Here is a 123,502-nt window from a genome sequence, read left to right on the forward strand (position 1 = left end):
CAGTAAGGAAATGGCGCGTTCTGGGCTGACAGATCAGGAACATCCATGGGAGATGAGGTTTCTTGTCTCTTTGCGCATCAGAGGATTTAGCAGGCTCTCGTCAGGACTGCACATCCCAGGCTGGTTGCTTCTGAAACAAGAAACCAGCATAGTGCTTATACTGGTGTTTGTAAGCTCACTTGTACTTCCACTGTGCTGTGTCTGTTGCTCTGGCTCTTCACAGTGTCTGTATGTCCTGGCTGCCAGGCTGCTACATGCTGGATAAGGGGGAAATTGCTATTGATCTCTCGAAGCTGGTACGTACTGCCTGCTCGTTGGCTCTTGCACTTCTTAACTCTCCCTTTCCTCTCTGTTGTTCGCAGGAAAGTCGGGATGGTCGTGTGGACAGCTGGAGAAATTTCCAGGCAAATACAAAGGGGAAGAAAGAAAAGAAAAACAGGACCTTCCTGAGACCTCCCAAAGTAAAAATGGAGCAGCGTGAATGATCCTGGCAGCACTGCCCAAGTGCAGCTCCTCAGTCCCCTCCCTGCTTTTAAGGACTCATTGGCACCTAGAGTAAGAATTGCTTTTTAGTAGACTGTTTGTTTCCAGTACAATTAATTATTGGTCAAAGTATTTTTTGTACTCTGTCCATTTGAACTAGGGCCATAGTATGAACTCGGCCAGGAACCCGCTACATGTAGAACACTTGGCTTAGGAGGGTCCCCGCCATTATTGCTGTCCTGTTTGTCTGCTGCCTTGTAACTCGATGTTTTGTACTTCACAGAGGTTGTGCTGTTTCACCACTTCCATTTCTAGTTTGAGAGCTGAACAAAATATTGGAAATGCATCCGTACCTTTCCAGGCATCATCTTTCTCAGCCAGTTCAGCTTTGGAAAGGTCCGAGCTGACTCTGGGAATCTGCTTCCAGCACTGTGCGGCGCAGCTGACCTGCAGCTGAAGTCCTGCAGCTCCTCGCTGAACTGAGTGGTGCTTGGAAGGACCCTCCCCGCAAGATCTGATTTCCAAATTAAAATCCCAGCTCTCAGGCTTAGAATTCTGTTAATCTCAGACCAGCTGGTCACTTCCTGGAAAGGAAAAATAACTTCTCTTGATTAATAGTTAAGTTGCAATGGTCTGTATGTAAAATAAATTTTTACCCAAGTTACCACGTTTTTTTTTTTCTTGGAATTATTCAAAAATACAATTGCAAGGGTGTGAATTGAGTGCTGGCCACTGAAGCGTTGCTGCTTTTCAGTGTGAACACTTTCCCTGGTCAGGGTCTGCTGTCATCCCAAAGCCTGTTCTGACCTGAATTTCGAAGTGACGGTCCTGCAGAGCGGCCCCCAGCGGGGCGGCGAGCGGGTATCTCCCCGGGTGCTGCCTGGGTGGATGCGGGTGTGTCAGTCTGTGCTGAACACGGAGCTTGTGGCCGTGCCTTTGGGGAGCGTGGATGGGTTGGGGGGACTTGGGCACCTGGTGGGAGTGTAACTCCTCAGAGCTGCAGGATGAGCTCAAACTCACAAGTTTTGATTTTTAAAATCCTACTTTGTGTGTGTATTGTAAGTTTTTGAGAGATTCTTAACTGTTTAGAGGCGTTCAAAATGGAGCATACTACAGATTCACACGTGCCTGGCAGACTTCTCTGGAGACCTTTCCACAAACTCTTCCCATCTGACCTTATGGCCAGCTCCATACTTGGGTCCTGTGCGTGGCTGCCTCTGCGATGACACTGCTTTTCTTCCTCCTCCCTGCATTAGCCAGCTCCTTTCACTTGGCCTCGCTGTCTTATGTGCCCTCATCTTCAAATGAGCGCAAGCCTTTTTGCTGCTCTTCGTGTCTCAGCGAGGTCTCTCTTCAGAAAGATCGGTTCTGCTGCCCCTGAAGAGATGCCTCCATCTTCTTGTGTCTCAACTCTTTAAGTTTTGATTAAGTGCCTTCTATTTCTGCCTGCTAGGGAGGAGCGACATGACCAAGTTGTGTTAACAAAGAGATTTCTGCGGGAGAGGCGGCTCCTGAGGAAGGCAGTGCTTTCTGACAGGGCCTAGGACTTAGAGGAACCTGCTGAAAGGTGGCTGGTGCTCTCCTCTTGCCTTTGTTTCTTCTTTTCCTCTCATGCACTGGTCTGTGTGACCAGACATAAAATGAAACATCCTTCCCTAATAAAACTCAGGTATTTTGGTGTTTTATACGTTAACTAGCTCTTAGAACAGTAGAATACGGATCCTATTTTGTGTGTAAACACAGGAATACAGTTTCTTTATCTTAATTGTCCTGCTAGGTATAACCTGCCATTTAGAAAGCTTGAGCTGAACCTCAAGGGGCAAAACATAGCTTAAAAAATAACATTGGTGATGTCTGGGTTGCACACAAGAGCCAAACGATAACTAGCAGCAGACTAAGGTGGGCTGACAGGCCTGGGAGACGCTGAACTGTGCAGCATTGCTCTGTTCAGGCACTGAAATTCCTTTTTGTTGGCAGAGCCTGATCCTCCATTAGCTGGGAACGCGTTGGTAGGACACAGCTTCCTTGTCAAGGCAACGATTTGCCTCATTTGTTCTGGGGAAAATGTCGGTGGTGCTGTCTCTCGTGCAATCTCTTCTGCTTCCCGGGTGCAAGAAAGGAGCAGCGCTGGGCAGTAGCTCAGACGAGGAGTGTTTCTAAGTGCAGTCTCTCGCCAGAGGACATGCCGTCCCTCTAACTTGTCTGCCTCTTGTTCCCCTGTCAAAGTATTTCTAGCTTAGAGATCTGTCCCAGTTGCTCCTGTCCCAGGGTCCTTCCTTTTGATGCTGGAATACTGGTCTGTCTAGTAGCATTTCCTTTCCGATGGCGTAACGTCTTTGCTGACCGATGGTACTGACCTTTCAGATCTTTTCCTTACGTTTTTTCCCAGCAGCTCAGGATGAGTCCTGTGAGAACTTGAAGTGCATATAAGACCCACGTTATGCTTCTGCTTCTCAGAGACATGGACGTTTATGAGAATTTGACCAGTGGAGTGGCTTACCACTGGGTCTTGGGAAGTCCAGCCTGTGGCCAAAGTCACCGAATTACTAGCCCTGCGTCCTTCTGCAGTTAGTGTCATTTTTTCCACTGGGTATGACTTGGTTGGGACAGCAAAATACGTAGCTTGTGACAGCGCCGTTTCATTATCAATTTAGCTGTTCCTGTTTCCTTTTTTTGCTGTCCTGCCTATAATATGCTTCTGTGTCTGAATATGCAGTATTTCTCCTATCTTATCTACTCAGCCAAGTCCTGTGAAGCTTCCCATCTGCCTGGTCCTTTGCTAGATATTTCTCTGCTCCCCTGGAGGGAGCAGGGGATGTTCATTTTGATCCTTGTGTTCAGGCTTTGTAAAAGCAAACTGTTTTGAATCGCCTGGGTGGAAATAAGTGAATGCACAATGTGGACCCCCACGGCTGCAGTCTGGGCTGTTGCCTGGCCTCTGCAACGCAAGCCAAGGCCATGGGATGGACTGAATGAAATGTTTGATTTCAAGAGGTAGAGATGTTGTAGAGGGAGAGATCGCTAGGCCTCCTTCCTCCTTGGAGCTCATTTTGGGTCAGTGGTCCTCATAGACTAAACTATTTGTCCTTGGTATGCAGGACAAGAAAATACATCAGTGGGAATAAGGAGCAATTTTTTTTCTTTTGGAAGCAGAAAAGGTACCAGATAGCTACAGAAGCACTTTTCAGTAGGGTCTTGGCTTTGGTTTTCTGTGGAAATAACTTGTCCTCCGTGTCCAGTTCCCACAGAATGTACACGGGGTCTGCCAGCGTCCGGCTCGTTGCTGCTTTCTGGGAGTCCAGGGATCACTCCTGAAGCTCTTGGTTCCCTTCTGAGGCAGGCAGGTTGCCCTTCATAGGCAATTTGCAAGGGTTCAGCAACACTGGGGTGGCAAAGGACCTTTGCAAGTTACTTGGGGAAACTGCAGCAGGAACCGACTCGTTTCTGGATAAACGGGACAGGGTGCAGGACCTTCATGTCTGGTGCTACTTTGTAGTCTAGGGATGAGAGCGGAGGATCCCCCTGAGCACGTAGACAGGCCTAGGTCTAGATTTTACCAGCTTGGCTAGATTTCACCAGGTAGAAAAACTGTTCAGTAAAGGCTAGACCAAGCTATGGCAGCTAGGAAAAGCTTGGGTGATAGCCAGAGATGAGATCTGTTCTTGATAAGACATAAACCAGTGTGTTACTTAATGTTTATCTTAGTTTGGCGAACACCGTGATGTGCTCTAAATTAGCTACTGCTGCTCAGGAACCATTTCTCAGTCACTCAGCCACGGGGATTGTTTAAAACAGAGTACTGTCCACAAAGACAGAGTGGAATGGAAAATACCGTCTTCCTTGCTACGAAGCCACACTGTGGCCAAGCCGTACAGTTTATGTGGATGCCCATTTATATACGTGCTTTACTGCACAGCCTTTCAAAAGGGAACAAGCAACGGTCCAGAGGAGAACCGGGGCATCAAAAGCTGCTCTTTTCCTGAACCTGAGAGCAAGAGGTTATGGAGGGAAATCAGCAAGAAATGGGTTGAAAAGACACAGAAATGCTTTTCCTGCAGTGGACTGTAGAACTCAACGTAAACTCTTGTTGAGGTCAGAAGTTTCTGATTTTCATCCGTGTATGTGTGCAGACAAATACGTGCCATCAAGCTATGTAAAGATCCCGGTGTAACGGTGAGGGAGTCCGCCCCGTCTTGGCAGATGCTGGCAGCGTACGATGAGGAATGCATTGCACTGTGTTCGCTTTCGTTGTTGAGCATCATCTGCTGGCTGCTGTTGGACATGAAGTACTGAACAAGATGGCCTGGCTGCAGCGCCAAACATGGCACCACCGTTCTTGTGCTGTCTGTGTGGCTGGGTCTTCATCCAGCCCTCCTCTTCCTCAAAGAGATGCCATCTTTGTAAATGCATGGAAAAACCCTCTTTCTTCCACCCCTCCTTGGGCAGTAACAACTCTTTTGCTGTACGCGGTTTGTACTTCAGGAGCGTAACTGTAGTTCTGGGGGATTACCTACAGCCAGCGTAGTGTTGGATAGAGGGACCCAGGTGGGAGACATCAAGGGCTTGTGCTCTCCTTTTCTTCCAGATGAGAGTTTCTTTGGCTAGTCTTTTCTCTGTGCTCTTAAAACAACTGAAACTGGAGAGAAACTGTGAGAGGTTGGCCTTAATACAGGAAGTCTCCCTCAGAAAGAATTGGGCCCCTGCAGTGTGTTATCTAGGGCAAATGGGCTGTCTTGGCTTCCCTTTCCTCTTGCAAGCTGCAGTGTGAGCAAGACCTCCCTCCTCAGGCAGCTGAGCCCTACAATTCGCAAGCAGAAAAGGGGCATCGTCCCTCGTCTGGTGCACCAGCACAACGTGCCCGGGCCCGACGGTGTGTGGGGCTGCGCCGGCTGGGTTCAAAACCTCCTCATTTTTGTTTTCCAGAACGCCTGCTGGCAGCGGACCTCCTGCTGCCGGGGGCTCCCCTGCCTTCAGCTCCGGGGGTGATTGCTTTTGCTCCTTGACAGGTAAAGCTCTCACAGCCCTGGCTTCATGTTGTGCTCAAAATGGGCAGATGTTTGGGAGTGCTGCTCCTCTAGGCTGGGCTCCTGACTTTCCCGCTCTGATCTCAGTGCTGCCTTGAGCACTGTGCACACTTCACGTAGATCCAGGACGTAGCTGATCTGCCTGACTCACTACTGAGGCTCAGCAGCCCTCCTACGAGGAAGCCTCCCTGTCGCAGCAGCCAGAGGGCTTCAGACTTCCAGGGCAGGAACGGACACGTACTTCGGGGCAATTTGGTCTTTCCTTTGTAGCAGGAGATCTCCGCCTCAGCCTATTCAGTGCCATTAAAATGGACTGTCCTGCATTATTGGCCTCCCCGGCCACCTGCTTCAGTCCTGTTCCCTTTCTGGGCTATTCAGTTGTTCCGCAGCAGCAGGGAAGTTCAGATGTAGCATTAATATTAACGTTAAGGTGCGAAGTTCCCTGCTTCATAGCCGCTACTGGATTCTCACTGGAGCAAATGAGGTTGTAACCTGAAAATAATCAACGGGATTTGTGTTACTCATCTCATGTCTGGTTAAATTGCTTCCTTTTCAAATGCCGGCAGGACCCGTCTGGGCACTTTTGTAACAGTTTTTCTGGGTGGAATGGGGTTTGCAGGAGTGCGTTTTGATGACATGGAGAACACCTGCAAAGGAAAATAACGCAATTGTTGCAGTTCAAGTCACAGAACTGAAATGTTTTGGGGAAAGACCTCTGTAGGTCTTTAATTCGACCTTGTGTTTGAAGTGGGGCTGTCACTAACGGCAGGTGAGGTCAGCTGTGGCTTTATCTAGCCAAGGGGGAAGGATGAGACCCTCGGCCTCTGGGGGTTCCTGCCCCAGGGATGCACAGCCCTTCTAGCAAAATTATTTCACCGATGTCCATCCTGACTGTCCTGCACCCCAGCTGGTGGCTGTTGCCCCTTGTCACACCATTTGCCGCTGCTGAGAAGAGTTTGCCGCCGTCCTCTTTGCAGCTTCCCTTCCAACAGCTGCAGGTAGCGATCAGGTCGTCAAGGCCATAACTTACCTGCACCATAAACTGGTGCAGCTTTTCTGTTTGATTGGGAAAGTGGGGTATTTGCTGCAGCTCTGCGTGCTGCAGCTGGGTGTCTGGCAGGCCCAGATGGGGGGACCGCAGGACATGCAAACGGCCGGTTCCTTCTGAGAGCGGTGCAGGTTGCGTGCCTGCTCCGACGTGCTTTCAACGTGCTTTCGTGCACTGACCAGTTGCGATTGTCTGGCCCTCCAGGGCTGTCTCAGAAACCTCACGCCTCCTTCCTTGCAGAAACCAGTGCTGGTTCTTAACAGCAAAGAAAACCCAACAACATTTCCTTGTTAAACAACCCATGGTGAATAAAGTGAGGAGACAGAAACACGTGTGATTTCTTGTTATAACACAGTCACTCACTGGATGTTACGCCCATGACCTAAGTGCTGCCAGTGCCACAGTACACGGGGAAATCCCATGTGAAACCTGAGCAGAGCAATGCCAGAGCTGCGTCCGTCCACCCGTTCTTCCCAGGCTGAAGGGGCACAAGAACCGAGGGTGGTTTATAATGCTGCAGAGAGGGCAAGGGAACTCGCTGCCACAGCCTGAAATATTTTTTTGGTTAATGTTTCCTATATGGGGACTCACAGCAGAGCAGTCTCATTCTGATGCTTTGCCCTGCTGCAGCAACTCTCCACCTCCAATGGAAGCATTTGAACAAGCACTCGCCGCTGTGCTGCCTCCTGGTCCCAGTGTCTGGAAGGAAATGAGAAGCCCAGAGGATGGATCTGCTGAGGGCACTGGACCCCTCACCAAGCCCGGACCACCTCTGCGGCCCTGGCCGGGCTGGGGAGTGCCCCTGCCCTGGAGCTGCTGCAGGGCAGGGCTACCCCGTCTCAGGGCTGCGAGGCAGCGGGTGACACGGGAGTGTGACAAGGCCCTGGCCAGCACGGAGCCTCCACCGCTGCTTCCCCACTGCCGCCCGCTCAAGGAAGGGTCGCAGGAGTCAGCGTCGAGCTCCAGGGCGCAGCCAGGGCACGTCTGAGCCAAGACTTGTCGCAAGTGCCAAGAGGGAAGTGAGTCACTCACCTGCGAGCGCGCCCTCCTTCCCGTCACAGTCCCAGCCTCTTCCTAGGCTGGAGCACGCTGACGGCTCGGCACTTGCGGCAGGGACCTGGCAGGCTGGGTCTGCTGGGCCGGGTGCTCCGCGGCCCTGAGGTAAGAGGCTCCTTTCCCTTCTGCTTGCTCTCCCAGGGTGCTGGCCTCCCTCCCCAAGCTCCACAGGCTCCTTCTGCGTCCGGGTGCCTCAGGACACGAGCTGGCTGCGCGTCCCCCCTGGGTCTCTGAGCCGTGGCATCTCAGCTCTGGGGGCTTCAGGGCCGCCCTCGTCCTCCCCATCCAGGCGCGCTGGGAAGACGCATGTTTGCTCTCTGTACCCAGCGAGCAGGGACAAGCTGCGTCGTGATGGCACGAGTCAGGCTAGTGCTGCCGTTGCCTTCGGGGCTGTGGGGACGGGAACTGCACTCATCTGGGTCCCGTCCCACCCCTGGGTGGCAAGAACGACCCCGTCTTTGCTTGGACGCTGCAGAGCAAGGCGAGGAGTCCTACCATGGACCCTCCTCCTGTGAGGAAGAGGAGGCAATGCTCAGAGCCTCTCAAGGAGCCCAGGTCCCTCATCCTGCTGGTGCATGGCCCCTGCCCTTGCCCCTGCCAGGCTGGGGCAGGGGGACAGGGCAGAGCCTGCCCAGGGCAGAGGGCAGGCAGCCGCTGTCGGGAGGTAACCTGCTGCAGCGTGGAGCAGCGGGAGCAGTGACCCGGCTGTGGACAGCTCAGTGAAGGCACGGATTTCCCCTCTGGCAGAGCTACGACAGGCTGGGGCTGCAGCACACAAATCCTGACGCGGTGGCCCAGGGAGATCACCCCTCTGCCTGGCGCGGCAGGGCTGGACTTGGGCTCCACCTGCCAAAACGAGCCAGAGTCTGCCCTGCTCCCTGCGTCACCCGCTGCCGACGAGGCAGCCCAGCTCCCAGCAGAGACGTTTCCTGCCAGGCCGGGTCACCCCAGCAGCACCGCAGCGAGCGGCAGACGCTGTGCCCGGCTTTTGCAGCTGTCAAATGGCTACCAGGAAGAGTCGCTGCCCGCTGCCCCAGGAGGGGCATTTCCCTGCTGAGCAACCCAAGCTCCGGGGCACATTCCTGCAGAGTTGGTAATAAGGTGGGGACATGTGCTGGGCTTGGAAATGCTCGCAGGGGAAAGCTACAGAGTTTATTTACTATTTCTTTCCTGCAACAAGCAAAAGGAAATTGTGCAGAGGGTGTGAGATGAGTAGTGGAAACTCACAGAGAGTAACGCTTAGCATCAGATCATCAGCTGCGCTGGCTCGAAAGGAACTTCACGTCCTTTCAAAGACCTGTCCTGGCACTTGGGGATGCATCCTGGTCACCAGGACCGGCAGGGATCACGCTCACCTGTGTGCTGGTCCTGCACGCTGCATGCATTGCACAGCTCTAAGCCTGCTGGCAGTGGCTGGTGCTTTCACAAGCTCCGTGTTGGTGTTTCGTCTTGTCCTCGTTCACTGCTCTTGTCACTGAACAGGGCAGTCGACAGTGCACACCCGGCCTGTCAGCTAAAATGCTGCTCCTCTGTTTGCACTCCATGGAGAGCTCTTCTCCACTAATACAGTGTGGTTTTGCTCTTGGAAAGAGATCGCTGGGTATTTGCTTATAATACTATATTTTCAAATACAAGAGAGTTTCTGATACCTGCAAAATTTATATATGGTCATCAAAAACGAGTATGTTGCTGACAGGCTCCATCTCAGAAGGAAACAACCTGAAGGAAACACGCCAGAGGCAGACAGTGCATACAAGCAGGCAGTGTCCATCTTTCACGGCAACGTGCGCTTGCCACGAGAGTGCTGATACGGTGCCAGAACCGCGGGGAACGGCCCGCTGCATACCAACCAGCTTGCATGAAGCTATCCCCAGAAAACGCCATTTGGACGAGCTGCTCCAGGATCCAGCATCCTGATAGAACAGCCTGAAGTACCATTAGTGCTACCTGACAGCATGGCATGGGGACCAGTTCTAGTAAAAGCAGCTTATTAATTTTTTTATTAGACTGCAAGTTTACTTGATAAAAGCAAAGGCATATTCAAGATTTTTTTTTTGTTAACTTGGCCTTGCATGGCATTCAGTGCTGTCAGACTTTGTGTGCATCCCCTGGGCCGGACGAGTGGTAAATAATGCTGAGAACAGGGCAGTCAAAAACTGCCAGGACCACTTCATAAGCCAGGCCACCGCAAACAAAATGCATCTTAATACCGGATTCAAAGTTACGCACTCGGAAACAGGCAGCAGTTCCAGGAGAGCAGGGGAAAAGAGTTCCCGGGCTGGAAGGGATGCGAGAGGGAGGAGCGCTGGCTGCGGGTGCTCCACGGGGGGACTATTCTCACTCTTTCTCTATTGCCTTGGTACCGAATCTGAGTCCCCTTCTACTTTTCACACTTTAAATGTAACAGCTGAAAATGGAGATGATGAGGAAGGGAACTCCCCAACTAATTAAGAGGTGGACAAGTGCAAGCCCAGCAAGAGGCCAAGCTGCATGACCAAGAGGTTGTTCTGGGCATTTCTGTGAATCTCAATAGCTTGAGAGCTAACCTGAGCATTTGAGGCAAAGCTAAAAAAATGAATAAATCTGGAAAGGGACGAGGAGGGACTGGCCGGCACGGACATGGTCAGGTCCCAGCTCAGGGCAGTTAGAGGTGGCCTGACTCCAGTGGGAGTGCTTAAATCAGAAAGCAAAGCTTGTGCCACTCCTAGAGCTTCCACCCATCAGGTCTCTTTGTGTCTTTTACCACTGAGCTTGGTATGTTGCTGTTGTTTGGTTCCCTGCGTTTTAGGAAAGATCTTTTCTGCTGAACTTTGGTGACGTGCGTGTGCTCCATCAGTGGCAGAGCCAACGCAGGGCTGAACAGAGGAAGGATGAAGATTTCTGATGAGAGCTCCTCCCCAGCTGAAAACCTCCTGGGCTTTCATTTCCTCTAAGAACTTGGCTGCGGCAGGTCAGCAAGCTTTGTTTGGCCGTTGCTACAGCCTTTGCAAGTGCTCCCTTTCCCTCTGTCACCAGATGTCCTCACTGGCTGCTCTTCCCAAAGGCATGGACTGGCTGCCAGCCAAGCTCATGAGCATGCTTTTATTTTGTTTTTAATTTAAGCTCCCAGAAGCAGTCTTGCAGGCCTAACTGGGGCTCTGTCTGGCCCAGGAAGGGTCAAGTTCCTCAGTCCATCTTTACAGTGGCTGATGGGGAAGGGGGAAGGAAGGTGGGTGGGGGTGGTGGAGGGAAGGAGACTGCTGCAGCCTCCACCCCAGCACAGATCTGTAGGAGCCTCACCTCCCCCTTCAGGTCACCCTGGCATGGCCTGACAGGAGACAGAGCCTGGCTGTGCCCTGGTGCCCTGCTCCACACAGCCAGCCCCCCGGTGCGGCCCACCCTGCCGAGGCAGGGCAGGGCAAAGCAGGGTCTCCCACCCCGCGCAGTGCTGTCGCTGCGGGGCTCCCTCGCACTGGGGAGTTTGGGTCCCACTCAGCTCGGGTGGCTTCCGAGGTCCTTGGACACCCCGTGCTGCTGCTGTGGGGGACAAGGGTGATCCCACAGCAGCTCAGGGTGTGTCCAGCTGTGGTGCCAGTTGTGGTCTCCATGCAGCTCTGGGTGTTTTGGAGCTTCCCCCGTGCAGGGCCCGGAGCAGCAGGACATTCTCCTTTGCACAGCAGTTTGCTGAGCACTTCCACAACACCCTGCCAGGCTGGGAGCTCGTCTGGGGCTCCTTGTAGCTGCCAGGCACCCGGGTGTGCAGCCTGCCTCTGCTCACATCGGGGCACCATGCTGAAGTGCACCCCAGGTGCCTCCCTCTATAATGGCCCTGGGGAAGGCCATCTGCACTCCCTGGAGAAGAGCCAAGGAAGAGCTGACCCAGGCAAAGAAGCCTGGATGAGCGCTGGGGCTTTGCCTGCCCCTGGTTGGGGACATCCAGCCACCGGCATGGACAGAGGGTGGGTTCTGGCACCGTGTTGGCTGCCCTGATGCTGCACAGCCCATTGCCTCGAGATGCCTGAGGCCAGGCAAGCCAAAAGTCAGCGTCTTGGCAGAGCAGTGTTGCTGCCGTCCACCTTGCCCCCTCTGTCAGTGCCCCATCTCCCCGGCTGATGAGGAGGTTGCTGTGTCCCAGCTCAGGGCCCGGGCTCACCAGCCCAACAGCAAAAGCATGACTTGAAGGTGTCCCAGGATCTGTGCTAGCTCCTGGCTCTCGGCGAAGTTTGGCTGGTGCCCTCAACTGGTGTGGCCCAGGGGACACAACCCTCAGCCTGTCCCTGGTGGCTCTCCCAAGACACGACACCACACCATGGGGGTCTCTGGTGCTCCTCACAGCATGGACGTGGCCAGGGCCTACCATGGGCTGTTTGCTGTAGGTGGCATTTCATGAGAAGAGCCAGGAGAGCCAGCCTTCCCAGGGGAGCACCAATGTGGGCTGGCCTCTTCTGCTTCTGCTTGGGCCCATGTTGTTCCTCAGCAGCCTTGTTGCAGGCTCAGGCACCTCTTTGTGCTGGTGATGGACTTTATGGCTCTGTTCCTGTGTTTCGCACTGAACTCAGGCACCAGACTCAGTGTTTTAGTTTCTGTAGGTTTGTGCAGGACATGGTGCAGATGCTGCAAGCTCACATCTGCACTGTGTGCAGGTGTAAGAGCAGTGTCTGCATGGAGGGCAGGTTAACCATCAGCATGGGAGCTACAACTTGGGATTTACAGCTTAGCTGGGACCATGTCTGCAGCTTTGCTTGTCACTGGTGTCTCCCTGAGCACCCCACCAATTTGCATCATTGTGATGAGCGGTCTTCAGGCTGCCACAAATAATGGTGGGCATGATGTGAAGGTGGATGGGCCAGGTGAAGACCTGCCACGCTGTGGTGTCTTAGTCTCCACTGAAGGTCCCCGAGATAAAAGGAGACTTGGGATGGCTGTATTCCTGGGTCTGTTTAGACCCAACACAAGTGTGAAGGAGACCCTGCTAGGGACCGAGTCTGTCCATGGGATATATGAGTTTCCTGGCACTTCCTTTCCTCGAAGTTACTAAATGACAGCTCTTCTGGCTTCTGCCATTCATCTGTTTGGAAGAAGGATGCTCAAATGCTGTCTAATCCCAGCTCTAACCAGGGACACGGAGTGGATCACTATTCTGCCTTTAGAGGAAAATCCCAACTTGGCCCTCTTTCAGGATCATCAGAAGCAGAGATACTTTGAGGAAACAGTTTTAAGGACTTTCCAGATCTTTGCTGTGGTTAATTGCCTTTCCTCTACAGCTTATTTTATTTCTCATTTCCTTTGAGCTGATGTCACACATTTCCTCTTCTCTAGTGACTCTGCAGTCATGCTGCAGTTGCTCCCATTCTGGTGTCCTGTTCTTAAGAGCTGCCTGCGTGGACACCTTCCAGCCCCAGGTCAGAGAAAATAACACTTGGAAGAAGACTGAGCATCCTCAGTAAAATACCCGTCACTGCTCTACTAAAGCTGAAGATGGACATATCGTACTGAATCCTTTTGACTGTGGTAAGGTACTTTATTAGTACTGTTACTCTTGGACTATATTTTTTCTGATGGCATAGCTTGTGATAGCATGGTCTTTGCACCTTGAAGCTTTGAGCCAATAAATCCTTATTGGGAGGGCATGTCCCACAGGAGAGAGTGTAGACTGGGAGCAGAGTCTGCAGTTGCGCCGGCCATGCTCTGCTGCGCAGCCAGTTACTTCCACCTCTACTTCTGCATACAATGGAGTTGATGATATAAACCACCTGGGATTATTGGCTGGTGTACAAGGTAGTGGCTTGGGCTCGAGTTGTCAGGGATTTTGGTAATGCAGCGCAGCCTGTTGCAGCAGAGCACGAGACCCACACCCGCCAGCCCGCACCCTGACCACTGCGCCTGTTCTCCCTTCTGCTGGCACGGAGAATATTTACGTGTTTTATACAAAGGGGAACCGCTTCAACAGGAGAGGCTGAGTGACATCTCCCATATGGTACTCCAGAGTCTAGGGCATCTCGCAAGTATACGGGAGACGTGAGCTCAAGCTCCTCAGGCTGAAGAGGAAAGTGGGTATGGAGTAAATTTACTGGGGAATGGTGCCATGCTCTCTTCTAGCTGTATTTTGGCTTGACAAGCGAGAAGGGAAAAACAACTCTCTTGTGATTCCCTGAGGGACCTTGGCATTGGCGCTGCACAGCCTACTAATGCAAAGACAGATGAGCTCTACCAAGTGCTGTTGGGGCCAGGAGACAGCACTGCCATCTCCCACAGCCCACCTTTGCCAGAGATCTCTAGCAGACTTAACAACGTAGAGCACATCTTTGCATTCATCTCTCCAGGTCAGAGCGCAGCCCCTTAGCTCAAACCCATCTTCTGTGCAGGGCTTTGCAGTGGAGGGGGATGTGCAGGTTCGCTCTCCCTTCCAACCCACTGCTAAATCTGGCAGCTGATGGGCAGGCCTGGAGACCCTACCAGTGAAGTTCACCAGAGCTCCTGGGCAAAGTTTGGAGGCTGCCATGCCCATGTGCAGGACCAGAAATGGAGGGGTAGATGGACAGTGCTCTGTGGCACGGTCTAAAGGGACGTTGTGAATAACAGTTGTGCCTATGTATTGGGTGTGGGCACTTCTTTCCTCCTCGTGAATTCTGCTAGTGGGATGCATCAGCTTTTTTTTTTTCCCCACTCTTGGTATATTCGGGTCTGGTGCTACAGTGATAAGAGCACCTTTCATTGCAAAGATTCCAGCCCCAAGCACCAGAACTATTTGCTGAAGTTGGCAGATAGTCAGAACAGTGGGTTTACGATACAGATTTGAAAAAAACTTAAGTTCTCTAATGATCTTAGGTAATTAGGACTTTTTTTTTCTTATTCTAACATCAGAATAGTGTATCAAAGACAAAGCTCCCCACTAGTTTCTCTTGCCCCTGCACAGCCTCAGCCCTTCCCTGAATGTCTGCATCTGCTAGGTGCCCTTCCCGAGCTGAGAGATGCAAACCTTTCCAGCTGGCATATGTCCTTACCAGAGCTGGTCCCTCAGTAGGTGGGAGAGCTGGGCTTAGACACGGACATTTATTTAAGGCCGTGTTGTGAAAATTACCACTTTTCATACATAGATGAGGGTGTGGAAACAGATCCATGAGATGACCAGTAGGACTTGCCTTAGGTCCTGCATGAATCAAAGGTAGAACAGGGAACAGAGCATGGGCCCCTGCCTGCTCTGGGACCTCTCTGCAGGACAGCAGGGAGTGACATGTTACTCCTCAGGGATGTGCCAGACCTCTGTGGCCAGACCCCGAGGTGTCATGGCCCAGACCATCCTCACCTCCTGGCTACCACCACCTGAATCAGCTACTACCCTTTAGAGATCAGTGGGTTCTCAGCAGGGTGGCAGAGATCAAGGTGAAAGAGGACAGATAGATGTGTCACCTGGCCAACTACAAGTACTGCCACAGCTACTTGTTTATTCACATGGAACATAGCTGAAAGATTGAGTTTAAAGACATCAAACCCCAGTGGTGCCCAGCACGCAGCAGCCTGTGAAGGTCCAAGGACAAGTTGTGGATATCTGTAGTTGTCACATCCTCAGGGGACCTGTGAGGGGCGAGGAGGGATGGGCTCGGGAAGATGACTATTGCCTTCCTCTCCTAACAACTGAAAAGAAGTAACAAAGGGTTTGCAGTTTTCTGAAGAGAGCTTTCTAGAACTAGAGCCGACTTCCCCATTTGCAGAGGAAAATTGCAAATGTGCAAATGGGTAAATGAGGAACCAACAGCACACAGGCACAAAGAGAGACTCAAGCCAGAGAGGGTGAGACGGGGGTTCATATCTCCTGCTGGGGAAGATCCAGAAAGTTTCAAGGCAGGAAGGTGCCTTCTCAGGAAGCAGCAGTCTTTGGGGGAAAATGCTTGCTGTCCGTGGGCCTGGCAGAGCTGAGGCAAGCACATTACAATGTGCAGCACCCAGCATTCCCATTGTAACTAACAAAAAGTTTAGGCTTCGTGACTGTTGGTACAGTTTACTCACTCTCAAGGGAAACCACCATGTTCTGCAAATTAGGTTAAAACCCCAGCAAGTTTACCATCAGCGAGCAACCTAGTGTTCTTGCCGGTGGCTCTCAAACTGCTTTACCTGCATCCGTCAGTTACCTTCCCACGAAGGAAGAGGGAGAGAAAAACAAGCAGATCTGCAGGATTGTGTCACGGAGAGGTGAGTGCCTGCCCAGCGTCAGACAGGGACTTGGTGCTAGAGCCACGGACAGGAGTGTACAACCTCTGGATGGTAAAAGCAGCAGGTTAAAGCATACAAGGGATTAGACGGAATCCATGTAAATCTGAGACAAGAACGCATACAGTATTGATGATGCAGGGATTTGGTATGTCCAAACTGTAGGCAAGATTTGAAGAAATACAAACTGAGGTGGGGACTGGTAATATTAAAAACCTGAAGGCATCTCTTTAGGGACAGTGTTTGTCAGCAGCCTCACCAGCGACACAGAAAAGTACAGAATTGCTGCTGCTGACACTTGCATTTAATGTAGAAATGGGGGGGCGGGGAGGGAACGAAGGGAGTCATATTGGTTTGATGACAACTTGAATTCAAAATGATGGCACAACAGACAAGAGCCAGAATTTTATGAGAGAGAAACTGTAGTTAACATCAACAATGTACCACAAAACACCACCCTTTAGGATTAGTGACTCATCTTTTACATCATTCACTGAGTAAAAGCACTGAGAGTTGCGGTACCCTATGATGAAGTGAATGTGAGATCCTACGGTGCCTGCAACTGAGAAAACCAATACAATCTTTACAAGTGTAAGAAGGAAAATGTCAGAAAACAGCAAGTAGAGGACGACTCTGAAAATGGCACCAGTGAGACATTTTTACCAGATATTGTTTTACTGCTGGAATTCTAGGTAAAAATAAATGTAGGCAAGTTAGAAAGCATTAGGAACCACAGGGGAAACAGAGACTCAGAAAACCTGTTTGCTTATAGTAAAAGATTAAGAAGCTCGAGACACTACAGACTAACAGATGATTTTACCTACGAACCCTCATGCAGAAAAGACTTTTGAGATTAGAGGTTAGTGATCTCAGATCCGCACTGCAGCAAACAATGCTGGATGAAGACACAAAGGCTAGTACGGTGTGGAAAAGGTATCAAAGAGAGGACCAAGGGGACAGGGCGGGTGTCTGTGGCTGGAACCAAGGCATGGAGCAGAACTCCTGTGGTCACAGACAGCTGAAAATGAAAGGCGGGTTTTGGCTTAGCAATGACACCATACCAATCACCTCAGTTTATGCTTTGTATTTTTAGGTAAGAAGAAAAGCTACGGCCGGAAATTCAGCTTCAGACGTGCCCGCTCAGCACCACGATGTCTGGAAAGGGTAAAAGTGGTGCTGAAGGTAGCACTGATCCCTACATTCCATGCCACATAGACTCCGAGTTTCGCTACAACCTCTTCACTGTTTTCTACAGCATCATTTTCATTCTGGGCTTTGTTGCCAACTGCTATGTGCTCTGGATTTTCACCCGTATTTACCCCACCAAGAAACTCAATGAAATCAAGATATTCATGGTGAACCTGACAGTAGCTGACCTGCTCTTCTTGTTTACGATGCCAATGTGGATTGTTTACTATCACCACCATGGAGACTGGATCATGCCTGAGTTCCTTTGTAGTGTGGCTGGCTGTTTATTTTTCGTTAACACCTACTCTTCTGTCGCCTTTCTGATGGTCATCACGTACAACCGTTACCAAGCCGTGATTAATCCCATTAAAGCTGCTCAGTTTACCACCCAGAGAAGGGGTATCTACTTATCAGCAGCTATCTGGATCATAATAGTGGGCAGCTCTTTGTATTACCTTTTTGACAATAATACTACTCTGGAGGTGACGAATTCAAAGAATTTCACACGGTGCTTTGAGCGCTATAGCTCTTCTAGCAATGTTTCAGCTGTTCTCGCCATTCATGTCATCATCTGCATCCTCTTCTATATCATCTTCCTTTTTATACTAGGCTGGAACATCATCATTATCAGGACCCTGTTCTCCAAATCAGTGCAGCCACGGAAGACTGCTCATGTCAAGCAAAGGGCGCTCTGGATGGTTTGCACAGTGCTGGCTGTGTTCATCATAAGCTTTGTACCTCATCACATAGTGCACCTGCCCTGGACCCTGACTGTTCTGGAGCAGTGGAAGAAGGAAAACTGTCAGTTGCGCCAACAACTCAATGATGCTCACCAGGTGACTTTGTGCCTCTTGAGTACGAACTGTGTATTGGACCCAATCATCTACTGCTTCCTCACCAAGAAGTTCCAAAAGCATCTTTCGGAAAACCTGAAAAGCATGAAAGGGAGTCGCAAGTGCTCCAGGCAAACCACGGACACCGTGATTGAGGGCACCATTCACCAAGAGGATGCCATCAGGATCTAGGTCAGCTCTGTTCTGATTGCAGACTGAGATGCGTGAATTAGTCACTCATCTTTCCTCAAGAAGAGGCACTGCGGAACACAACAGAGGACCAGGGTATTACATTTCTTTTTTCCCATTAGAAAGAAGAACGGACGCTCATTTCTTCTATCCCACGCAACTGGCAGAACTGGAACCTGTAATAATCTGGCAGAAAAGCACCTTCTGTCTGGGCTGATGTTCTCATGGGCACTGAGAACAGCTCAGACGATCTGCTTTTACATGAAAGAAATGTGTCATTGAGTCTCTGCAGAAGCTAAGTGCACTGAAGTTACCCATTGTGTCAGCCCAGAGAGCACCATCCCCAGTCCTTTGCCTGCCCAGCTCCCATGAAGAATCCAGTATTAGAGCTGTAAGAGACTTCTAAAAGACCTGGAACAGACTGAGTTGCTAGCATCACCAAGTGACTTTTCTAAGAAGCTTGCATGGTTCTGTGAAGAGAGCCTAAACTAAAGACGCTGTTGAGTGGCTAGAAGGGACACAGTTCAAGGAGTTCCTCAAATGCCATCAAAGAGATCTGCACCTCTGATCCTTTCTTACCTACTCGTGTGGTTGCTGGGGTCCATACTTGACAGAGGTCTGGCAGTAGCTATCACGAACTTTTGCCTTTGCTCCCAGCTCTTGAATCACTCAAGTAACCGGACTAGTAGGCAAGAAAAGGAAGAGAAATTGGCAGTGCCTCAGCCCCCATCCCCAGACCAGCATTCTGTCCAAAGGGGACTATTGTCTGCCCTGGCTCCTTGTATGACAGCAGGACTGGCAAGCCAGTGGCCTCTTGCACTCAGTTTAGCAATTTTTTGATAACTGCATGCGTCTGTGGAAAGCCAATCTCACTTTGGAGGCTCCAGATAACAGAAGATTATTGTCAGCATGGGCATTACAATAAGAATCAAAAAAGCTTAAAATGCTTTAGTATCTTTGCTCTTATTTATTTAAATTAGGTTTGTAGCAAGCAACTGTACATTATTCCTTCCCCTAGCCTCTCTATTTCTGCTACGAAGAAATGAAGCTGACTAGTTCTTGATATCCTACCACAACTGAAGTATTAGGTCAGGTCACAGCCACTTTCTGAGTAAATCAGTGCTGCACAGTGATACAGTACACTCGACAGACAGGTAATTCACGCACTCCGACACAACTTGAGACTCCTCACTCAGGGCTGGCTGCAGTCAGTTGGGGCCCAGGGCAAAGTGATTTTCCAGGGGTGCTGAGTTCTGTTACCAATCATGAGACACTTGAGGTTCCTTTTCTGACCGAAATTGCTCAATTCAGCACAGGAAATTGGGCAGGGAAGGGAACTTACTTGTTTTTGCAACAGTTTTTGGTTCCCTAAACGATGTAAGAGAGTCTGGTTGATGACAGGGTAAGTGTATCTGACCTGTGACACTGATTATTCATATGCGAGGACAGCAGCTTTCCTACGCCCACCAGAGAACATGAAAGATAAGCTCAAGTCTTTCCAAAGATAGGACCAACGTTTGTATCAGACTTTGCCTATATTCGGTGGAGATACGGGTCCTTCAGAGGTACCTCCTGAAGATCCTCAGGCAGCTCTTATGCTTACTTGTGCGAATGAGCAAAAGAACTCGGACGTTTCTTTTTCTGATGCCATCTGCCAGGGCCAGCCATGCACTCCAGGCCCAGTGCCAGGCAAAGGAAAGAACCTGATCACAACGTGAATGCATTTCCCTCCTGGTCCTGGACTCTGCTCCAGTAACGGCCATCCATAAAAAACACCTGCTGGAACCTCTTAGCAGAGAGGTAATTCCCCATGTCCCTCAGCCATGTTCAAAGCTTTGCCCTGAATCTGCAGTCATCTGAGCCACAGCACACAGCAAAGCGGGTGACTTCTGTAATTTAAAAGCCTAAATCCCACTTGCTGGAGGAATCTGCCTCTATTTCTGCGCTCCCCAGATGGCACGTTCTGGCTGAGGAGCTCTTGCAGCTGGCAGACGGGATGGAGCTTTCCTCTTTTCCCCTTGCCATCCGATGCGATAGCAAAGCTCTCTTGCTTCACAGCCCCTAAAGCACTGAACAGATGGAGTTTGGCAACTCTTAGAGGAAATGGAAAGGGATTTTACATGGAGATCTGGTAAATGTGTGATCTTCTATTGATTCCTGGAAAGCTTGCAACAGAGTTTACAGTTTAGGCTACTTACTGTCAGTAAACAACATGCTTTACTCCACAGAAAACAGCTGTAAGGCCAGTGTGGGCTCAGAACAAATGTAAACTCGCATCTAAGGAAAAGGGTAAGTGGAGGAAAAAGCCCTGAGGACACTTCAGGAGGATATGTTGCAGTAATTAAGTCAGTAACAATGCGTTTCTAAAAACCAGTCTGAGCTTCTACTTCTGCTCCTGGAATTACTTTCTCGGTTTTACCACAATGTTCCATTACTCTGCTTTACTTTGCAATAAAATCTATTCTCAAAAGTTCTTTTAAATAAAGCGTGTTCCCCAAGTGTTTTGCCCTTTAACTTCTCCCACTTTCTCATCTTTCTGTATTTATACTCAAGGGAAAAGCATCGGTACCACGCTGACACAGCTTGTTTCTGGTGCTCTGTTACTTTTTTTAAAATCACCAAGTGAACTCTTGGGAAGAGGTGAAATTAAAGGCTCAGCAAGTTTCGATCTGCTAAAAGGAAGGGGAAAGAAATTTCAGAGAGTAAACCACTTCTGAAAAATCTGCTAGAGCTCTCCAAAACCCAATGAGACAAAACCCTCCAACCTCTCTGACCTGCACACGTGGGAAATTTTCTGTAGACACCCCATCATACAGCTTTGACACTATTTTAAATAACTTGCATTGTAACACCTACAGCAATAAGACAGCAGACCAGAGAGATGACCCTATGACTGTAACAAGAACCAAACCCAAAGGCAAGGCAGCAGCGGGGACTCCTGGCCGAGCCGGGGCCACTGAAGTCCCCTTCACCCGCTCTCACTTGGCACTGGTGGGACTGGTTACCCGTTTCATAGAATCATTAAGGTTGGAAGGGACCTCTGAGATCATCGAGTCCAACCTGTTAACCTAACTGCCTGGTCCACCTCTAAACTGCCTGTCCCTAAGAACCACATCCACACGTTTTTTGAATACTTCCAGGGACTGTGATTGCACCGTTTAACTGGGCAGCCTGTTCCAATGCCTGACCACTCTCTTAGTGAAGAAGTTTTTCCTAATATCCAACCCAAACCTGCCCTGGCGCAGCTTGAGGCCATTTCCTCTCGTCCTATCGCTTGTTACTGGGGAGACCGACCCCCCCGGCTCCAGCCTCCTTTCAGGCAGTTGCAGAGAGCGATGAGGGCTCCCCTCATCCTCCTCTTCTCCAGGCTGAGCCCCCCCAGCTCCCCCAGCCGCTCCTCCCCAGCCTTGGGCTCCAGCCCCTGCCCCAGCCTCGCTGCCCTGCTCTGGCCACGCTCCAGCCCCTCCATGGCCGCCTTGGGGTGAGGGGCCCCAAACTGAACACAGGATTCGAGGTGCAGCCTCACCAGTGCCCAGTACAGGGGCACCATCACCTCCCTGGTCCTGCTGGCCACACTATTCCTGATACAAGCCAGGATGCCACTGGCCCTCTTGGCCACCTGGGCACACTGCTGGCTTGTGTTCAGGCGGCTGTCGACCAGCACCCCCAGGCCCTTTCCCGCCGGGCAGCTCCCAGCCGCTCCTCCCCACGCCTGCAGCGGTGCCTGGGGTTGTTGTGCCCCAAGTGCAGGACCCGGCCCTGAGCCTTGTTGACCCTCACGCAGTGGCCTGGGCCCATGGCTCCAGCCTGGCCAGGTCCCTCTGCAGAGCCTCCCTGCCCTCCAGCAGATCAACGCTCCTGCCCAGCTGGGTGTCACCTGCAAACTGACTGAGGGGCCCCCGATCCCCTCACCAAGACCAACGCGGTGGCGCTCGGCCCTGGGCCCGGCCCCGGGGCGGCCGCGGGGTCGGTCCCTGCGCCGCGATCCCGCCCCGGGCTGAGGCGCCGCCGCCGCCGCCTTGGGGCCGTAGCGTCACTTCCGTCGCCGAGCGCGCTGCTTCCGGGCGGCGCTGTGGCGGGCGGGGCGAGGAGGCGCGGGGCCGCCGCTGCCATGTCCGCTGCGGGACGCGCTCCCGGGCCCGGCTCCGGAGCCGCCTCTCGGTAAGAGCCCGCTGAGGGCGGCCCGGCCGCGCTGCGCGCCCGGCGCCGCTGCGGGGAGGGCGGTGCGCGGCCTCCCCCGCCCCGGGCGCGCTTCTTTCCCTCCCCCTCCGCCGCGGAGCCCCCGGCGCCGCTCCGCCGCCTGGGGCCGGGCCGGGGCCCAGCGGGCCCGAGCTCCTGGGCCGCGGGGGCGCCGGCGGAGGCGGCGGGGAGGACGCGTGTGTAAAGCGTGTGCGCCCGCCCCCTCCCCGAGCCTAGGCCCGGGGTGAGAACCCGGGGCCCGCCGCCCCCGGCGCACGGCGGAGCGGCCCCGGGGTCCTGGTGCCTCCGCCGCCGCTGGTGGTGCTTGGAGGAGCTGGGAAACAGCCGAAAGGTGCAGAACGACGCCGAGTCCCTTAGCTCGGGTGGCGAGGAGCGGCTTGTGCGAGGTACCCGGGAAAAAGAGCTGTGCGGCTGGCGGGGGACGTGCCCCGGGCTCGGTGGCCGGTCGCAGGGCCGGCAGCGGTGGCCTCGGCTCGGGGCGGCCCTGCTGGAGCTGTGCCGGCTGTGCGAGGAGGCACTGAAACCCGTCCGCGCTGCTTCGCTGCTGGATGGGTTTAGTCGCTCACCCTGGAGCTTGTGCAGACAGGTCCAAGAGGATGTGTTGGGGCTTGGCTGGGCCGCGATCAGTTGGGCTTCACAAAGCGGTGTTGGACCCGCGTTGGCTCCGCTGGACGTTCCTGGTTCTGGGAACGTGGCGCAGAGTTGCGGAAGCTTTATGTGGAGCCAGCTCAAGCGCAGCATCCCTTATTGGTTTGGTTTCTGCACTGCATGGTGTGACTAAATTGTTTCCAGACAAGAGCTAGTCCTTGATGCGGCATAGCTGTAGTAACTCAGATGGAGCATCGTACAAAAAAGTCTCGGTGGGCTTTGCTTTCAGTATGGAGCTAGCTCTGCTTCTCCGTCTGTGATGCACTGAATCTGTAGCGCAGTAACTTCCAACTGGTAATTAAAAGTCAACCATACTGATTAAGATAAGATTTTTACAGTTATCGTTATCTGCCTCTGTTGTTTGGTTTCCTTCTATTTTGTCTGTTGTGGGTTATCTTAGATTCATGATACTGAATAAGGTAGGTTTTATTGAGAATCACGGCAATTCACGTGCCTCAAGTCACTGTTTTCATAATCAGCTACTTTTAAAAATGCATGAAGATAGGGGCTTCCTCAACGTGCAAAACTACGGACCTACACGACTGTTCTTATCGTATTTCAGGTTTTTTCTTATCATGGTGCGATACTTCTTGCTTGTGCAGTTCTGCAATCCGATTTTTGCCACGCAAACAATGATATGCAGGTACATTCTCACTGCTCTGTGTCTAAAAGGTAGCTGAGGTCAAGGTCTAGCAGTTTACAAGCCATGAGAATTACTGCACAGCGTCTCTCTGCAGCTTTCGCCTCCCTGTCAGCTCTTCCATGCAGCCTCAGCAGCAGTTATGGCACCTTGGTAACTGGTTATTGTTGGATTGGGTGACAAATTTGATTGAAAAACTGTCATTTCCCCTTCACAGATGTATGCGATAGCTCTAATAATTCCTGAGTAATCGGTGACCTTGGAAGGATTTATAGCTTCTCAAAACTTTACCTTGTAAATACCCAGATGTTGAATGAGTTGTGAATTCAATATGTCAGAGTACACTTTATTGAACGGGTTTCCGTGTTTTCAGTTAATGGATTGGAGTACCTCTACAGCAGATCAATGTACAATTTCCTAGCTTTTTTGTAGCAAAGTGTAGTTATATACGACCAAACGTAAAACTGGGTAAAATACACTGAAATATTTTAATTGAATGAAAAGCCTAGCAAGTAGTGTGTTCCTGTATGCAAGTCATGTTATGCATAAAGGTTCAAGGCTTAAAGCAGATAATATGTCGTTGTGGACGTAAGTAACTCAGTGCCTGTATTCTTAGTTATCAGAAGTAGGATTTTTTTTTTTCCCCCCTCCCTGCAAATCTGTGCTCTTTTTTTTGCTGAAAGGTGCTCCTAGAAAATGGATGCTTGTTAAAACTTGTACTTGGTCTGCAAAACCCCGTGATCGAAAAAGGAGCTGTCAGGATGGCGATGTACAGGAAACTTTTGAGGCCTTAAATGGAATCGTGTCAGGATTTAACAACTGGTATTTTCTGTATGATCTCACACCCAGCAGCATCTACAAACAACCCACCTACAGACAGCATTGTCTCTTGCAGCTCCTGAGTGTTTTTGTCACCTTAACCGTGACCAGCAGCACACACTGATTGGTTATAAGTTGAGGAAAGTCTTTTTCAGCTTTTTCTTGCTTTGTCTTATCCTCAATTTATTCTCTTTCTTTCATCCTAATTTGTCTGGAAGTTTTTCCTTTAATTGGTTAAAAGGCAACAAAACAAGCATCTCTTCAGCAGTGGCCCCCCTCTGGCAGGGATTCAAGGGTAGTTCATGGGGATGCTGTGACTGGAGGCACTCCAGTACCTGAAGGTGTAACTTCAAATCCTTTCCTCCCTTTTGCAGCCTCCTTTAGAGCCTTGGTGAAGGTGGTGCTGCAAGGGGTCAGATCTCCTCCTAATGTGTTACCCAAACCTGACGTTTAGGAGAGCGCTGTGGGCAGAAGACACAGCATGTCATAGCAGGCTCTTCAGTGTACGGTGTCATTTGGATCCACACCAGTCGCTGCTGTCTTGTCTTTTCCAGTTTGTCACCAATCAGTCCCAAACTGGGCAATATAACTAAAAAACAAGCTTCGTATTTAGAAAAATAATTTAGTATTGTGATAAAGCTGATTGGGAACTTTTTCTGTCTCTTAGATAAACTCTTGGGCTTAAAGGTATGGCTGGTCTAATTTCAGAGACGATTGAACAGTTCTTCAGGTCTGCAGAAGATGTGTCTCTCCTGAGTTGAGACCTCTCTACAGAGCTCTTCACACATCCCAAGAGCTTCCTTCTGAGCCTTGAAGTTTGTGGTGTTTGTGTTTGAATACTGACAGTCCTGTTTCTCTGAGAGGCACCACCTAACATAAAGTCCATGGCAGCTTTAAACCTTGGGTGATGGTTCATATTTCTATAAATATCGTACGATCATATGTAATTCCATTTTGAAGATTTTACAAATCAGTCTCATGCTAATATCTTTTCTGTGACAGTTTTTTTGCCCTATTCTATTTGAGGGAGCTTAAGAAATTCTTCCTTAAATATGATTGATTTAAAATGATCAGGGTAGAAAAATGCATATTCGGGACCAGGATCATTTGAAAAAGTAGGTGATTAATTATTCTTCAGAGCAGAAAAGAAAGTGGCAGCTGTTCTCAAAACCACGTGGAAGTGTTCTGAAATAGGCTTGATCACTGGTTTCCAATTAAAATTTCTCCACACTGCTTTTTTGGGAAAGGCAGAGTTGTTCTCATATACATATTGGAGAAAATACTGTCGCAGAAAACAACCCCGTTGGTTCAAGGCTTTGAAGTTTCATGTAGAAGTCTGGTCCGATTTGCAATATGTCTGATGTTTTGTTCAGTACCGTTATAAGAGCTCTTGAAATTTCAGAAGCTGTTGCCTTGATTATTCTGTGTACTTTAAATCCCTATTTCCTGTCCATCCAGAACTTTTGGGGTATAAGGAGGGGAGCTGGCCTTTTCTAGAAGATAAAGGGACTCAAAGATAACGGGGACTATTTTTTTCTTCATTAGCTTGGCTGGTATTCTGAAGAACTACAAAGACACATGAGGTTTAATTCTCCTTTCTCTACTGTATCAGGGTTTTTTTCTATGCAGTAGTTAGCTCTCATGCCAAGCCTGCTGCTATGTTGACCTTTCTGGATATGAGGAAAAATTAATTCTTCTGGCTTAAAAAAAAAAGTTACAAAATGCTCACTCTTGCCTGACCTGAAGAAAGCCAAAACGTCCCCATGAATCAATGATACCACTGCTGTCAGCATTTTGAAGTAAGATAGCAAAAGTAGTTGGGCAGTTCTCTGAGTTATTAATCTGTGTAGGTCCTAAAGAATTTAACTTTATGCTGAAGAAAAAGCAGCACCAAGTTGTTGAGTAAGTTTCTCTAGTCTCTGAATGAAATGACCTTTCTTGTGGATGCTTTTATAAAAAAAATATATAATTGGTCTTTACTGAAAGTGTTAGTTCTCGCTGAACTACTACCAGAATCCAGTGTAGGTCTTGCAGCTGCTTTTTCCAATGAGGGGAGTATAAAGTGGACTAGTTTGGGAGAGTTTTTGGCAGACTCCATTGGTGAAAGATGACAGCCCTTTGTGGAATTTCTTGATGTTGACAGATTTTGGAGCTAAAAAGCAGCAGAAAATACTGTGGACTGTTCTTTCTCAAAGGTTACCTGTTAGATATGGTAAGCAAGACGATGATAATCCCTTGGGCTCTCGTTTAGCCTGAAGGCGTGTGTCATCCTGCTGGTTCTGCCGAAACTTCAGGTGAGTCACTGGCCTGGGCCCCTGGCTTCACTGGGGATGGGCACGCGGTCGCAGGGGACGGAGCTGCCAGGGCTCCCAGAGCTGCGAAAATGAGCTGTGCCTGCATTCCTTGCCCATCCCAGTTGTCACGTAAAACTGATTGTAACTTAACGGAGTGTAGGGTTAAATAGTCTTTGATTACGACTACAGTAGTTTGCATAATGTGATTCACTTTGAAACTGGTGTCAGCTAAAATTAAAATGCACAACGTTATCACTTGCCACAACTCAACTAATTACAAATATTTTAGTACAACAGTGACCTGGTCTTTCGTCTGTCTGCATTCATTTTGCGTTCTAGATTTTCTGCAATCATCAGAAACTTCAGAACATACAGCGCTACTTTTGCTAGGATTGATTTGTTGTCTGGTTAGGGATTAATTTGCAATGACAAGGTCTGAAGAAAAGATATGTATAGCAAGGAAGCAATGTATGTATAGCAATGATCTTGTTTGTTTCCTTCTGGAACCAAGCACATACCAGGTTAGAGGCCCTGGTTTACACGGTGCCCGAAGCAGTGTACTTCGTTGCCTTTTTTGTTTTGTTGTGTTTGTTTTTTAAGTATTGACCAGAGAAAAACACGCACACACTGTGGAAAGGTGCAGACACAAGGTTTGAGTCTCGTCTTGTGAACACAGTTGTGTGACCCCTGAAGTCTCATGCTTTTCTTTATCTCACCTCCTCTTTTTTTTTTTTTTCCCCCCCTCCTTAAAAGCTGTAACTCAGGAAATGCAGTAAGTTTAAAAAAACAAACAGGCAAACAAACACCACCCCCACCCCCCAAAAAAAAAAAAACAACCCAAAACCCAAAAAACAAACCCTTGGTGGCTCTCCGTCAACCCCTGTTGACTGTTTTGTTGCTCTTTGTAATACGTGTAGTTGCCATTTGGCTGAATCTGGTAAAACAGTCCGACTGAGGCACTTGTGGGTCAAGAACAATCTCAGACAACGCTTCTTACGTTACTAAAATGTCAGACTTTTCCCGCTGTGTGTTCTTGGTCCGTACCTTGGGTGTGTGTCATCCTACTCCTGCAGGGCCTTCAAATGATTTTTCTGTGTGTGTAGCAGACGTTGAACATGCATTTGGTGACCTTGTGGTGTTGCTGCTTGTGAATGAACTCAGAGGCTCACTAGTTGCAATAGTGAGTAGGAATCCATGTTGGGTTACTGAATGCGCTGCTTTTCTATGTTTAGAAGAAGACGTGGAAGAATGCAGGGAGCAAAAGCTATGATTCTCTATAGTAAAGAAAAAGTTTTAAGTAGGACAGATCCAAAGACTGAAAGCTTATGTTGCCACAATTTTGTTGTCTAGAAGTATATTTTTGTTTTCTGCAGAAGAGAGCTGTTGATTGGAATGAGTCATTGTTTTTAGAAGTTAATATATTTGAGTACTCCTGAACTGAAAATATTTTGTATGGGCTAAATATAAAAAGTTAGGTAATGGCTAGACTGGCAGTTAGATAATTCAAATAAATAATGGCATGAAAGAGGAAAAAAGGAAATGGGAATAGATGGAAGGACAACTGGGAAGAGAAAAGAAATATGATTCTGTTTTTTACCGTGAAAGTTTTCTTGTCCTGGCTGGAAGATCTTTTGAGGCTTCTGTAGACACTTTGCACTATTTTTGTGCGTTTGAATGTAGCTTTTTTACTGATCGTCCTAGTCTGAAGCATAGGTAAGCTAGAAGCACCCTGAGTAAATAAAATAGCAGCCCCTTCTCTTTTATAAAAAATAATGCACAACATACTCAGGGTGAGTTCAGAGATTCTTAGGTTGCATGTGAGTTGGTCACTGGTAGCACATGTTAATTATGATTCATACTGAAGAGGACCTGTACTAACATGAAAGAAAAAGAGAATTGGGAGAAGTGGGACCTTTAGGGTAGATTTGGAAAAAAAGTCATCAGGCATTTCTTTGCCAAAATTGTACCTAGCAGAGGAGATGCTGCTTCCATTTGTGAGATGTTGATTCTTATTTGAAACTTGACTGACCTGCCAAGAGCAGAGAGGGAGAAGGATTTTGCCAGTGAGCAGTAGCAAGAAGACATGAATCTTTTATTATCTAAGTCTGCATTTATTTGATACCTGTCGATAGTACTGTAATGCCAAATGTAAGTTTTGGGGTTGTTGAATTCCAAATGGAATGTGTTCATTCTTGTTTTGGGCGATTTGTGACACAATAGTATTAACTAGTTGTAGATATTGTATCAAATTTTTTAACTGTGATGAGGGATGTTCTTTTGATGGTGATTGTGGTGGTGCTAGGGTACCAGCTGTACAGAAATGGTGGGGTAGGGTATCTAGTGGGAGATGGGCAATGGGCATGAAGGATTTTTGTAAAGGGTTACAGCATTACAAATATAGGAGAGGAGAAGCACTGCTGGGTCTGTATGGGTGGAAATCCCAGACCTTAAGCGTACTGCTAGGATTATACTGGCAACCCCTGGATCAGAGCAGTGGGAGTGATCAGGAGCTATGAAGTGAGATCAGAAAATCTGAAAATTTGGGAGAGTTACAGTGAGAGACTTCAACTGTCTGGACAGAGACCAGTTCTGTGCCTCATCAGGAGGCGAGGGAGGGAGACCGTTCTTCTAACTCAATAAATGACTGCTTCTTACAGCAACCAAGTTTCAACTGACAAGAGAAGCTGCTTTTCGGAGTATCGTGGTGCACAGGACCTACTTTAAGCTAGTACTGGGATGGCTTATAGCAACCACAGCACAATTAGCTATAACTGAGTAGAAGGGGACAGCAGACAAAATAAATCCAGCACATGGATATTCAATTTCAAGAAATTAAAATACCTGAAGATGAATCAAGTAGTTTAAAAATCCCCCAAACCATAAAAAGATCTGCCCCAAAAATGAGCGGCCTACAGGGAGCTTGGAGTCTGCTTAAAAAATACTGTGTCAGAAACCAAGATACACCATTTGAAAGAGAACAAATTGGTCGTGTCCCCCCCCCCCCCAAAATCCCTGTGTAGCTCAGTGGGAAAGCTAAAAAGCCATCATGGGGAAAAGATGAGCATTTAAAAAATAGAAAGCATGGAGGGTGAGAACAGGAAAATCTGTAGCATGGCAGGTGAAATGTAAAAGGAGAATTAAAAAGGGTGACAAGGAAGTTGAAGAGCACCTTGCACAGGAGGCTCAAACCAGTAGTAATACATTCTCTAAATCCAACAAGAGCAGGAATCCAGGTAGTGATTGTGTGGGACTGCTTGGTGACCAAGGGTGGTGGAACGGGCACCAGGGGATGGTAAGGTGTAACAGAGAAGCTCAGTGAATTCCTTGTTGTCACTGTTACTGCTAAAGATGGGCTGTAGAGGACATCCTGGGAACACCATACAGGTGACTGACTTCCAGCAGCAATAAAGTGATAGAGTTATAAAGGACAAAATCACTGCTTACTGGAAAATACAGTCCATTGGAAAAGAGTCAGCATGGCTTCTGTAAAGGGAAATTCCACCATGTTAATGTACTGGAGTTCTGCAAGTGCATGGGTAGAGGGAAGCAACAAGTATATTCAAATTTTCAGAAAACATTTGACGAAGTTGTATTAAAGTTTCCCCAGGCTTGGAGGCGAGGTTCTCTGTCAGTGGAAAGCTGGTGAAAGCATAGGTTTGGACTGCAGGGGACCTCATGAGGTGGCCTCCTTCAGTCTCCTGCTCACAGGAGGTAGGTTGTCCAGGGTCTTATCCACTGGAGTTTTGAAAATGTGCAAGGGTAGACATTTCGCCACCCGTGTGGGTCACTGTTTCCATGCAGACCGCTCACACGGTCAATAAATTTTTCCTCACGTCGAACTGGAATTTTCCTGGTTGCGATTGATCATTACCTCTTTCTCTAGGCACTTGAGATGAGTCTGGCTGTGTCTTTCTGTCATATCTTTTTAGCTTAGCTTCAGACAAGCCTTCATTGCTGCCAGGACTCACAGCTGGCTCATGCTGAACTTCTTGTCCACCAGGATCTTGTTGTGGTTTAACCCCAGCCAGCAACTATGCGCCACACAGCCGCTCGCTCGCTTGCCCCCCGGTGGGATGGGGGAGAGAATCAGGACAGTAAAAGTGAAATGTCTTTAAAATGTCCATAAACATCCACAAATGTCCACATAATGTCCATTGAGGCCATTTAGTCCATGACTTTGGGCTTCATCTGCAATGGTGGTCACTCAGGACAGGAGCGGTGGTGTGTTGCGTGGAGTTATTGGGCACCAAAGCCAGCTCAGGTCGGGTCACTGCTGCACTGGCACTGCTTCTTGTAAGGCTTGTCCTCCATTGGTTCAGGTGGTTCCTGCTATGGTAATTCCCATAACATGCAACTCAGATCATGGGTTACAACAATTTAAAGGTATTTCCATTACAATCTCCACCCCTGGCCCCTTTGGGCCAGATTATAGGGATTAACATTGCAAGGAACTCCTCCCCTTGCTCCTAGCCTGGCTAGCAACAAGGGGTTCCTGCTATAGTAATTCCCATAACATGCAACTCAAATCCCAGGTTACAACAATTTAAAGGTATTTCCATTACAGTCTCCACCCCTGGCCCCTTTGCACCAGGCCATTGGGTTTAACACTGCAATGGACTCCTCCCCTTGCCCCTGCTCCAGCTTGGACTTACCCACAGACTGCAGTCCCTTAGGGGTGTACCTGCTCCAAGTGGAGCCTTATCTATGAGCCACAGTCTCTCCAGGGGTACACCTGCTGCGGCATGGACTTGTCCACAGCCACAGTCACTTAGAGGTGCACCTGTTCCAGCATGGCCTTCTCCATGGGCCACAATACCGTCAGAAATAGACCTGCTCCAGCGGGGCCTTGCCTGCAGCCACAGTCTCTTCAGAAGTAAACTTGCTCCACCATGGCCTTACCCCTGGCCACACGCTTTGAGGTGCTCCAGCATGACCTCATGCACAGCCGCTGATGCTTCAAGGCGTACCTGCTGCAGCACGGACTTATCCACAGCCACAGATGCTTCGAGGTGTACCTTCTCCAGCGTGGACTTATCCTTGGGCCACAATCCCTCCAAGAGGTATACCTGCTGCGGCACAGACATAACCATGGCCACAGACGCTTTGAGACATACCTGCTCTGGCATGGGCTTATCCACGGCCACAGATGCTTTGGGGTGTCCTGCTCCTGCGTGGACTCATCCACAGGTGACAGTCTCTTCGACTTGAGTTCACACTGGAGCTCCAGCCTGTCCAGTACAGCAGCACAGAAACAGCAGCGATGCCCTGGCTATCTGCCAGCCCAGGCACGTGGCCATTGCTGTTATCAACATGTTCCCAGGCACAGCAGAGTAAGATGATCAGCAGTTCAGCATGACAGCAAGCAGCAAAAGCAAAAAGCAGCCACTAACGAGCACTAGACTCTAATATACAGTAAGGCAAGCAAGCCCCGTGGCAAGCACAGAAGCCTGCCGATTAATAGCTAAACAGCACTAACAGCTATAAATTCAATCAAGCACATTCCAGTTAAATCTGTTGTTATCTCGAACCCTTCATGCCCCATGTTGGGCACCAAAAAGGACTGTTGTGGCTTAACCCCAGCCAGCAACTATGCACTATGCAGCCGCTCGCTCACTCCCCCCCGGTGGGATGGGGGAGAGAATCGGAAGAGTAAAAGTGAGAAAACTCACGGGCTGAGATAAAGACAGTTTAATGGGTAAAGCAAAAGCCACGCGCACAAGCAAAGCAAAGCAAGGAATTCATTCCCTGCTTCCCATGGGCAGGCAGGTGCTCAGCCATCCCCAGGAAAGCAGGGCTCCATCACGTGTAACGGTGACTTGGGAAGGCAAACGCCATCACTCCGAACGTCCCCCCCTTCCTTCTTCTTCCCCCAGTTTCTATAGTGGCCATGACGCCATAGGGTATGGAATAGCCCTTGGGCCAGTCTGGGTCAGCCCCCCTGGCTGTGCCCCCTCCCAGCTCCTTGTGCACCGGGCAGAGCACGAGAAGCTGAAAAGTCCTTGACTGGTGTAAACTCTACTCAGCAAGAACCAAAACATCAGTGTGTTATCACCATTATTCTCATCCTAAATCCAAAACACAGCACTCTACCAGCTACTAAGAAGAAAATTAACTCCATCCCAGCTGAAACCAGGACAATCTCCAATTTCTTTCCTGCAGAACTGTGACCTCTCAGTTTATTCCCAGCCTGTCCTGTTGCATGGGGTTGCTCCATCCCTAGGGCAGCACATAGCACTTGCCCTTGTTGAACTTCACGAGGTTCCTGCCACCCCATTCTTCCAGCATGTCACAGTCCATCTGAATTGCAGTTCTGCTTTTCAGGCTTCTGGGCTGCTCCCCTCCCCCAGTATGGTCTTACCCACAGATTTTTTTTGAGGGGGTGTTCTGTACTGTTGCAGTGGTCATGACGAAGATGTTAATATTGTGTCCACTATCAGCACTTGTAGGTGGCTTTTTGTTACCCGCCACTAGTTAGATTGTAGACCTGTAATCACAGTCCTTTGAACCTGGCAGTCCAGACAATTTTTCATTCGCCATGTAGCCTGTCTGTAGTTTATACCTGCCCAGTGTGGCTGCACGGATGCTAAAGGACGCTGTGTTAATAAAACGAGATACAGAGTATTTATAGCTCTTCTATTCCACAGACCAAGTCATCACATCAGAAGGGGCGGTCAGGTTGGCCAGGCGTCATTTGCCTTTGGTGGGTACATGCTTCTTGTTCCCAATTGCCTTCTTGTCCTTCATGTGCGTGCGAATGGTCTCCGTGTGGATTTGCCCCACAGTCCCCGGAGACACTGAGTCTGACTGGCCTGTATCTTCCTTATTGCCTGTGCTGAAGGTGACATTTGCCCTTTCGCAGTCATCAGTCACCTCCTGGATTGATATGACCTTTCAAAAATTATAGAAAGCAGCTCCTTCTCGATCCTATTTGGTCTTACAGAGTTGTGTATGTCCAGTTTTCTTCAGGTGGTCTCTCACTTCATCTTTCTGTACCATTGCTAGTGTCTGGGAGCAGCAGGGACACGCTGGTCCCTAAGGGAAGGGACGCTAAATGTGGTTGCAAGGCAGGCAGCAGCAGTGGCCTCACCAGCAAGGGTACAGTCCCTCAGCACCCACGGGGTGAGCAGGGCAACCCAGGCTATGGCAGGTCGCTGGGTTAAGGCAAGAGCCTGGGGTGGCAGACGGATCCATGGTGAGGCAGCTTTGAGGTCAAGCTGGGAAGTCAAGTCTGTCGCTCAGGCGAGTGCCAAAGGTGAGAACCACAGCTTGAAAGCAGCTCTCAAGGCAGGGAGTGGAGAGCTTCGCTGAAACCTCCAGTAGAGCTTTCTGGAAAAGCTGTCCCCAGGGTCACCAGCTGTACTCTCCTGGCCCTGAGCCCAGGTAACTAAACCCCCGGAGGGGGGATGTTTGCTGGGGCCCTGACAGGTGGCACGTTCTTCCTCCAAGCTCTGCCGTGAGGCACAAGGACTTGGGAGGCCTGAGAGCAGACCTTGACGGTAAAGCCTGAAGCGAGGAAGACATTGAATACGTCAGCCCTTGCTGTGTCCTTGGTCGGTTGATCGCCTGCCCTGCTCAGCGTCTGACCAACGGTTTTCTTTCTTTTGCTGCTGGGGTGCTCACAGGAGCCCTGGAAGCCCTCCTTGTTGCCCTTTGCTTCCCCCGCCAGATTTGAGCCAGCCAAGCTTCTGATCTCTGCCTGCTTCATCAGTACTGGTGAATTCCTCACGTGTGTCTGGTCTTTGCTTGACCTCCCACATGCTTCCTTTTTGAGCTTAGTCAGAAGTTCACTGTCCAGCCAAACTGTCCTCCTCCTGCATCTGCTCGTTTTTCTGTGTGTTGGGATGGACTGTTCTTGGGGGGAAGCTGTTCTTGAGGATCGGCCATCTCTGCTGGGCTGCATTGCTCCTTCAGGCCCTCCCGTAGTACCGTACGTATCAAATCAGTCTCCTGAACAAACTGTAATCTGGCTGTTTATTCTGTTACTTGTCACCTTCACTTCTCCTGGGATCTGGAACTCTTACCACGTCACATCACCACATAAAATAATTATCTTTGATGCATTGAGAAACCTGACTTCTGTTCACCCCACCACATTGCCCTCACAGCAGATATTGGGGTGGTAAAGTCCCTCTTGCAAACTGTGGTCTGCGATCACTAGGTTTCTTCCAGTTGTTTAAAGAAGCCTTCATTCACTTCCTAACAGAGGATCTGTAGTGGACATCTACCACAATATTCCCGTTTTTTGGCTACCCTTCTTACTCTGAGTGTGCAAGATCGTTAGAGGTCTATCCCGTCCTGTAGCAGAGCTGGTTCGTCTGAGCATTTTCATCACCCTGCCTTACCTGTGCTCTCCCTTACTTGGTGGGTCTCCCCTGGCAAACCTCGTTAAAAGCCCTCTTCTCAATCAGCAAGCCCGGGGAGCAGGGGACAGGGCTTAGGGGTCACTTCAAAGGCTGGAGAAGACAGCACTGTAGTACCCTTAATGTTGGTGCTTGGACTGGTTTTGTCCAGCGTTTTCACCAGCGATCCGGAGGAAGGAATGACTGGTGGAATCCCCACGTTTACTGATGTTACTGAACTTTTGAATCATAAAAAGCCACACCAAAGGCAGAAGGACATCGCCAGACAGAGTAATCAGAAAGGTGGCAGAAGAGTTCAGTGTAGATGAATTTACAAGAACTTAACTAACATAAATATGGTTTAGATTGCCTTTCCCTAGGTGAATTACCCTTAATTTAGGGAAGGCAGTCTAAGCCGTACCTACGTATGGCTGAACTCAGAGCAGGCAGTTCTGACTCCTGGAGGAGAACCTGAGGACAGTGACGGTTCACTGAGACGATTACTTGGTGTAAATGGCAGCCAAACAAAAAGCCAGCAGTGTTCACTGTCCTTAGGAAGGGTGTTGAAAACAACAGACAGAGACATCGTTTTACTGCTCTGTAGTAAAGCTGCGGCTGCAGCCACATCTCGTATGCTATGTGCAGCTCTGGTCGCTGCATCTCAAGAGGGAGCAGGGAGGGGAGCAGTGATCGTAGGGGATGGAGCAGATGCCTTACGGAGAGAAGCTGAAGCCTGGGACTGGTTTGGAGAAAGAATGTAATCAAGGTGTAGAAAATCCTAAAGGCAGGGGACGTGCTGAAAGCGGAGCTGCTCGCCCAGTCCTGCCGTACTAGGACTGAAGGCACTCAGAAACTTGTTCATGTAAACCAGCCGAGAAGCTCTTTACGCAGCAGGTTGTGAGCCGCCCCGGGCGGCTGTGGGAGCTGCCGACCGCAGCCGGTTCAGACAGGGACCGGACAAATTGGTGGGAAACAGGTCTGTGAGTGCGTGCTGGGGGACGAGGCGGGGATGTCCCCTCTGCGGTCCCAGGCTTGTGGCTGCTGGAGGGGCGTGTGGGGGGTGGTGGAGGTGGCCGGGCTCATGCCCTCCTTGCCGGTGGCATCTGCTGCGGGATGGGCTGGGCTGGGCTGGGCTGGGCTAGACGGACCATTTCTGTGCTCCCACCTGCCTCTGCCAGCAGGACTGATGCTGTGTGAAGCAAATTGTTTAATAAATCTGCTTAATTAAAAGCAGTGGCTCTTGCTGAGCAGCTGAGCATTGAACACCATCATTTAAACCGTTTTCTTCCCCGGTAAAAAATCTCAAACACCCAGTACTTTATTCTTTCTTTAATTTTTTTGAGCAGGTTACTCTAGCAACTGTTGTTGCTAAGACACAAATAGCTACAGATGTTCTCAGAACTGATTGCACCGTGATAAATACCATGGCTGCCTCGAATGCAAAATAACAAAAGAAATAAGTAAATTTACTGGAGTCACAACCTTTTTAATAAAATCTTGGTAAAAGCTGAGTACTGAAACAGTTTCTCTAATAGAACTATAGATTAATTTCTTGGTAGCTTCTGGTGGTAGCTATATGACTTTTTCATAAGTATTAGTGAAATCTTTTATTGAAAATAAAGTTTAGAGCTGCATAATGTAAATAATTCCTTTTTTGTGGTTAATATGGTGCAGATTTGCTGTCTGACGGATAGAGGATTAAAATTTCAGTCTTTTGTTCAGGAAATTTCCTCATCTGTTTGAATGCATCTGAAGTGGATTCTGGAAATGAAAGGTGGTATGCTCTGCTGGTGGAAAGTTTGTTTTAAAAAGCTTTTAAGACAAACAGCGTTTTTTTTTTTTTCCTCCAGAGCTGCAGCTCTAGAGATTTGCCACCCGTTTATCTGTTATCTAAAACGCAAAAACATTTATCAGTTATCTAAAACACAAAAACGTATGCGAGCTGCAAGATAACGCGGTACCTTATCATTTGTGGTCTTTGGAAAAAATCCGTCAAGTCTCAATGCAAGCTGGATCCTCATGAACAGAGGAGGTAGTCAACTTTTCTACTTTTCTTACGTTTACATAAATGACTGTGCTTTGTTTTGTAACTAAAAGGTTAATAGCAGTTTTGTGTTCTCGTGCCATGTGATCTATCTAGATCTGCCTTGAGCACGTTAGATCTATCTAGAAGAAATTGCCGACTTGTTTCTGGGCTCAGTGGGAGTTGTTTTTCTCGAGGATGAAGTTGTTATTTCCAAAGTTTCCTTTTGTGACAACAGTTCTTTTCCCCATTAAAAATTTCCCTGCTGTGTTTCAAAATCGAATTTAACAGAATTGCGTAAGAACTGGGAAGCCAAGCTGCCTGTGTGTCATTGTTCGAGCGAAGTGCACTGCAGACAGCCGTAACGTCAGTAGCCCTTCAAGCACTTAAAAATAACATGAAAATTCCTATTAATGAAACCTGCATTGCTTAGGGTAAAACTATATATATATTACCACATTTAATTTCAGTAACTCTCTCACTTTATAAATATTGCACAGTTTTTTTTCCAGTTTAAGATTATGAAATTTTAATCAAACCATGATTTTCCAACCCTACAGGACTGTGTTTACAGGCTTGTCATGGCCAGTCATACCTTCAAAAATAGGGCATACAATCTGCCTGCCCCGTAACTTCTACAGTGTTTTAATTCTGTCTTCCCCGGTTCATAAAGAAGGGTAGAGAGAGCACGGAGAGGGAGCAGTAAACAAGCCAGCAGATCTCACGGCAAAGGTTTCTTCTTTGGTATTCTTCACGGTATTTTGCAAATATCCGTGTGTGTTGCGTGTGCGTATCTGGGTGTGGGAGAGTGAGAAAAAGCGGAGAATAGCAGAGTCTGAATCTTTGCCGTGAGATCCACCGGATTTGGTAAAGATACGAAATCAGCAGGCTGGTGTGTAGCACAGCTTTCATTCATTAACTCCAGTCCTTTTTTAAAATTTTTTTTAAAAGCTCTCTGCTGCTGAAAAAGGAAAACAGTAGAGAACTGGACTTACAAAAGGGGTGGATTTAACAAAACAAAGCTTGAGATACGGTGCCTTGAAGATGGATTTTAGAGGGAATTTTTAAGAATTGTTTTGGAGAGCAAGACTGCTGTCTGAGGAGTTGATTGTTGATAGCGTTAGAAGGTAGGATTTGGGGGTATCACAATTTGGCGTTAGAAACCCGAGTTCCTTTTTCCTCTTCACCTCATCCGTATTTTCAAACACCGGAGTAACGCACCTATTCTCATCTGCTTGGCAGTCATGGGATGGTTATCAGATACTGAATGCGGAGCCTTAATATGATCTTTATAAATTAACTTGTGAGCACCATGGGACGGAGATCATTCATTGTGTTACTTGCAGGTCTGCTTGTGAAAGCAAATGGTTTGTATTAAGTATTTCATCCCGTAGTGGAGGAGGAAAGCTAGATGGGCCCCTCCTCTTCTGCTCGCCCCTTTCTCTGCATGCCACTGGAGTCGCATTAGCATATTAAATACTGCAACTCCCTTTTCTTTAAAGTATCTTTGACGTTTTTTGAGTTTGCTACACAGACTCACCAGATAGAACATTTTACACACCCGGGCATCTATTTACTCATTCATTTTGTTTGCATCATTGTGATGGTACAACTTCATGAAGAATTTTCATTATCTTGTTTTTGCCTGAAGGGAGGAAAAATGAAGCTTAGTACACAAAATTGTTCAGTGCCTCTCAGCTCCTTAAGGGGCTGCTTTAGGACACAGACCAGGCTGGGAACCAGGCTGATGCTGTCATTTCCTGTGATCTTTAATCAAGCTGTTTAAAAACAAAATGGGAGATTCTTCAAAACTTTAGAGAATGCCTGTTTTTGCCAAATCCTCCTGAGGGATCCCTCAGGAGCGGGCAGCGGGCTGGGTTTGCTTGCTTGGTGTCGGCAGAACGCTAGTTTGGCTGTGTTGAACACAGAGTTGGAAATATTTCAGCAGCTTGGCTGATGAAATATCATCACAGTTGGATATGGGAATGCTGAGATACGGGAAAGAATAAAAACGTAAAGAAACTTTCCTGTGGAACAAGAAGGTTATATCTATACTCCCGCTCACACCCTGATGTGGAGGGGCATGGGTCGCTGCCGGCGGGGGGGATGACGGATAGCGTATTTTGCCTGAAGATTAAAACTTAAGTCATAAACTTTCAGAATAAAAATCATTTGGTAGTTGTGCAGTGCGTAGTAGTGTCAGTATGTGTCTCTTCTCTCTTCACTTCTTGTATTTATTTCTTTGGGTGTTTTTAATTAAAAAAAAAAAAAAAAAGACGAGGGAGGATCCACCACATCCCACCGTGCCAAGCTCTGCTCTTCTCCCAAAGAAGCGCTTTGTCGCGTGGTGAGTGGCACGGAGGAAAAGCACGTTGCAAGGAAAAACCCTGCTCCCCTCCGGCGATGGCTTAAATCGCTTGGGCTGCGCTCTCCGATCCCGTGTGCGCGTAGTGTAGCAGCACGGGACAGATGAAACGCTCCACCGCAGAACAGGGGAAGCTTAGACACTGCTGCTGCTGCTTAGTTCATATAGTCATTGCTGGTCATGGTAAGGTGCTGGCCCTTGAGCAAATAAGGAATGGAAATAACTGCATAGATTACATTATTATGCATACAAAACATTTTATTTTAACCTTCTGTTTAATAGATATAATTTCATTACCCTAACAAAAGCTTTGTTCTTAGGGAAATAGTGGCTATTTTAAAGTAATATAAAACCATATTCAAACATCTTTTTTTATAATCGGTATAATTACTGCTTGTTGGTTTTATCACAGTATCCTTGACTTTAATTATTCACAGCTTGAGAGAAGAACTGTTCCTCAGCCAAAATTTTATATTCAAAGCCAAGGCAGATGGGCTTGAAAAGAACAGAATGGAAGTAAATAGCAATCTAGCCCGATGCTAATAGTGGGTAGCTTCCAGAAATTATACCCAGAGTATCTAGTTCGAGAGAGTCTAACCAAGCTATTCTTTGCCTTTTAGGATTTTTAAAACAGGATTTAGTGCAAGAAACTGTACATAGCTTGCCAGGGCTTTTAATTGGGAATTACTGGCATAGTGATGTTGTGCAGAACAGAAGGCAGGCAACTGATCTGTCTGGTTCTGCAGTCCGTTCCTCTGCTTTGACGCCTTCGGTTTTGAAGTTTAGATAATGCATCTCCACAAATTGAGCAAGCAAAATAAAATGACCTGCAAAACACCTATCCTTGATATTTGACATTGTTGGTGTTCTGTGCAAGTTGGAATTAAACCGGGATGGCTATTCAAAATAAGTCTAGATTAAATAAAAAATGTTGTTTAATTCAGATATTACAAAATCATTTTCATCAGATAAATAATTAAAACCACCCCATAAAGGGAAAAAAGCGTGGTATTTTGCTGGGTTTCAGAAGCGTAACACTTGACTCATTTTTCTGAACGTTTCTCTCATTGCTGCAACTCATTTGATGGCTTGTTGCACACTCAGTTACGTTTTGTACGGGTTTGCTCATTCACAGGCCCAGTGGCCCACAGAAGTATTCTCACCACCAGAAATCTGCTTTTCAGACCTCCCTCACACACACAAATATAAATAGACACATAGATGGAAAAAGTGACCAAACCTAAGCTGTCCCCAAAGCTGTTAATCACCAGTTTCTTCTCTTCCGAGGTTAGCAAGCTTCAGTCACCTTGGGGAAGCTGCGGCTTTGCGTGGGACGGGGAGCGGGACCGCCGGCGGTCGCTGTTCGGTGCAGCGCTGCCTGGCGGCTGCGTTGGCACCCCCGTCACGGGTGCACCTGTAGCAATTTGAACTCTCTATGGAACTGAAGATATCGAAGATCCACTTTGATATCTCTTCTGTTGCGGTCACTCGTGGTTTTAAAATGTTCTGTAATAGAAACTGTGCGATAACCTTATCTGAAGTACAGTTGCCTTGAATTTTATATAAGTTAAAAATCTGATTTTGACATTTGAGATGCCACAAAAAAAATCAGTAGCGTTTATCTTCAGTTTTTAAAAATCAACTTTGTTCATGGCAAGCTGCTTGCTGAGTAAGAGAATACACGGAGGTGGCTCACGCTGAGCAGGTGCAAGGCGCTGGGTTTGTTTTTTGGAAACCCAAGCCCTGGGCGGTGCATGGGTGCGTGCCTCTCCTCCTGGGCGAGGAGGCGGCTTACAGCACCCGGAGGGCTCGGGGCTGGCCGGAGGGCTCGGGGCACCCGGAGGGCAGGGTCTGCTGCCCTGGGCCATACGCCTGCCTGAGGGCTGGAGCCAGCTGATGGGCAGTGGGGGATTAGCCATGGTGGCGGGTGCTGTTAGGGAAACGAGTGCGGCTGGAGCAGCTGCTCCCCGGATCCTCCTCCCCGGGGCTTCGGCGCTGAAGCTGTCAGCAGCTTCGCTCAGCCTCTCCCTGCGGGAGGAGAGCGGCAGGCAGCTCCCCTCCCCGGCTCCGCGCTTGCAGAGGTAATGGCAGGGAGAGGCTCTGGCCTTGCTCGTGGTCCAAGTGCTTTCCGTGCCCGGCCGTGAGAGGTCGTGTCGCTGCTCTACAGGAGAACTCGGTGGTGGGGTGGGTGATACAGGTTGAAAGGCTGAGGAGCCGTATGTATATCACTGTGACTTTATGTCCTCTGTTTTGCCAAAGCGAAACATAAATAAGATGGTAACATTATGGTTTCATTTACTATGGCTGGCACTGAAAAGCGGCATCCTGCTGCCCCGCTTGCATGCTCTGCCCATTCCCCATCCTGCTGGCTCCCCCCAGCACGGGGCCACGCGAGACCAGAGCTGATCCCACTTAAAGCAGCTTGGCAGACAGGTTGTGCGGGGGTGCCTCTTTTCTTTTTTTTTTTCTTTTTTCTTTCTTTTTCCTTAGAAGAAGGTCAGATCCCAGATCCAGACTGCTGTCCAGCCACACAAGCGCTTTGGTGGCCCCAAAGAAGGGGTGGCAAGTGAGCAAGAGTGGGTTGCTGGAGGTAAGGAGGGGCGGGAGCTCTTCCTTCGGCAGCAGCTTGAACCATTTGTGGTGTAGGAGGCCTTTGCCGGAGAGAGACCCCGTCACTCCCAGCTGGTCAGGGGTACCGGTCAAGTACATCCCTTTCCCCCAGAAATGCGTGCTGCTCCTTGTTCTGTGTAACAACAGCTACGAGCACTAGGTCTCTGCGAGATGTCTTCTGCCCAAGCTGCTGTTTCTGGAGGGATGGAATATTCTCTAGAAGAAAGCGTGATGCCGCCAGAGGTCAAGTTTTCACTTGCCATCTAGTCAAGTGCTTACTGCTCATCTGCTTTGGTTCATTCATTTGCTTCCAGGTGCTACAAGATGCCCTGCTCATTTGGGAAGGGAGTTTTGTTCACAAGCGTAGCTAACGTATTCTGACGTGGCTCCGGGAATCTTTTTGTCTTTCTAATTATTTAGATCCTTCTCAAAAACAAAATTAAAGAACTGCTCATGGCTTTTAAACGAAGCATGGAATGGGAAGTTAGTGCTGTGTGGATCGGTGTGATGTGAAATCTTTTCCCAGGCTGCAGAGTTTGGTTTGGGATTTTTCTAAAAAATTACGCAGGGAAACAGTGTCAGATAACACAAATGAAGGACAAGGGACAGGACGGGACCTGTCGGTGTAGATTTCAAGTATTCTTGCTGTTGGCCATTGTATTCTACGCTCCTATTCATAATCTTTGAATGCCACAGTTTCTCTTAAGTCTTGATTTTTCTCTGTTGTTCCTACAAAAAATAAAAAGGAAATAAGCTTTTATATTTAAAATGAAACTGATTTAAATTGATGGAGGAAAAACCGGAATGGTGACGGTAGTACTTTGTATCGTGTGCTTTCTTGTGTGTGGTGTTAATAGGGTAATTTCAAAAGAACCTGAGTTATTGAAGAGACTTACTGTAAATTCAGTTGATTAACAGTTGCGGCAATAAAGGTAAGTAGCTTTGGTGAGGGGAGGCAGCCTTGGAAAGTACTCAGACCCTCAATGAACTTTTACCCTGGCACATACAATGCCAGGTTGTACCTCAGCACAGAAAGTCGCTGTATTTAATTTCTTCCAAACCACTACATGTTTTTCAGCATTTTTTCTAATTTCTGTAATCCACTTAGGTTCTGCTCTGTGTGCAGTAATGCACACGGGGGCGTATGGAAGAGAGAGCTCTGCTGGGATGGGAGAGCAGGCACCCACTTGCTTTTGGTGCAGTTGAGATGGAGGTTGTCTGAAGAGGTTAGGGTTTGTTTTTAATAAACTGGCTCTGAGACGAGAGGGTGAAAGAGGAGCAATCGAATGCATAGGTCATGCTGTTCGTCAGCACTGGTCGGGCAGAGGGGGAAGCCGGGGAGGACGCGCGCCTTTATCTTTTGCCCAGCAAATTGCAAAAATTAATCAGGTTGTGAAAGTAATCTGTAAAATTTCCTTTTCGTGGTTTTAAAACCCTGGGGGATAGCAGCTCTTTGGTATAGTATACAAGATCTTTATGCTAAATGCTACTGGGTTACTTAGCTTCCAAAATAAAAATTATTTTGTAAATTTTCATCAAACTTCTCTTTTTGAAAGGTGCAAATGAAATAATAAACTTGCTTTGTGAATTTGGCAATAAAGAGTACTGTGTGTAAATACATTTAGGTGTACAGTCTTGTCCTGATTTTTTGTTTGTTATATAAATGTTCTAAATTAAAACAGGTTAGATTGAATCATGTTGTTTACTGACCTAGTAGACCAGACTTGATCATTTAAAGTGTCTTTAAAATCACGATGCACATGTCTGATTGGTACCTTAGCTCCTGTGGTCAGTATGGTACGAGTAAATGATGTAGAAATGTGCCACATGCGTAAAAAGTCTGTATCTTGAAGCTTAAAGCTAAATCCCTTGTTTATGAAATCTTTCCATATATGAATTTCGTCTTTTAATTGGGAGATGGCAACACGAGTTTAGAAAGCTTGTGGGTGGAATATGTAACAATGAGTGTTCTCTGATAGCCTAAATGATAAGCCCCTCAAAAAGTACATAAAGCTACGAACACCTTTTTTTGACAGGCTTTGAAGACTGCCGAGGAACACACGATTTGAATCATTTAAGCATTAAAATAGTAATACCCATGGAAGAGCCACAAGACTTACCCGAACAACCAGTAAGTACATTTAAAAAGGCTAAAAATGAACATAGAAAAGAAATTGGTGATCTCACAAATTCGGTATACAGTTATTTTAATTAATAATGGAAAATAAGGCTTATACTTCATATATTTATCTAGAGGTGAAAAATCATTTTGCTGTTAGTGAAATGTGTTGTACATTTAATTTACCATAATCATACAGGCAATAGTAATAAAAGGAATAGTTATGTGTGCTTAAACTCTGTAATGTTTCTATGTAAAATAATTACTTGTTATGCTCAGAAAACCAGACTATTTCAAGTCTGTTCTAGAGAAATTACAGTTCACTTATTTTAATGACAGAATCAGCACGCTGGTTATTACAGTGTGTATAGTCTTTAATTCTTCTTGTGCTTGAGATCTTGAAAAGGTCCTGTGATCCATCATCTCCTCAGGTGGAAAGCATTTTTTTTTATTATTCTTAATTTGTTCGAGTAGGGAAGCATGTCTTAAGTTAAAAATTGCTGCCCAGACATCTTATGTATTTGCAATGCTGCCTGTGTTATCAGTAACTGATAATATCACGTCACAGAAGTTTTGGGTAGAGCAATTATTCATACAGTCTGCTATGAAGTTAAATTTGTGTATCCAAAACATAATAGCATAGAAATTAAGCCAAAAAAGTTTGTATTAATGTTATATTCCCAAATTAAACCTGATGCAAACTCAACAAGAAATTGCCAAGTTACCTTGAGAGTGACGCTTATTTTAATTTTGGAGACTTTTCAAATGCACACAAAAATAGAGTATTGCTGAGGGCACATTGGTAATGTTCTCATTGAAAAGATTTTGATGCTTTTTTTAATGTGAGAATTTTATGTTCTTCAGTTAACTAGTGTCGTGGTTTAACCCCAGCCAGCAACTAAGCCCCACCCAGCCGCTCGCTCACTCCCCCCCGGTGGGATGGGGGAGAGAATCGGAAGAGTAAAAGTGAGAAAACTCACGGGCTGAGATAAAGACAGTTTAATGGGTAAAGCAAAAGCCACGCGCACAAGCAAAGCAAAGCAAGGAATTCATTCCCTGCTTCCCATGGGCAGGCAGGTGCTCAGCCATCCCCAGGAAAGCAGGGCTCCATCACGCGTAACGGTGACTTGGGAAGGCAAACGCCATCACTCCGAACGTCCCCCCCTTCCTTCTTCTTCCCCCAGTTTCTATAGTGGCCATGACGCCATAGGGTATGGAATAGCCCTTGGGCCAGTCTGGGTCAGCCCCCCTGGCTGTGCCCCCTCCCAGCTCCTTGTGCACCGGGCAGAGCACGAGAAGCTGAAAAGTCCTTGACTGGTGTAAACTCTACTCAGCAAGAACCAAAACATCAGTGTGTTATCAACATCATTCTCATCCTAAATCCAAAACACAGCGCTCTACCAGCTACTAAGAAGAAAACTTACTCTATCCCAGCTGAAACCAGGAAAACTAGTTAGAAAATACATTTTAATGTCATTTCTGCAATTTTATGACTTAGGAACAGAGTTGAATGTAATGGAAATGTACATTTACAAGTGTTCAAAATATTGCTCGACACAACGTGCAGATTGTGTGCCTGAGTCAATATGCACAAAATGTGAAACTAATCAGCAAAAACATATAATTTGAACTCCAGGCATTCGTAGGATTTAAAAATGAATTAAATGTGTGTATTAAAAAAGGAAATACCTGTAATTACATCCTTATATAATGAAAACTGTCTTTTAAAAATGTTATTCTTCAGGGCATGAGAGACAGGGTACAGCTCATTTTCAGTACATGAAAGCATCTTCTCTAAGCAGATTCTGCTGTAATTTTCAGCTGAAGCTTTTCTTGGTAATTTCTGTTAAGTATCTTACGCCAGTCAGTCATTCTGAGACAGAATGTGAGACTATATTGATCACAACTAGTAAGCGAGGGGGGTTTTTGAGTATAGTGGCACATTCTTGCAGGAAGAAATGAAAAGAACAATCTTTTTGGGTTTTTGTAGTGAGACCATTCCTGAAACAAGTGAATTTTCCTAATAAAAAAAAAAGAAAACTGAAGTCAGCTTTGCAAAATCCTGTCAGCCTAGTAGCCCAATGTTGATATTGTACGCAATTGTTTTCTTTCCCAAATGATTTTTCTTTTCTCAATCGTGGGAAAAAGATTAGCTTCTTCAAAAAATAATGTTTATGGCAAACTGTTGATAACTGAATGCAGAAAGGAGCCTGTAGAGAAGTCGTCAGGCTTTGAGTTCAATGTATTTTACTTCAAAAAAAAAAAAAAGAAGAAGAAATTGGGTCATTTGCTTGTGTTGCCGTGGATGGACGGTAATAATTGGTCCAAATGTACAGTGTGTCTTTTCTAAATGAATGTTAGACTTCACACTTACCCCACATGCTGCCGGCTGGCGTGTTAACCAGGCACGGCTTTTGTCCCTGGTTTTTGAATGTTTCTTCCCTTTTCAAGTCTGAATTAGAATGGAAAAGTTTCTGTGCACACCACGGTGCTAAAAACCAGAAACAGAGATGGGAAATAAGAGAGCAAAGGGAGGTTTGGGGGTAAATGATGGAAAGTGACCTCCTGACCTTCTCATGACAAAAAAGTTATTAATTTATAATAAATTGTTAATCTGGATTAGTTTTTAGAAGCAATCCTGTATAATAATCTCTCACTTGTTGAATGCATTGTGGCTGCATGTAGTTGATTTTTATAATACTTTATTTAATTCTTAATGCCAGAAAATGACAGAAATCTCATTTTTTTATAAGGGATGGTGAATTTGTGTTATGGTCATTGCAGACATCCGCTGGGTTGCTCTCCATTTGGAACGACTTCTCCTATCAGACAGCAGTGGGAAGCCAGAGGCAGCGGTAGGGAGAGCACGGTGTTGGAAAGGGCTCCAGAAAGACCCAAGGCTGCCAAAAGCGTAGGGAAAAACGATGGCCATGTCTTTGGGCTGAAGATTTTTCTTTATTGCAAATCCTTTACCGATTTTAATTCCATTTTGTGTTCCTGACTTGTGTGCAGGCCTCCGTTCCCAACGGCATTGCGTGTGCTCCAAGTCATCGCCTTGCTTGTTGGCTAGCTGTGAGTGGGGGTTCCCGGCTTCTGCTCACGCGTGGGAATTAGTCTGTGAATATTGGTCCAAGGGTTGGACTCAGTCATGGAGAAACTGTTACCTTGACGTCAGGAGGAAAACTTTGTTTCTGCTTTGATTCTGACTCTGTAAATACAACTGAACTCCAACGCTGGTAGATCTGGGGCAGAAACAGAGTTTTCCAATGCCAAGAATAAATTGGATTTTCAGTTGTAGAAATTTATGATTTGGGAGCAGGGATCAGCTAGAATGTGTCACTCGCCTCCCCCCCTCCCTTTTTTTTTTTAATATCAACATAAGCCCCAAACTGATAGTGAAATAAGAAGATGGAGGTGGGAGCAAAGATGTTCCTTACGAGACACGTTGTTCATTGTAGTGCAGCAGAACAGGTCAGTGAGAGAATGTCTGAAGCTGCTAAAGCTGAAACTTGAATCGCGGAGGTGGACCGCATCTTTTTCTTTGCTTTCATTTCTTTTCTTTCTTTTTCTTTTTCTTTTTTTCTTATTTTTAAAAAGAGTGGATTCACGTCTCCTGCACAGAAAGTCTTCAAACTCTGATTCTGTCGCTTGAGAGGGGACAAAAAAACCACCTCAGCAGAGGTTTTTGGAGGGGAGCGTGTGTTGAAGGGAGGCGTTTGAAGAGGTTTCAGCAGCCTTTCCTAAGGCTTACGCAGGAGGGGCTGAATCAGCGCCCCGTGCAGGGCTTGGGCTTGGAGCGGGATCGTGCGGGGCTCAGCTGGGAGTACGGCACATCATGTCAGCACTCTACTTGCGCCCCGAACATCATCCTTAAGTCGTTGTTACTAGAGGCTGTTCCTGCATGAAATATGTTTTAAAGACTCTGTTTAAAACTGTGCCCTCCCACTTAAATTTGTAGTGTGAATTGCAGTGATCAGTGATGGGTAGAGAATGGGTCGGGTTGGGTAACCGGGCAGGCAGCTGAACACCACAGCCCCTCGCTCGCTCTCCGCCCGCAGTGGGATGGGGGAGAGAATCAGGGGGGGAAGTAAAATCCATGGGGTTGAATAAAGACAGTTTAATAGGACAGAAAAGGAAAGGAAAATAATAACAACGACGGCGACAATAAAAGGATATACAAAATAAGTGATGCACAATGCAATTGCTCACCACCCGCCGACCGATGCCCAGCCCATCCCCGAGCAGCGATCGCTGCCCCCAGCCAGCTCCCCCAGTTTCTATACTGGCCATGACGCCATATGGGATGGAACAGCCCTCTGGCCAGTCTGGGTCAGCCCCCCTGGCTGTGCCCCCTCCCAGCTTCTTGTGCACCGGGCAGAGCACGGGAAGCTGAAAAGTCCGTGACTGGTGTAAGCACTACTTAGCAACAACTAAAACATCCGGGTGTTATCAACATTATTCTCTACCAAATCCAAAACACAGCACTATACCAGCTAGTAGGAAGAAAATTAACTCTGTCCCAGCCAAAACCAGGACGTGGGGTTTGCATCCCACTGAAGTTTCCAGATTTTGTGAATGTTATTGCTTGGCATTAAGACGTTAGTGAGAATTTCTTTTAAAAACCTGCAGAGATGGGGACTGGCCAAGGCCAGCCACTGGAGGCAGGGACATGACAGACTGAAATTCAAAATTGCTGTTTTGCTTGACTTATGCTGCATACTTGCACTGTCTGTCCCATTTTCCAGAGCCATTTAAAGAGAGTATGAAACCCTCTCCAGATATTTATTCATTTTTTAAATGAAATTAACTATTGACTTAAAGGAAAAATTTAAAATATTGTTCTCTGCACAACACCAAGGGCACGTTTCTGGCAGAGGGGGAAGGTCTCCCGACAGAGGAGGACAAGGCCTGATGGCCTTGCGGTGTAGATACTCATCAAGATCCAGGTCCCAGTGCAGGGACCAAAGTCGGCAGAGCAGCAGGGCTGGGAGCTCAAGCCCCGGCTATCGAGAGGTGGTTTAGGAACAGCTGCTCCATTGCGGTTGTGATGAAAACATCAATAAAACTGATGTGTTCTTGCTAAACCTCGCTTCTTTTGGGGGGGGGGGGGGCAGGGTTGGTGGTTTGGTTTGGGTTTGGGCTTTATTTGGTAAGTGAGCTGATTTCTCCTCCCATATTAAAAAAAAGCCTACTGAATTGAAGAAGCCAGATCTTATCGAGTACCTGACTGGAAACAACAGCGTTCCTGCTGTGAAATCTAAAATTCAAGCTGCCAACTCTAAGTTAATTTTAATTTTTTATCCTCAATATAATTTTGGTCTGAAGCAGTTTGCTGCTGCTTGTTCTGAAGTGATTCATTTTTTTTCTTTCTCCTTTCCTGAAGAACCCTGTGGGCAGTTTGGCACCCTGAGCTACCTGCTGCAGTGTTGGTGGCTGAGGTCCCCGCTCGGGAGCGGGTGGCGGGGTCCCAGGGAGGAGCTGGAGCACCTGCAGCAGGACAGGAGGATGCGGAAAGGAGCTGCGGGGCACCGTGGATGGGCAGCAGCCTTGCTCTGATAACTCGGTGCCCGAGGGAGCTGGGGGAACACTAGGCTGCTTTCCCTTCGTGTTGGAGTTAACGTCGGCTTTAGGTGGGGAAGGCTGATGCAGCTCCCTTAGGCCCTGGACCTCGTGGCAGTGGGGACCAGGAGTAGCGTGTGTTCCTGGCCAGGCAGGAGGAGGGCTCTGGAGAAGCCGGTGAAGCTGTGGGGCTGAGGAGCCACGGCAGGAGTTAGTGTCGGTGCCAGTGTTGCCAGCTCTTCGCTCAGGTTAAAGCGATGATGTCAGAAGATCCGAGGCTGTGCGATATCTAAGCCGTTGTGCTGCCATAGCCTTTCATCATTGCCTTTGCCTTTTTTGTGTGGGTGATGAGTGCTAATGAAGTTTGTAGTGTTCTGCTGTGAAATGCTGGAGGGAATAGCTGCTGGCAAGACTAGTGCAGAGATGAGAGCAGGCTGAGCTCTAAAGTACTGGTAACTTCATCAGAGAGAGAAGGGTGTCCTTTCAGCTTTCTCCTTTCCATCCTTGCTGTTTGCTTACTCCTTTCCCCTTGCTGCCTTGAGCCTTTATCCTTTTTTGTACCGCTGCCTCCCATCTCCCCCTACCCAACAGAAATTACGCTGTGCTTTATTAATTTATTTTTTAAAAAAAGTTTTGAGCACATTTTTGAGCACCTCTCACGCTCAAATTGCGTTTTCCTGGCATTTTATTTATACTCGCCTGAGGGAGAGAAGCTTGGATAACACGGTGAGGCACTTATGCTGGCAGCTTTCCTGCGTGGCAGCAGTCTGTGGGTGCTGTCCCCGGGCCGGGGGGCTGCGCGCCCTGCAGCCCGGCACCCAGCACGTTCCCGCCCAGACCCCGGTCACGGAAGACGCGGCTGAACGGTGCTGGCTGCTGCGCACCCTGCGGGGACAGGGATGAACCCGGAGCGTAGCGGGGCACCGAAGCAGCGAGTTTGGCATCTAAACATGTTCCAGAACCATGGAAGGCTGTAAAATTTCCTGCTAGAGGGAGAAGGTGGGGGAAAGAAAAGCCAGTATATCCCAGTAACATCTTGCTCCAAAGACTACAGGCTACAGAAACTAACCCTGTCATCCTGCCGAGGATTTCAAAGTAGCGTGTGTAGCCTGCATGCAGAAATCCGAATTTGTGTTCGAGCCAGCGCTCTCTGTTGTGTAATGCCCCGTACAGGAGCTGGATCCAGTTGGCCGCCTACAAAAACAGAATAAATGCTGTGTTGTTTTTACTCAGAAATGAAAATCTGAACTCCTAATGTGTTACAGAAAAAAAAATTCAAGTTGCTATCTTTACACAATATTTAAATATAGGGGGAAAAGAGTGAAGGACCCAAGTTTATGGCAGTTGTGCTGAATCTATGCAGAATAAGATTTTCTTAAAATTCCCGGCTGTTTTATTCAATTTCCATAAAATTGTCCTTATCAGGTGTTTGTAGCTGTATATCCCATCATCTGTTACATACTTAAATAACATGGCAACTTTGCTAACACATTCAGCTTCAGAACTTGTTTTCTAATTAGGAGGAAGCTTATTTTGAGACGATGAACGCATGGTTGCGCTGGTTAGCTCTGGAGTTCAATGCAAGACTTTCTGTATTTAAACAGTAATGCAAACTGTCGTGGTGATCTGCTAACGGAGGTCTGGGTGCAGAGGTTCTGCCAAGGACGGCTCTCGTTAGTTTTTGTCTCTGAACGTTTTTGTCTTTACAGATGAAAAAAGCCAAGATGCAGGAATCCAGAGAACAAAGCTTGAGGTACGTGATTTTGAATTTGATTTTAGTGTGGAACAGTTATTAATGTTGTTTTATCATGATACGCTTCCTTTTTAGAAGCTTGCGTATCGCTTTATTTTTCACAGAGATAGGGCAAATAAAAGACACTTTTGTATTTGTTATAATTTTGAGATTAAGTTTCCAATTAAAAAAAAAAATTATCTGGCCCTTTGGTCTTAAGCTGTTATAAAAGGGGCTACAAAGAGTCTTAATTGCACCATCAAGCATCCTGTTTTTCACAGAATCTGATGCGACTGTCATGTACTGCACATAACAGGCATTTATTCTGGCGAGACTCAATATTTTAATAATATCTGCGCTATGATTTTCAGCAAAACTGTGTGGATAACTGGTTTGAGAAATTAAAGCCTCTCAAACTGATAGCCTCTTCGGTGTAAAGCTGTTGTATTGTATTTTTATAGGCTCAGTAGATGCCTTCTGATGTATGTCGTATTTAGGAATTAATTGCTATTATTACATATAGCGAGAATAGCTATATTAGGGTTTATTCTGTTCCTGTGAGTAGTGGCAAATACTGGGAAGAAAGAGTTCTTTTTGGAGGCTCTGACATCCCCGTGTGAGTGAGGAGGAAACACTGTGTGTGCCGTTCATGCAGGAGCGGACGTGATCTGTTGAAGCCCTGAATGGGGACGTTAATATCTATTTTTTTAAAAATCAAACGGAATCCTTTAACAGGGAACAGTGAGCAGCCAGCGCGCAAAATTCATTATATGTCTAAAAGATAGAAGTTTGAGCTAATCGCTGCAAGCTGCCTTTCCGGGCGGTGCGAGGTGAGATGGACCGTGTCCTAGGAGGACTTTTTCTCTCCGCTGGCTGCAGAAGAGCCGAGGCGGCACGGGCAGGTCTGGGCACGCCGGAGTGAACGGTGTCGATTCTCCTTCAGCCTGTCACCCTGCGTCGGTGCGGTCACAGCTTTCCTGCAGGCACCAGTAGCCTCAAGATTTGAGTGTAAACATCCTTCTCTAGTGTTCAAAAATAGAACGGGGGGAGGGATAAAATTGCATCTCTAACCTGCTTAAACATTCTGTTTAAATATTCTGGCTCTATTTTGGTAAAACTATATATGATTTTTAAGTTTGACCGATGGAATAGCTTAAAATAATTTATTAGGCCTGTTTCTCCTCAGCAACATGATTTTCAGCCGATGTCAATACTCTGGCTGTATCTCTCTCAGCTGGATCGTGGAAGGAAGAGCTGTACCCAGCGGGGGTCGTCTCTCTTGGGAACATTAGGCCTCCCTAAGAGTCTTAACGCTTTTGGGCTGGTCTGCGGGACGCGCTCAGTGGTGCAAGGCAGCCACGGTGCAAGTGAGAATTTTTCTCTGAGTGGGTGAGAATTGAAAAGTTGTAAATGATGGAGAGTAAGAGCGCTTGGATTGGATGTGTCCCGAGAGCCACAGGTGCGTGTGTTCAGGAGCAGCGGTGAGGAGAGCAGAAACATGGGCTGGTATAGTATGGTCAGAAACGTTATTTTATCTGTTCCATTTTCCACAGAAGTGATCACACCGAGCAGCTCTCAACCTGCTTGCAAACTGCGTGCCATTTAACAGCCGCAGATTGCCTATCTGTGCCACAGAACCACAGCATTTTTTCCCACCAAGAAGAATAGTAGCCAAATACTCCGAGTCTGCATATGCGATTGTCTTGCAAAATTCATGCTTTATTATGGAAGTCTGTTCAGCTACTAGTATTGAGAAAGATTTCCAAGGATTTTGGTTACAAAGGTTTTCAGGGGGAAAAAGCCAGATGATGCATTTTGGTGAAGCTTCACTCCCTCTCACCAGCCAAAGGAAGGAAACTCACTTGCCTTGTGGCTGAACCCACGGCACTCGCTAGCCAGCTCCCCCCTCACCCTGTCCCAGGAAAGCTGCACCTCCTGCCCCAGGGGATTATCTCCAACCCATCCTGGAGCAAGGAGCTCTGTCCCAGCCAGAAGGAGCAGTCCAGGGGTGGATGGAGCTACCAGGGCACTGCTGGTTGGTATCGCACGCTCCTCGGCTTCTCCTTCCCCCAGCCTGCAGGAGCCAAGTAAATGCCACCGCTGTGGCCCTGCTGCCATGGGCTCCCGTGTCCGCAGGAGGTTGCCTCGCTGCTGGGTTTGTGCCTGAAGACCAGTGTTGAAGCATCCTTGAACTGGGTGTCATTTCCGTGCTTAAGAAATGTCCACAGGTTACTAGATTGTTTTGGATTTGTCACGCACCGTTTCAGTTACATGTCAACGTTTGCTTGTTCATATGTAGAGTAGGAAGTACAGATAATTTCTTAATGAAACTGCTTTTCCCTTTTATGATTTTCTTGTTGGCTTTAGTTTTCATAGAATCACAGAATCATTAAGGTTGGAAAAGACCCTTAAGATCATCGAGTCCAACCGTTAACCTATCACTGCCAAGTCCGCCACTATACCATGTCCTCAATTATTTATAAGTTTTATTATTGCTAGTTTGGCAACACAGCTTTTCATGAAGTTTTGGGGCATCTGTGTGTTATTCCAGTATTCTCAGGCTGCAGTTTTACAAGGTGAAGGAGCCAATATAACTGTTCCTTGCTGCTGAGAGGAGGAGTTCTGCTTGTAGCTCAGGTGTGCACCAAGCACGGTGCTTGCTGGATGCCTCCATGAGCTGAGTCTGTTCAGTATCCCAGCAAAAATAACTGCACGGTTTTTGTGCTGGATGAGCAAATTAAACTCTCAGGGGCAGCCTGATGGGTGCCGGAGCAGGGAGCAGGAGGCCGTGCCCGGGCGGCAGGAAAGAAGTTTGTACTTTCTGCTGCAGGCGGCAGCGCCAAGCTGCTAGGTCTGCTGAGCTGTCAGTGAAGCTGCAGCCTTATCTGGAGAGACCAGTTGGTGAGTTCATGTGCCGGAGGTGATGACAGTTTAATGTCTAATTAGAGCTGCACATCTCTCTCTTGGGATCTCTGCGTGAAATGTCAAAGAGCGCAGGGCTAGTTTCTGTTGAGAGTCAGTTTGCCTCGGTTAGGACGGTTGAACCCAAGGGTTATGATGCCCAAGGATGTTCATTTAAGAGTTCATAATGCTAACGATTAGCCTTTCTTTGTCCTGGCAGTCATGTGAGCAACGCAGAAGTCAGCGATCAGAAGCCTGAATCTTCAAGCCTTGGCTCAAACCTTCCCATGTCCAGTGAGAGTAAGTATCTCGGGAGTTCTGCTCCCGCCGTCTTTCCTCTTTTCTTCCGCTGGTCTCATTACTTGCTTGATCAAGTGCAAGCTTTGTCTCCTCCTTGTAGTCCTTAGCCTGTCCTCAGTTTGCTGTGCTGCTTACAAAGTGTTAACGCCTGATGGTAAGCAAATCTCGCTTTCTGACAAATAGTTTTGTGTCACTGCCCCCCAACTTGCTGCTGGGTGCTACTATGTCTTAGCCGCCTTGTACATGGCTGTTCTTGAGGGAAGGGGTTGAGCTGATCAATAATAACGCCTGTTGTAAAAGGTGTTGTTTTTATAAATCGCTATCTCTACATAGCTGGTTGGGGCTTTTGTAATAATATGCCGTACACTTAATCTTAGACTCTGAACTGTAGTGAATGTCTGCAGAAATTCCTTATGAAATAAATGGAGGGGAAACTGAGGCAGAAAATAAAAAGATTGCAGAGTAAGTGAGAGGTGGAACGTATCCTTTCTTCTGGAAAAAGAAGTTATTAGGAAAGTAGGATTCCTGTGTAGAATACCTTTGACTTTGCTTATTTAGAAGTGTAAATCAGCTCAACGTGATTGAAAATACGTAACACCTAACTTTCCATAGCTAACCGATTGCATCTTTACTATTTTAATCAATGTGCTGTGATGTTGCAGTTGCAGGAGTTACCAGAAGTTTTAGCCTGCAAAATCTGCTGCCTAACTGGATAAGTCATTTACAAATTCCAGAAGTTGCATGCAGGAATATTGTGGGGTTTTTTTCTTTTTTACACCATTACCTAATTCTTTATACACTATTCTAAAAATAAGAATTCTAGAAATACCATCACTACATTACTATTCAGATGAATATTGACATTCTTTTAAAAAAACCTCAAAACCAAGACATTTTTGCATGAGGGGTGTGAGAGTATCTGACAAGTGTTGAATGAAAGCCTCTGGGTCCCAAAGTTCCCAGTTTGCGTTTCGTGTTGCGTCCTTGGGCTACCTGGGCTTCACACCACGAGTAAAGGCAAACGCTGAGGAGCAGAGGGGGGTGATTCACGGAGCATTCAGAAGGTTCAGCGCATGTGGCCGATGGTTTGTATTTCTCAGCCACTTATGCTCGGATTACATTAAGAGGAGGTTATTTAGGTAGCAGGATGCAAATGTTACAGTTAGGGTTGCCTGTGAAAAAACTAACTTGCTCCCCTTAGTGGATGTAATGATAAAAGAGTTAACTCCATGATGACACAAGAGCAATAATGTTCCGGATAGGGAAAGCCCGACTTGTTGGAGCACATGACTGGCATCTGGAGTAAATCCCAAGGCAAAGTATGCTGCCATCCATGACCGTATTTCGTTGTAAAGGCTGTTAGCTGAGTCTCGCTCCAGAAGGGAGAGGAAAGCGCAGTCTCTTGTGTTAGCGATGGAGGATCCAGGCCCCCGGACCCATCCAAGAGGTACGCTGTTAGCCTGGATCCCCTCCTAGGCAGGGCAGGAACCTGGGTGCTTTGCCTGCTTCCAAACTGTCTTCAGATGAATAAGCTGGATCCACAGCAGCACAACGATGTTTGCTAAGAATCTGGGTACGGTGCTTGTAGATCCGAACTGGTAAACCCACGCACTGTGCAGATTTGCAGTCACAAAAGTCGTCTAGCTTGGAGATGACTGTGGCACACTGCACCACGGGGGTGGCATGTGCCAGAGGGGCCGTACAGTGCCGGATTCTGTGCCGGGGCCTGCACCTCCTTGCTTTCCTAGTTTGATGGACAGCTGAGTCAGCTTATCTGAATCCAGGGGGGTTTTTTAATGGCTCTTGGGCTAAGACATACCAACTCAAGCCCCCTTCTCCACCCCAACCCGGAATGCTGTGGTTAAGAACTGTCACGTACGGGGTATACTAGAGCCATAGCCAGTGCTAAGTGAGAAGATTTTGAACATTTCCTCCTTGGATTTGCAGCTCAAGTGACCCTTTCTTACCGGTTTTAGAGTGCAATTGCTGTGGATTTATTCAAGCGGAAAAATGGAAACATGCCGTTAAATGTAACTGCCAAATTTCTTTAGAGGTCATCTGAATTTGGACCCTGAGCCTTGTGCGCTGCAGCTCTGCCTGCTGTCACTTGCTGTGTGGGATGAAGTCTGTTGAGTTGGGAGCCGCTCCTTTTTAAAGGAAAGACAGATTGCTGGAGCCGTGCTCTGGGCAGAGTATGTAGAAAAGGGAAGGGGAAGAGGAAAGCTTGGCAAAACAAGCATCTGCTTTCGTCTCTGCTCCGGGACACAGAAAAGAAATGTTAAGCTTGGCACAGATGAAGACCCTTTGGCATATGCAAGGTTCTGGGCAGGGCTGAAATGAAAGTTTTATCATGAGAATTGCAAAAGATGATGGTACCAGCTGGTAAAGAGAAAGAGCACTGTTACGAAGGGAGAAATAGTCTTGACTGAATCATCTACCTGCTGCGAACTGGCAAGAAAAACATTTTTGTGCTGTTTTAACAGTGCATGTTTTGAGAATTTGCTTTGAAACAGATACTCAAGGCACTAAAAAACCTTTGTAAATCCTATGTCTTGGTTAAAATGTACTGTGCATGCTGATATTTAATTGTCAGTATTCGCTGGGTTTTGAAATCACCTGTGTAATTATACAAACTATTTTTTTTTCCAGTTATGACATGCACTGATTATATCCCAAGGTCATCAAATGATTATACCTCACAAATGTATTCTGCAAAGTAAGTCAAACAATTGTTGTTTCTGTAACTGTTACTTCTTTCTGAAGTTATCTTTTTGCATCTTTATGCATTTCTGTAATACTGTAAATCACACTTCCATAGCTTCTGGCAACAGGTACTCATTGCTGCGGACACTGAAGCTGATAGAAGTCACCCTTTGGCTTCAGTGGCTGTTGTCTTATGATCAGAAGGATAAATGAGCCACTTCAAGGAATTAACAACACAATAGTCTTGTTGAATAATGCCCATAATATATGAGGAATAAACAAACTGGACATAAATGAATATAAGGGGAATACAGGATTTTCTGGTCATTTAGCCCATTTGGGGATCTTAATAGTTCTTCCCATTGCAGCATAGCGGGCTTTAATCCCCCCTGCTTGCTTTTGTGTAGTCTCTTTGTGCATTCCAGTAGTTTAGACACGTACCACTACATTGTATGAGCTTTAAGACTTGGTGTTGTGAGGCATGATAAGTGAAACTAATTGCTAGTGCCTGTTGGAACGGGGAGTTTGTTCTTCCCCCTCACCCTGCCATCCCAGCCCTGGAATAAGCACTGGTGCTCTGGCGTCGTGGAGGAGAGAGGTTCCCCTGGTGTCACTGCAAGAAACAGGCAGCGTATACAAAACCGAGAGCCCGTCCTCTGGGGAAACACAAGCGGGTATTACACTGAGAGCACGTGTCAGTGTGTATTGTTTCATCTTCCTAAAGCAATTTTTTAATGTGTCTTCTGGTTTGGAGGCTGAAAGATGCATCATGTAAATAGTTCTTTTTTACTTCATGTAAATAGTTCTTTTTTACTTTTGTTCTTTCTTTTTAATAAGACCATATGCACATATCCTTTCTGTACCTGTATCGGAAACAATGAGCCCTTACCCTGGTCAGACTCAGTACCAAGCACTACAGCAGTCTCAGCCCTACACCATCTACCCCCAGACCACCCAAACCTACGGACTACCTCCTTTCGGTAAGAAGTAACTTTTCAAAGACTTCTCAGTGCCTGCAAATATTGTCTTACGTCGCATTAAAAAGCCAATGTTAAGCTTAACCAGGTGTGTTGGAGAGAAGAGTTTGTAGGAGAGCACGTGCCTAACTTAAATTGTAGATCGGTATCTACAGTACTGGTGGGACTTCATGTGATAAAATACTACTTCTTACAAAGCTGTTTTCCTGGCCGTGAATTGGGATGTCTCCCCATGAAGCTTGCCAGATGGGTCCTAGTTTGAGATGATAATTTTCTCCAGTTGTGGCATAGCTGTGTTTGTGCAGTTTCCTTCTCCGTGATATCACACAAGACCCCATACTCAGCATCTCTGCTGAAGGTATTTTTCTTTCCTTTTTGCTGGCCAGGATTAAGACTTCTTTGTTATTTCATCTTTCACCAAATGTAGATTGCATGCTAAAACGTCTCCAAGTAATTAGGCAAATAAGTTTGCTTAAGTTGCTCTAATACTTGAGCCCTCCCTTAGCCATTCCAGGTTTTGCAAATGATTGAAGGCTACGAGTCCTGTCGTAACGGAGCAGTCAAAGCTCGATGACGGGGTTTGAGCTGTGCACCCTGTGCTTCCTTTGCAGCGCATGGAGGGAGAGATGCACCTCTGGGGCGCTGGGCTGGTTTAGAAGATAACGGCCATCTTTCTCCATGATATATAAAGGGAGTTGAGGATGAGCAGTGCAGACAGAAACATCTGACTTCTGGGTGGGTTAGCTAGTGAAAGGAGCTGCCCGGTCTTCCCTTGTACTCTGTATATTAAAGTGTCAGGCACTGGGGAAAAAACCACGCGACACCATGGCATGGGCCCCGTATGTATGAAATTTTATGACTGCTTATGAAAAATTAACATTTGAACTTCTCTTTTCATTTTTGATATTGGCCTTCTTGGTTTCGTATGTGAACACTGTGTATTGTTGCCAGCTCTCAAAAGTGCATGGTGGCGGAGGCTGTTTTGCCCCTTGGCCCCAAGCTCTGAGAGGGGAGAGCATCCCCCTTCCGCGCGGGTAACGCGGGGAGGCAGGCCGCGAGCTGCGCGGCGCCTGTCTCGGGGGCTTGTGGTCGTCCTGCGTAGCTAAATGCAGAGAGCCTCTTGGAGATTTATCTGTAGTGCTAAAATCTTAGTATCTTGAAATGTAAAAGGATGAATTCTTCCTTAGCTGAAGAACTACATGTCTTTGAATAAATATAATAATGTCTTTTGTTAGCTGCTGAGAGAGCAAGGACTTTTATATAAATTACAAAACAATTGATTTGTCGTGGTATTTTTGAAAGATGATATAGAAAAGGTGATACAACTAGGCTCAGTTTTAGTAGACATAACTTACATTACTAATTCTGTTTAAGGTAATATGGCACAAATTGTTATCTTTATGAGAAAGGTCAATATGTAAAACAAATCTACATACCTTTCTTTGTATTTTTTTCATATATATTCACCTGGGATTCATGAAAATGAGTTTTCTTGTGGCTGAGGGATCCTTAGGAAGAAAAGGGTGGTTTTGTAGTAAGTGGGATGCAAGGGTTTGCTCAAACAGTGTCTCCCAGATCTCAGTTGCCCTGTGTTAATGCTGAGGTACATTGTTCTGACTGACCACTTGAATACCATAAAGTGGCAACTTACAGAATCACAGAATCATTAAGGTTGGAAAAGACCCTTAAGATCATCGAGTCCAACCGTTAACCCAGCACTGCCAAGTCCACCACTAAACCATGGCCCTAAGCACCACATCTCCCTGGCTTTTAAATCCCTCCAGGGATGGGGACTCAGCCCCTGCCCTGGGCAGCCCGGGCCAGGGCCTGACAGCCCTTTCGGTGAAGAAGTTTTTCCTAATATCCAACCTAAACCTGCCCTGGTGCAGCTTGAGGCCGTTCCCTCTCATCCCATCGCTTGTTCCTGGGGAGAAGAGACCGACCCCCCCCCGGCTCCAGCCTCCTTTCAGGCAGTTGCAGAGAGCGATGAGGGCTCCCCTCGTCCTCCTCTTCTCCAGGCTGAGCACCCCCAGCTCCCCCAGCTGCTCCTCGACTTCCCCAAGTCCATCAGTAGTACCTGAGCTCTGCCAAGTCCTCAAACTCATTCAAGCAACCTGAAAGCAGGGATGGGTGGCTGCCAGTGAGCAAAGCACACAAATCAATAGTCTTGAACTCAGTGACTTAGGAGAAGAGACCGACCTTTGCAGGGTGTAAGTGTTGGGCTGTTTTATTAGCAGCTCAGGGCTGTTTTATTAGCAACTCAAGGCTCTTCAGGAGAATGGGGTCATTTGGGTGGCTGTTGGTATTTGCTGCTTCTGCGTTTCTAGCTCAGCCCCTGCCAGTAAGGTTCAAGTCTGGCTGCCATTTCAGAAATGTTTAAAAACAACCAACCCTCCTCACCACCTGGCGTGATGGTGGTCTCTGGATTTCTAGTGGGTGAGGACCTCGTTGACTCTGTGTTACGTGTCCTGGGGAGCCAAAGGTCTCTGCCTGTTGTGTTTTCTGAGCTCCCTTCGTTCCTTCAGGAGAGCTTTTCCCTGGAAAGCTGAACCAGTGCGGAGAAGTCTGATGCTGTGTCCATACCCAAGTCTTCAGTTGCCAGTACAGTTTGTCTGCTGTCTTTCTAAATGCTCTGCTCCTTGTCTTTTTGTCTGGTTGTAGCGTTGGGTGTTCTCACGACAGTCTGTTACCTACAAACCATGCCCGACCCCATGTTATGGTTGCTGGAACGTACTTCTCTTCACTGGGTGCCTGCACTTTGGTTTCAGTACCTTGTTGCACTGGTTTTTGCTATATCTGAACAGTGGCTGGTGGTTTTCTTTACTTCATTTATTTCGTGTTTATTGATAGTTTGTTGTGAACGGTGCATCGAGGCTGCTTTGTACGTTCTTGGGTATTTTACTGTGTCGTGGTTTGTTTTTTTTTTAAAAGGTTTTGTTTGCGTTTTTTTTAATCCAAAGGCTCTGGAATTTGGGGGTACTTAGCTGCTTCAGTGTTACACTCTGAACGTAACTGTAGAAATTCTTCTGAAGACCTAGGCGAGAGATCAGCATTTTCTGTTGACTTCGTAGGAACTTCTGTCTGTTAAACATCTGAAACGTGATCAGTTACTGAAATGTCTTGGTATGGATTTTGAGGGCTATTATTAAATACCTGAATTTTTAGTCTGAATTTAAGTGTTAGGAAGATGTTAGAAGTCATATTTCCAGTAATGGAAATCATACTGGAGTGGTACCTGCTCAATCATACTGACCTGGCGTGGTGTGATGGGCAGGTGGAGGGTAGAGGACCGAACGCGCGCAGTGCAGGGGAAATTCTACAAATTGTTTCTGCTCACAAAATCTCCATTGAGCGGGTGAGGACTTGGCCAGCTTGGTCAGATGTTTCACCAGCATCAAAGAGCCTGTTCCAGAGGTTTGCATGCCTTTCTACTGTGTATTTGTTTCTATGCCAGAAAGAAGGCATCGTGGATTATAACTGGAACAAAACAGATGTATTTTAAGTATGAAATTCAAGCAAGCTGACAAACACAAGCATAGGGTTGAGATCACTCAGGTCAGGATGCTTCTTTCAGAGAAGAGATGACCTGTGCTCTCGCCAGCTTGTCACCTCTCCTTGTGCTGTAATACTTTTTTTGGTGGTGTTTAGTGCCTTGTTCTGCGTGGGACATACTTGTGGTCTGGAGAGATTTTATTAAAGCAGCATTAAAATAAGAGTAGTGACATACAAGCTGCATATGTGTGGCTGTAAGTTGGTGTTAAAAACACTGCGGATGTGATGGTTTACATTAACTCAAGAAAAACCTACAAGTAATGGACTACCCCATGCGGAGCCTTTCCATGTACGTATCATAGAATCACCGAATGCTTTGGGATGGAAGGGACCTTTCAAGCCCATCCAGTCCATCCCCCCTGCAAGTGGCAGGGACATCTACAACCAGACCAGGTTGCTCAGAGCCCCATCCAGCCTGGCCTTGAATGTTTCAAAGGATGGGGCATCTCCCACCTCTCTGGGCAACCCCTGTCAGTGTTTCACCACCCTCATCGTAGATGTGTCCTGTGACATTCCTCTGCCCCAGCTGCGGTGCTGCCGTTGGATGTGGAGGGGTCTCCTTCCCCCTCGCCCAGCTTTCTCTCTGCCATCCTCAAGGCTGTGCTAGCTTATAAACGCTGCCTTGCAGAACGAGAGGGAAAGACGCGTGCCACCAGGCCAAGAGCATGCCTTGCTGTATGGAACGTAGAACATGTCTCTGCTGGGAGATTGTAAAGAGACGGTCACGGAAAGCAGGAGCTGAAAGACGCCTTAACACACGAGCTGAGTCAGCTCCTGCACTCGCATCCAGCCAGCCCTGCGAACACCTCTGACACGTGTCTGACGTGGTGTTACACTCCTCACGTGAGAATTATCCTGCAGCATTCAGAGTTGGTTTGTGTTTCAGTGTCGCGGTCATTAGGCCCTTCAGTGTGTCCTGTGACCGTCTGGTTGTGTTGCTGTCTGTTCCTTGTCCATCTGTCTTGCACCGTAAGGAACTGTTGGCTACTCTCCCCTCTCAAAACTACTCACCTATTTGAAGACTGTGGCACTCCCTTTCCAGCCTAAACAAAACCAGCTACTCCCACTCTCCTTGGAGGACCGGTTTCCCATACATTTTATTCTGGAGTTTCTGCAATATGTCTACGATCTTTCTTAAATCAGTCTTTCCCTTTTGCTTGCTAATTATCATGGTTCTCGAGGTTTGAAACACTAACGAAGATGCAACTTGACAGTCGAAGAATCAAAACCCTGGTCTGGCTGTACAGATAGGTGAATGATTTAATTTGACTCACAGGTGACAGTTTGAGATCAGGTACGTAAATAAATCAAAGAGCAGTTGCAGAATTTCATTCTGACAAAGCTGCAGCATGGAGAGAGCTCTTGGAGTTGCTGCTCTCGCCCAGCTCTGTAGAGTCTCCCGTGCCTTCTGGGTAAGAGACTTGGAGCTCGTAACCCGCGGCTCGTCCTGCCGGAGCGGGTGAAAGGCTGCAGGTGACTTTCGCAGCCTTGGTACTGTTTTGGGGGGGTTTAAGAAGGAGGGTGGTCTTTCTGCTGGCCCTGAACTTTGTGTCTAGTTCCCAACATCCTTCGTCCCTCTGCTTTGCACACTCCTGCTTGTTTTCAAGTAGATCCTTTCAACGAATTCCTGCTTTCTAACCAGGGCCAGGGAGAAATGCCTTTGACTTTGGCTGTAGGTCTGGAAACACTTAAAGAAAAGCCTGAAGAGCCCTGAAGAACCAGGCCTGAGCTGAGCTACTTCAGTTGGATGCTGTTTTCACCACCGTTGGTGCAGTAGACTAGACCTTAACGTGGCACCTGAGCTGAAACCACGTTGCTTATCCGTGCCTTGTACGGATGAATTACGGTCACTTTGCTGTCTCTGTGCTTTGCCCAGTGGTGTTACAAATGCCTTCCAGAATGGCAGGAAATCCAGAAGAAGCATTTAGATTTTTTTTTCCCTTTTTTTTGAGCTCCATATTCGCTGTTGTCAGGCTATGAAAATAACTGACTTGTGGCTTGGTTTAAAATATTCAGCCCAAAGCCCAGTGAAGCAGTGGAAGCATTGACCTTGACCTTAATATATCCCAGCTTCAGCCTCGCTGTGTAATAGCTGAGGTCATTTGCAGTGCTGTGCAACTCAGCCCAAACATCCCAGGGATGAGCAGTTCCTTTATACCAAGGTGGCAGCAAATCTTACTGTGACACTACCAGATTTTTAGTTGAAAGCTTTGGAAATTGGTCTTGTTGGTGCTTTTAATTTTCTCTTTTTCAGCCAGTTTTGTCAGCAGCTCTAATCCATGCACAGCCTGACAGTCAGCACTTACTATTGCAGAAATTAAACATTTTCTGTGTGTGATTTGTTACTTGCTTTTGTGACAAGCAAAAATCTTAATCTGAGGTAGCAGCATGCTGTTTGGTCCCAGCATATTTGTTTGTAACTGGTCCAATTTATCTGATTCAGGTGCACTGTGGCCAGGTATGAAACCTGAAAGTGGTTTAATTCAGACTCCATCTACAAGTCAGCACAGTGTTCTTACCTGCACTACAGGGTTAACCACAAGCCAGCCCAGCCCAGCACATTATTCTTATTCCATTGAAGGTAACTTGGCATGGTTTTTATCTGCATCTCTCTCCACCTAATCGAGTCCAGATACCACAAATAGAGAGGCTTGCACGTTTGTTCTTGGTTTGTGCATGCTTCTTTATGCTTTGTCTTTCTCTTTGTGTGTGTGTATGTGTTTGGTTTTGTGTTTGCTACCTAGCTCTGTATGCACCAGGCTGGCTTGTTGGTGCCATGCTGATGGACTTCACAGGGTGAAGAGCAAATGGGAAGGGGAGAGGAGACTAAATGTCGTGTTCTTGCATGCCTTTACTGGGAATGCTCTTGCAGCTCAAGCTCCTTGTTGGTGGTCTTTAGCTTGATGTCAGGAAATACGCTGCCTGACATTGGACTATTTTTTTTTTAATTACTTCTGGAGGTGGATGGCTCTTATGTATTACACTCCCCTCCCAGCTTGGTAGATCTGCTAGAAAGTGAATTTCTCAGCATAGAACTAGCCTACAAATATTCCAGCTGCTGGAAGTGCCACATCTAAGAAGCCAAGTGCTGAGTTTCACCAGCTTCCAAAGCAATCTTTAGGAGTAAATGTGCCAGTTAGCTGAATAATGTAATATTGTTGTTTATGGCAAATATGTGCAAATTGATACTTTTTTGCTAGGCAGGATTTTTGCCGTTTATGTTTTGGTGATGAATTGTGAAAATTTATCTCTTTCTCTGTGATTTTTAAAAAGCATTTCAGGAAGTCTTAATCTATTTCTTGTGTGATATTTTCATAGGATAGTTCAGGGACTTCAGGAGACCTTTAGTTCAGCCTCCTGCTCAAAGAAGAGCTGACACTGAATTCAGAACTAGGTCGGTTGGGTCTCAAAAACCTCTGAGGATGGAGATTTCGCCAATTCCAGGGCTTCACTGTCATCATGGTGAAACTTTTTTCTTTTGGCAGCTCAGAGCATCCCCTCTTTCACATTGTGACCGTTTCTCTCCTTCTCCTGCTGTGCACCTGCAAAAAGAGCCTGACTCTGTCTTCTTGATAACCTCCGTGCGGGTACCAGGGGGCTGCTGTCAGGTCCCCCAAAGCCATCTCTTCTCCAGGCCGGACAGGCCCACTCCCTCCAGCTGCCCCTCACAGGCCAATGCTCCAGCTCCCTGAATGTTTTGGTGGCTCTTTGCCAGACCTGCTGAATTTTATCAACGTTTTTCTTGGGCTTGAGGCCCCAAACTGAATGCCGTATCCAGATGTGGTCTAATGAGTGCCAAGTAAAGAGGAATAACTCTTAAAATTAGCAGTAAGTGGGTTTTAGCATATCTTTCACTGATAGGAAGGCCACGTGGTATGTCATGGTACTTGCTCAGCTTGCGTCATTGTGACAGTAAATGGCCCAGCGTAATGTTTATCCTTAATTTACTTTTCATGTTCATAACATGAGCAATGCAACACTGGAAATACTACCTTCCTTCAAACATAGTTCTCCTCCAGGTACTCCCTGGCAGAACGAATTATAAAGTTTTATAGCACCAGCTTTAATTGCCAAGGGTCAGAAATGGTTCTGTTTAACGTGACCCCTGGCAGGTTTGCCAGTGGTGTACCACGGCGGGCAGGTGAATCCCTGGGGACTGCTGCGGTGACAGAGCCGCCGTCAGGCCTTGCTCCACAGAAGGATTTTAAAACACTTGATCCGCGCTGCTGTGAGAATGTATGATTTGAGGAGAGTTTCCCTTCAGGCTGCTCGTTGAAGTGTGGAAAAGTCACCTGAATTGTGTAAATGCTATCACTTTTCTGAAAAACTTTTTGCAAACTGGCAGGAAACTCTTTTTTGGTTTTGCTACGTTTCCTTTTCGTCAAATTAGCAAGCAGCCTGCTGAGGGGTCAGCTCAGAACCTGGGCTGGTGCAAGGGAGGGGGTGGAGCAGGAGGTGGAAGGATGGACAAAGTTGTTTTCTAAGTAATCTCTTGAAAATCTTATCTTTTCTCTCCCATCAAAGTAGTAGGGTGCTACACAGTTGTACGATGCAGCTGTCCCACCGGAGGTGTATTTCAGTGCTTGGATACGGTTTAGTCTGCAGATGCTGGACTGAAGTAATGTGGTATTTGAACCCTGGTAAATGGTCAGATGCACTTAGTGACTGAGAATTTTGGGGTTTGTACTCACCCGAGCTATGGCCATGGTGGTATGTTGCAGAGGCGCTTGGAAGGAATGGCTGCTTCTTGCCTCACCTCTTCCTTCCCTGTGAGAGCAAAGCAGCCAAGTGAAACATAAAATGCATTAATTGCAATTTCCCTTCCCAGCACGTGAAGCAGGTTGAAACATCTTTGAAAACGACTGAAGCAAAGCCGAATGGGATGAATAAGGCAGGGGAGGTAGGGATATAAGGTCTGAGGATGAGGTCTGGAAGTGGGGGAGAAAGAGAGGAGAAGAAAAAAAGAGTCATGGCAGCTTCAAGGCAATACTTGTGTTTGCTGGTCTGTTAAACCTGAGACCATGAAGTGGTCCCTTTTGGCACGTCCATGCCAAACACTTTTGCATGTTTTTGGACTGACCAAAGTGCAGAAAGAATTGGTTAATCTGTGTAGTGGGAACTGTTTGTAAAGATCTGATGTGTAACACTGTATAGATAAAGGGTAATTAAAAAATAAATGTTGGAAGGAGACCAGAGTTAAGATAAACAGTGAAGTTCATATGAGGGAATCTGTGTTTTTACCAGAATCCCAGCACTTGGAATCTTTTTTCTATGATTTCTTAACTTCTGTTATCTATCTCAGTGGAGAAGCAGCCTCTTCAGAGCACTACAGATGAGAATTACTTTCTGTTTGCTCTCCGTGATGATCTTGAGAGACGTGGTAGAATAATCTGTCTTCTAGATAGTTCATCTCCTCTGGCTTCACAGCAGGTTTGTTCTGCGTTAGCGAGGATCTTTTCTGGAGAGCTGCTCTTCGCAGTGCCCTAGGAAGTGACATTTTCTTAAGGTAATAACAGCCTTGATCGTTTCCGTAACGTGTATAGTTGGAAGGACTTGTGTTTGGAAACTAACCCCTCTTCTCTAGCAGTTGCTTAGGAGGAGTATCTGTGATGGGTACCTTACTCTCAAGCTGTGCTTCTGGTAGCTGCATAGCTACTGTAGGTACTTGAGTATCTTCATTACCATTATTGCTGTTCAGTGCAGCCTTTTTTCCTTTTTCTAAATGTTCTCCCCCCAAAATTCTCTCCCATCTGTTTTTGAACACTGCTGCTCCTACCTGTGAGGGGATTCCCAGGGGCTAATTACTTACCTTCGTTTCTGCTTCTGCAGGGAAGCCACCCTTCACATTTCTCACCTCTTGTAAATACTGTGTATTTCTGCACCTCTTTTAAGATATATTTCTTTTGTTTTTCATCTTTTTTGAGGCATATTTTGGATCCATTCCTCTTTCCAGGAGCTGTTCACCAGGTAGTATCTGTGCTTGCCATAACACAACATACATTGATTAAGAGCTTGTGGTGGGGTCCGTTTCCCTGGGGTAGAAAGACTGAAGCCTTCAGAAGTTTGAGTTCTTCAGTCCTGGGGTGAATTCTGCATGGGTGCTGTTTGCAGAAAGTGAGGGCTTTTCGCAGAGTGATGGTAAAGTAGGTGATACTGTGGATTTCTGCAAGTCTTCATAAGCATCTAAAAGTGATTTTTGGTTTGAGATGTGTGCAGAGAAAGAAGGTTTAGCAAAAGAAAGTGTTTCTTGGTGGCACCTGGTTTAGTACATCCTGATTTTGTTCATGCTGATTTCATTATTTGTTTTCACTAATCCTCGAGGGTCCCAAAACCCCATGTGCAGTAATGTTTAATGGAGTGGCCCTGTTGCTGTAAAACCACAAAATCTACTAAATGACTGGTGTTCCCAGAAGGTGCTCGAGCAGCCTCTTCTGTGTTTTGGAAGAACCGAATGCAGTAACGTGAAGGCTATTAAACAACTTAAAATTCGTACTAACAACTACATGTCTCTCATAATTTGTCCTACAAGATGTTGACAAATTATTTCAGAAAGTCTCATCCAAAAAACTGTAGTCTCACAAGGATATGGGGAGATATTTTCACTTTCTCCAATAGGAAGCACCCTTTTTATACTATTTGAAATATTTTTACTAAATTTTTTTGATCTAATTAGACTAAATATGCTAAGCCCAATGAAGAGAGAATTTTTTTTATCAGAACTGATTTAAACACATTCAGATCCATTTTACTGATTTATTCTGATTGATTTTCAACTGCTAATAATCGAACATCAGAACGTGATTGTTGTCTTCTCAAAACTTTTAGTAAAGATGTGAAACCATTTTAATTGTACTCCAGTTGCTTAGGAGGCATGGAGGGAAAAGGTTTCTGAACCATTTGAAACTACTGGTTTTATAGATATGCTAGCTCTCCTTCCCTGTAAGCCCAGTTGAAATGTAACTGGTTTCAAAATACACCCCAACTCTTTTTTAGCTGTTACAAGCAGAGTGCTGCTGGAAGCACAAATGCTTATACATAAGCCTAGTAAGTACTTATTTCACAGCTTCGATTGGTCTTGTCTCTTGTCCTTTTCTAGAAACATTTAATGCAGTAATTCTTAATTTTACAGCATCAACTACCAATGCCAGTCCAGTCTCTACATCCTCAACTGTTGTCAACATTTCCACATCAGCAGTAGCCAGCATCTCACAGGTAAAACTTCTTCCTTGTTGTATTTATGTGCAGCATCTCCTTCACCTTTGTTTAACACGTTACTCAAAACTAACAAAGAAAGGCCAAATATTTGTATCGCTGCAAAGGGAGCACAATGAGTACTAGAGTTACAGGGCTCAGTACCTAACTCGAAGTCAGCAAAATGACTCTTGCTGTCTCTTTGACCATGACACTTTTCCCTTTGGCCTTCGCAGCAAACTTGCTTCATCTGTTCAGAGCTCTTTCCTTGTCTGCAGATCGTGTGGTGAATCTTAAACAGGGCACTGAGATCTCTGCAAGACAGGCAGTGGGGAAGAAACAATACAACTATTTTGAGAGCCAAACCTACAGGGAGGATTATAGGTGGATGTTTTTTGAATGCCTTTGTTCTCCCTGAGCAAGAAAAGGAAAATAGGTTGTACACAAACAAAACAAACAAACCGCAGTAAAGCGGGAGATGCGTTCTGATGGTGCTAGAATAAAACAAGTCAAAAAGCCCTGCAGCTAGGACAGAGCCCTTCTCCCTGACTGTGACCTGCTGTGGGTAACACATAGCACTGCCAGCGGTTAACTGCCATTCTGAGTATTTAGATATACAAAGGAACCCTTCAGTGTCACAACTTTGTAGAAAGAGAATATAGGAAGTGTGGAAAATGCAACAGATGCACAAAAATCCTTATATGCTTATGCTGTTGCTTTTTAAGGTTCTTTCATTAACATAAACTCACTTGGAGCTATAAGGGGAAAAAAAAGATTTTCTTTCAGTAGCGCAGATCAAGGTACCTGGTTCACAAACCCAGGTCACTCTTTGAGGGAATCGGGAGTGCGCAGTGTGCCTGAAGAGTGTGACATGACATTTGGGGTGGCTGCTTTCTTTATTATTAGTAGCAGAAATTAAAATCCTCAAGCACAGCTTCAGGTGCTCAGTGATCTCCTCCTAAATGAGTAAATAGTCTTCATAAATGGATACCTTTCATCACAGCATGCAAAATAATTGCTTGCTGAAGTCAGGACATAGAATCATAGAACAGAATTGTAGAATCGTTTAGATTGGAAAAGACCTTTAAGATCATCAGGTCCAACCGTTAACCCAGCACTGCCAAGTCCACCACTAAACCATGGCCCTAAGTGCCAAATCTAAAACTCCCCAGCACAACTTGAGGCCGTTCCCTCTCGTCCCATCACTTGTTACTGCGGAGCAGAGACCGACCCCCCCCCCCGGCTCCAGCCTCCTTTCAGGCAGTTGCAGAGAGCGATGAGGGCTCCCCTCAGCCTCCTCTTCTCCAGGCTGAGCACCCCCAGCTCCCCCAGCCGCTCCTCCCCAGCCTTGTGCTCCAGCCCCTGCCCCAGCCTCGCTGCCCTGCTCTGGCCACGCTCCAGCCCCTCCATGGCCGCCTTGGGGTGAGGGGCCCAATGCTGAGCACAGCATTCGAGATGCGGCCTCCCCAGTGCCCAGCACAGGGGGACGATCCCTGCCCTGCTCCTGCTGGCCACACTATTCCTGATACAAGCCAGGATGCCACTGGCCCTCTTGGCCACCTGGGCACACTGCTGGCTCGTGTTCAGGCGGCTGTCGACCACCCCCCCCAGGCCCTTTCCCGCCGGGCAGCTCCCAGCCACTCCTCCCCACGCCTGCAGCGGTGCCTGGGGTTGTTGTGCCCCAAGTGCAGGACCCGGCCCTGAGCCTTGTTGACCCTCACCCGGTGGCCTGGGCCCATGGCTCCAGCCTGGCCAGGTCCCTCTGCAGAGCCTCCCTGCCCTCCAGCAGATCAACGCTCCTGCCCAGCTGGGTGTCACCTGCAAACTGACTGAGGGTGCCCCCGATCCCCTCGTCCAGATCATTGATAAAGATATTAAACAGGACCGGCCCCAACACTGAGCCCTGGGGAACAGCACTGGTGACCGGCCGCCAGCTGGATTTAACTCCATTCACCACCACTCTTTGGGCCCCGCCATCCAGCCAGTTTTTTGCCCAGCAAAGAGTATGGCCATCCAAGCCATGAGCAGCCAGTTTCTCCAGGAGAATGCTGTAGGAAATGGTGTCAAAGGCTTTACTGAAGGGCAGGTAGACAACATCCACAGCCTTTCCCTCATCCACTAAGCGGGTCACCTTGTCATAGAAGGAGATCAGGTTGGTCAAGCAGGACCTGCCTTTCATGAACCCATGCTGACTGGGCCCGATCCCCTGGTTGTCCCGTATGTGCCGTGTGATGGCACTCAGGATGATCTGCTCCATAACCTTCCCCGGCACCGAGGTCAGGCTGACAGGCCTGTAGTTCCCCGGATCCTCCTTCTGGCCCTCCTTGTAGATAGGCATCACATTTGCAAACCTCCAGTCGACTGGGCCCTCCCCGGTGAGCCAGGACTGCGGATAAAGGATTGAAAGTGTCTTGGTGAGCACCTCCGCCAGCTCCCTCAGTGCCCTTGGGTGGATCCCATCCGGCCCCATAGACTTGTGTGGGTCTAACTGGTGTAGCAGGTCGCTGACCATTTCCCCTTGGATTATGGGGGCTTCATTCTGCTCCCTGTCCCTGTCTCAGGGGGCTGGGTACCCTGAGAACAACTGAGTATGACATGAGTAAAGGCGGTTTATCCTGTAGCTCTTATGGCCAGGACTGCACCTCCAGCCAGTGCCAAGACCACTTTTTGTTGCTGTCAGTACATCTGGTATCAGAAAGTAAAACACAAGACAAAACCACAGATTGCAGAACACAGGCAGTGTGGGCTGATGCTGTGGCATCCACTCGATACTCCCCTGTTACTGTTACATCATTCATAATTAATTTATTTTTGAAGAAACTGGAGGCGGAGGAGTGGCCTTGTGATTGCTGGCCTCCTGTCTGCAGAACCTGCCTGTGCGGGGGGCCATTGGGAAGTCAGATGTCTCAACCCTTTTTTGGGATGTCTGACATATGCAGAAAGAAATAGCATAAAGTCAGACTGTGCTCTCGCTGGGATTTCTCTTTGACCAGCATATTCTAGCATAAAAGTCATCTTAATATAGAATGTTTTCTGAAAGAAGTGTCCTATCATAACCAATCCTTTCCTCTAACAGGAATATCCTACGTACACGATCCTTGGCCAAAGTCAGTACCAGACATGTTACCCCAGTTCTGGCTTTGGAGTCGTAACACCAGCAGACAGCAACACGGAGAGTACTGCACTAGCAACAGCTACGTATCCAACCGAAAAACCAAACGCCATGGTGCCTACGCGGACGGTGCAGAGACATTCCTCCGGTAATGGTTGGATCTCTAACAGGGTGGCTGCAAAATACCTGTGATAAACAGTGTGCAGACATGGGGAAAACTTTTTTCCAAAAGGTAATTGCAGCACCTTTGCGTGCTGGCCTGGACAGGACATTTGCCTTCCACTGTCAGACTGGTCTCACTGGTGTGTGGAGTGTTATGGTGGGCCAGCCAAACTTACGTATTGGAAGTGTTATACTGCTGTGATTCAGGAGACACCTACCACGTGCTCTGGATGCCGTAGGGAGAGGGAATTCCAGGGCTGACTTGAAGAGTTACCAACAGCAGCTCCCCGGGGACCGTTGATTCTGTCACGTGTCGGGGCTGGGTGTTCACTTGGGCTACAGGGCAGTTGGTGATATCCAGTCTCAACAGCTCATGCTCGCTCTTTCCCTCCCACAGCCAGGTACAGATTACCTGACAGCCACGACATAGCTGCCGGTCCCAGGTACAGGAGTCCTCTGGGGCTGCTCGTGCATTTTCGAGAGCTGTGGTTCGGCCGTCAGCTCTCAACGAGCTGGTCTCTGATGTGCCCAGGAGTACATCCTTCCCTTTCTTCTGCTTCATCGTGTAAACCGGTTTTGAAATGACAGCTGTTCTGCTGTGCTTTGTGTGTGAGCAGATCTGCGTCTGCATAGCGTTAAGTTATCTGGCACTTGTCGGGGGGAGAAGATTTTAGCTGGTAAGAGAAGAGATGTAGAAAGTGGATTGAAAAGGTTTAATTGGCTATTCTAGAGAAGTCACATCTTTTGCTGGCCTTTTGCACTAATGTCGTATCATGTACCAACTGCAGTGGTGTGGACTAATATTTCCTCGCCAAAAATACAATTTTCTAAACTTAACAAGGACAAGAGCAAAGACTTAGTGCTTCTTCTGCTGTCTTTGCAAGGAAGTATGAGATTCTTCCCGTGTTGTCAAACAGTTTTAAATTGAAATCTGCTGCCTGTTGCAGATTGGTAGGCTGGAAAAAAAATACAGATTCTGCCCATTTTTCTTGGTGCCCTGGGTCTGGCCGGGATGGAGTTAACTTTCTTCATAGCAGGTCTGCTGGTGCTGTTTTGGATTTGTGGCTAAAGCAGTGTTGATAACACACCAGTGTTTTGGCTGCTGCTGTACAGTGCTTGTACAGTGTCAAGGCTTTCTCCCCTCCGTACCACCCCTAGCAAGCAGGCGTGGGGTGGACAAGAACCTGGCAGGTGACACAGCTGGGACTGAAGGGACATCCCATGCCATATAATGTCAGGTTCAGCAATAAAAACTGAAGTAGAGGAGGAAGAGGATAGGGGTTTAGCTTGGCTCTTGCTTGGAGACTGGCTGGGCATCAGCCTGCTTGTGGGAGGTGGTGGGTGATTGCCTTTGCAGCACTTTGCCCTCTTCATCTCAAAATCATGGAATCACAGAATCATTAAGGTTGGAAAAGACCCTTAAGATCATCGAGTCCAACCGTTAACCTATCACTGCCAAGTCCACCACTGAACCATGTCCTCAAGCACCACGTCTGCCCTTCTTTTAAATACCCCCAGGGGTGGGGACTCAACCCCTTCCATGGGCAGCCTGGGCCAGGGCCTGACAGCCCTTTCGGTGAAGAAGTTTTTCCTAATATCCAACCCAAACCTGCCCTGGTGCAGCTTGAGGCCGTTCCCTCTCATCCCATCGCTTGTTCCTGGGGAGAAGAGACCGACCCCCCCGGCTCCAGCCTCCTTTCAGGCAGTTGCAGAGAGCGATGAGGGCTCCCCTCAGCCTCCTCTTCTCCAGGCTGAGCACCCCCAGCTCCCCCAGCCGCTCCTCGACTTCCCCAAGTCCATCAGTAGTACCTGAGCTCTGCCAAGTCCTCAAACTCATTCAAGCAACCTGAAAGCAGGGATGGGTGGCTGCCAGTGAGCAAAGCACACAAATCAATAGCCTTGAACTCAGTGAAGCTCCAGACCTCTCTCACCTTTACGTTATGGGATGCTACAGACAGGGGATGACACACTCCACGCTGTGATGTTGTAAATCAAGAAGCATGGTGCTTCAGGCACTTTCCCTCTTTCAAGAAGCAGTTGCCCTCTAGTTGGGGTGAGCAGCAGCAGATTTACCCATGAGAATATGTTCTTATTTGATGTTGAAAACCTAAGGAATTGACCTGTTATTTCAATGCACTGGCCTGGGAATGGCCCAGTTATTAATGTTTTCAGTGCCATTTTCTTAGCTCGGGAATTCTCCAAGTTCACCGTTTTGCATGAATTTTCATAGGAATTGCAATGTCTTGTCTTCAAGACCCATACTGAATTCAAGCTCTTTCAAGTCCCCTGTGCCCTCTGCCTTCCCGCCACAGTGCTGGTCCTGTTTCTGAACTAGCTAGGCAGATGTCTGGGATGTTGACTCTTCTGCCTGAACTGTTAATAAAGGATGCAGAGAGTATCTCCCATCGTGCTTGTAATATTCTGCACATCAAAGCATTGATCGTTTTTTTTTAATACATTTTTTTATGGTGGTGCTTTACTCTTTCCCTGGGAAAGGTGTTCTTACCAGTAGCAGAGTAGGCTCCATATTGTATCCCCGTCAGTCATGGCCAAGTCTGTGTCTCCAGGGCCAAGATCATCCCTGTTATTCTTTACTAATTCTTGGACAGGCCAATGGAGCTGTAGTCTGTCTGGCCCACTGTGGATTTGCGTGTGATTAATCCACTCCAGATAACTCTGTGCACAGACTGTTGTTTAACTGTTAGTCAAAGGCTTACAGTGGCACAGGAGTGAGCAGTGTACGCGGAGGTGGAAACAGCATGCGTTGTGTAGTGTTGCTGGACACAAAAGGCATTTGACTGGTCCCCGAAATCTGGGAGGGAGAGGCATCGTTAAATACTCTCCTTTGTACATTCATTCCAGACTGAGGGTTTCTGGTGCTCTCTCAAGAAGTATTAAAAGAAACACTTGAGTAATAAAGCAGTTCCAGGGTAGTGAGACATCTGAGGGGTTACGGGCCTTAGGATGGAGGGTGCTCTGTCTTTGGCTTTGTAGCTGCAGTAGCTGAGTCCTGGTAGACTGAATTGAGGAGACAGAGCTGTTTTGAAATGATGGGACAAAGAAGTCATGTTTTATGTTCTAATAAGGGCTCAACGGCTACTGCATCAATAAAGCAAGATAACATCTTACCTTTTGCAAAGGAGGTTTGTGACCAAATGCTTTATGTTGGTGTTTGTTTTGAGACGTGAAGGGGTGAGAGCTGTGTGATTTCTTTCTTCTAGGAGATGCATCCACAAGTCCTTCATTATCAAGAGCAACAGCAAGTAAAGACTTAGATGAGCAGGCAAGAAAAAACATCCCTGGGAAGAACAGGGGGAAGAGGAAAGCAGATACCTCCTCCTCACAGGACAGTGAACTGGAGGTAAGTAGTAATCTTGTTTTCTATAGGTGGCATTGCAGAATAGTGTGGTGGTAAAAGTCCTCCTCTCTTCCTTTTGTCCTATCTCCATGGAAATGGAAGGGGATCATTAGAATCATAGAATAGTTGGGGTTGGAAAGGACCTTTAAAGGTCACCTTGTTCAACCCCCCTGCAATGAGCAGGGACATCTTCAACTCGGATCAGGTTGCTCAGAGCTCCGTCCAGCCTGGCCTTGAATGTTTCCAGGGATGGGGCATCCACCACCTCTCTGGGCAACCCCTGCCAGTGTTTCACCTCATCGTAAAAAATTTCTTCCTTATATCTAGTCTGAATCTCCCCTCTTTTAGTTTAAAACCATCACCCCTTGTCCTATCACAGCAGGCCCTTATAGAAAGTCTGGCTCCATCTTTCTTATAAGCCCCCTCTAAGCACTGAAAGGCCACAAGAAGGTCTCCCCGGAGCCTTCTCTTCTCCAGGCTGAACAAGCCCAGCTCTCTCAGCCTTTCCTCACAGGAGAGGTGCTCCAGCCCTCTGATCATTTTTGTGGCCTCCTCTGGACCCTCTCCAACAGGTCCCTGTCTTTCCTGTGCTGAGAGAGAATGTGGGAAATTCCTACACCCTATGTTATCTGAGAACTGGTCCAAATGTGTTCTTCAGTGGTCCTTGACAAGTATCACTTAAACGCATCTTGGAATAATAGTGGTGTCAATGGAGGAGACATCTGGATGTCTCTAGTACAGCCTTCTGCTCAGAGCAGGGCTGTCCCCAGCACTAGAACCATGGCTTTGTTTAGCTGAGTCTTGAGAAGGTTGGAGATCCCACGCCTGTCTAGTGATCTGTCCCAGGACTACCATGTCCACCTGAGGAAGGAGGTTTTCTGTCTCCAGCTGGAATCTCCTAAGCTGCAAATTTCTCCTTCTTGTTCCATGGCAATTTTACATCTGCCACTACTGAGAATAATTTGTCTCCATCATCTTTGCAGTTCCCTTTCAATTAGTTGTGCTCTGCTATTAGATCACCCTTAGTCTCCTCTTTGCCGAGATAAACCATCACAGCTCCCTCAGCCTCTCCTCTAGGTTGCTGACCGTCTCAACGACCTTTTGCTGGCCGCTCTCTAGTTTCCTCCCATACCTCTGGAACTGGGGGTGCAATCTGGGGTGACTTTCCCAATGCCAAGTAGGGTGAGACAGCACCTTCCTTCTGTCAGCTAGGTACACTTAGTATTCTTGAGCATGCAGTTCATCTTATCCACAGGGCGAGAGCGCGGCTGGCTCGTACTGCGTCTGATGTCCACTGTACCCTCCAGCTCCTTCCAGCCTGGACCAATAAGAGGGGTTGTTCTACTCCGCATGCAGAATCTGCAGTTATTGAACAACTTCTGGTTCCTGTTGGCCCGGTTCTCAAGTTTATCCAAGTCCTTCTGTACTGAAGCTCTGCTATTCCTCATGGCAGCCAATCCTCCTTATTTATCATAACAAAGGTGTCTGATAAACACCAAGGCCATTTACCTGGTGCTCTCCAGATCAGGGACAGTAAACTTCTACCCTAGCAGGGCTCTAAAGCTCATTAGCACTCTTAAGTTTTTGCTTTTTTAACTGTAAAAGCAACAGAAACTTTTAAAGTAGTTTGACCAAGAGAGCTTTACTCTGAGCGCATAGTTGCACTGTAGCAGTATATAAACTCCACCGCACTAACTGAAAGAGTTTAGTTAATAATGTGTTCAGCCTGTAAGATGAACACTGTTGTTCATATCTGTTAAAAGCATACTGCAACTAGCCACAAAATTAACCCTAAAACTTGTTCCTTTATTGTAGCTCAGTGCTTGGAATATCTCAACTCTAACCTGCTTTTATTCTCTCTGCAGCGAGTCTTTCTCTGGGACCTGGATGAGACCATCATAATCTTCCATTCGCTTCTCACAGGATCTTATGCTCAAAAATATGGCAAGGTAATACTGTCTTTTCTGTGGAAGAAAAACCATATCTGTCATGCAGAAGGAAATGCTAATCTTTGGGAAAGGAATAGAAAATGGTATTTTGTTTTAAATGTAAGGCGATAGTTTTAACTGGTTGGCAGCTTGGGGCAGGGAAAGAACACTACGTTTGGCTTTATACAGAGCTAGGATATGGACATCACAAACACTTCCCTTCCAACAGTACAAGTCTTAAAATGTCAAACTGTTTTTATCATCGTTGGGAATTATTGAGGTCATAGCATGTAGTGAAAAGAAGTATTTTTTCTCCTTCAAAAGATATTGAAGATTTTTTAATTTTTGGTTTGTGTTGCTTCTGAAAATGCATCAGTCCCTGCTATGCAGTACTGAAGTGTTTTGTTAGGTTTTGGGTTGCTGTATTACCAGAATGTGGATTTTTTTTTAATTGAGTTGTTTAAAATACTAGGGAAATTGTAGTTCACACTATTGAAGGCAGACTAAATTACATCAGGCTTGGTGTACAGTGGAAACTCTCTGCAATGTAACTGATGAAAGATTTATCACAATTTAGTTCTGCCTGAACCACAGTGTATTTACATTTTCTCTTTTTGTTTTGCCAGGATCCAACTCTGGTGATTGGCTCGGGTCTGTCAATGGAGGAGATGATTTTTGAAGTAGCTGATACTCACTTGTTTTTCAATGACTTGGAGGTACTTGGCAACTGGTTTTGAAAGGCAAAACTCCACATTACCTAGTTAGAATTAAACTGCGTTTGTGAGGGCTTGTTGTGCCTCAGAGCCACTTAATGCTGAAACATAACAGTCTGCCAAAACTGAAGTGATTCTAAGCACAACCAAATCAGAGGTGTACTCTTTTATCTGAGACAGGCACTCTGCAGACTTCTAGTGTCATGAGCTCTCTTGGCTCTCTTATGGGTTACTACTTGAACCTGTATAAATAAAAAGAGTGATGTCTGCTTTGTCTTATATTTTCATGCTGGACTGGTAAACACTTTGTTCTCACTGATCCTGTTTTGAAATGGAGACCAGAGATGTGGGGAAGAAGGTGACCTTGAGAATGTCAGTTCTCAGGGGCTTTGACTAAGCCAAGGACAACTTGTGCATCTCAGCCAGCATCTCAGTAGGTGCCACTGGCTCTGTAACAGCTAGGAAGGACACGCTTCCCTAGGCAAGCATGCTGTGCACATGGAGGGCCCACAGCACCCTCCAGTTTTCTTTCCTGCAAGCTCTCTCTGCTGCTCTCCCGTTCCCATCCTGCCTCAAGGACTTCCGATCAGCTCCCATCCTCTTTCATGTGCAATATTCTTTGTCAAATTAAATACATCTCACTGTTCTGCACCGCTTCCCCAGCAGCTGAACACAAATCTTTGCTTTAATCGTGGCAGTGCTTATGCTGTGCTATGATATTATGAGATAGTAACGGACACAGTAATGCGATTTATACAGGAAGGTGTGAAGTTATGCCAGAATCTGGGACTAAACGGTCGGAAATAGCATATTTCCTGACTCATGTCTTCTTTGATACGAGTCCATGAATATAGACTCTTGAACCTGATTTGCAGAATTTACAGGGCTAGTTTAAAGCTTAGGAGGGCTGAATATGAACAGTGAACAATTAATTGTAGGTGCATCACTGATGCATATCGTGGGAAAACAAGATGGTTTTGTTGATGCAAATAGAAACTTAATGAAGTTCCCATTTGTGGCTGTGACTACTTGCAGCTGTGAACTTTGCAAAGGTAGTGATAACAGTGACCTCCCTGCCCCAGAGAGAAAAAAAAAACCAAAGCACCATAACCAGTCTCTTGTACTGGAAAGGTTGTCACTGATATGTTAACTATGTGATCAGTGACAACACTTAGTGCTGTAGGTGTTGGTTAGTCACAGCAGCGGGAAATTCCTGAAACGGGGAAAATTCACTTCTTGTCCTAAGGTGTTTGCAGTTTATCTCTGGGTTAAATCAGCCGTGCTAAGCACCGGAGTCCTGGCAGTGCCGCCATGCTGATCTTTCACTCCCGGGTTTGTGCTGTGACTCTCCAGTAACGGAACTGACCATTGTGTTGATGAAATGGAATATCAATACTTGACCAAATAATGTGGTTTTGGGGTATTTTTGCTTTTGTTTGGTTTGTTTTTCTGAAATGGCAAAAGGGTTTCAAATGACAAGCGAGCTTTGAATCCAACCTGTTTAGTGAGTGTCGAAGTTCCTTTTTTGCAGACAACTTGAAATGTCATAGAAGCGTGCTTTTTTCACGCTTTTCAAATCTCAGTCTTGGCAAGGACCTGTAGGTGCTGAGAAGTAAAACCTAGTAGTGGAATCCAAAGCTAATGGAAGCTATATATAGGTTTGTGGAGGCAGTACGGCATGGCTTGTTGCTGTTGGGAAATGTGAGGAGTTTGTTTTATATCACACTTTCTTTAATCCGCAAATTTCAGTATATTTCTGGATTACAACAGTGTGACTTTCTTTTTTTCTTAAACAGGAGTGTGACCAGGTACACATAGAAGATGTGGCATCTGATGACAACGGCCAAGATTTAAGGTGGTGTACTGTTGAATGCATGAAACGTATAGCTGATGTAATCTGGTTTTTGTGGGGATTTCAAAGCCAGTTGAAGTTAAGGGATGGAGATCAGCATGGCGCAGGGGATGAAACTTGGCAAACGGTGTTTGTTTGCTGGGTGGTATTTCTCTGAAGACCTACAAAACATTAAGACTTTTGGAATTATAATGTGAATTATATTGCCCACTGTTGAATGTTGCCTGTGTGCTCAATGACATGTCATGAATGGAGAGCCAGCTTTCCAAACTTCATGATCTTGACCTTTGAAAGTCTCGCTATGGTTTGCATCCCTCTGTGAGCTGATCGTGGACACTATCAGGCAGGGTGAGGGTAAGTTTTATCTTGTATTAATGAGCTGAACTGGCTCATGGCAAGGTCTGAGAAGTGCCTGTCTGTCAGGGAGAAAGAAATACGGGGAAAGCGGTGAAGCAGGACCTGCTTCCTGCAGTCATGAGCTGGTAAAGCAGCTCATCTGCTTGTGGAGCTGCAGCTGTAATGTAAAGACACAGCTGTTATGTTTGGAAATTACTGTGCCGGGGTTTGTCACTGCAGGATGAGAAAGGGGTAAGTGGGAAGGATGCTCTGTATTGGGGAGGAGTGAGCAGTCGAAGAGCAAAGGAAGGTTTTGTAGCGGAGGGTGTGAAAGAAGAGTTGAACCAGTACCTTTCAGTACAGCAGTTCAGAACCAGCAGCAAATGTAGCTGGGTATCAGAGTACGTTGCCTGTAGAAGTCGGTCTCCACTGCTGGGGCGCAGTGGTGGTTGTGCAGAGTTCCTCTGCGAGGTGCTTTTCTAGCTCCTGTCGGAGCTGAAGTCTCCAGCCCCACCAGAAAAGCTGCAGTGATTCTGCTGCTGTGGCACACGTAACGGATCTGCTTTTCTGAAATAGCAACTACAATTTCTCCACGGATGGCTTCAGTGGCTCAGGAAGTAACGCAAATCACAGCTCCTCCGTTGGTGTCCAGGGTGGAGTGGACTGGATGAGAAAACTGGCCTTCCGCTACCGCAGGGTACGAGAGATCTACGACAAATACAAAACTAACGTTGGAGGTGAGTGGTCATCTGCACCGATGTCTGAACACTAAACAGAGTTTGTGGTGCCAGACTCCGTCCTTCCTCAGAGCTTTTGCTTTCCTGAATGCTTGGGCATGGAAAGTAACCATCGCCCTAGTGCTAAATGGGATCAAATCTCCATGGAATCGGTCTTCCAAAACTGAACGGCATGCCGGTGCAGTCTCTGAGTTATCGTGTAGATAGGGGTGGTCAGTCAGTCGTGTATCTCAGAGAAAATTTCGGTGCCAACAGTGTTCCTTTGCTAATTTTGTATGAAAGGCTGCCTGTCACTCTGCTTAGAATGGGCCTAAATGACTTGCATATCATGCTGCTTAGGAGGTCTTTTCACTCGCGTCTTCACAAAATCTGTCTTTTATCATGCCATTGTCAAGAAATACAGCGTTGTGCTCATAGTCTGACATGACATCTCTACCATCTGTTCATAAAGTCACTTAAAATCTTCTAGTTTTGCTTCCCTTCCAATGCCAAAGTAGTAATAATGATGCAAACCACAGATATCAAGTGTAGATAAATTGTCTGTTTAGTCTGCACCTTGGCATTGACGTCCCTGGGAAAGGGGTGCTGCTGGAGCAGCTCACCTGGCAGCGTGACTTGGCCTGGTGGGTTGTGGGTTTGGGTATCCTTTGCCCATGCAAAAAAAAACTTGATAGAACGTTTTCTTGGACATATTCTCTAAAAAACAGGTGTTAAAACTATAACTTTCAGCCTTAAAAATCTATCAGTATAAGTCTGCATTTCAGTATGCTGCAACTACCTTATTTCTGGTAGGGATCAGACCATTATTCCTCATTTTGCACGTGGGAAACCTGGATGCAGAGTTTTTCAGGACCTGTCTAAAGCCACGTGGTAAAGCATTCGGCAGTGCAGCCCACAGTGGGTCCCTCCGTGGCCTCGCTGGCAGAGGACTGGTGTACTTCAGGGCTGGAGTGAAGTGGGGGGTTCGTACGTCGTGGCTGGAAATCGGGTGGAGAGGGGTTCAGACTCGGGGTGCTCCTTTCTTGTATTTACTGATGGGAGCAGGTTTGAGTGTATGGCTGCTTTTAATTCAAAACTGGATGCTTGAGAAAATGATAGCTAAAAAAAGGGATAAAAAATATGGGGATAAAAAAAAGGGGATTAAAAAAGATGAAGTGGAAAGGGTCCTTGGGAAGTAGGAGGTCAGAGAGGGCGACTGCAGGAGTTCCTTCCCCTGCTGCCTGTGGCCTCGGACACCGCCTGTTGCTCTGAGTGCTTTGTACAAGAGAAGCGCGTTTTGTTGCGTGTATCCTGAGAAATGGCTTGAAATAACCAGAGAAAGGTATCTGCCCAGTTCCCCACAGTCAGAGTCACGGATGGGTGTCTGGGCTCATCCGCGTCACTGGAAGCTGGTTTCTCCCATTGCCTCAAGACAGTCTCAGCTTTCGGATGCCTCCAGTACCGTGTTATTTATTGTAGAGCAGGCAGCTGTTAAATTGAGTGATGGCTCTCTCGGACTTGCCAGCTCAGCTGGGAAAACTTGGGTTGCTTGCCTTCCAGGCCTTCTTAGCCCACAGAAGAGGGAAGCTCTGCAGCGGCTAAGGACCGATATAGAAGTGCTGACAGATTCCTGGCTGGAAACTGCATTAAAGTCCCTGCTACTCATACAGTCCAGGTATGGAAACTGGAAATGTCTATGTTGCTTTCTCAGCCCTTTTTCTCACTTAGATTTGCGTGCAGTGCTTTGTTGCAGCCGTGTCCATATGCAATACTGCTGCTGCTTGTCACAGGTACTGGGAAGCAAAGTGAGTGAGGGACTCCACGCCTGAGCACCCTTTGGGATTTTTCTGCTGCAACATCTGTTGTTAAGAAGGTCTCCTTAATAGGACTGTGCTCACAAAATTGCATTCCTGCCAGAGAATTTCTGTTTAAAACAAAAAACAAACAAGCAAAAGCCACAGACCAAAATCTTGGCCTAAAAAGCCTCTTAAAAGCAGGACAACAAAGCACGTGGCCCTTTGGAAAGCCGAGCAAGCTGCCTAGAGTCGCCCTTGGTGCCACTGGCCATAGATGTGCTTTTACAAGTGTCTTTCTTCTTTTAGAAAAAACTGTGTGAACATCCTGATCACAACCACCCAACTGGTGCCAGCTCTTGCCAAAGTTCTCCTGTATGGATTGGGCGAGGTGTTTCCCATCGAAAATATTTATAGTGCTACAAAAATAGGTAAGGGGTTGCGCTGGGTGCCTGGCGCTGAGGCGTCTGCTGCGGGTTAGCTGGGATTTTTATGGAGGAAATAGAGTTTCTGCAGCTGAGCAGCCCCCGTGGCTGCTGTGGTCCAGCTGGCCATGTAATAGTGGTGGCTTCTGGCCTCACAAGCTGAACTGGGTGTTACCCCCTCCTTCCCTGTAAGACAAAAATGTGTTTCTGTACTGGGAAGAAGGGACCTCTTCAGGCTTCTGTTGCTCGCTGCCTCAGGCTCATTGTAGTGGGATTGTCTTTTGGCAGGTAAAGAGAGCTGTTTTGAGAGGATCGTGTCACGATTTGGAAAGAAAGTCACCTATGTGGTAATTGGAGATGGGCGCGACGAAGAGGTTGCAGCTAAGCAGGTGGGTTTCTGACTCTGCGGGGGGGGACGCGGAGGGAAGGTCCTGCAGCAGTCGTCTTCTGGAGGGACTCTTTTTCCAGGGCTGAACTCTTCAGGCCAGGGGCAGGCAGGAGGAAACTTTGCCTTTGATGCAAGAGATCTTTCACTACATTAAGATGGGGAGCTTTCTGGCTCTTTGGGGTTTAAAGTTTCTGTTGTGTTTAGGATCGCCTATCACGTTGTCCCTGTAAAACAGTATCTTGATGTAGCAAGGCTTTCCTGGGAAAGCCTTTCCCTTTCCTGGCTTTCCTCACAGCCAAGCGCTGAGGTTTCCATCATGAGCATGCAAAGCAGCTGATAGTCAGTGCTGGTGCCCGTCGTAAACAGATGTGCCGCTAAGAGAGGCTTCAGATACCGATGTGCATACGGCTGAGGTCCTTCCTGAACGTGGTATGCTCAGGCTGTGCTGTCACAAATGCCATATTGCATAACCCTACAGGGGGACCTTGACTGCTTCCACCTAGCTGTACCATCACCCCGATAAACCTGACTTTGTCATCTCTCCGTTACAGCACAACATGCCTTTCTGGAGGATCACAAATCATGCAGATCTCATGTCCCTTCACCAAGCCCTCGAGTTAGACTTCCTGTAAGAAGCTGGAGCAAAGGCGTGACTGCAGCTCCTGCAAGCTCTCTCCGTCACGGAGGAGACAGAAATCTCATATATTTGGGGACTCACTTTTCAGCTCGATGAAGAAAACATACCTAATGCAAACTGTCCAGTAAAAGGTGACACCAGGTTATTTCCTCAGGAGTACAGGCTCTGCCAACGAGAAAGGTGTCATATAAAGAAGCGCTAGACTCAGCAGAGCTAGGGCTTGTCTGAAGAAGAGACTTACAGAAGCCAGCTGAATTCCTCCAGTCTCCAGAGGGAGGAGGTGATACAACAGTAGAAGTATTTGTGAGAGCCTTCTCCCTTCTCTTCAGCTTAGTTGTAGAACCCAAGTAAACACAAAACCTTATTTTTATAGAAAAATACTGATGGCAGAGCTGAACCTCCCTTGTTTCGCAAAGCCGAAAAGAGCTATGTTTTTTTTCCATAGGAAATATTAATGAAAATGTCAAAAATACCTCTATTGCTGTGAAATGTGTCCTCTCTCCTTCCCTGGGTGTTCAAAGCAGTTAATTTATTGCAATGTCCTTATGTTATTTCCTCAACGTGGGATTACTGGAAAATAGAAAGATAAGGGAATGTTTCTGGGATATGTGGTTCCTTGTGGAGGAGAGTGTTGGTGTTCTGAGTTGATCCCGGTGACCTCTAGTCAACGTGTGCACAAGCCCTGTTAACAAGCAGGAGATCATTGGATTCCAGCTATCCATGACCCAGACCGTAGGTCCCACAGATTTTCCCTGTAAAGGAAAACAGAACTGCCTAGGAACATTAGATGCAGCACAACACTATTGCAGACTGCTCAGATGTGAACAGAGTCCTCATCTGGACAAGGAATAATTTGAGAGAACTAAATCCTCATGAATGTTACAAAGAAGAGTATGGTCATTAACCTTCACCTCTGCTTTCCTGACTCCGTATGTGAGAGTAAGTTCCTTTTAGTAGAATCAGATTCAATTTTCTTGTATTCTTCTTTGCATTAGCCTAACTACATAGTTAGAAACAAAACCCTTGTTAAGAGGGACTTAATTTTCTAAGACACTGTGACTTGGCAGCCTGGAGCACACTGGCCTTGGGGGTGATGGTTACGCTGATTTTTCTGCTGCCATCTCAGAAAAAAAGTCTGGAGTTAGTGACCTGCAGCACCGCTAGCCAGAGGGAGCCAGCTGGAGACCGGGGGCTGTCAGGAGGCGCTGGTTTGGGGCCAGGCCAGGCTGTGTTCAGTGGTATCCGCCTGCTCCCTGTACCCCGATGGCACCAAATCCACAGGCGCCTGGGGTTTCTGCACAGAGGACAGATAGCTGCTGTGCCCCACCGCACGCCTCTGCTGCTCCTGCTGAGCCAGACACCGCAGCTGCACCCAAACCTCTCCAGATCTCTGGTCTCCAGCCCAGCGTCACCCGACTGGGACCCGTGGGGGACTGGTCGGAAAGCATGTCACTTCAGGGAGGACGCTGACCCACTCAGGCTGTGCCCACAGAAGCAGGTGATGTGTTTGCTGCATTCCTTTCATGGCATTAATTACTGAGGAATAATTCCTGTCGGTGCTGGGGGAGTTGCTGGGCCAGCTCAGCACGTGCTCTGCTGTGCCCCGGCGTTCCTGGGCCAGCTCCTGTCACCACGGTGGAGAAGGTGCCGAGAGCAAGGGGTTTGGATCCCCAGAGCTAAGGGACTGGACACAGAGGTCTCTGTTTCACGTGTTCCTAGCTCCAGTTTGCTTTTTAAAAAAAAAAAAAGAAAATCAGAAGAGATTCTCTTTCTCCAAGGTGGTCACAGGAGTCAGTAGTGGTCTGCTCTCCATCCAGCTCCTTGCTGGGTGTTGGCGTTGTGCTCTGTCTCAGGCGGCCGCTCTGGGTCTGCCTATTTCCCCAGCAACTCTCTGCTTCGGCAGCACGCCGTCTGCGTAGAAGCTGCTGCCTGCGAGCAACGTCACCTCTTGTCCCATTAGAAAAATCTGAGGAGCCGATTTCTGCTGTGGGTGTTCCTGAACAGCTGAACAGGGTGTCCTCTGGCTGCACTGACAGCGGCCGGCCCAGCAGAGCCCCGGGAGCACGCTGGGGATGTGCTACGCAGCGCTCAGCAGCAGGGTGTGGAGAGAAGCAGGAGCCCACGGGGGATGTTCTCCTGCCTGCCGCGTACACCGGGCGATGCTCAGGTGTTACCGGCTGTTCCCACGCAGCCAGGCAGCCCGTGGAGGCGTGTGCTGGTGTTTGACAGCAGCGTGGGCCCCGTGCAGAGCAGGGGGAGTTGCTGCAGGGCTCCGGCTGCATTACTGCTGGGTCCATAGAGTCCGGTTCATCTGGGCTCCTGTGAAGTGTCGTTGCTGCGGCAGCCGGAGCAGATCTGCTAGGAAGTGAGCCGTGCCGAGAAGTAGCCCCGTTGCTCCCAGGGTCTGAAACGTTACCAGAAGATCAGGACTTAGTTGCAGTCACAGAAGGGTCTGTGCTGGATCCTGATGCATCTCTCTGCAGGTCCCCAGCCCATCCAAAGGTCTCCTGTAAACGGGCTTGGGAGATGTCCCAGCCTGTGAAACGGCCTGTTCGGAGCACCTCTTGTTCTCCGGCTGGCTGAACTTCGGGATTAAAACCTGTGCCTTAACCTCCCACCACCCGGCGTGGCCGAGCGGCCCCTTCGCTTCACCAGTGCCCGAAGCAGCTTGCAGGAGAGCCGTGCTGGCCCGCGCCGGCGGGTGGGATGGGCTCTGCCCAGGCGCTCGCAGCGAGTGCTGGACCCAAGGTACCAAGCAGCCCAGCAGCTGGCTGGCTTTGCTTTGTGTTTGTTTACTTTAAAATGTTTTAAGGAAATTTTAAGATGTCAGCAAAATTTTAGCTGAGTGTGGAACTCTTGCAGCCAGTGACATTTCATACTGATATTTATACGATGTTTCCTTGAATGTATGTAAAGTACTTTTATAATAGGAGGTTGATGGTACATTTCTGTGTTTATGTTTAATAAAGGTTGACCTGGCTATTTTATTTTTTCCTCTGCTGGCTGAATTTAAGACTTTTCCTGTCTCTCGTGTGGCAGAAACAGCATCGCTATCCAAGCATTGATTTTCTTCTGTCTCTGCGCTCTCCCGTTACCCCTGACCTGGCTGTAGCTGAACTGGTGACAAACCCGCACGCCTGAGCGACGGCCGGCCTGCTGGCCCGGGCGCTGCCGCTGAGCCCGCTGGGTGCTGCCGGCCTCCCCTCCGGCTTCACCTCAGCCAGGGAGGCTTTAAAAAAACCACCTTATCCACTAATATTTGCTGCCTCCAAGAGCCCTGGGGGGGAGATGTCCGTGCTGGCGCTCACGGAAAGCAGCAGGACCCCCGGCGCCCGCAGCAGCCCTCGCTGCGCTACCGACCCGCGGCAGAGGGAGAGGGGCGAGCCCCGGGCGCTGCTGGCTGTGGAGCCTTTGCCCGGTCGTGGTCTGTGTAATGGGAACTGTCCTATGAACTGGAAAAAAAAAATAAAGTCTTTATTTTCTATAGTCACTGCTTCAGCCTGTTCTCTGACGCCCCTGCAGTCAGCCCCTGTCCCCTGCAGCAGCCGGGGCTGGGCTTGGTGGCACTGGGTGCCATTCAGGGTGACGGTGCCACAGGCCGCAGCACGGCCGCTGGCACAAGCAGCCACCGGAGACCCCGCTGCCCTGGGTGCCCTGCGGCAGCCAGCGGTGGGGGGACCGGCTCCTTGGTTCTGCGCGGTGCCCGGGGAGGCAGACGGCGCTTGGATAGCGCTGCACAAACCTTCCCTTCCCGTTTTGTCTTGCACAAGGCCAACAACCAACCCTCCTCCCGCCTGCTGCTGTGCTCCCACTGTCCTCGGCCACAGGCTTGTCCTGTTAGGGGAGCAGCTGGGAAAGGAGCGTTCCAGCGGCTCCTCCAGCTGCATCCTGCTGCCTCCCCCTGCCCTGCCTCTGCCTTCCCAGCACAGGGGGTCCCCTCTGGGGACAGGGCCCTGCCGGGAGCGTGGGCGACAGAGGTAAGGGGCTGTGGGCAGCCAGGATGCGCCACGGCTGCTGGCTGGGCAGCAGCAAAAAGAGCCGGGGCCGTTTTGGGGCCTGCTCGGGTTTTGGCACCGAGCCGGGGGCAGCCGCGCCTGGGAAGCAGCGGGTGTCCGCACCCAGGAGCCGGCGCAGCCCCACCCTGACCGCACCAGCGGCCACCTACAGCTGAGAAACTGGTCATGGCCGACTCCAGCCTGGACACGGCCCGAGGGTGGTGGGAATGCCAGCAAGGGGACCGTGAGGTGGCCACAATAGGCCAGAAGCGCTGAGCCACACTGCGGCTGTACACTGGGACACCCCTGCAGGAAGGGGGTGCACCCTGCCAGCCCCCACCCCACAAACAGCATCTGCTGCTCAAAGGGGAAAAGCGGCAGCGGGGCAGCGGGAAAGGGGTGACCTGCCCAGCCCAGCTCAGCCTCAAGCACGGCGCTTCAGCTCTGCCCCTCGGCCCGCAGCGGCAAGGGAGAGGCAGGAAGGGACCCGGCAAAGGGCAGAACCGAAGCCTCTGTCCACGGAGGAGCCACGCTGAAGACGCTTCCCTGTTTCTGAAGAAGCAAAGCACTGCCCCAAGGCCGGGGCACAGCCCCCGCCTGCCCTGACCCTGCGCCGTCCCACAACACCCTCCCGCCGCTCGCCAGCCTCAGGGAGTCCCTGCCTCCCTTCCGTCCCGCCCTGAACACGGTGATAGCAGCCGATCTTTGATCTTCCTAGCAAAACAGGAGAAGGAAACTCCTGGCTGGAAAGAGAAAGATCAGATCAGAGAGCTGCTGCCAAGAAGGGACAAGCTCACCCACCTCCCCGAGCAGCAGCGGCGGCAGCAGGCACAGGAGAGGCACAGAGAGAACAAACCCTTCTTTTTTTTTTTTTTTTTTTTTTTTTTGAGAAAGCTAACAATAAATAACGAGAGAAGCTGACAGCACAGTGCAGCCGCAACGTGCTGGACCCCTCCATGAACACTGTAGCTCTCCCCGAGGGCGCAGCCTTGGGAGCCGTGCTGCGTGCCGTGGGGCTCGCCGGGCGCTTGCACATCACACCTGCTTTCTGCCAGGTCCCTCCAGCTGCCCAAACCGACAGCCTGGGGGGCAGAACTAACAAATCTATGTCCCCGGCAAGTCACTTTGGAGGAGCGGCCTCAGACAGCAGACTCAGCAGCAGTGGCCCCATTCAGAAAGCGCTGCCCCGCCAGCCGGGAGATGGGGAACTGGGTCTGGGCCAGCCACTGCATCCGCCTGTTCACGAGGTCTGGCACCGACAGCGAGCGAAACGCCAGCCCGTTGCTTCTCCCGTTGGCATCCACCTCGTCGTAGCCGCCTTCTTGCTGCGCCTGCACGTTGGGGTGCAGCCACTTGTAGTAGGTGACTCTGAGCGCCAGCCCCAGCAGGTAGCAGGGCAGGGCGGCAGCGACCACCGGGACGAGGTACGCGTGCTCGTCAGAGGGGGACCGGCACCAGAGCCAGGACAGGGCCAGCAGCGCGCTGTCCACCAGGATGAAGCCGTGATAGATGATGCTGCGGTACAGCGTCCTCCCCGGCGCCACGTTGAACCAGCTGAAGTAGAGGATCACGGCCACCATGGCCCGGTAGAGCTGCTCAGGGCCCGGCGACTCCATGAAGTCCGTGCCCTGCAGGCTGACCCAGAGGAACATGGCCAGCCACACGAGCGGGAAGTGGACAGCCACGCCGTAGGGCCAGAGCAGGGCAAAGAGGGCGACCGCCAGGATGCGGGGGCAGATGAGGAAGAAGTTCCACAGGAAGTAGATGACGGAGGAGCCCAGGCTCAGCTCGTACTTGTCCTGCAAGAAGGAGCGCAGGGACTGGTGGTAGTCCAGTAGAGACCAGGCCACACACAGGAACGCGGTGCAGATCCCCAGTCCTGCAAACACAGTGGTGGAGACGCTGAGGGCAGATTGAGGGGGCTCAAACCTCCCCCTGCCCAGCATTGCTAAAATGAGCTTCACACCAACTCGCAAAGCGGCTGCTGCGGAGGGTCAGCGCCTCCGCACCTGCGTCTCTCCCCTGGCCTTCTGCCCTCCCCAAGGAGGGGCTGGTGCCCGGCCTCGCCCGGGAGATGGGGAAGAGGCGACGGGGCCAAGCAGCTCCGCAGGGGCCGTGTCCCAGCCAGGGAAGCCCCCAGCCCATGCGGGCAGGAGACGAGTCCTGGCTCCACCCAGCCAGCGCCTGACTGGGCAACCTGCTTCATGGCGGTGACGCTTGCTCCGGGTCGGGCACCAAAGCACCTCCTCGGTGGCCTGCGCTCCACCCTCTGTCCACACCCACAGCAGCATCGCCCCGCTGCCCAGCGGGCTCCCGATTTCTCTCCTGACCCTCTCTCCTGGGGCACGCGGGGGAATGACCACAGAGGTCCCCCAGCTTCAACCCTCCCACCCCAAGACCAGCATAGCCCACTGGGGCATGCGAGCGCAGGACAGGGGTCCCCACCCTCCTGCGTGTCACGTCAGAGGACGGAGCGACGGGGGAGAAGAACACCTCAAGCAAGGACAGACGAAGCGTGTCCTGCCGGGTCCTCCCGTCCAAGCCCATTCTGACCGCAAGCCTGCACCCCCGCAGCCCCCTCCCCGGCCCCAGACCCCTCACCCTGGGAGGGCTCCGCCTTGTTTGTCTGCAGGATAACGTAGAGGAGCAGGGTGAGCTGCGGGGTGTTCTCCAGGAAGGTCTCGAAGAGGCGCAGCATGCTGATGTCGTGGGAGAGGAAGGCCATGCGGCTCTGCTCCTCCTCCTCCTCTGCCTTCGCCCAGCACACCTTCCAGCCCACCTTCAGAGCGTGGAGGCACCTGTGTGGGGACCCGGCCAGCGGTGAGGGGCTGCTGGGTGGCAACGCAGCGTGCCCCTTGGTCCTCACGCTGCCCTGGCAGGGCAGCTCGAACCGCTCCGATTTATGCTCAAACCATTCCCTCCCCCTTCCCAGGCCAAGCCCCGCAGCGCCTGCACGACGCCCAGCCGCTGCGCGAAGTTCAAGCATAAAACGGAGCATCGCCCTCGGCAGAAGCAGCCGGATTCTTTCCTTCCCCCGGGAGGGGAGGCATTGCGCAGCCACGCCGCTTCCCCAAACAGCTGGGAGAGCCACGCGGGGTTCGGGGCGTTCACCGCTCCCGCGGGCTCCGACACCCAGCCCTGCGCGGTTTTGGCAGGAAGCCGACGACAGCGACGACAGCACCGGGAGACGGAGCAAAGTGGGAGGCGGGTGGGAAACTTCAGCCGGAGGGAGGCCGGTGGCTCCAACCCGGAGCTGGGCCAAATTGCCCTGCCCGGGGGAGCCCCTCGGACGCCCCGACGCCCCGGGGACGGGCGTCCCGCCCGTCCCCGGGGCGTCGGGGCGTCCGAGGGGCTCCCTGAGCGGAGGGGCTGGGGCGATACCGTACCTGAAGAGGAAGCCGAGCTGGAGGAGGTGGAGGGCGGCGAGCAGCCACGGGTGCAGGTCGGGGCGCAGGGCGGGGGGGTCGGAGCGGATCCAGAACCAGCTACAGGCCTGGGTGGCGACCGAGGCGGCGACCAGTAGCCCCAGGGTCAGCGCGGCCCGGCCGGGCCGCCCGTTCCTCGCGTACTCGGCCGCCACCCACCCGTCGGCGCACACGTCCAGCGCCGCCGCCGCCGCCCCCGCCGCCGCCAGCGCCAGCTGCAGCGGCCCGAAGCGCGGCGGGGCGGCCCGGGGCGCCATCGGCCGGACGGCGGGGCCACGCCCACTGCCCGGGTCACGCCCACTGCCCGGGTCACGCCCCCTGCCCCCGGCCACGCCCCCTGCCCCCCGCGGGCTCCCATCACGACTCACGCCGCGCTTTTCGCCCGCCCCCCAAATCACAGCCCCTCTGCTTTATTTACGAAAATAAAATATCGATTTCTTTATTTTAAACAGAAAAGCTCACTTCCTTTTTCTTTTCTGTAGGAAGATCAGAGAAAAATCAAGATTTAAGAGAAACCGCGGCATCCAACGATTACGAACAGGAGCGTAAAATACGACGACCAACAGCAGCAATATTTGAAACCCCCACCAACAGCCCCCCTCCTGCCCCTGCCCTTCATTCTTGTTATTTTACACCGTTGTGTAATTACCGCTGTGTAATTTTTCAGAAAAATCCCAACCCCAACTCTGCAGCCCGGGCAGAGGCGGGGGGACGGGGCTGTGAGCAGCGCGACGGGGTCGAAGACGCCCCTGCCCGCGGCCTTCAAAGGCCCCTTCCATCCCAAAGGATTCTGTGATTTCACGTCCCGCTTGGATCTGCACAGCGCTTTGCTCAGAAGCCGGGAGCAGCTCTTTAATTTTGCTTTTGAGAAGGATCTAAATAATTCCAAACGTACCAGCGTGCACCGGCACTACGTGTCCGTCACCTCTTTACCCGTTCCTGCCACCCCTCCGTCCTCGCCCCCGCACCCTGCCCGCGCCTTTCTGCCGGAACGGCGTCAGCTCGCAGTGCCCAGCTGAAGGAAAAAACCGAGGGGATAAGGGTGAAGAGGGCACAGAAGGGAAGAGCTCAGCAACAGGGGGAAAAAAGAAATAAAAAATTAAAAAATAACGATAATAATCAAGCTCCTTACCCTGGAGCCTCAGCTCGGGCACCGACACGCGAGAGTCCCGGCCCAAACTTGCCGCAGTTCGCACACCGTCAAAGGGAGAACTGACCCCGCCGGGCTCTGCTCCGAGGCCAAAGGCAAGGCTGCTGCTCCGCGAGGCCACCAGAACAAGACCTTCCCAGAAGAGACGCGCGTGCCGACGTGGGAACCCACCTGGCGGCAGACTCCTCGGGAACGCGCGGCAGCTCACAGCGCTCGCCCGTGCCAAGTTCAAGGCCCCGGGGAGGCCTGGTTTGAGCCGGTTGTGAGACTCCCGCGGCAGGCGCAGAAGGGAGCCCGGCTGCCTGGTGCAAGTCAGTCCGGCACAAAAAGACCCCGTAGCAATCACCGCCCTGTCCTGATACATGAAGCTTTTTTAGAAGATTTCAAATCAACATCGTATCATAGAGCTTTTACTAAAAGCCACTGATTTTGTCTTGGTTTCCGAGTAAGTTCTCAATGCCGAAAGCATTCACGATCGCCGATTCACGCGCATCGTGAACCTGTGCTCCCTTCGTTTCCTCTGGCTCTGTCCTCACGGCGCTTGCTGGGGACTCAGAAGTCCTAAGAGCAAGCAGAATAATAAAAGCCAACCACTGATGACGGCGGAGACAGAGCTGCTGGTTTTAACGCACTCCTTGTATTTCGTAAAATCAACTTCCCTGATGGCACAAACGTGATCGACGCGGCAGGCCTCCTCGCACGCGGTGAGGTCGTATCTGACTGAGTTGAACTCGTAGTACCGCTGCAGGTAGCGCGGATCCTTTGATATCCTCTCCAGCACCGTTTGCATGGAGCGCGCAGAGCCGTCGGGGACTTGGAAGGCTTCTGTCAGCCTGTACTCTTCCTCCCACGCTGGGAACTCTTCCCCCCATGTTGAGGCCATCAAGTTGGCACGAGTTAGGTTCAAGAAGTAAGTCACCACATCCTGCAGGGAGAGAAAAACAGAGCGAGGACAAATCAGGGAAGGATCAGGCCTTGAGTGAAACGCTTGGCCAGGACGCGATCAGCTCCTTCTCCCGGACACGGGGGGCCGCAGGCGCGCGCGCCGACGCAGGCAGCGCAGCTCCCTGCCCGGCCGGGGCTGAGCTGCCTCCCCGCAGCGGCTTTCTGCCGAGATGTGAACCTGGGGCCAGGCACCTCAGGTGGGAGCCTCCAGAACCCACCACAGGAGCGTCCCATTTCGTAAGGAAAGGCTTTTCTCTGCTTGCCTTTTATCTCCAAACATCAGGAATTTTGAATTCAGAATCACTCTGTTAGTTACTACCAACACCGTCCAGCGGCAAAGCAAGGGCTGGAGCAGTGTTACTGGCTGAAGTTATTTTCTCAACCGTGAACAAACTAAAGATTAAAGTTTTTCACAACTTCTGTTCTCAGTCTCTTGCCCTTTTCCCCTCTGCTTCATTCCCTCCCCAGCCTTCCACCGTGCCTTTTAGCGTTCATTTCTCATGCTATAAACATGTAAACAGAGCATCTACGGAGCTGCTTTATCCATTGCAAAGAAAGGCACCAACACCCCATCCTCCACCTCTCTGCAAATAAGAGACAGAGGAAACAGAAGCTGCCCCTACAATTCACCTAAATTCAGATCCATTACAAACGAATTCATTCACCAAGAAGGGGGACCCAAATAATTTTCGAGATGGCTAGAAGTTTTTGGAGGGGGTTTGACAAGTCTGTCAGTCCCCAAAGAGAAGTTCTGCAATCCACGTGGCCAGGGGAGTAAAGCAAGCGTCAAAGGAGACCAGCTGAAGACGTGACGAACACGACAAAGCCTGTCCTGCGCTGCCCTGGGGAACCCAGCCCAGCAGAAGGCCCCGGCCTTCAACTGCGCTCCCCTGGCCTTTACTCACTGACGCTCTTACTAAATCTCTGCGCTAGCCGTGAGGCTGAAATGTCCGGGTTGAGGTCCCCTCCGACACAGCCACTGGGCTCCTGTAGTCCCGCCTGTTACAATCACATGGAGGAATTACAGCACCCTTCTAAAACTGCAGTGGGCGGCACATGGGGATCCCCTACCAACACTTGAAGGGTGTTCGGATCATAGTCGATCACCCGAATCCCAGGGTTGTTGGCTCCGTTGTTCACTCCAGGTAACGTTGTTTTCCAGGGAGTCACTCCAGGGGCCAGGAACATGACGTTGATTGGAGAACCTTAACAGAAAGGCAAAACAGCCCATGAATGGGAGACCCTGCCTTGGGTCACACCCTGCCCATGCTGCAGCGAGCACCCCAGGAACAGAGCACACTGCAAACTGCAGCTTCGTCACCAGCCCCAGTTACAACAGCGCGGGCATAAAGATCAGCGCATTGAACGGCATCGGGGATCGAACACGGGTCTGCTGCAGCTGAGACCAGGCTTTCCACTGCTGGCGAAGACTCTTGCAGTGAGGGTGCACAAGAGAACCACGCTCAGCAAAGGAGACCCAGAGCACCCACAGATTCGTAACTGCTCCCTTACGTCTCAGCTGGTGTCCAAAACCCGTCAGCAGGGAGCAGGCAAGAAGTCGCAAGGCATTGAAGGGAAACAACAAAATTTGAGGGTAAACAGGAAGGAGGGCTGGAGCTACAGGCTGGGGGCGGAGATCAGGACCACTGCTGTCTCTTGTTGGCCAAAGGACTTCACAAGCCTTTTCTGGCTTCTCAGCTACGTTCAGCTAACAGCCACTGAAAACTCTCATCGACAAAGATTTTCTGGGGCTTGGCGGAGCTATCGCGCAAGTGCTTGGGTGGCCAGAATACCTGTATCACTGTAAAACATCCGAAAGCTGTCCATGTGCTGGTGCCCGAAAAACTGGGCAGCAATCACTCTGTGGTGCTTCTTTACAATTTTCAAGTATCGTTCATTAAAGCCACTCCGGAACCAGGGCTTGCCTCGTTTCTTCTCAAAGAAGCCAGGAGGGACGTGCCCCACGATGTAGACCTACCAAAGCAAAGAGTCACACTGAATACAAAGGCCATGCTTCCCACAGAGCGCTGGCTTGCTGTGACTGCACAGAGGGGAGAGCAGGAGCAAGAAGAGCTTCCAGGCTGCGAGAAACCCTCTGCAAAGTTTGTTTATTCATTTATTTCAATACCATTTCATTTGCTCTAGAGGCATTGGTCAGCGTTTCTTCCAGCCACTGGAACTGCCCTGCAGGATCTTCCTCACCAGCTGTCTCGTTATTCTGGTCATAGTACAGATTGGTATTGAGGACAACCATTCGCCCCCTTGTCCCTGGGCTGGGCAGCTTCTCACTGTAGAACGCTCCTGAAAAATGCAACCGGCAGGGGAAAGAGCTGGAGGTCTGCTCACGCTGGCTGCCGTGACCCCAGATCCCTTTGTTTCCACCCCTCTCAGCTCTCCCTGGCAATAGCCACAGCAGGGTCGCTGTCCGGACAAGGTGCCAGCAGCGCTCTGACCGCTCCAGGATGGGGATTTGGAGCGACTCTTCCCCCTCTGTACCTCTTGTCGCACTTATGCCTCCCCAGGCGAAAGGAGACCCTGCATGGGGACAGCGTGCAGCAGCAGCAGCTGGGCAGCCCGAGAGAGCCACAGTGCTGGCCTGCGCCAGCAGCTTGCTTAAAAGATCTTTTTTCTTCCACTGAAGCTCACCGCTCTGCACTCTCTGCAGGGACACTTTCCAGTAACTCAAGGAAAGCAGGAGAGACTAAAGCATAAAGAAATTTCTTTTCTCATATGCAGGAGAACTCAGTGTCAGAAATCAGCATTAAATTGGACCCTTCCTCTGCAAATACTCTTGTCCTGGTTTCAGCTGGGACAGAGTTAATTTTCTTCTTAGTAGCTGGTAGAGTGCTGTGTTTTGGATTTAGGATGAGAATAATGTTGATAACACACTGATGTTTTAGTTGTTGCTAAGTAGCGTTCACACTGGTCAAGGACTTTTCAGCTTCCCGTGCTCTGCCCGGTGCACAAGAAGCTGGGAGGGGCCACAGCCAGCTCAGCTGACCCAGACTGGCCCAAGGGCTATTCCATACCATATGGCGTCATGGCCAGTATAGAAACTGGGGCGAGTTGGCCAGGGGGCAGCGATCGCTGCTCGGGAATGGGCTGGGCATCGGTCGGCGGGTGGTGAGCAATTGTGTCGTCTATCACTTGCTTTGTATATTATTATTGTATTATATTATTACTACTACTACTACCATTCTATTTCATTTTACTTCAATTATTAAACTGTTCTTATCTCAGCCCACGAGTTTTCTGACTTTCACCCTTCCAGTTCTCTCCCCCAACCCACTGGAGTGGGGGCAGTGAGCGAGCGGCTGGGTGGGGCTTAGTTGCCAACTGGGGTTAAACCACGACAACTCTACAAATACTGTTGCTCTGAGCATAGAAGCAGGGAAGACTATCTGTGGTGTTCTCCTAAGCCACCCCCATCTCCCCAGAGTGCTGTCAGCATGAGTCAGAGGTGCCATACCTGCTCTGAAAAGGGCAATGGAAGCATCATTCAGCCAGGGACGCCACAGTTCAGCTGTTCGGTTGTAGATCCTGTGCTCCTTCCCTGGAAGCTGACTCTTGGGGTGGAAGTCATGATTGCCCATTGCCGCGTAGACTTTAGTATCTAGAGACAGAGAAAAGGAGGCAGAGAGGAACCCATGCTTGCTTCAGAGTTCCTCAGCACTGAAGCTCCCTGAGGCACTCACAGACTTGGAAAGAACAGCATGGCTTGAGAGCTTTGCAAAAGCGAATCATCCACACCACAGCCGTACGGGGAGGGGGGGTACAACACTGCAAAGACCACCCCCCCTCGGGACAAGCCACCCCAGAGCCACCGCTGCTTTACAGATGAATCAGTGAGCTGCTATTTCCTCAGGGAAGGCTTGCAGCCTTTTCTGTCTTAATGACTAACTACAGAAACATTTGTTTATTTCCCTCTCTTCTGAGTGAGTTAGCCTGAAACAATGAGTGTGCATCAGGCGCCTCAGTTCAGACAAAGAGGACAAGAAAGTCCCAATGACCACAGCCCTTCTGTGCCTTTCCCCTTCCCAGTTCTGTCACCCCTCCACCCTGGTGAGCTCTTCCCTTGAGACTCTGTGCCCCTCTCCCCTTCTCATCCCCTCAAATCATACCTGGAAATGTCTCCTTTATCAGAGAAGTCAGATTTGCTATTATGTGCAGAACCTTTTCTTCTCCAAGCTTCTCATTGGGGACGTGCGGAGTATCATCTCTAGAAACATAAAAGCAGCAGTCACTGTCTGTGACTAACAGCATACGCATAAAGTGATAAGCAAGGCAGAGAAACTTGCTTCTCTCTCTTTTTTTTTTTTTTTCCCCCCCCAGACAACAGAGTCAAAGCTTTTGGGGCAGGAATCAGCGCTATGTTGACTGGCCAAGGCACTGAAGGAGTTCCAAGGAATTGCTCAAAGCGAAAACCGGCTCCGCTTTATTCTACCTTGAAAAACCTGTACACACCCATATGAAGTGGAGGCTCACTCTGGCTCAGTGCCTTTAATAAGGCACTAAAGCTGACTGGAAATATTGCAAGGAACAGAATTTTGCAATCTCAGGTCAACGTCTGATCGGCAATAGTGAAGCACAACTGTTTGCCTGGCTGTTTGAACAGCAGGATAACAACTCTCATTAAAACAAAACAAAGGAATGCCTCCAGTAAGGCAGTGATCATTGAGGCCTGCCTGCAAAAACGCAGCAGACAAACAATTCAGTGTTTTCACTAATATGCTTATGGCATTTCTAGATGATGCTGGGCTGTCAACAAGCCCATTGGAGAAGATCAAAATTCAAAATTATGTCAAAGAACTGGGAGAAATAACCTGAAGGAAAAAGAAAAATCAACATAAAGTCATAAGGACCAATAACTACTTCTAAGTAGGAACAGTCATCCACAGAGACAGAAACCGAAAACGTGGGGTCAGGCAACAGCACTGCAAACCAGGACTGGAGGTTACAGCAGATTACAGGTTGACGCTGCACTGTTAGAAGAAAAGCAAACATTACAAGAGGACACATATACTTAAAATAATCCTGCAAAATAAAGCTCTTTCTGTCTCTAAGTGCTATTGAGGCCTCCTGTGGAATAGGGTACCCACTTCTGGAGACCACACTAGGAGAAAACATGCTCCATTTGGGGAGGTTCTCCATACTTCTATAACAAAACAGCCCCTTTTTGAAACAAGCCTCCCAGGTGCCTCTTTACAGTTTGAAGAAATGCCACAAGTCTGTTTTGCAATGCTCTCTTCCCATTGCCTCTAGCAGGCAGGAGCCGCTGCGCCAACAGAAAGCGCACGTCCCATTCCCCTGAGCGTTTCAGATACTCAGAGTTTGTGTGAAGTCGGACAGGGCTGGCCACAATTAAAATGAAAAGGAAGGATAGTGAATTGTGATCCTTTCCTTACCTTACTGTTCCTCACTGTGGGGCTCGTCCGGAGCCTCTCGCTGGCACCGAGAGGCCTCATGGCGGTTATGCTCTCCCCCAAAGCCTCCGCTTCGCATCGTAAGGCGCATCCTTATCTCACCTCTCCAAAACGGCTACCACATGAGGAGCCCCGGGTCTCCCACAAGCTCCCTCCACCCTGGCCGCCCCTTCTCCCATCAAACCCTGGCGACCCTCAGAGCAGGCAGGATCGCCCACAGCCCCAGAGCGACCGTAACCCTGGAGCCCCGCTGCCGATCCCTGGGAGAGCGGGTGTTTCTCCTCGGGGAGAAGCCGCTCTCTAAGGAGGCAGACGCCGTCCCTCAGCCCCCAGGGCTGCGGCGGGGGGCCGGGGAAGGTGGGCTGAGGGGACCCCGTCAGTGGCGGGGGTCAGAGCCGCTCCGACCGCCGGTGCTGGGGGGCGGCCGGGCAGCGGATCCCCTCCCGGCGGGGCCCCGGCCCATCCTCACCCGGTCCAGAGGACGAAGTCCGGCCGCGGCAGGCGGCTCCTCATGGCGCGGGCTGCGGAGGCCAGCAGGCGCCAGGGCGAGTCGCAGAGGTAGCTGCCCCAGGGCCCGGCGGCGGGCACGGCCCGGGAGCCGCCCGAGGGGCAGACCTGCCCGGCAGCCGCCGCCGCGTCGTAGTCGGGGTCCCAGTGGAGGTCGGTGATGTGCCAGAAGCGGCCTGCCGCTGCCGGGAGAGGCCGAGGCTCAGCGGGGCGGGGGGCGCGGAGCTGCCGCCGGGCACCGCTCGGGACCCCCCGCCCGGCCGGGGAGCGGGGCGCGCTGCCTCCCTCCGCTTACCTGACAGGGCTGCGGCCAGCGGGCAGAGCAGGAGGAGCGCGGCGAGCTGCATGTCGGCCAGCGGCTGCCGAGCCGAGCCGTGCCGTGCCGTGCCGTGCCGTGCCGTGCCGTGCCGAGCCCTGCCCTGCCCTGCCCTGCCCTGCCCTGCCCCCTCCCTCACCTCAGCGCCGCCGGGCAGCGCCCGCACTCAAAATGGCGGCCTCTGCTTCCCCGCGGCCTCCTCCTATTGGAAGGAGCCCGAAGACGGAGGGTGGCGATTGGCTGCCGGCCGGCTGAGCGGCGCCCACGGATTGGGCAGAAGCCGGCGGCGCGAGGAGGGGCGGTGCGCGCGGGCCGGCTGGCGCCCGACGTTCGGTCGCCGCCATGTGGAGCGGGCACGGTGCGGGCGGGGACGGCCGGGCCGGGCCGGGCCGGGCCGGGGTGGGCTCGGCTCGGCGGGGGCGGCGAGGGGCGCCCGGGGCCGCCGGAGACGGGGGGCGGGGGCTGAGGCCGCCGCCGCGCCCCGTGATGGCGGCGGGGAGAAGGGGCGCGTCACCGCCTCACGGGCTCTCCCTCTCCCCCCCTTAGGTACCTTCGACGGCGGGTACGGCACCGTGGGCACCTCGGGGCCCGCGGGCGGCTACACGCAGTCCCCGGGCGGCTTCGGCTCCCCCGCCGGCACCCAGGCGGAGAGGAAGCAGGTAGGCCGGGAGCGGGGGGGGCCTCGGCCGGCCCCGGGGCGCTGGGCCGCGGCGGCCGGAGGAGCGGGGAGAGGGGCGGCCGCTCCCCGGCGGCGCTGACGGTCCCGCCGCCCCTTGCAGAGAATCCGCTCCCAGAACATCGTGCCCTGCACCGTGTCGCAGCTGCTGGCAGCCGAGCAGGTCGACGAGACCTTCCGGATCCGCGACGTGGAGATCTCCCAGGTGGGCGCCGGGGGAAGGTGGCGAGCGGGGAGGCTGCGGGTAAAGCAGGCTGCTTTCCCGGCGCCTTCCCGGATAAACTCTTCCCCCTTCCACCGCAGGTCACCATCATGGGGATAATTCGGCACGCTGAGAAGGCACCGACAAACATTCTCTACAAAGTGGACGACATGACGGCAGCCCCGATGGATGTCAGGCAGTGGGTTGACACTGATGTAAGCACTGTGTTCCTTGTGAACGCGCTTCTTTAAAAGCTCTGGGAGCGGTGAAGAGAGAAAACCTATCAAAAAGGTGTGGCTGTTCTGTGTTTTAGGAATGAAAGTCAAGGGAGATGCTGCTGTAGCAGAGATCACTGGTGCTGTATGTGGCTCTTCTCCTGTTTTGTAATTCATATGTGGTTCTACGTTGAATCACTTTGACTAATATTTCAGAGTTTAGCTGCTGAAGCTCAACCGTTACTTCACAGCTGAACTGAGAGGTGCACGCTCAGTACCTTTGTTGTAGAAATACAAGGAGAGGGAGTGAGCAGAGATTTTTCTGTGTGGCTCAGTGATTGAGGCGAAGACGTGTACTGATGGATATTGTCTTGTTTTCTGATGCATGCCTCCTGAAGTGCTGATAATTTTCACTGCTGGTATAGCAGGCCGTTAAAGCTAGCCCATGTTATTGTAACATATACTTGAAGGCAAACAGCTGAGATCAGTTGAACAACTTTGTGAGAGAATTAGGCAGACGTTCAGTTGGCTTAACTGCAAGTTTATCATAACTTCAAAAAAGGTTCTGGACTGCTTCCATTCCCCTAGCCAAGTTACATAGTTGAACCCCTGCTTTTTTACTACTTGAGGGTTCTTTCCTCTTGTTGCTCCATGAAGACCTCTTGGAAGTGGGCAGAGAGAGCAGAACAGACAGCTGGCTTTGACTGCTGTCAAGTGTACTGTGTGTTCAAACGACCAAATATTTTTTTTCTCTGTTTTCCGTTTATGGTTATGCTTATCCAACTGCTCTTAGTGGACGTAGGAATGCATGCTGTTTGTGTTTGCTTGAGAGAAGCCTCCTTTCCTAAGTCATTTATTGTGATAATTGAGAAATGGAAATGTGAATCAGCAAAACCTTCCTTTCTCCTTTTCCTCTCTGTTAGGAGGCAGGTGGCGAGAATGCTGTGGTACCTCCAGGAACTTACGTAAAAGTAGCTGGGCATCTTCGTTCTTTCCAGGTAAGATGATGTTACCCGTGGCTGACTCCTCGAGTCACGAGGCTGGAGCAGTGGCCTGAAGGACTGGTGATCTGGCACAGCATTAGTGGTCTCCCTTTACAATATCCACATAATCGTGGGCTTTGCTCATCCTTTCCTGTGGACAAATCCTTCAATATTTTTGCCAGGGTTGTATTTAATAACACTTTAGTTGTTCCTAAGTGCAAAGGACAGAGGACCCATTTAAAATGCCATTCTTCATCAGTGCGTTGTTTTCAGCAGAACAGAGTACTGGACACCAGGTTCTTGGGTGTTTGTACCGTAGAGCTTAGACCAGGTTCTCGTTAATGGGGACGCTTCTTGTGGCATATTACGTGATGTGGTTGCCTCAGAACTAAATATTATAACGAAATATATGAATAAATATTCAAATAATGGTACATGCATTAAAGCAAAGTGTTGTTAATTACCAGCCAGTTAGAGAGAGAAGTTATCCTGTCTGCATTGTCTTGCAAAATCACATATTGAAAACGTAAGTCAGAAAATTTTGGACTAGGTATGTGCAGACAAACCCCACCCACCGCTGTCCCTGTGAGAATGGAGAAGAATGGTTGGATTGGCTGTTAAGCGTGTTCCTGTTCCTGTGATGTTGATTTTTTTTCTTTTGCCCTTTTGTTTTTTTTTTTCTGTGAAAGAATAAGAAAAGCCTGGTGGCATTTAAGATCATGCCTCTGGAAAATATGAATGAGTTCACCACGCACATACTAGAGATTGTCAATGCGCATATGATCCTCAGAAAAAATCTTATGGTACGTACATACTTGAAGATCCTGATTCCGTCTTGGCCCTTACTGGGTTACTGGTTATCTCCCAAAGAGAGGGACCTCTTGGTTCACTGGGGAAATTGTATACCAGTTTTGGGGCTGGAAAGCTTGAAGTTGTTGGAGGGCTACAGTGAAGGTGTAACAGGAGTCCTGGCTTCCTTGGAGAGAGGTTGTGTTGCAGTCCATTTCCAGCGGTTTCTTTTGGGAATCTGTTTTTAATTACTGTCTCTCTGAATTAACACTGGGTCTTTAATGCCGTGGGCTTGCGGCACCCTGTGTAACCACAGCAATTTTACTCTCGTAATTTCAGTCAGCATCAAGAGCGCCTCAGTCGTTTTCTGCTGCTGGGATAGGTGACATGGGCGGCTACGGAGGAGGGGGCAGCCTGCCAGTGAACGGACTCACAGCGCATCAGAGTCAGGTAGGTGCAAGCAGCTCCTTCAGGAACACAGCAGTTGCAGCGGAGGCTGCTGTGGCATGATGTAGGACAAAGAGATGAAAGCTCCGTTGCTCTTTGAAGGCGGATAGTTCTTCCTCGACCATCTCTCCACTGATGACAGAGAAACCTAGCTGGGTGCTAATGGTGGCTCTTGCTTTTGCAGGTGCTGAACTTGATTAAAAACTGCCCTGTCCCAGAAGGTATGAGTCTTCAAGAGTTGAAACATCAGCTCCAAAATATGAGCATGTCAACAATCAAGTAAGTGTGTAGAAAGGTCGGATGTTCTGGAAATCCAGGTGGTCTTTCCTGGAGTCTGATCAAAGGAGGCAGAGAGGACAATAGCTGGCAAGCCCAGATCCCTACTTGTTCAACAGCACTAGGAATTGCAGATGTCCCCAGCAGGACGCAGTAGCGAGCCAGAGCTTTTGAAGTCTTCAGCAGCTGAGAATGAGCCATTGTCAGTTAAAGGGGTGATAAATGCTTCACTCCCTCTTTTCAGAACAAGCTGTGTAACAGTTCAGTAGCAAAGTAACAGGCGCCTGGGAGCACCGCAGGGCCTCGGCAGTATTTTCTCCTGTTCAAGGGCTACCTTGCTCTCTGCACACCGACCAAAACTTGGGAATAGACTGTTTCTGTTCTCTTTTCCTTTGCCATCTCTTATAACTTCTCCCTGAGACTTAAAAAAAACAGTGAAGCCTAAAGATGGTAATTAACATCCATTATCTTTCTGTATTCTGTCCCCTTTGAGGGGCAGGTACTGCTTTTACCTGGGAAGTACAGAGAGTGGTGGCCTCCCCCTCTGTGGCAGGCAAAGCCCAAGAGCTGCTGGGGGAGCGCAGTGCCGTAGTTTTGGAGAAGCTCTCTGTGCCTGCTGGCTGGTGGAGCAGTACTTAAACTGCTCAGAGGATAGGGCAGATGCCAGAGGGAGCAGTAGGGATGGGGTCTGTAAATGGGAAATCCCTGAGAGAAGGGTGTTGACGTGAGCTAGTTAGCAGTTACTTTTTTTTTTTTTTTTTTTCCTTCAAAGGCAAGCCGTTGAATTCCTTAGCAGCGAGGGACACATCTACTCCACCGTGGATGATGATCACTATAAGTCGACGGATGCTGAGTGAAGTTACTTCCAGCTGGATTTAGTTCTAAGCAAATGCTTGTCCATGTATCAAGTTATCCTGCCGAGCTTTGCGACGTGGAAGGTGATCTTTGCTCTTTCTAGCCTGTGAAAGTCCCAGTTACGCTGTGAGTGCCTCCGTGGAATTCAAGGGCAAGCAGAACGAGTAGGATTCTGTTAACTGGACTCGATTTTATGCTGTGACCATGTGACGAAAAGCATAAACAGACATGGGAAAACAGCTCCTCAAAGCTTCAGAACCTTCAGTTTGGTTTGTCTCCATAGAGGATGCCTGTGTTAGGAAGAAGAACCTCTTTCTAATCTTGTCCTGGGCAGATCATCTTTTCTTTCTAGAGCTGTTTCTCCTAACTCAGCTTTCATTCCATTTCATTCACAAAGTGGATAGCCAAGAGTAATATTCCACTAATGTACAGTAATCATGAATAGATTTTTAATTGGTTTAGTTTGTGCATTTAAATCTATATTTGTACTATGAGGTGATCTTGTTACTAGAGCTTTTGAATGTTTCCAATAAAATTTTAACTTGGGTAGTCTTCCATGCGTGTGTGGCTTTAGAGGCTTTTCTTCTTCCCTAAAGAAGACGACCAGCTGCACCGACAAAACCTAGCCGTGTGCGTAAAAGCACAGCCCGTGCCTTCGGAGTTTCTTTAACTGTAACTTTTTTCCTTAGCTTTTGAAGGAAATTGCTTTAAAGGGTCAAACTGAGTGAATGCCTGGACACTAAGAAATTAAATAATTGTACTGCTGAAGAAAGCTACGTGTTGTATCAGTGTTCCAAATACAGCCAGGATCATTTCTGCCACCAGAAGTACTTCAGCTGAAGCTCAAATGAATTGCAGCGTGTGGTACAAGTTTTTCTTCTTTCAACTATTTTTAAAGCATAACCAAAAAACCCACTAAGGTCAGAAAAGCAGGGCTGATCCTGGTGATGCGTCAGTGGAGATACCAGATTTGCATCTCCTGTTTCTCTGCACTGCCCCGCCTTGTTCGGCAGCGTGCTGAGGGCAGCTGCTCAGCGTATTTCTGTCCTCTTAGTCATTGTATGCTTCCTCTTATGTCAAATGCAAAGCTGAAAACGACCTTCTGAGAATTGGTTTGCGCTTGTTAATGGCAGCATTTCAGGAACTGGTAAATATTCAGGAGCATTTTTCACCACGCCCCGTACGGCGTGTAGCTGTTCTCACAAGAGGATCCATGGCTTTTGCGGTGAATGCCTTGCTGAAAAGCAGGACCCGGGATCTTTCAAGCCGAACGCCGAGATGCCAAACCGCGCTTGCTGCCTTGCCGGAGGGGAGCCTGCTTTGCTGCGCTGCGCTGACCTGTCCTTTGGCTGCTGCCTGCCGAGTTCCCAGGGGCCCACTGGAAAAGCGGCGCGCAGCCAGGGCTGATGCCGGTGGGCTCACGGGCTGGTCGACTCCGGCTGCCACGGGAGCTGCGAGGCGTGAGGTTTGTGTTACCCGGGACTGCTGAAGTGACCTGGCTTTGAAGAAGGAGTTCTTCCCTGTGCGCACATCGGTGGGGCTGGCTGCCGGACCCCGGGCGTCTGCTGCTGGGGGCAATGCTGGACCTGCCCTGCTCGGGCTCAGAGAGCGGCACGGCCGTAGCCTATGGCGCTAAATCGTGCTATAGATGTGTGACAGGTGAACTTGCAGGCTGTGGAGTCTAGCAGATCTAGGAGCCAAAAGTACTGCCGTCTCCCTTTTGCAGGAGCTGTGCAGGTTAGGAAGAAAATCCCCGATGATCTTTGGAAGTGAACGGAATTGCTTGCAGTAAAGAGAGTAGTTGTGCAACTAGACAAAACGCTTGTGATGTGACTGGAGAGGAAAAACTCATCGGCTGGGGAGGGAGTTTAAGTCTTTGCCTGGTCTCCACTTGCTGCTTGATCTTCAAAGCATCCAGGAGCATCTGCTGCTGTCTGGCTAGGGGGATGATTTGGAATAGGCCTTAGGGGACGGAAGCATTAGAATCACAGAATCAGTAAGGTTGGAAAAGACCCTTAAGATCATCAAGTCCAAATGTTAACCTGTCACTGCCAAGTCCACCACTAAACCATGTACTTGAGCACCACATCTACCCTTCTTTTAAATCCCTGCAGGGATGGGGACTCAGCCCCTGCCCTGGGCAGCCCGGGCCAGGGCCCGACAGCCCTTTTGGTGAAGAAGTTTTCCCTAATATCCAACCTAACCCTGCCCTGGCGCAGCTTGAGGCCGTTCCCTCTCGTCCCATCGCTTGTTACTGGGGAGAAGAGACCGACCCCCCCGGCTCCAGCCTCCTTTCAGGCGGTTGCAGAGAGCGATGAGGGCTCCCCTCAGCCTCCTCCAGACTAAACACCCCCAGCTCCCTCAGCCTCTCCTCCTAAGACTTGTTCTCTAGACCCTGCCCCAGCCTCGCTGCCCTGCTCTGGCCACGCTCCAGCCCCTCCATGGCCTTCGTGGGGTGAGGGGCCCAGCACTGAGCACAGCATTCGAGGGGCGGCCTCACCAGTGCCCAGCACGGGGGGCTGCTTCACAAAAAGTTGGCATTTAAAACTATCTGTGAAGTAGCAGTGAAATCCAAACACAGAATGCTTTTGGCTGAAATAAAGGAGAGAAGGAAAAACACTTGGGCATTTTCAGTTGTTCTGGTTTCCTCTGTGCTCTGCTCCCCTCCTCTCTGCAGCCCATCTTCTCCCCAGCCACAGTCCAGCGAGCAGTTTTTTCCCCGGGAGAAGGAAAAACTGGATTCTGGAGTGACTTAAACACATGTTGGCCCCTGCCACTGTGGAGCGTCTCTTGGTTGAAGCTTCTTACATTGTATGAAGCCATGAAGAAAGGCTGAGAGAGCTGGGGTGGTTCAGCCTGGAGAAGAGGAGGCTCCAGGGAGACCTTATTGCTGCCTTTCAGTGCTTAGAGGGGGCCTTTGAGTAATGGAAGATGGAAAGAGACATTTTACCAGGGCCTGTAGCGACAGGACAAGGGGCGATGGTTTCAAACTGAAAGAGGGTAGGTTTAGATGGGACAGAAGGAAGAAATTTATGATGATGATGGTGGTGAGAGACTGGAACAGGTTGCCCACAGACACTGTAGATGCCCCATCCCTGGAAGTGTTGAAGGTCAGGTTGGATGAAGCTTTGAGCAACCTGATCCAGTGGAAGGGGTTGGACCAGACGATCTTTAAAAGTCCTTTCCAACCCAAACCATCCCGTGTTTCTCTGATGCTATGCTTTAGGTGCTGTCAATGAATGGCTAGCGCCTGTTTGCAGGTGAGAGCTGGGTTCTCCCTCCTTGGCCGAGTATTTGGTGAAAGGACCTCAACAGCAATAGCCAGTGCCTCACCCACAATGGTGACTGGAGGGGAGAGTGCCAATACCGAGTGTAAATCCCAGGGCAGAGCCAGAGCCCGAGAAGGAAACCAGCCCAAACCCAAGCTGGGACTTGCGCCAAGCTTGAAGGAATGAGATCGTCTTTGCCGCTTTGGGACACTGCCCTAGGTGCTGTGTGAGGAAGGACATGAACCGAAAAACTAACCCCAAAGCTACTCTTCACCGTGAGAGGGAAAAAAAACCCAGTTTGATCTTAAATGAAATTTAAAATTTATTTTCCAGCTCTGATTTGAAAGGAGTGCAGTGCGTGATGCAGGAGTGAAATGCCTGCTTGCTCTCAGTGTAAAGCTCTCCTCTCATCAGCTCTTTTCCCTTAATGCACATCAGGACTATGAGCGCTTTGTCTCTGCCACTTGCCCAGGGCTTTGCGAAACTTCCAGGAAAAGAAGAGTTGACCTTTGGTCCTTATTTGGTTTTCAGGTAATTTTTTTTTGCATCCAGCGCCAAGAGTGCAGCAGGAGTCTTTGCAGGTGCCAAGAACCTGCAAGAGTGCGACAAGCACGCTTGCAAGCAGGAGGGGACCATGGAGGTCTAGGACAGACATCGCTTCCAGCTGCAAGTGCAGTTAAAAACGGATGAGACAGCCAGCAAAACCTAAAGCCACAATGCTTTTATAATATTTCTTCAACCTTGGTGAGAAATTAGGCCAGAGTGAGAAGCGAGTTTGGCCGTACTTGAGAAAAATGCAGCGTCTGCCTTATGGAAGCGGGTTTCTAACATGCAGTTGTACAAATATGTCACAGTGGTTTGAGCCCCCGCTGGGGCACAGCTTGCACTGTGTGAAGTACCTTGTCATGTCTCCTCCTAACCCCATCCCACCCCACGTGCTAACCGGTGTCTGGACCTGCTGGCCCCAAAGCATCTCCATCTGGAAGCATCTGTAATGCCAGCCCAGACACTGTGGCAACACAGCAGAGTGGAGTGAGCTCCGTGTCCCAGGGCCTGGGCTGGCATCTCGGTGGCATCTTGGTGGCTGCCCAGCTGTACGCTGGTCTGGTGCTGTCGGAGAGTCCCACGGGTGACAGCTGAGGACACAGCCCACGGCACAACAAGGGGATTTACTCTGTGCCTGGGGTTGTCCCGACAGCGTACGGGCTGCTTGCCTTCGAGGAAAGTGGGCGCCTTTCTGCAGGATCGAGGCAGGTGGAGGTTGCGCTGTGGATGCCTAGGGCCGTATTGAGCCTCTGCAAGTAATGAATGTCAGAGGATTTGGAGGCTGGGTGGCTTCCGGAGACTAGAGGACTAGAAAGGAAAAATTGCCTGCATTTTGCGAATTGTCTTTTTCATGTTGTCATCAACAGTTTCGTAATCGTGTTCAGAGCTGTCGCTCTCCGTGCCTGGAAGGGAAGAGAGAGCACAGCCTGCAGATGTGCACTGCGAGGGGCCACAGCAGAAACCCCACAGGGGACGCCCCGACCTCCTCTCTCCACCTCCCCGGTCTGAGCTGCGCCTGGTCACAGTGGGGACTGAGGGTGTGGGGGGAGAAGGGCCAAGGGAGAAGGTGGCAGCTGCTCTGCCACCACAGACACCAGCCTCTGGGGCCATGGGTCCCCTGTGATCTGGGGGGAGGTGGGAAGGTGTCCCATTCGATGGCAGATGGAGGCCAAGGGCCTGACGGTGTTGACCATGCCATCGTCCTTGAGATCAAGCCTTGCTTCCCCTTGTGCCATAGTCCCCGTGTGGGACAAGAGGTTGGGGTGACCCCCCCATGTGTCTCCCCTGCATGTGGGACATGGGGATGGGGCAATTCCTCATGGGTCCCCCCCACCTGTGGGACAAGAGGAAGGGGAGGTGCAGCCCCCACGGGGTCCCGGCTGGCTGCAGCACAGGCATCCCCAGCTGAGCATCCGTGCCCCAGGTCCCCATGAGGACTGCCCCAGGGAGGTGGTGACCAGCAGCACTCCCCAGTTAAGCAGGACCCGATGACGCTGCCTGGGGGCCCCGTTCTCCCACCAGGGCAGCACGTCTCCGGGGTGAGCCCCGCGGAGGGGCCAGGGCCCGGGAGGCGCTGGGGGCCTCACCTGCACCCCTGGGGAGTCCCGGATGGCTGTGCTGGCTGGGGGTGCTTGGCCGGGGCAGGGCTGGCAGCGGCGGCAGCGGAGGAGCCAGGTGGGGGCTCGTCGTTGGGGGGCCGGGGACTGGGGGTCTGGGGGACGAGGGGGACCTTCTCCCAGGGCCCGTCCCTGACTGCACTGGCTTGGGGGGCCGCGGGGGCGGTGGGGCCAGGCCGCCAGGCAGCTGGGCCAGCAGCCGGTAGTAGAAGGCCTCGGTCAGCTCCTCCACCCGGGAGCGGTGGGTGCAGGGGGCCAGGGGGTGGACGGGCTCCTCGCTCAGCAGGATGGAGAAGTCCAGCCACTGCGGCGGGATCTCGAAGCCCTCCTCCGGCTCCTCGCAGAAGCTGCCCACCAGGAAGGGCTGGTCCAGGCGGGCCTCCAGCCGCAGGGCGGGCAGGGGACCCAGGGCATCCCGCTCCAGCTCCGGGTCGGGGGCCACCACCCGGACCTCGCAGGGCAGCGGCTGCTGCTCCAGCAGCTCCACCAGCTTGTACTTCTTGCTGGCACACGCCTCCTCCACAAAGCCGCCCCCCAGGTCCAGCGGCAGCAGCAGCTCCTCGCCTTCCTCCTCCTCCTCCTCACCATGGCGGTGGCAGAGCAGCCAGGTGCCGGGGCCGTTCCCCTGCAGCCCCCGGACCTCCAGCCGGTCGCCCACACCGAGCGGGGGCACGTCATCCCCCCGGCCCTCGCAGTCCTGCGTCACCACCACGCGCAGCTGCTGTCTGGGCCGCAGGCCAGCCGCCAGCTCCTGCACCCCTGTGAACTGCCGGGGCCGCCGGCGGAACCGGCCCTGGTAGGCGCTGGAGAGGAGGAAATGGCGGCCGCTGCTGGGGGCCGAGGCCAGGACTCGCCAGGCGTGGGAGCGGCCATGGAGCTGCAGCCACTGCCCCCGCTGCAGCCGTGGCACCCAGGTGTTCTCGAAGATGGCAGGGCCGGCTGGACCCTCCAGGATCTCAGCCCGGGTCGGCAGCGCCTCCTCCATCCCCAGCACCTCGCTCAGCAGCAGCGGTCGGGCGAATTGGACGTGCTGCGCCTCCTCTGTGACATCCTCCACGTCCACTTCCAGCGTGGAGGGGATCTTCACCATGTCCCGACGCACTGCGGGGGCAGAGCTGCCCTGACTCCATGCTCAGCCTCTCCCCAGCCCCACGTGGGAGAGGACCCCCACCTCACATCCCCCCACCTGTAGCCACACACCCTGTGTGCATTGGGGTCCCAGCACCAAACCAGTGTAGGCCCCCGACCCTGCAGCACACCTATCCCAACTCCACAGCATCCCTGCCCTGACCCCACAGCCTCACACCCCAACCCCGACCCGCAGCCCCCTGCCCTGACCCCACAGCCCCCTGCCCTGAATCCTGCAGCACCCCGACTCCCCAGCACCCTGCCTGCCCCATCCGGACTCACAGTGCATGGTGGCATGCACCTCATAGACAGGGTGCAGGAGCAGGGCACAGGGGCTGATGGTGGGACACAGCATGGGCCGTGGCTGCCCGCTCGACCGCCCCACCGCCTGGTGCAGCGTCAGGCCCCGCTGCTTGCTGCCCTCCAGGAATGGTCCCCGTGGTGTCGAGTATGGTCCCGGGGCTGAGGCAGGCTTGAAAAGACCTGTGGGACAATGAGGCTGAGCCCACGGGGGCTGCAAAGGTCTCCCCTGGGAGGAGAGCACCCGTTGGGTTCGGGCTGGGACAGGGCAGCCCTGCTCACCCTTAAATGTTGGTGGCAGCTCCGTTGTCTGCCCCGTCTCTGTGTCCTCACAAATGACCTTCTCCAGTGCCACGGCCATGACTTTCAGCAGGTCACCCGTCGACAAGCAGCATTCGTTGCCTGAGATCTCGTACACAGATCCTGCAGGGTGAGGAGGGAGATTTCCTCAAAGAAAATGCCTCTACCAGCATTTCATAGAATCACAGAATGGTTTGGGTTGGAAAGGACCTTCACAGATCATCTGATCCAAACCCCCTGCTATGGACATGTCCCCTGCAGGAACATCTTTCACTGGATCAGGTTGCTCAAAGCCCCGTCCAACCTGACCTTCAACACTTCCAATGATGAGACATCCACAACTTCTCTGGGCAACCTGTGCCAGTGCCTCACCACCCTCTGTAAGGTGTCCTTTACTGCTTTCTTAGAATACCTGCAGGTGGTTGGTGCTCCTGTCCAACACTTGGGAGCTCCTGACTGAACTCAGACATAAGAAGGAGGTTCACGAGCGGTGGCAGCAGGGGCAGATGGCCCAGGAGGAGCACAGAGACAGTCTCTAGCATGCAGGGATAGGGTTAGGAAAGCCAAAGCCCGCCCAGAGCTGAATCTGCCAAGGGATGTGAAGGGCAACGAGGCAGGCTTCTGCGAGTACATCAACAGCAAAAGGAAGACTGAGGAAAACGTGGGTCTGCTGCTGAATGGGGCAGGGGACGTGGTGACAGAGGACACAGTGAAGGCTGATGTGCTCAATGACTTCTTGGCCTCGGTCTTTACAGGTATGACCAGCCTTCAGGAATCCCCCTGGGAACAGGGAGAAAGTCTGGAGCAAGGAAGACCTACCCTTGGTGGAGGAGGTCCAGGTAAGGGAGCACTGAACAGACAGACAGACATCAGTGGGGCCTGCCGGGAGCACCCATGAGTGCTGACTTTGTGAGGCCACTCTCTATTATCTTTGAGAGGTCATGGGCAATCGAGAGAGGTTCCTGAAGACTGGGGAAAAAACCAAATGTCACTCCTATCTTCGAGACAGGCAAGAAGAGACCTAGGGGCCAGTCACGCTCTCCTCAAACCCTGGGAAGGTGATGGCGCAGGTAATTCTGGAAACCATCACCAGACACATGAAGGACGAAAAGGTGATTGGGATTAGTCAGTGTGGGGAAATCACGCTTATCCAACCTGATCACCTTCTACAATGAGGTGACTGGCTTGGTGGACGAGGGGACAGCAGTGGCTATTGTTTACCTTGACTTCAGTACGGCTTTTGGCACTATCTCCCATCACATCCTCATAGAGAAGCTGATGAAGAATGGGCTGGATGAGCAGACAATGAGGTGGACTGAAACCTGGCTGAATGGCTGGACCCAGAGGGTGGTGATCAGTGGCACCAAGTCTAGTTGGAGGCCAGTCACCAGCGGTGTGCCCTGGGGATTAATACTGGGTCCAATCCTGTTTAACTTCATTAATCATCTGGATGATGGGGCAGAGCGCACCCTCAGCAGATGACACCACACTGGGAAGGGCTGCTGACAGGCCAGAGGGTCGTGCTGCCATCCAGAGGGGCCTTGGCAGGCTGGAGGACTGGGCTGACGGGAACCTCATGCAGTTCAACAAGGAGAAGGGCAAAGTCCCACCCCTGGGAAGGAACAACCCCACGCACCAGCACACGCCGCGGGCCCCCCGCCTGGAAAGCAGCTCGGTAGAAAGGCCCTGGGGGTGCTGGTGGACACCAGATTGAACACGAGGCAGCAATGTGCCCTTGCTGTAAAGACGGCGAATGCTGTCCTGGGCTGCACCAGGCAAAGCATGGCCAGCAGGCTGAGGGAGGTGATCCTTCCCCTCTGCTCAGCACTGGTGAGGCCACCCCTGGACTGTTGTGTCCAGTGCTGGGCTCCCCAGTACAAGAGAGACATGGACATACTGGAGAGAGTCCAACAAAGGGCCACAGAGATGATGAAGGGACTGGAGCATCTCTCCTTTGAGGAAAGGCTGAGAGAGCTGGGACTGTTCAGCCTGGAGAAGGCTCGGGGGGGATCTCATCAATGTATATAAGTACCTGAAGGGAGGATGCAAAGCCGGGGTCTTCTCAGTATTGCCCAGTGCCAGGACCAGAGGCCATGAGCACAAACTGGAACACAATGAAACTTCTGAATGTAAGAAAATGTTTTTTTACTGTAATGGTGCTCAAACACTGGAACAGGTTGCCCAGAGAGGTTGTGGAGTCTCCATCATTGGAGATATTTAAAATCCAGCTGGACAAAGTCCTGAGTAACCAGCTCCTGCTGACCTTGCTTGAGCTGGGGGTTGACCTGGATGATCTCTAGGGGTCCCTGCTAACGTTGGTGATTTAGTGATTCCCATCACAGGTAGTCATGCTATGTGCCATTAACAAATACCAGTTACATAGTGGGGGCCCTTCTGCTTGGCCAGCTGTGATGAGGTCCCCAGGGCAGTGGGGAGGGGACTGACCCATGGCCTGGCCCTGGCTGCAGGATTTGTCCTTTCTGGGACATGAACCAAGCCCGGGCATCCCGGCACTCATGGGCGCATGGATGTCCCTGAGGGAGCCCCAGTGCCTGTGGTGAGGCCAAGGCGACACCTGGGACTGCAGAAGGAGGCCATGGGATGGGGGTTGGAGGGTGCTGGGGAAGGAGGGCAGCTATTCAGGGAAGGGCAGAGCTGGCCAGCGGGCTCAGCGGTGGGTGGAGATGGGGCTGGCAGAGATTCACCCAGTGCGTGGGGCAAGCTGGTGCCTTTGGCCACAGTGGGAACATATTGGTTTAGGGCCCCAGTACACACAGCACCCCGGCGGGTCTGGGCAGGACAGACGGAGCCAAGGTTGGACACACCGCCAGAGATGGGCTGCTGTCCCCGTGCTGGGTATCGGTGCCCGAGCACGGGGGGAGAGATGCTGCTGCAGGTACCGCCACACCACTGACCACCACTTGCCTATGTCCCCAGGAGCGGGGGGAACCTCGAAGTGGAAATAAGTATGAAAAAATAAACCACAGGAAGAGGTGGATGAAAGACAGGAAGTTTCAGAAAGTATTGTGTGTTGTGCAAGCCCCAGTTCCCCTCCTGCAGCTCTCCCACGCCCTGTCACGCTATGACAGCATTGAGGGCACGGTCTGAAACGGGAGGAAACCCACAGCTGGGCTGCAGTGCCCAGAGCGCAGAGATGCCTCACACCCTGGGTGCAGAGACCCGGTTAACTCCGTGCACACGTGGCATGGTTGGCCCCCGGGGCTGGCAGCAAGACACACAGACACATGTGGCTGTGGATGCCCTGCGCAGGACCCCAAAGCACTCTTCAGCTCCACCGCAGCACCAAGGCAGAGCGGTTTTGCAACATAAACCAGGATCAAGAACGCAGAGGAGGCGAGGAGCGTGTGGCTGGGAGAGGAGCCCCAGGAGGAGCAGAGACCAGCAGTTTTGTTTACCATCTTGGGGACCCACCCAAATTTTTGCTAACAAAAAGCCAGAAGCAGTACAATCTTTAGTTAAGGCAGGAAATCCAAAAAGTGTTCAAGAAATATCATCAGTGCAGGATGGCACATCTGCAGGGTGCAACACTGACTGATCCCCAGTGCACCCTGACCTGTCTGCGAGGTCCAGCACCGTTCACCAGCAGCCAAGAGAACATGCAACCAGGAGGTTGGCTGAGGGGTCTTTGTTGGGCTGATGCTTATTTCTAAGGAATCAGGAATACCTGGAAGCTTGTACAGCCCATGTCCTGGAAAGCTTCCAGTGCTGGTAGCTGTGCAGTGCAGAAAAGCAGTGCAGAAGAGCACAACGGGAATGGCTGGAGGCTGAACCGATGTAACTCAGATGAGAAATGCAGCAGGAAAGATTCAGTGCTTGATTGCGTGCAAAGGGACAGGGGTAGATGTGCCTTTCCTGAAGCCGGAGCCTTTCCTGGAGCAGGAGCTCCTCCGGCTACACTACCACATCATGACACCCTCCAACACAAGCAATGCCCCCTTCTGCCCTTAAATCTCTGCATTCATTGAGCTGCTACCAAACCTTCTGTGCAGCCCCAAACTTCTCCCCTCCCTGGGATGAACTCATGACAAACCCCCTGGTATGCGAAGCAGAAGGCACCAGCTACCCCACCATAACTACCAGCAACAGCTAAACAAATTGACTGCTGCTGTTGCAACAGTGGCATTTTTGCTCATTTAGCAACGTTAGCATGTCATCAGGACCACCAAAAGTCTTTGGGAAAGCTAAACATCCACCCCAGCTGAGCTATAGAGAAGCAGAGTGAGACCACCCCAACGACTTCTCCTGCTCTTTAAAAGTCAGTGTAACCTAACAAATGCCACAAATCCTACAAGTCTTGATGCTAATTACCACACTGGTGTTGCCAAGATCCTGCTGCGCATTCCCAGAATTTCTGGGAGCCCCAGCAATCCAGCAAGAGCATTTGCTAATTTCTGGCTCCATTTCACCATCAACATTGCCACCAGCTGAGGAAGCCATGTTGGTCAAGGCTTCTCCTTGACCTAAGATGTCTCCAGGGACATGGCCCAGGAGGAAGCAGGGTGCTCAGCCCAGGCTCCTCTCTGCGCCCTTGCTGGACTCCTCGCCCCGGGGCCAGGGGCAATGCCATCCCACCTTCCTCCAGCCACTGAGCATGTGGGTCCATCCCTGCCAGATCCACCGCCAGCAGCTCATTCACTGCCTGGGATGAGAGCGGTGCATGAAATAGAGGACCGGCCTGGATGGTTTTTGGTGCCCCACCGCTTTCCTAGGAGCATGACTGAATGCACCGTGGCACTCAGCTGGGCGGGCACTGGGTGTAGAAGAGAAGGTTTTTTGTGAGAAGCTGTGCCTTAGGCACCAGTGTCTGGTGGTGGCATGAGGACCTGTGCCTCTCCCATGGGGACCCTGGTGGCAGGGGACCAGCCGTCCTTCAGGGCAGGAGGGGGGAGCCCGGGCTGCTGTGGCATGGCAGGGGGAGGTGGCACAGCCTCGGGGCACCCTTTGGAGGCAGCGGGCACCCAGCACTCACCTTGGAAGTAGACACCGGAGCAAATCCTGAGGATGCGGGGCAGGGTGGCGGGGTCCAGGGAGCAGATGTATTCCTGGAAGGAGAGGGGCTCCATGGCTGTGCTGCTGGGTGCTCCAGGGCACTCTGCAGAGAGGGGAACTGCATGGGAAGTGGCTCTGGGCTCTGCTTTCGCTTCTGCCTGCCTTTCACTTCTGCTTCTAGCAGTGGCAAGTTCCCTCTCTGGCCATAGCCCCATGCTACTGGCCTGCACAGACTGACTGATGCGCTGCTGGGACAATCCTCTTCCTGGCCCCCATCACCCATCACTGCTTGGTGCCCCCCAGCCCTGGCCCTGGCGGTGCCGCCAGTGCTGAGGGTGAGTGAAGGCGCGGGCCCCAGGCTCTGCCATGGTGCTGTCCTGGCTGCACCGGTGCTCCAGCCTGTCCCCATCGCACATCTCCCGTGTACCAGCCTGCCCGGCCCCTCTGCAGCTGGGGCCCGACAGAGCCATGGTGCCACGGAGCAGCGGGCAGATCCGGGCGGACCATGGCAGAGAAAGCAAAGGGCTGTGCCTAGACAGCCCTCACCCCTTACAAACACACAGGCATCTCCATCCTGCTCACCTCTGGGCTTTCAGACCACGCTTGCCCCGGCACAAACATCCCATGCATCACGCCCTGGCTGCGTTCAGCGTGCGGAGGAGAGGGGAGTCAGCGGGTCTGGACTGCGTGTCACTGCGGCACCATCAGCCGTGGGAAAGGCAGAGCCAAATTCTCACGCCTTCGGGACAGGCAGCAGCACCCTTCCCGCTCTCCTGCAGAGACAGGCCCCGTCCTTCACCGAAGCAGCCGAGCATGGTCCCCGCGGCTGCCAGCCCCACAGGCTGCCAAGGTGGAAACGGCAGTTCTGAGGGTTGCTGCTCCCAACAAGCTTCATCTTTGTAAGGATTTTCCTTCAACTTGCTCTATGAATCAAACTGAAGTTGCAGGCTAGGAACAGGAACAGGATGGGACTTCATGTAGAAATGAAACTTGGAGAAAAGTATTTTTAAGCAGATGATGCAGAAAAAGAGGTCCCTCTTTGACTCCAGCTTTGACTCCAGCTGCAGAAGTCTGCTGCACTTAATGGGAATTTGTGTTTCCCATTATTAGTATAGGATGAAGCAATCCGAGGGACAGAGAGCGCTGGAATATCCAGATTCCCCCTGCGCGAGGCAATTTCAGCATGCCACACGCAGTGTCATAGCAGCAGGGGCGTCTAGAGGACTTCAGGCCAAACTCACACTCGGACCTGGACTATCCTTGCCACCAGAGCAAGTCGGACGTGTCAAGGTCTTGACAACCTACAAGGATGGAGGCCTTCCACCCCTCTGGTGATCTGTCAAAGGGCTGCACCACCCTCCCAGAAAAGACATTTTCCTAATGCTCAGCCTGCATCTCTGAAGCTGTACATGTGGCCGTTGGCCCTCGTTACCTTCTCTGCCATTCCTGGGAAGAATTTGGCTCCACTGGCAGCAAAACTGCCCTTCAAGTAGCTGCGGGCTGCTATTAGATCAGCCTTCTCCTCCTCTTCACCAGACAAAACCAGCCCAGCTCCCATAAACACTCCTCGCAGGTTGTGTGCCCAGCCCCATGACCATCTTGGTCACCCTTTGGTTGTCCCTCTCCCACATCCCTCTTCTTGAACTCAGGGTTCAACACTGGGTCCAGTGCAGCAGGGCAGACAGGCAGCAGGGACAGCGTCCCGGTGCAGGCAGGCAGCAGGGATAGCGTCCCTTGATCTGTGAGCCATGATCTGGTCTTAGTCCAGCACACGATTTGCCCTGTTCACAGCAAGAGCACAGGTGTGATGTTGCGCATTCAAGAGCAAAGAGCATGATTGAGGAGATAGAGGAAAAGGTCCGGGAACTGCCATGTATCAGCCCCCTTTGGAGAGCCTGCAGGATGCTGGCTCTGGTCCCCAGCCGGACAGGCTGTCCCAAGCAGGCTCAGTATCGCTGCAGAAAGCGTACAGATGCTGAGCCCACGCCGACGGGACGTTGCAAGGTTTACAGCTGGGCAGTGGCACACAAGCCCATGTGGAACTAGGGGAACGAAGCTAAAGTGGGTGGAAGAGCCAAACCTCCATGGGAAGTCTGGAAAAATAAAAGGGGTTGTGGAGGTGACCAAACCCTGGACACAGATAGAATGAGCGTGGCTGTGGACAGCAATCATGGTCAGCTCAAAAGCCCACTGGCTTTTGCCTGAAAGAGGCTTCTAGGAGCAGGTCCAGGCTGCTGAGCTCCAGCAGCAGAGCCAGGGCTTTGGTCACAGTGAGTCAGAGCCGAGGAAGCAGCATCTCTTCAGGGACGGGGAAGAGCTGCAAGGAAAGGGGAGCGAGGAGAGGCAGAGACATGTTCAAGACAGCTCACTACGGGCCAAGGGGCTGAGCAGCTCTGTGTTGGGGCCAACAACACCTGCTGTCCTCTCCTGGTAGCTTAGCCTTCAGCCCGATTTCATCAGGGGAGGGATGAAGGAGGTTGTTGCTTTGCAGCTACCCACAAGGACGTGTAGCAGACTCGGGAGGCCTGGGATCCTCTGGGAACAAGAGAGCAGCTGCTGGAGGAAAAGGCACCAAACCCGTCAGGGCTCCGTCATCGCAAACACAGCCAAGGTGCTGAGCTGAGTAAATGGGTGGAACGTTTTCACTTCCTCCTGCTCGCCCCCAGGCCGGTGCCCGCCTGCCTGCGAGGGAAGGGACAGGCCAGCCACAGCCGGCCCTAAGAACCCCTGCTTTATTTCACACGCTAATCCAAACCAGCCCATCCCCTTTTCACTTTCCCACAGCCAGCAGGCACTCCGCAGGGGCTGAGAAAAGACCATTCTTTTCCCATAGCAGACATTTCCACATCAACCACCCAGGGCCTGACGTCAGGATGGCCTAGGCTGGGACACACGGACCGAGGGTCCTCTTTGTGAGCACCGTCTCCACCTCTCCGAGTTCAAATTCAGATGTGATCCTGCCCGGCGGGTGCCCCCCTCAGCGGGGTCCCCTGTGACAGCAGGGCAGCATACAGAGATGCTCCAACTCTGCAGCACGGGCAGCAGAAGAAATCGGAACAGCAAGTGATAAAACGGCTCATCCCAGGAAGCGGGACCCAGCGCACTGCCAAGGCCAGAGGAGCTGTGCAGCAGAAAGGCCAAGAAAGAGGGAACATCAATAGCAGAGAGCCCTGATGGTCCTGCAGGGTCACGCACAGCGCCTTGATGATACCGTCCACGCCTGCCTGTCGAAGCTCACAAGCACTTCCCTGCCGTTCACTACCCAGCCCTGTGCTAAGGCTAACCCAGCATCATCTCTAACTACACGAGACATGTCCTTATGGTCTCCAAGGTCAGTGTCTGATACAGGACCCAACCGAGATGGTATCCCCCTGCAAAGGCACCCTCTCCTCCTACTTCAAGCCATCATGTACCACCATGGAGCACGGCACAGGGCGGTGGGCAAGCCAGGACCCACGAGCGGTTTTGTTTCTTACCCTGGCGAGGCTGTGACAAGGGTGATGAGGATGGACAGTAGTAGGAGCAGGGGACTTGCATCAGAGGAAATTGCCACTTTCCACCTCATGCAGTGAGCAGGAAACAACGCAATTACTTCTTTTTCCATCCAGTTGTGCATTTGCCCGAGCAGAGCAGAACACAGCCATTGTTAACATCATGGACAAATACAGGTGAAAAATCCGTTGGAAACGGTTTGCAGAAATTCAAATGCTGAACTAGGTATGAGTGCTGTAGGACAGCGAAAAGCTCCCATGGAGGGGTCAGGAATAAGCCTTGAACGGGCCAACTTCAGGTCACGGGGATGAAAAATCACACTGATCATGAGCAGCAAAGTTGTCTGCCTGCTCTTCCATGTCCAAACTCAACATAAAAATTGCCTAAAGAAATTTCCTTGAAGGGCATCAGACAACTGGAGTTTCCACAGATTTCAGGCAGTCCCCAAGTCATCCTCACTGCTTGTCAAAGTCCTAAACTTTGCCGCCGTTTGGCTGCAGTTGGGGGCCTGAAGTTACAACATGCAGGAGGTCAGAGCTGCTCAAACAGACGCAGGAACTGTGATCCCACCAGCAGGGCCCCAGACAGACGCAGAAGACATGAAACAGGGTGATGTCCTGCAGAAACAGCAATTTTCCAATTAGCAGAACTACTAGCCACTTGTGCCTTGGGAAAGGAATTTGGGAGGGAGCTAAAAGACATGGAAGTGTTTGTATAAGTAACGAACTGTGGAAAACTAATGGCTCTAACCTCGAAGAAGAGCTAACAGACTGATAAAAGGGAACATCTTGGCACCAAAGACGGGACGGCGGCCAGAGAAGCGTGAAGTTTGATAAAACTGCAGAAACTGGGTGAGAGGGAAATGCGGCGAGGGGAGATCGCGACCACCGACTCAGTTCAGGACCAAAAAGACTTACCCCCCCACCTGAAAGGAGCACACGTGCTGATTTACATAGCAAGCGAGGCTAATTTAAATACAGTAAACCGATAGTGTATGAAATGTTATTAACCAATAAGTGTAAATTTAGGCGGGTTTGTACTAATCATGTAACCTGATAAACGTGCTGTAGTTTTGTATGATGGCGCGCTTGATTTGTGGGAAACCACAAAGCACCCAGGCTTGTGCAAACCCGAAATAAACCACCAGCGTCTCTCCTGAGCGTGTGATCATTGGCCTACTGCACACCGGGCAAGGAATCCGCTTTTTGGACAACGAGGGGATCACATCAGCTGCATCCAAGCAAAACCGGTCTCTCGGCCTGAACCATCCTCACCTTGAAGGTTTGTAACGCTCCCTGCAGTGGAGCACAACCCTTCTCTGACCTGTCAGCAAGCAAGAACTATCAGAGCTCTACTCCTCAAGTATCCAAGTTGAAGCAGGCAGTGGAACCACTGCCTGAACAGCCCACTTCCAGGATTTTCCTCATCTTCACTGAACCCTGAAATTGTTACCAAAGTAACCGAGCACTCTGGTAAGCCTATATGGGAAAGGTTAATAGAGAACGAGATCCTGCTAGCTCTTCAAGTTTGTAGAAGTACTGTTTTTATAAGACACTGGAGAAAACTGGTTGGGCTTACTTTCAGAAAGGACTTCCCCTGGGGTGATAAGGGCATAAACACACCATTGCTTACCCACCAGGAGAAACGCTGCTTCCACTTCCTCCAGGCGCGACCAAGGGAAGGCCTCTCTCAGGTACCTAGAAGCAGGCAGGGGGCAGGAAATGACCCATCACGGGCAAGATATGAATCAGAAAAGCCTGTGACCAGCCGTGACCGGCGTTGCTAGGTTAGTCCAGTATTACTGGACAGTTCCTCAAAAGGCCAGCATGCACATAGGCAGCTGCCCATCTGGGTGTCTTTGCAAGATGACCGTAAACAACTTGGGCCGTGGCAAGATGTGTCAGGATGACCAGAGCAGTACATCCAGTATTTAAGACTTTCTCTTCCTCTACCATTCTGCAAATGTGACTGAAGCCTTTCACAGATGTATGCCAGAACATATGACACGACAGCCAGCTACGTACAAGAGGGTGGACAGCAAAGATTCGGGCTCTTTAGCTGCTTCTCCTTTAAAGCTTCTCTGAAGAGGACATCAGTTCCGGGAAATTCATAAGAAGCAAAAGACAACACCAAAGCAACCATCGATGCTGCTGGAAAGCTACTGCTGTGGAGCGGCAGGACCTCCGAGGGAGGCAGGGGAAGCATCATGGTTAGTCTCAGGCTAACGTGATGCCGGTATGTGAGGTACCTCTTACTACTTTACTGGTTACGGGACCTTCAGGGAAGGCTAATTTAGAAGACCGTGACCCAAAACACATGGTTGTCTATCCTGAACTCACCACAATCCTGCACTAGCATTCCTGTCCCCCAAGAAGCAGGTAGGTCCCAGAGACACCACGTAGCCCATATGAATGAGGAGCTGTTCCCAGCGTTGAGCAGAAGTGAAAGCAGAAACTTTTTCCCCCTTTACCTACCATTGCTAGATTAAGAAAGAGTTTTGAGATCAAAAAAACCTGCAAATTACCTGACAGTATTAAGACTGTTTTTGAAAAAAACCTCTTAAACAGCATCTGACCTCTGAGCCCAGTAATAGCCCCAGTTCTTTGGCTTGTCCTAAGCCATGTCTTCCAGTCCAAGCCTCTACTGTGGTCTTTCCCCATGCCACTGAGTGTTTCGAAGCACTTGGTGTAACTGCACGAGCGCACACTTCACCTGTTCTGTGCTGGAAGCTATTCCTGCTCCCCTAAAAGGCCCCAGGGAGAAGATCTACTTACGGCAGATCAGCAGCTTGCACACAAATTGTGAAGATTCAGCCTTCTGCTGACACATGATAATGAAAATGTAACTGCTCCAGCTGCTGAAAGAATACTGCTGGATTGAGAAGAAACACTAATCTATAGCCTAAATATTACTGAATTCAGCAAAGCTTGGGGATCGCTCTCACCCCTATGCAGGCACCACGGTTATCTTTAACCAGCTACCAGTTTACTGTTTTCCACTACAGCTCTCCCCAGTGAGCCTAGGACAAGCTGCAGAGACACAGAGCGACAAAGGACGGGGCATTTGGACTGCCCAAGGCCACTCTATGGGTCAGAGGCAGCAAGCTGGGCAATGAGAAGAGCAAAGTTGGGCTCTAAAGTATGACTTTTGCAGAGCGAGGATTATGCCAGAACCAGATAAAACTTCACTCAGAAAACAAAGGCGACTGCTGTTTAAAATCCACTGGGAAGTGTTACT

At 49.9% G+C, this 123,502-nt stretch overlaps 7 protein-coding genes across 25 annotated transcripts in view; 4 read left to right on the forward strand and 3 right to left on the reverse strand.

Moving 5' to 3' along the window:
- The window catches only part of DNAJC8 (DnaJ heat shock protein family (Hsp40) member C8), a 13,744-nt gene extending 12,597 nt beyond the window's left edge, over positions 1-1,147 (forward strand). Inside the window, exons 9-10 of one of the 2 annotated variants that reach the window (XR_015705476.1) lie at positions 363-555; positions 767-1,147. Coding sequence is in view for 1 of the 2 variants with exons in the window: in XM_087760889.1 (XP_087617015.1) it covers positions 363-485 (123 nt within the window). In the remaining variant the exon portion in view is untranslated. Of the gene's footprint in view, positions 1-362 lie in introns of both variants that reach the window. The other variant, XM_087760889.1, reaches the window with a different exon arrangement.
- Positions 1,148-7,669: 6,522 nt separating this feature from the next.
- PTAFR (platelet activating factor receptor) lies at positions 7,670-21,400 on the forward strand. Of its 2 annotated transcripts, XM_087761230.1 has the most exons (4): positions 7,674-7,716; positions 10,400-10,561; positions 12,910-13,101; positions 16,892-21,400. In XM_087761230.1, exon 4 carries the CDS (start codon positions 16,950-16,952, stop codon positions 18,009-18,011), a length of 1,062 nt encoding a protein of 353 aa, XP_087617356.1. In that variant the 5' UTR covers positions 7,674-7,716; positions 10,400-10,561; positions 12,910-13,101; positions 16,892-16,949; the 3' UTR covers positions 18,012-21,400. The 2 variants fall into 2 exon arrangements, with proteins under 2 accessions (XP_087617357.1, XP_087617356.1); XM_087761231.1 differs by lacking the exon at positions 10,400-10,561 and having other exon boundaries at positions 7,670-7,716.
- Positions 21,401-22,067: 667 nt separating this feature from the next.
- Positions 22,068-87,387, forward strand: EYA3 (EYA transcriptional coactivator and phosphatase 3). Of its 12 annotated transcripts, XM_087761043.1 has the most exons (20): positions 44,027-44,077; positions 51,334-51,377; positions 52,092-52,364; positions 52,543-52,815; positions 52,910-53,391; positions 54,478-54,557; positions 57,207-57,273; positions 58,098-58,240; positions 64,233-64,370; positions 68,919-69,001; positions 72,057-72,240; positions 75,476-75,615; positions 77,478-77,561; positions 78,167-78,256; positions 80,050-80,108; positions 81,018-81,178; positions 82,718-82,832; positions 83,260-83,381; positions 83,664-83,764; positions 84,315-87,387. In XM_087761043.1, the coding sequence occupies exons 5-20, from the start codon at positions 53,369-53,371 to the stop codon at positions 84,393-84,395; spliced, it is 1,671 nt and encodes a 556-aa protein (XP_087617169.1). In that variant the 5' UTR covers positions 44,027-44,077; positions 51,334-51,377; positions 52,092-52,364; positions 52,543-52,815; positions 52,910-53,368; the 3' UTR covers positions 84,396-87,387. The 12 variants fall into 12 exon arrangements, 11 of the variants coding, with proteins under 11 accessions (XP_087617165.1, XP_087617171.1, XP_087617175.1 ...); XM_087761040.1 differs by lacking the exons at positions 52,092-52,364; positions 52,543-52,815; positions 52,910-53,391 and adding exons at positions 22,105-22,169; positions 43,055-43,172 and having other exon boundaries at positions 43,983-44,077; XM_087761042.1 differs by having other exon boundaries at positions 52,591-53,391.
- A 1,893-nt stretch (positions 87,388-89,280) lies between these two features.
- XKR8 (XK related 8) lies at positions 89,281-92,103 on the reverse strand. The gene is made up of 3 exons (XM_087760903.1): positions 91,782-92,103; positions 90,997-91,193; positions 89,281-90,274 (listed from the first exon to the last, which is right to left on the reverse strand). The coding sequence occupies exons 1-3, from the start codon at positions 92,075-92,077 to the stop codon at positions 89,535-89,537; spliced, it is 1,233 nt and encodes a 410-aa protein (XP_087617029.1). The 5' UTR covers positions 92,078-92,103; the 3' UTR covers positions 89,281-89,534.
- Positions 92,104-92,243: 140 nt separating this feature from the next.
- Positions 92,244-100,353, reverse strand: SMPDL3B (sphingomyelin phosphodiesterase acid like 3B). Of its 4 annotated transcripts, XR_015705491.1 has the most exons (9): positions 100,141-100,284; positions 99,808-100,027; positions 98,037-98,134; positions 97,385-97,528; positions 96,044-96,216; positions 95,709-95,889; positions 94,987-95,120; positions 92,953-93,895; positions 92,244-92,835 (listed from the first exon to the last, which is right to left on the reverse strand). XR_015705491.1 is itself a non-coding variant. In XM_087761010.1 (8 exons), exons 2-8 carry the CDS (start codon positions 99,849-99,851, stop codon positions 93,503-93,505), a joined length of 1,167 nt encoding a protein of 388 aa, XP_087617136.1. In that variant the 5' UTR covers positions 99,852-100,027; positions 100,301-100,353; the 3' UTR covers positions 92,244-93,502. The 4 variants fall into 4 exon arrangements, 3 of the variants coding, with proteins under 3 accessions (XP_087617136.1, XP_087617134.1, XP_087617135.1); XM_087761010.1 differs by lacking the exon at positions 100,141-100,284 and adding an exon at positions 100,301-100,353 and having other exon boundaries at positions 92,244-93,895; XM_087761008.1 differs by having other exon boundaries at positions 92,244-93,895.
- A 46-nt stretch (positions 100,354-100,399) lies between these two features.
- RPA2 (replication protein A2) lies at positions 100,400-105,161 on the forward strand. Its single transcript, XM_087761011.1, has 9 exons — positions 100,400-100,519; positions 100,708-100,820; positions 100,941-101,042; positions 101,141-101,254; positions 102,178-102,252; positions 102,927-103,040; positions 103,366-103,476; positions 103,658-103,752; positions 104,522-105,161. The coding sequence occupies exons 1-9, from the start codon at positions 100,504-100,506 to the stop codon at positions 104,604-104,606; spliced, it is 825 nt and encodes a 274-aa protein (XP_087617137.1). The 5' UTR covers positions 100,400-100,503; the 3' UTR covers positions 104,607-105,161.
- Positions 105,162-108,208: 3,047 nt separating this feature from the next.
- THEMIS2 (thymocyte selection associated family member 2) lies at positions 108,209-121,461 on the reverse strand. Of its 3 annotated transcripts, XM_087760880.1 has the most exons (6): positions 120,250-121,461; positions 116,754-116,876; positions 111,746-111,886; positions 111,446-111,646; positions 110,006-111,136; positions 108,209-109,321 (listed from the first exon to the last, which is right to left on the reverse strand). In XM_087760880.1, exons 1-6 carry the CDS (start codon positions 120,308-120,310, stop codon positions 109,227-109,229), a joined length of 1,752 nt encoding a protein of 583 aa, XP_087617006.1. In that variant the 5' UTR covers positions 120,311-121,461; the 3' UTR covers positions 108,209-109,226. The 3 variants fall into 3 exon arrangements, with proteins under 3 accessions (XP_087617006.1, XP_087617005.1, XP_087617007.1); XM_087760879.1 differs by having other exon boundaries at positions 108,209-111,136; XM_087760881.1 differs by lacking the exon at positions 120,250-121,461 and adding an exon at positions 117,356-117,392 and having other exon boundaries at positions 108,209-111,136.
- Positions 121,462-123,502: the final 2,041 nt, after the last annotated feature.

This window comes from Nipponia nippon, unplaced genomic scaffold (assembly GCF_047370975.1).
Source record: "Nipponia nippon isolate SJK-2023a ecotype South Korea unplaced genomic scaffold, ASM4737097v1 scaffold_23, whole genome shotgun sequence".
In the NCBI taxonomy this organism is placed as follows: Eukaryota; Metazoa; Chordata; class Aves; order Pelecaniformes; family Threskiornithidae; genus Nipponia; species Nipponia nippon.

What these genes read in the sequence shown, in the direction of transcription:
- PTAFR (XM_087761231.1), top strand. Translation starts at nt 16,950, where the DNA reads ATGTCTGGAAAGGGTAAAAGTGGTGCTGAAGGTAGCACTGATCCCTAC.
- EYA3 (XM_087761038.1), top strand. Translation starts at nt 53,448, where the DNA reads ATGCCACCGCTGTGGCCCTGCTGCCATGGGCTCCCGTGTCCGCAGGAG. An exon ending in TCACAAATGTATTCTGCAAA is followed by an intron (nt 57,274 to 58,097) that starts GTAAGTCAAACA and finishes CTTTTTAATAAG; the next exon opens with ACCATATGCACATATCCTTT. An exon ending in AAGAGGTTGCAGCTAAGCAG is followed by an intron (nt 83,765 to 84,314) that starts GTGGGTTTCTGA and finishes TCTCCGTTACAG; the next exon opens with CACAACATGCCTTTCTGGAG.
- XKR8 (XM_087760903.1), bottom strand. Translation starts at nt 92,077, where the DNA reads ATGGCGCCCCGGGCCGCCCCGCCGCGCTTCGGGCCGCTGCAGCTGGCG. An exon ending in CAGCTCGGCTTCCTCTTCAG is followed by an intron (nt 91,194 to 91,781) that starts GTACGGTATCGC and finishes GTCCCCACACAG; the next exon opens with GTGCCTCCACGCTCTGAAGG. An exon ending in CAAGGCGGAGCCCTCCCAGG is followed by an intron (nt 90,275 to 90,996) that starts GTGAGGGGTCTG and finishes CTGTGTTTGCAG; the next exon opens with GACTGGGGATCTGCACCGCG.
- SMPDL3B (XM_087761008.1), bottom strand. Translation starts at nt 100,192, where the DNA reads ATGCAGCTCGCCGCGCTCCTCCTGCTCTGCCCGCTGGCCGCAGCCCTG. An exon ending in GATAAAGGAGACATTTCCAG is followed by an intron (nt 97,529 to 98,036) that starts GTATGATTTGAG and finishes CTCTGTCTCTAG; the next exon opens with ATACTAAAGTCTACGCGGCA. An exon ending in CGAACACCCTTCAAGTGTTG is followed by an intron (nt 93,896 to 94,986) that starts GTAGGGGATCCC and finishes CTCTCCCTGCAG; the next exon opens with GATGTGGTGACTTACTTCTT.
- RPA2 (XM_087761011.1), top strand. An exon ending in GGCAGTGGGTTGACACTGAT is followed by an intron (nt 101,255 to 102,177) that starts GTAAGCACTGTG and finishes CCTCTCTGTTAG; the next exon opens with GAGGCAGGTGGCGAGAATGC. An exon ending in GGCATCTTCGTTCTTTCCAG is followed by an intron (nt 102,253 to 102,926) that starts GTAAGATGATGT and finishes TTTCTGTGAAAG; the next exon opens with AATAAGAAAAGCCTGGTGGC.
- THEMIS2 (XM_087760879.1), bottom strand. Translation starts at nt 120,310, where the DNA reads ATGCAAGTCCCCTGCTCCTACTACTGTCCATCCTCATCACCCTTGTCA. An exon ending in GCTGCCACCAACATTTAAGG is followed by an intron (nt 111,647 to 111,745) that starts GTGAGCAGGGCT and finishes ATTGTCCCACAG; the next exon opens with GTCTTTTCAAGCCTGCCTCA. An exon ending in GGTGCATGCCACCATGCACT is followed by an intron (nt 111,137 to 111,445) that starts GTGAGTCCGGAT and finishes CTGCCCCCGCAG; the next exon opens with TGCGTCGGGACATGGTGAAG.